The sequence below is a fragment of the Perissodus microlepis genome, chromosome 23, assembly GCF_051167445.1.
Source record: "Perissodus microlepis isolate ML-2025 ecotype Zambia chromosome 23, ASM5116744v1, whole genome shotgun sequence".
Lineage (NCBI taxonomy): Eukaryota > Metazoa > Chordata > Actinopteri > Cichliformes > Cichlidae > Perissodus > Perissodus microlepis.
Window position 1 is genome coordinate 1278927 of NC_140482.1, and position 144179 is coordinate 1423105.

The window sequence follows — 144179 nt, forward strand, 5'->3', positions numbered from 1 at the left end:
TCGCTTCAGCACCAATTGCAGTCTAGGAACTTTTGCAAACATTTGAATGTAAATGGAAAAATACACAACTTTATTCTGTACCCAGCTTGCTTTGTGAGTCAACATTGGTGATAACTGTGAGTTTAACCCTAGGCAATCAGATTTATTTTTCTTTACATTGTTCTCTCAGGTTACTACATTACAACAAAGTCCACTGTGTGTACTTGAAAAAATCGGCAGAAATAAACCTGTGTTGAATTGTAATTTGTTGTAGTTTTTCATACAACCGGTGCAATTAACACTGAATTTGCTGCTCATATAAATGATGTTAGAGTAATCTGAAAAAAGTGGCTACAAATTCACATGAACCCTAACCCCTACCGCTCTTTTGGCTGTATGGTAGTAAAAACACTGGAGGAAAGTCAATGGTGTATACAAAGAAGCTTTTGACTAATTCTCCATATTTACACCTGTCATATAAATTTTTTCTAAAACTTTAAATTGTTATGAGGTTGTAACCGTTTATTGCTGGTCAAAAGTGCTACCTAGCTAGAAACTAGCTAGAAATAGCATGAAAATATGAGAGCTAAAGCGATATTTGAATACTATATTAAATAACTACCAGTGTCCTATTTTGGCTTAAAACAGATGAATTTACTGAAGTCAAAATGAGGTAAAACAAAAGAAAATGAATGATCAGCATTGTGGTCACAGTTAAGCTAATTAGCTAGCACACTAACTAGCTTTTGTTTCCTCTTCAGTGAAACAATATTGAGTAAGAACAAAACATTTCTACAGACAAAATACAAAAAGACCCGGAGAGCTGTTGTGACTAGCAAAATGGTGTTACTCCAGTCTGCTCAGTTAGCAGTTAGTTTACCAGCTGCAGTAATCCTGTAAGCTATCACAAAGCTTTCAGCACCACAACAAGCATTGTCTGCTTGTTTGTAACAGCTTACAAGAGCACCAACTCTGACAATGAAAACAATTCAGAAATGCGGTTGTTTGAGTCACACCAACAACCGACTTCCTAACACAGGTAAGCAATCTGACAGTGAGCTTTGTGTACCGTAACAAAAAGGATGACAGGACCTCACACAAATTCGCACAGGACCTCAACCATACACACTGCAGATGACACGTATCACTCCTCACACACAGTTGAAACATTCCTTAGCTGTGTGTAAACCATCCAGCTACATCAGGCGCACAGTTTTTGTTGCCCTCAGGGCTACGAGCGCTCTTGTGTTTGGGTGGATTTGTAAGGGAAAGACAGAGATTGAGGGTGGGCTTGTTTCTGGGAAGCAACCCCGTGCTGACCTCTGAGGAGGAGAAGCTGGGGGAGGGTGGATGTACAAGGAGAAGAGGATTCTTTGGGGACTGTGGCAGACCTCTTTCAACACGCCCCCACCCCACCCAGCTTTCTCTCCATCTCTCACGTTGATCCACTTGTGCTTTGTCTCAAATTTCTCATTGGAGCCGAGGGCCAAGCAATGTTCATAACAATGCCACGGGGTGGAGAAATGCTCCGTCTTAATCAAATAAAAACAAAGTTTGGATTGAGTGGGGATTCACTGCACTGGCTCCCACTAGTGATTGTTTTGGCTGCAATGGTGGAGTCCGTTCGATTTTACATATACATCCCTGAGTTAGGGATATACTCAAGTTTCAATCGGCTGCTTTGGTTAAATTAAATACCCAAGAAAAGCAAGCCTCTGGGGTAAATGTTATCAGACCACCATTTGTCTTGCTCATGAATTCATTTGCCTGGCATGGCGGGGGCGCTCGAGCTCACAGCTGACATTCCCTCCCAGCCCACATCAGTTTTCTCCCCGCCTTCATCCAGCGAGGTCCGAACTCCATCGGAATGCTAATCTGCTGTGTAACAGATGGGGGGGGGGTGAAACCTCAGCTTTCTCCTGCCAATCTAAACATTTACATTCTGATGAGAGCAATTGCCGAAGACGAGGCGATATCGGTGTTTTCTCACCTCTTCGCACAAGTGGTGTACCACTTTTTATTGCCTGTATTCATCCATGCTACAGTTAAAAGGGGAAAAAAGAACAAATTTCAGCTCTTATCATAATGTTTCTGGAGAGGAATGTTGTTATGAGGTTGCACAATTGCAGACATTTGGTTGACATTTGAGGCCTCATTAGATCTTGTTGTTTGTGGTGAAATATGGCTTTCCCCAGGGATTTTTTGATGCTTTTTTTGCATCATGTGGTTTTGGTTTTGGTTATATGTGTGCACTATTTTGTGTCATATAGTGAGTTTAAACATAGTGTAAACAGGCTTTTAGCCTTTGAACACTTTAAAAAAAATAGATCAACATGTATGTCATGTTTCATTACATTCAATAATGTTGCAAACGGGGATCTCATTGGTTTCAAGATGTTCGAATAATTTGTTGTAACAACAATGCTGCTGTGCCAAATGAGGCAGTCGCAGCGCACGCATTACACATGAGCACTGACACCATGATTGTTGTTGTACCCGTCTTGGCCGCATGCCTACGCTTGAGAGCAGGGAGTTTTTTAGGGGGTAAAAAAAAGGGCACGGGGAACAATAGGGGCGTGGGTGGCGTTTGGAACTCGGCCCACCGTGCCAGTTGCCAGAGCCGCTCATGCGCCAGATCTGCAGACAAAGAGGGTGAGTCGGTGCTCGTCTGGGCAGGGGTCCAGTCGAACTTACGACGTTGGAGGTGGAGTGGACGGAGGGGGGTGCAGGCACACGTCTGAATGCAAGCAGGGGGCTTGAACAGACAACAAAGACACAGGGGCCAGCTGTTTATCCCTGCTAAAACCAAGGGGCACTCAAGCATCTGGGATTCTATTCACCCAACAACGGCTAAAATCTTTAAAGCAAGCATTTTGGACGATTTAGATTTCGAAGCAGTACCCCAAAATTCAGAGATCCTTACGAGTCCCTTCATGGCTCATTGTTTGTTTTCAAGTTGTGCCTAATGACTTGTTTTCATTGGAAATATCTGCTACTATAAACAAGTGTTCTGGCCATAAACCTTCATAATTCACTAATTCAGACCTCAGAACAACGTGGCCTCACCTTTGATACACAGATGGTGGAAACTTGGCAGAAAAGAGTGCTGCTTGGCCCAAGCCTTGAACCCAAAAACAGGAAGAGCAATCAGCTCCTTGACTTCCTTGTGCAGAAGCACCAGCACAGATACTCCAGTGGGTCAAGAGGGAACCTTCAAAACTCAACATAACAGAGCACTTCACCGCCCCACACGAACAGCTCACATACTTTGAACTTTTGTTGTAAACATGAGGACAACACTGACGTGTTGGTTTGTGCGCACACAAACAGAGATATAATCTCCCAGGCCTCAACAACAGTAACTGGCTGTATTTTTATGATTGAGAATATAACGTACACACTGTAAGTAAATCTGGTGTCATTATCTTTATTGACTGGATGTTGACCTACATTGCTTGCACGATATCAGTGACTCAGTCTGCTAAGTCTGTGACTGGAGCTACTTTATCTGACAATAAAAGAGGTTTGACTGTAGTCTGCAGTTTTTATTGTGATAAAACAGCAAAAAATAGATGAAAATGTCCACTGTTTCCTCCCTGGTTCCTAGAGTTTACAAGCAGCATTGTGTATCAGAAGTGAAAGAGAGAATACAGTCATTTCCCCAACCATCAGTTTCCATATTAGTTACCCCTTTGTTTAGATTGATTTCATTTTCACAACAGGCTCTAATGAGAGGAGCACTAAAGCTCTCTAGTTAAACACATTAGGTAAGATATATTTAATAGTTTGCAGTGAAGATTAAACAGACAGGCTGCAAGATTTTGACAGTGTGACTCAAACCACATGGGATTGGGACACAATGGTAGACTGGCATATCCACTGATATAAAATGTTTTGAAAATCTATTAGTGTGTCAATAATTCTTCATAACTAAGTCGTCCCATTATTCTGTAGCTTCTAGATCAGTGGTGTATAAACTCAGGCCTCGAGGGCCGGTGTCCTGCAGGTTTTAGATGTGTCCTTGATCCATCACAGCTGATTTAAATGGCTAAATTAGCTCCTCAACATGTCTTGAAGTTCTTCAGAAGCCTGGTAATGAACTAGTCATTTGATTCAGGTGTGTAGATCCAGGGTGAGATCTAAAACCTGAAGGACACCGGCCCTCGAGGCCTGGAATTGGCCAAGTCTGTTCTAGATGCACCTTTAGCAGCAAAAACTTGAAGTCTCTCACATCATTGTGGACCTTTGGCCCATCTTTCTTTGGTCCTACCACAATATTTTAACTGGATTGAGGTCTGGACTTTGACTAGCCCATTGCAGCACGTTGATTTTTTATTTTTTTTTCTGCCATTTTTTTGCAGGTTTGCTGCTGTGCTTAGGTGTAAATGTGGTGCTATGTTTTACAGCCAAACATCTCCACTTTGGTCTCATCTGTCCAAAGGACGTCGTTCCAGAGGTTTTGGTTTTGTTCAGATGGAGCTTTGCAGACATATGCCATGCTGCCATGTTCTTTTTAGTCAGAAGAGGCTTTCTCCTGGAAACTCTGCCAAACAGTCCATATTTGCTCAGTCTTTTCTTTTTCCAACTTTACTGTCATGAAATTTGACATATAACATGCTAAATGAGTCCTGTAGAGTCAGAGATGTTCTTTGGGGTTTTGCAGTTTCTCTGAGCACTGCATGGTCTGACCTTGGGGTCCACTCAAGGAAACAATGGTAACTGTCTTGAATCCTTTCTACTTGTGAATAATCTTGCTGACTGTAGAATGGTTTACTTCAAATTATTTGAAAATGCCCTTATAACCCTTCAAACAGATGCTTCCATAACGCTGATCCTCAAGTCTTGCCTCTTTGGCATTGTGTTACCATGAACGATCCAGACAGGCAAACTACCAAAACTGTAAAGGTCTTCACACTTGCTGAGTTGATCAATTTCATTTCATTAGCAATATCTGGTTGCAACTTCCCATCTTAACTCTTATGGTAGCATTAAGGGTGCACTTAGCTTTTCATATGACTGCATTTGCATTTTGGTTTAATTTTTGTTAATGAAATGAAACAGTGCCATGTGTCATCTTCTGTTGTTAACCTGACCATAACTTGCTAATTTATGGCTAATACTTGAAGTTATTACTAACAGTATGAACAGAATTATTAGCTAAACATAACAGACAAAGAACTACAATGGATAGTGAAAATGATTAATGAAAAGTGATAAACTGTCAGGTAATAGTTTGTGTTAACATCTTAAAATATGATTTAACAGCTGACATTGTTAGCAAACAGTAAAAATAAAACTGTTAGCTCAACATAAGTCAGTGGAATTGGCTGCTAAATTGCTGTTAGCAGCTAAACATTGGATAAATAGCTGAAATAGCACAATAGTTTAAACATGGATGCCTGAAAGAGTTAATAGAAATGTAGAAATGATAAGCTGTCTGTCTGCTGAACGTATTTAAACATGACATGAGTAGGGAAGGGTTGTTTTTTTTAGTTCATATGGCATGACTACAACATATGAAAATGGTATAAACTTCTGCTTTAAATAACTCTTGACATTTTAAATTGGTGAAACTTTTTTTTTGTACAGTTTCATATATCACATTAACTTACTCTGAAACTTTCCAACTAAAAAGCAGTGAGCACAAGTCATTACTGAAAGGAAGTAAAGTGTAGCCAAACTCAGACACACAAAAGACCTTATTCAACCACACGCTGAAAGGCATGCTGGGACATTCAGGAGGCCAAGGAAGTTGTGCACATCTTGGCTGCAAGCAGGCCTGCGGGTTTGGTTGCTGAGACGTACAAAATCCAGTTTTGTAAACTGTTGAAATGATAATGAATCTCATACTCAGTTGATCCCTGTTGGGAACCAAAGCAGGGGTCAAAGGTCAGGCACCAATCCTGGAGATTTGTTTCTAATGCCTTAGGAAATCGCACTGTTTTCTCCCTCAAGGCACGAAAACTATTTATTACATGTTCTTGAGGTTTCAGATGTTAATATTATCCTCATGGGGGAGGCGACAATGGGCTATGTTCACTAACCTATTTGTTAGCAATAACAATTGTGTTTTGCCAGCATGAGCGTTGACCTCGTTTAGACAAAACAACATGTGGTGTGCTGCGGCATCAAAATTCCTCAGATGCCGCAGAAGCTGGTAGGTTTTATGTAGCCTGCGTCTGTGTCGGCGTCCTTGACAGTGCCGGGTGGTTGACGGGAAAGAAGCTGACAAAACATGGAACAAGTTTTACTCTCTGCGGTTATTTTTTCAAAAAATAATCGTTTTCTTTTCTCATCTCACTCTTTTAATATGTCATATGTCATATTTACGTTCCTATGTTAGCTGGTGGCTGTTTATGAATACAGATATATCGTTTGGCATTGACAAAACAAAAAAAGCTGACCATTATTCTAAAACAGGGCTATTTTCAGTGGAGATTGATACACAGCCAGGGTTTTAGTTAGTATGTTCATCAGCAGGATGTGGAGATATTTCAAAACAAAATAAATGGCAATTTAAATCATAATGTAATCTGACACTTGCATTAAAAGATTATGAACGCCACGAGAACATATCTTTCAAACATCGAGCCATAAATATTAGTTTTTACACCTGGGCTAATCTTTGGATTTGCACTCTCTTGGATGATGGCAGGGCTCCAGCTTCCTTGTTGTCTTACCTTGTACGTCAAATATGCTGGGCCTTGCTGTTGTTGACACGGCTTAATGGCGACCTTGGCCCAGAGTGACTCACTGCAAAGCAGCTGTTATCACCACTTAAATGACCTCAGAAAGGGAAATAAAAACGAAACACTGTGACAAGCAACTGCAAGATACGTTAAGTGGATTACAGGTGTGGAGCTGGTGCTATCACCCTGAGATTCAATCAGAGTCTGCGTGAGAGAGCCCTCGATTAAAACATATTGAGATCGATCGTTTGTGTGAATTTCAGACCCTGGCTTTGTGTTGCACAATACAGCCTTTGAGCAACATTGTTTGAGCAACTCTGCAAGTCTCATGTCACACACTCCATATGATGTAACACCCGGAGGAGGCCTGAGACGCCTTGAAGTGGGTTAGGCAGTCTTGAATGCTATGTCAAGGAGAGCAATATGTGCATGCCATAAACCTTGGAGCGTCAAAACAAAGTTAATGAACAGCACATTATTCATCCCTCTCCTGTACTCATGTGCACAATAATAAACGTTCCTTCAGGCAAGAACAACTGAGATGTACTGTTGCAAGATTGAACGAGACACACACACACAGGCCCAGACAGATTAAATTATCAGTGCAGCCCCACCCTGATAACACGGGCACAAATTGACCAACACTGGCACCTCTACTGAGAGATACCATTCATGCCAGGTTTAATGTGTAAGTGGCAGCATGAGGCAAAAGGCCAGGAACTTCTCTTAATTACAGCAGGAGAAGAGTAGCTTTATTCAGTCGCACAGTTTGAATCAGGACAGTGTGAAAAGCTGCAGCATGCCTTTCTAAAACTGAATCATCAATCAGCATTTGTGCCACACATACACTGTGGGCTGAAAACGGAGTCCTCGGGCATTTCAGCATCATGTTCAGCTGGAGCGAGAGAAGAATTTAACAATAAATAGGTTTGATCTCCAGATGTTTTAGGTGGAGGCGTACACAGGTGGCAGTGCTTGAGGAAACTTATCTAATCGCTCTCTTTTTTTTTTTTTCCAAGGCTTATCTGGGTCTTAAGATAATAGCTCAAGGCAACAAAAGACTTCCAAGTCAAACATCTACAAATAAAAATCAAAAGCCCTAACTAGTTTCAGGTGCGCTGGCACATGGGTTTGTTGGCTACACCAACACTTTACTTGGCGTTAGTCGCACTTGCTAGATTTTAGTCCTTGTAACACTCGCAGAAGAGATCGAACCAGAGACCACATAAAAGATGGACAAAGTGCACACTTGTCTTAAAAATGGACCCAATGCGTTAGTGCCTTAAGGCTGCATTCTTCTTAGTTGCCAGCAGGGGGCAATTCTTTGGTTGCAAAAGGCGTCTAGGTGTATTTAGGTTTTGGAATCACACACCGTTAATCACATGACATTAACTTGGCCATTATTGTGGACGTGTGGTGTTGTAGAGTAACGTGAACAAGGGCCCAGTTACACTGGGCAACTACTGGTCACAAGAGACAAATGTGCATTCTCCAGCTAGTTGGTGTGGTTCCTGGAGGTTCACAGTGGTGGCAAGGTGAAATTAGTACTGAAAACCTACTTGTTTTGGTTGCTAACAGGTTGCCACAGTCACCTGTAGTTTGCATGGAAGATGGCAACTTGTCTGCAAACACTTGCCAACTACTCTCCAAGTTGTAGTGAAACCTGCACTTTTTTTAACATGTCAGCTGGAGTGCAAAGGCACAACATTTACATTTACTTCTCTTTTTCTGGTTTGCTTTGCACTTTTTCCAGTTTCACTACCACTCAGAGAGTAAATGTTGAATGTTTGCAGACAAGTCGCCATCATTTTATGCAAATTATGGGTGACCAAGTAATTAAAAGGTGGTTTCTGGTGCAAACCCCTGAGACTGAGGCTGACTAAAGGTGGAGGGTTGCTAATTTCACAGAGGAGGAGATCCAACCGTAGGAAGTATGAAAGATGGTTTCCAGATCCAAAATGATTTAGTGATCTTATCTTAAGCTGAAGACTAACCTTTTTTGCCAAGCTTTTGAAAACTTCTGATTTCTACAAATATGATTTAAAGTCTGGTTACTGTTGGGTTATTTTGTGTAAACTTTGTGAATGTGTGTACTGTCAATCTTTTAGGAACCTTATCCGCCTCTCCTGCAACACATCTGATTTCAAAACACCAGCTGGCAAAGTATAAAATGCTCACCTTGAGGCTTGACTAAGCACTGAGTCATATTACACTGGTTTATACATCCTATGCATCCAACAAGTATCGTAGAGGACACAAGTGGTCAGGATAGTACTTCTAGAAAAGCTCTAAAAATAGTTGCACTAAAAGTGACACAATTTTGCAATCAACCCTTGTACACAGATGGATCACATATGTGGTGGTCAGCAGGGAGTCCTGCACAAATACCAGTAATAATGTTGGGTAAAAATGATTGCTGTCATTCCCATCATTTCGCCTTTTTTCTGTGACTCATCATACTGGCAGGAATAGCTGTTCACTCATGCATAAAACATTTTTTGTCTTCAAACATGGTTGCACAAACTTGTTCTTTTTCACCCTTAAGGAATATTTGATTTCAGCAACAGCCATCAAGCTCCAAAGCTTGTGTACAGTCTGCATGTGGTTCAACTGGTAAAACCTTGATTCTATTATAAAAAGCACAACAAGAACTGGTAGTGAGCATGTGAAGCCAGGCAGATGCTTTCTTTCTTCGAAAGGTGGTTTCCTGAGCCTCCTGTGCTGTGCTGCTTCATTTTGGTCTCTTGCTGATTAATAAAACCCAAATAAGGGCATGACATGTAAAGCTTGTTAGTTGCAAAGGGCCAGTAATTAAGCAGATCTCTTCTGGGATTAAGAGGGTAATTAACGCTGATGATCAACATTCTCCTAGCGATGAGCTTGGCCTCGGAGAGTCTCAGGGTGCCACGGTCTGTGTCGTTTCAAATTTCATCAGGGATTATTTCAGATGTGCCCTTTTGCTGCAAATGCATTCCTTGGGTTTAAAAAGTTAGAGACAGTAAAAATTGCAACATTTTATGTAAATTGAAAATTTTTCAGATAAGTGAAAAAACAGAACAGCACCGTAGACCGAGTCACAGTTATCAAATGCAGAACATTTCTCTGTGCTCTTTTGCAAAAGAGAAACCAAAAGTGTCAGGTGTCTGCTTCGGGGAGGAGGAAGAGGAGATGCAGAGAGTGCCCCAGATCTGTGCCCGTGGCGAGGGAGGAAGTGTTGCGTCTGCAGCGTGGCAGCCACAGCCTCTGCGCTCTGAGGAAATGTCACGGCTGTCGCACTGTGTAAGCCCTCAGGAGAGCAGTCGCTGAGAGCTTCTCCCTGTTTACACTTCACAAGTGCACCAAGGTGACTCACCAACACATCTCTTCGTGCGATCATGTGTTCGTCGCATGCATGCACTCACACATGCATGCATGGCTATATGTAACCTGCAGGACCAGCTTTTATTCGCACTCACTTGTGGTTGTCACATGAGAAATTATATTTACAGGAGGGCCTCATAAAGTCACAGTGAGTCAGTTTGACACTCTGTGATGTGCTGCACTGAGCTCTACATAGATTCTCCACAATGCTAGGGCTAATGCATTCACAAGCAATGGAGAGCGTCAACATCATTTAGACACCATTGATCGAGGCCCCACCTGGGGCCAGGCTAATAGAGCATGTCTGGAATAATCAACCCAAGCTATAGACAGGCAGAGCTGCCTGATGCACTCTGTGATATGGGCCCACGCCCGCTCAGTGTGGCTGTGCTTTTATGCATCAGTGTGATGGTGTAATTAGGGTCCCGTACAACTGTTTAACGGTCTGTTGCCAATCCATGGGCTCTGATGTAATTATGATTTTGTGCAACAAGAGCGCTAACTCTGGCTTTATGGGGAAGAGAACATGTGTGCTCTTTTTTACAGTGTCATGTGTGTTTTACTAGACTTTTTTTTACAACACTCTGTGTCTTTGTTCAGAAAAATGCTATAAAACAGTTAGTTCCTGCTTTCCTATAAACCCCGGATGCAGAACATCACTTATCTGTAAACACATTGCACAAAGAGGACATGACTGGTAAAAAAAAACAAAAAAAAAAGGTTTTGACGCCTGCTTGAAATATTTCAAAAGAATATTTTATGTAGGCCTCCTTGTATAAGAGTAACTTTCGGGAGTAGCACAGACAGAACAGACCATCTGAACACTCTGTTCCTTAAAAATGTCTGTAAACTGATTTCTAGTCACAGACTCGGGGTTAATTTTCCAGGAAAATCTGAAGGGTGTGCCCTGCCTTAGTTTCTCTCTTCCGCTGAGCTGCACAGTTTACTGAAACAGTAAACTGTGCCAACTATCACTACCTTAAAAATGGAGTCCACTAATCACTGCAGTGTCGACGAAAAAGCACCTTCCAGCACGATACCCCAACACAGCCTCCTTATACGGACAAAAACAAAACCTGATTACATTTCCAGTAGCAAGGTTTTGCTAGTGAGGAGCTACGTATGTTGTTATGTTCTAAGCTGATATCTTGGACAGCTAAGGGCTAGAGGAAAAATGTGCATTCAGTGACCATTTTGACAGTTGTGCCTGGCTGTCACTAGGTGCAATCAGTCACAAAGATACCAAAAACCTCCTTGTGATTCCTTTGTTCTGCAAATCACTCGCCACTTCTTGCCAAGCCATAGTGAAACCAGAAACACGGGGCATTTACCATCAAAGTAAACATGCATTATCATTGCAACTGACGCATTTTAAATGGTGCCAGGCTGAAGGCAAATGCTCCCCGTCTTCCAGTTTGCGTGGCACTTTTCACAGTTTTGCTTCTGCTTGGCTAGTTTGCGAGTGTTTGCAGAATGCATGCAAACTACTGGCATCCAATCTGCAAGCATCAAAAGAAATCACAAGGAGGTGCAGCACTATACACCTCTTTATGACTAATATAACAACCTCCAGCAAACACTTGCCAACTGGTCATGGAATACATACTTTTCTCTAACAACTGGTGGTTACTGGGGGAGTCACTGACCAGTCCCTAGCAATGCTTTCACAACCACTGCTAGTGACCACTCACCAACCAGTCAGAGAATAAACAACCACCGGTTGCCAAATGGTTGCCAAGCCGGTTTCTAGGCCTGTGTCACTGGGGCCTAACATTAGGACTAGAGAAAAGCCTGTTTTATCTACCAAGGCCCAAACAGAAATATTACCATTGCATAGAGAGAGCTTAAAGACTGACGAAGCAACCACAGACGTACCTTACACCTGCATTCTTTTTATTGGCCAACAGAGGGCGACTCCTCTGGTTACTTCTGGTTGTAAAGAAAGCCTATGAGGAAAAGGTCCTTGGCTCTCTTACTCTGTGTGCTCAGTAAAAAGCTTCCTGATGATATTATGGGCCTCATCTCTAGTTTCAGGATTATCATCGGGAGTCCTCACTGGCTAACAACTTTTCATTCATAAATTGTTAGCCAATGAGCATGCAGTGTTTTTGATTTTACATCGATTGTTACAGTGCATTCAAAATTGCAGCACAGCAGTGCAGGACGGTGTCATGTGCATCTCTTTGTTCCTATCAATAACACTTCTTTTTTCTTTGATTTCTTCTTAATTTCTGTGGTTGAGCCATGTCGGGTTGTAAATGTGCAGCCCTTGATGACAAAACATCCCACAGTAGACCACGCCCACCCCGCTATGAAAAATGCAAGAAGCCCTTTTAAAAAAGGAAACCATTTTCCTAGTCTAATCTTTATTAATAAAATATTAAGTTGACCATTAGTGCATCGGCGCTGTCCAGACAAAGCCATGTATCATCATCCCATTTGGTGATTTGTTTTACTGGGTAACAAAATCCAGCATTCATTGTCTCATAAAAACATCATCACAAGAGTAATTCTGTCGCCTCCCTGCAGATCGCTAATTTAAGGATATTTTCTCCACATTATAACCAGCTAAGAAAATAAAGTCTTGTTTGATTTCATGTGTGAATGCTGTGTCGTTTGGTTTACTGTTACGAGCATGGCCAGAAAATCAAATAAACCAATAAAGTTTTCATATTACTTCTCATTTGTTTTCAGGATTCCATCGGCTTTAGTTTCATCCATATGACCATGTGGGAGTCCCCGGGCACTTTGCTAGCTGTATTAAATTACACTCTGGAGTCACATACTATGAGCTAGCCTGGTAGCCTCAACACTACCACATGCTGGACTTTAAAAAAAAAAAACCCTGTGGGGAGTGATTGCATTCAGTGACCTTTAAGTCGCAGAAGCAGAGAAGGGACACATGCTATATATTAGCCATTGTCTTCATGTATGTGTTTTTACTTCTGGAGGTAAAGCCAGCACACAACAATGACACCACAGATAGTACAGAGAGATACGCTTTGGACAGGAAACCATGATCATGACGCTCACAGAATGTGTTTTTCCTGTTTAGCCCCCTCCGCAGCAGTAACAGCTGAAGACACAGCAGATATTATTAATGATAACAATCAGGTGTTAACGTGAGAGCCACTGCAGGCACACCTCGCCCCACTATAGAATATATAGCTCCTGGGTGGGTAGTTGCCATGGAAATCCACAGCAGACCCCGTGTTTGACTCAGTCGGCTCAGTGGAAAACCTAGCTGTACCTGCAGATCTCGGTGAAGGTGCTGCAGTAATACGTGGCTCTTCGTTTCTTTGTTACCTGCTATGGGGGACATTGGATCTGGATTTTTGGGGGAATAAGAGCTAATCCATTGTGCTGTGCAGCAGATGCCGGTGTCATAACAGGGAAAGTAAACTCATTTCCAGGATGCCAAATATCGATGTTTTGTCAAAGCTGTCGGTGTCTCGCTGATGTGCAAAATGTGTCTTTTAGAGTTGGTGCCACTGCACAGCGTGTTGAGACAGCTTTTACTCAATTTGCCGCATGCAGATGCTTGTAAATGACCTCGTGCCATCTCGCTTAGAACGGCATCAGTTTTCAACGTGCAATGTTGTGAAGGGAAAATCTTTTAAACCACACGATGCACAATTTTTATGTTTGGGGGGGGAATCTGTGCCAATATTATATTAAAATTTGTTTTCTGACTCAACTACTCTTAATGCAGCCACTCATACTGACCGCGTGATTTCACTGGACGAATTTGAGTATTTGTGGGTTTTTTTTGGATCAAGCTGTATTTTTACCTGCAAATAAATAGACCAGACCAATCAGACCACTGCATCAGGCAACAGGTACGCTGTAGCGTAAAATGTGTACCAGTACTGAGTGTATACCAAAATAATCCTATTTTACTCCAGACACACAACTAAATGCTGCTCTGGGTCAATCAGCTCTCTGAAATTATTTCTCTGCCTCCTCCGATGTGGTTCAAACTGCCCCACTGACGTCCTGAAATATGTACGAAAGCCAGCTCCTGGATCATGTATGAAATTCTCCCTGTGTGCTGTCTGCTGGTGAGAATTGGATGAATCCAGAACATCTCTTGGACCAGCTCATCACTGCTTGATGTCAACTGTATAATTTTTCAGTGTGTTTTTTAAGAATGAATTTTCCATAAAGCACAACACGTTTGGTGTACGTACATGTCACACAACAAGTTCAGATCGGAAAAATTGTGAATCTTGCATTGCTCTTTGGCAGCACGCTGTGTATAATGACCTTTAGTGTAACCAAGAAATTTCTGGGGCCTTCATTTAACCAGCAAGTTAAAGTGAAAGTAAAAACAAAGTGCAAAACAAAATGCTCTAAACAGGATACGAAGCACAGATTTCTGGCCGACAGACCTGTGACTTATAGACCGTTATCTCTTCCTGCATGCTATTGCAATGGTTGGTCCATTAAGGCACTCCCGCCTTAACTGAGGACTGTTAACGTCTTGTGCAAATTTACATGCAATCCATCCAGCCGTTTAAAAACTGCCGCCCTATTTGTGGCCACAAACAAGTCACATCCAGTAACCGTGTGTCCATTAGTTACTGCTAAGTGTAGGGGGACGAACAGCCTGCTAACAGAGTTGCAACTATGGAGCACGTCCACTGAGCAGCCGTTAATCAATCACTTCCCTCTGTTAATTAGGCCAGTTTCAAAGACATGTCTTTAGTTTGAGTCACCGTGCTGCAAGGCCAGATGGTTGAAAACGTCTGAACAGAAACAGCACAGCAGAACCCGACGCGTTCATAATCTCCCAAGTGTTGAAAACACGCCAGGAGGACAGGTTTGATGTCGAGTGCGTGCCAGGGAGAAAAGCTCTCCGCGAGGACAACAAGCATCCAACCGCCCAACCCCCAGGACGTGACTCAGCAGCAGCTGTTGCCATGGGTTACCAGGCAGGACACCCATAGGTTCCCAACGAGCTCACAGTGCTGACACATCTGACGCACCCCTCCCCTCAAATCTCCCCTTTCCCCTTCTTCCCTAGACAGCAGCGACTCCACCCCGATTCTCCGTCACTTTCTCCGGGGGTCCTGATGCAGGCCCGAGTGGAGGCGCACAGCATGCTGTTGAACCGCAGGCGGCTGTAATCCCATCCGAGTGAAGACCGGGCCCGCTCTCCCTGCCATAGCCACTAACCCTCGCGCCCTACCCCTCCTCCTCAATGCAGATTAATACCTTATTAATAGCCTCTGACTTAACACTAATCCACTTACACTAGCACGTAAGATCTTCGGACTGTTATATGGCCCGAGATCAAGCCCGTCTTCGGCCTGAGAAGAGGCAAACTCTGACGATGATGATGATGATGTCTCCTCTTTGCATTTGTCTTTAGTGATTGCGAGCCCCCACCCCGGGGAAATACACAGAGTCAGTCCTGCAGCAAAGACTCATCTGACTTACTTGCAGAATTCATTAGCTGATAGTTCAGGCATTCATCGCTACGCCCGTGCTAAGCAAGCCAATGAGGGCTCTGCTCCTCCAGAGCCTGAATAAAAGGTCTCTCGTGAATTATGTCCACCTTTACAAATGCAGCAGGTTCTCTGCACGCATGCTGCTGACGGGAAGTCTTACAGATGTCATGGTAATAACAGTAAGGCTGTGTAGGCGGTGGCTAAATTAGGATTAATGCAGTTTAGGGTGAAGGGCTGAGCAAATCTCCTGCTGGGTCACGGCCATCCTGTCCCAATAAGCCACCGCTCACCAGTGCACCAACCCAGCTAATAGCTAACCTGTTATAGGTACACCCTTATTCTCCCCTTTCATTCAGTATAGCATGTTCATGCTGCATCAAATCAGACCTGTAGCTTTTAGAGGGCCCTACACAATCAGTTCCTCAGCTGGTCTACTCTACTTCCTGAACTTGAGATTATTTGCTCCACAGCTCAGGCTTTTAAAGTGTAATTCGAGCTGACAGTGGTGTTCACAGCTTCCTCTAGAGGAAAGACTCATGACAGGTGGTTTAACAACTTTCATTTCCCTTCTGCCACCTCGACACATACACAACATTTAAAAACAAAAAAACCCTCATCTCCTGTGCTGGTAAATCCCTGCCGTGGAAGACATTTAAGCCTTTCAATGGTGCCTCATCCGTTAAGTAAGCCTATAGGATGGTAAGAGTGAGGTAGTGTGGAAAGTAGGTTAGACTAAGACTTGAACTGTAAGCTGGAGCCAATTTAAATTCCTGCTAATTGTACCTTCAAGTGTGAGGATTGTGATAGAGCATGCAGCAGAGGGGGTGGGGGACTGGGACATTTAAATGTGCAGATAAACACTCTCGCAGGACACCTCTTTAGTAACAAATTTTTTTATTACAACATTTCACTGCTTTTTTTTCTTTCCATTTCTGGTAATGGTTTGTGGCAGAGTAACATGACTGCTGGGAATATACAAAACTCCAAAAGAATTTCGCTCTACGGTTCAAAGCAAACACATGGAATCGATTGGCAGAATCATTTTTTTTCCTTTTCTCTCATTTGAAACAATTCAGAGACAACACAAAAGCCATCCTGAATCACTCCACAAAACAAACAAAAAAGGGCCAAAGCACGTTACATTTTCACCGCATCTCCCAGAATCTAGATGGCATCCGTTACACTTTCTTAAATCCTTGTGTACATACAAAAGAAAAAAAAGAAAACACTGAAACAACAGTATCAGTTTCTTTTTCCAGGTTGTGGGGAGGGGGGGGTACATTTTGGCCAGCGTACAGACGAAGTTGTGCATTTCCGAAAATTAGAAAAACAACAAAAACAAAACCAAAAAAAGCTTGACGCCTCAGCTTTGGCGCAAAAGCAGCCACACAGAAAGTTGGGTGGTGGTTGGTGGGTCGCAGGCCACGCCCCATCCCTCAGGCCTCTCACTCTCGCCCTCTTGACACTGCACGTCGATCTTGGTGGTCAAGGCGGTGTTAAAAAGAGAGACGTGCACATTCACGGACCATCTTCTGCAGTCCCCTCCCTTCCCTCTCTGCCTCAGAGAAATCTTCCTCATCTCTTCCCTGACGGAAGGACGAGCATGACGGTGGTTAAAGGTGACAGTAGTAAAGGGGTGGGGGTCGGGGTGGGCGCTCTGGCGAAGGCATCATCCATCCACAGGCTGTGCAGCTTGGTTATCGTTTCATAATTTCGGTTACAGAGTTATACAGCTAAAAAGAAGTGACTGAAAACAAGGCAATGCAGGAGGAGGGGTGAGGGGTGTACAGTGCATGACGGGAGGTGGGGGCTTCACGACGTCGCTTGCTTCTCCTGTTCGATGGCTGTGAAGGAGAGGAGAGAGGAAAGAAGGAGGGGTAAGGAATGATACGAAAAGAATCGTGCAAAAAAGAGGAATCCAGAAGAAACGAGGACACCAACTTTCTTTTGTAGGCAGGGGATTCTTCTCCTGCGTCTCTGTCTTCTTCAGCTTGGACTTGTCGAACTTCTCCACCTCTGCAAGGTCGGGCTTGTCGCTCATTGTTGCAGTTAGTCTGAGAAAAGATGGAAGGAACAACCAGGGAGATGATTAATATTATTCCTCCCGCCTCACCACGCAAAGTTGTGCAACAAAAAACAAAACACTAAATATACACGGCACATCAAATCTGACATGTCAATGACTTTTATTTTATTTCTGGAAAGGGCAGAAAGCACCGAGCATGTGGACCGAGCTGACATTTTTAATCAGTCGAAGGGCGTTGCCTAAAAATCTCAGCCACCAGAAATCGACGGCTCGAGATGAAGTTGACTGCGCAACCGCAGACTACTTTTTCCCTCGAATGTGCCGCCGATGAGTCCGCCTTCTTTTGTTCGCCTGCGGCTCAGCCCTGCCTGATTTGACTGCCTGCCATCCATCCCGTTACCCAACACGCGCACACAAAAAGTGCACACACACAACCCCGGGATGTTGCACACAGGGAGGGGGGAAGACAATGAAGCCCGTCCAAGGCGTTCAGCGCGCATTTACATAACAATAGGAGTTCCCATGCTGGGCACAGCGAGGAGAAATATGAGGGAGAGAAGAAAAAAGGGGGGGGGAGCCAACTTGTGCGCATTATTTAAAATATGACGCTGAGTGAATAAAAACTGTAAAATGTTGGAAAATATGGATTTATGAGCGTCCACTAGCATGGAAACTGCGCACAACATCCGCAAAATTCACTTGTTACGTACTTCTCCCTTTGGTGCGCAATCTTCAAGGAACCACCGCCCTGATTGGCGTTCAGCTGCTTCACCCAGCTCGTTAAAAAAAATTTTTTTTTTTTAAACCTCCACCCTAAACATTTGCTCGAACAAACCCACGAGGGAAAATATCTAAATGCGTGGTTTTATGAAGGGAACCAGGTGGGTGCAGGGCTCCCTCTCTGACTCTCTCTCTCCCTCACACACACACACAGACAGACACACACACACACACACAGAGCAACAAAGGAAAAGGGCTGATATGCTTGAGACAAAGACGCTGCACACACGCCCACCCTGCTGTCACATTTACACTCTGATGGGAGCTTAGAAAAACCTGCAACCCTCTTAACTCAAGGACAGAAAGAAAAGAGGGAAAAATCTAATCATCTTCTGTCTCCTTTTTCTTTCTTTTTTTGCTGTGGCATCACTTTTGGCACAACATCCACTCCACTGCGCATTTACCCGCATCGACTCCGACAGTCTCAGCTCTCCCAGCTGCACACGGTGAAGCACAAAGAGGCTGATCACAAAAAAGAAAAGCAGCATGAGATGCCGAGCAGCTGTTTACTCACCGATGTGTCGGCTGATGTCTGGAAAGGTTGTGCTCGGCGCGCTGTTGCAGCAGTAGTGGCGCGTCTTTGCGCAAGCGTTAGATATACTCAGAAATATGCTAATGACATCTGACATCACCGCTCCCCCAGACCGTCCTCCGTTGCCCCCTGCTGGAGGAAAGCTCTGAATGCTCCATCCCCACACACACACACACACACACACACACACACACACACCACCACCACCTCTTGAAGTAAGCTCTTAGTATTATTATTATTACGTGACAGATGAAAGGAATGGAAAGATGTGGATTTCTGCTTTTTGTGTCTGTGTTTTTACTGTGAAATCCCCACTGAGCTGAATGGTACACTCCACTCCTCTAGTTTCATAACATGATGCCACTGCACTGAGTGCAACATCAGCACGCTCTGACTGAGTCGCTCTTTTGCGTTCGCTCAGTGTGATCTGGAAATCGCTCTCTGAAGGCCTGACCTGTGGAAAATTGTTAAAAAACTGCGTCCTTCCTGATATGACTTCCACGTGCCACTGACTGCACTTTCATGCGTGCTGGGCTCCACCTGGTGGCAGCTTCATTTGAGCTGTGCGTCTCCCTCTTTTTGCATTTCCATTGTGATTAATTTGTAGATTAAATTGGATTCAAGAGGAGTTTCTCCAAAGGATCTGCCTTTAAGTGGGAAATCCAACCATACGCTAGGGAGTTCTATACTAAATTGTGACCTTTGACCTCCCCAGAGACTCCCTGGACGTCTTTATCAAGACTCTGATTAAACTGCAGAAATACATTTCCTCCACAGAGGGCATATTCAGAGGCTTTGATTAGGAAGTCAGGCCTCTCTGAAGGGTCATCAGACATGCCTCCTCCCTATCCTGTCACCCCACCTCTCATTACGACCTCCTTCAATACATCCATGGATCTTCTCTGTGGTCTTCTTCTTTTCCTCCCACCTCACAAGCAAGAGCTTTGATACTGAAAGCTCTCTGTTTAGGCAGACTGCAGTAAAAACTCTGTGTTAAGAACAATGTATGTAAGTGCATTTGCCAAAAATGCAGCCTTTAAACTTTCTTCAATCACCTAGCAACAATTCAGCTTTTCTGCGTGCATTCACATAGTCGGGCTGTAAACGGGGTCTCGCACAGGACTCTGCGAGTACTGACTGCAGCCCGCAGAGGTTAAGTCCAGATATGATAGGATCCTAATTCGGGAACAGTTAAAGGTGTGACCTCCTTTTAGACAGAAACAAGTCAAAGGGCCTCTGAGATAAAGATAAGACAGAGATTATTTATTTTTTTATCTTTCTAAGTAAGAGGTTCCGTGCTTTAACATGAACTGTGTATTTGTGCAGGTTTACAAGTACTGTTCAATTGTTCTTTAACTCAAATATGTAATCAGCCAATCACATGGCAGCAACTCACCTCATTTATTTATGTAGACACATCAAGACCTGCTGAAGGTCAAACTGAGAATCAGAATGGGGAAGGAAGGTGATTTAAGTGTTTCACAAACTGCTGATCTACTGAGATTTTCCCACACAGCCACCAGAATGGTGTGAAAGAGAGAATCTCCAGTGAGCGGCAGTTCTCTGGGAGAAAACGTCTTGTTGACGCCAGAGGTGAGAGGAGAAAGGCCAGACTGCTTTGAGATGACAGGAAGGCAACAATAACTCAAATAATTTCACAGCTGAGGTATGCAGAAGAGCGTCTGAGTGTAAAATGCATTGAACCTTGATACAGATGTGCTACAGCAGCAGAAGACCACACTGCGAGTCACTCCTGTCTAACAACAGCAACCTAAAGCTACAGTTCATACAGGTCCACCAAAGTTGGATATTAGAAGACTAGAAAACGTTGCCTGGTCTGATGAGTCTTGATTTCTGCTGTAATATTCAGAAGGTAGAATCAGAACAGCTCCCTCTCCTGGTGGTGTAACGGTGTGGGGGATATTTCCTTGGCACACTTTGAGCCCCTCGAGCATCGTTTAAACCGAACAACCTGCCTGAGTGTGTTTGCTGACCACGTCCATTCATCTTCTCACGGTTTCTTCCAGCAGGATTATGCACAATAACCCTCAAACTGGAGTTCACTGGACTCAAACGGCCTCCACAGTCACCACCAGTCTCAGTTCGGTAAACTGGAACAGGAGGGTGTGCAGCCAACAAATCTACAGCAACTGTGTGATGCTGTCATGTGAATATGAATCAAAATCTTTGAGTGTTTCCAGCACCTTACAAGACAGTTAAAGCAGCTCTGGAAGCAAAAAAGGGGGTCCAACCAACTACTAAGGTGTACCTAACAAAGTGTCAGATGAGTGTATATTCCACCCAAAACTTGTCAGTTGAGAACATTTTAACCCCCATCTTACCACTTTTACAATGTTGCTGCTCATGTTTTTCTTTAGTGCCACTAAACAGGAGCGCAGAGATGATGAGAGCGTCGGTAAGCCAATGTCAAAAGCTTTATTGTCAAAGTGTTACACAGAGATATATATATGTATATATAAAAAGAGAAGAAATCACATTTTTAATGCCAACTTTTCAATCCACCTGCAGGCAAATGTGACCCATTACAGCTGATTCACCTTTAAAAAAAAAAAACAAAAACAAATTACGGCTGAAATCTACACTAGAACAAAGCTTTATGCTCCATTTCTCATCGTGACCTCTTGTATTCTCATATTCGTAGTTAAATCTCCTTTTAGTGCGATTCTCAGGAAGGAAGGCTGCCCTAACATCGTGCAGCTGAACCAGGCAAAGAAACGAGGAACTAAAACAAAGTGTTCGAGCTCTCTGACTCGACTGTGTGCCCGTGGTCACGTCGGTACAGTTACGCTCGCCATGCAGCTTTTAAACTACGCTCAGGAATACGGCGCTAAGCTTAAACTACCAGAATCAAAGTGTTAAAGAGTTTGGCTACAACTAGAAAACTTTCAGCAGCTCTGAAAAAGCAAACACTTCAGTGACAGCAGGGGACGGGGATACATTTTCATGTTTTATTACTTTGTGAAGCATAATGGGCCATAAATATCGCTGACCCATGACACAGTGGAATGCTTAATTTAAAGTGAGGTACAAATAATACACGGTGTTACATAATGGACCCTTTGGTTAAAGTGGAGGCCAATGAGTGTTGGGCTCAAGGTTAGCAATACTGAAACTGAGAGGGGGGGGGGAGGCACAAAAAACTAAAAAAGCTCATAAATACAAAGTTGGTCTTCGGAGGAGGAAGTGATATTTCACTCTGTCTGCTGGGTGAGATGTAAAGGGCAATGTGTGGGCGTGACCTTTAAACAGTCACATGGGCTTTTGGCTGAAACCCATCAGGCCTCTTTTGTTTTCAGCCTTAACTGGAGGAGGTGTGCCCGAAAGCGTTGGCCCCGTGGCCTGACGAGCTCCTGTTCTCTACAAGGGTACGTGGCTGAAGAGGTAGGACACTGACTCGCCGTTGTGGGTTCTCCTGATGGCCTCCGCCAGGATCATGGAGATGTCGATGACCTGCAGGAAATAACGAGTTTGTAACATGAGATAGAAAGTAGCACAAATCACATCTGCTGCATACCTCCTCCAGCCTTGCTCTTCTTCTTCTTTTTTTTGTTGCACAGCTGCACGACAGCCGTGGCTGGCCACCCTGTTTCTACAACTGTTTGTGTATAAAACCCTTTTGTTTAACACATTTTAACAATGCTCTGGCCAGTGTTCGTCTAGTGAGCACAGGCTGACAGATCACCGTTTACCCCAACATGCTGGGTGTGAAGCACTCACAACAATTTACTCTGGAGGAGGCTGTAAAGTTTCCTGAAAGGAGCCTGATACGAGTCGATGACTCACTGATGACAGCGATGCTGAGGGGAGTTGTTGAGCATTTCCAGACCTTTGCAGTCGGTAAGCGTTGCTGTTTTTGCCGCTGTTAGGGAAACTTTCTTTGAAGTGGCTCTAACGTCGTCAGACTCGGACACTTGGTGAACGATCTCTCACACGTGAGAGTAGTTAAACTGTTTCAGAGGGAAAGTGTGACGTTCAGGAAATTCGAGCCTAATGTTAGCCAACATTATGCTAGCTTATAACCAGCTGTTTGTTGTTGTTGGTTAGCCAGCTCTTGTCAGCCATCTAGAGACAGAAGAGTCGCATGTCTGATATGCAGACAACAAGTAATTTTCAACAACACTGGTAATAAACAAGCACGTTTCCATGTGTCAGAGCCCTGAGTTCAGCTCAGAGAGGAGGCTTGGAGAGAGCAGTGGAGGAGGAGAAAGACATAGTAAGAAAGAGATGATGAAAATATGTAGAATAGTCATAAGTAAGAAAGAAAGAAAAATTAAAACTAACTTAACATCCATTTTTGTAAAGCTACACTTTGGTGTTTGAATTCTCAGGAATCTGGAAGTTTCTAACAGAATTAAAGAAAACTGACTTACAACAGCAACATTTCCCTGAAGGACAGAAACTGCAGACAAACAAAAGCTCAACCTGATGCCAAGTGTTTGCCTCAGCAGCTTTATCACATCAAACTGTCAGCTAAGAACCAGGCCTGTAAAGCTGAACAGGTCATACCACTGGATGTCACTGTTGTATCCATTATGATCTTACAGTGTGGTTCTACTCAAAAGCTGAGCATTTGTAACCACAGCAGAACTACATGAGGGAGTTTGAGGGAGTTTTACACCTAATTAGCCAAATGTAGTTCCTGGAAATCCAAACAGGATCCACACTATCCACCGCTGAAGGTCTGGACACCTTTAGCACTGCCAAAGTGGTAAACTGGTAGAATAAGCTGCTGCACTGCTGTAGCCAGTGGCGATCCCAACCAACCGAACATCAGTCGGTTGAGTTCTGTGCACCATCTCAATCTAAAGACAGCAGGTGTTGTGTATACCTGTATTTTCGGGCAGGCCTTCATCTTCTCCTCCTGCGGGATGGTGTTGGTCACCACCACAGCCTCGAACGGGGCGCTGTTGATGCGAGATATGGCCGGACCTGAGAATATGCCGTGCGTGAGGATGGCGTAGACCTTCACAGCTCCAGCATCGATTAGCCTAAAAGTGGAACAATTACCAAAAAAAGTCACATTTTTACACATAAAACGAGCCAAAGACAAAACCATCTAAGTGACACTGACTTGTCGGCAGCGTGGCAGATGGTGCCGCAGGTGTCGGCCATGTCGTCCACCAGGATGGCCACGCGGTCCTTGACGTCACCGACCAGCACCATGCGGTCCACCTCGTTGGCCTTCTTCCTCTCTTTGTGGATGAGAGCGAAGTCCACATTCAGACGGTCCGCGATGGACGTCACGCTGAGCGGAGGACAGGAAAGAGGAGGGATATGCACAGACTCAACCCTTAATTGCTTCTCAAACAAGTCGACTACAAAGCTGTGACTGAAATCCCCGCAGTGCGCCCTTGTTTCTCTAGAGGATGACATCAAATAACTTCCAAAATGGCAAGCAGTTGGCAAACTAAGCAGATGATAATCACCGAGGTTCTGCTGATCTCTCCTAATGTCACTGTGAAAAGACTCAGAGTTAAAGCTTTAATCAGCACTCGATATGCACATCAGCCATCTGCAGCACCAGCAGACCCTGAAGTACGTTCACTTTCCCCTACATTAAACATTGAAATATATTTTCCCACATCATAGATCTACACTCAATACAAACGAATGGCCAAACAGATGGGGGGTGGGGGTGGGGGTCAGTGCATCTTTGGCAGTCTGTGTGTTCCTGATATGACCAGGTGCACGGCCACTTTCAGGACCTTTGATGCGGTCGGAGTCACATCCCTCAGAGTTTTGTCTTAACCACCACAGCACCATGCTACCTCCATCATGCTTTACCAGTCATGCACCAATCAGATGATACTGGGCAGCAGAGATGGGCAGTAACGCGTTACTGTAATCCGATTACTTTTTTCAAGTAACGAGTAACGTAAGGGATTACTATTGCAAAAACGGTAATTAGATTACCGTTACTTTCCCGTAGGAACGCTGCGTTACTGCGTTACTAAAACCGTGATTTTTTTGCGAGAATGTCTCATGACAGTGACGTAAGCGAGTGCGACGTTCGTGACAACAGCTGTGTGCAGATCCACAATGGATCATATATCGAGTGCGGGAGAGAGTATGAGCTGCAGCGTTTAAAGCGTGGAAGTACTGACCTTACTTTGAGTTTGATTCCATAAAAAGTGACAAAAACATTAGTGTCCGTTGTGCTTGGGAAGAAAACTTCTTTTCACAGCGAAAAAAACCCTAAACAAGCACCGAGTAGCTACGACGTAATGGGAAACTCACAGAGAAACTCGCGGATTCTTCCACTGACCGCCGCGGCTCACCTGCACCAGGGTAAACCTCCGCCTACCCTGCTCCTGCTATACAGGTGAAAATAGAGCAACAGGACCGCTGAGTCTTTGACTTTATTTATTTTCTGCTGTGTTTTACTTGCATCTATTTGAAAGACTGAGTGTAAACACAAAAAAAATAAATAAAAATTATGTGCTGGAATGTGCAGAAAATAGGTTTAAATATTAAACTAATTTCTTCCAGTCAGTGAATGTTGCATATAATTACATTTTTGCTTGATGCATAAAGTTAAAAGATTAAAACGAATAAAACAAGTTTTAAAAAGAGACTTTTCCATTTGATTACATTTTGTATGATGGATTATGCAGAAAAAGTAGAATTGGGCTGACAGATCTATCGCTTTATCACCTATTCAGGTTGTACATCGTGTTTTAAAAAGTAACTGAGTAATTAATTACTTTTGAAAATAAGTAATCAGTAAAGTAACGGGATTACTTTTTGGGGGAAGTAATCAGTAATTAGTTACTGATTACTTTTTTCAAAAGTAACTTGACCAACACTGCTGGGCAGGTGATAAAAATATAATGTGACACATAAGAGCCTTTTGTCTGTTTTTTATTGCCTCTGTTCCACCAGCATAGACCCAACCGACTCCATTTCAGTTGTTTTCCATTAGTACCACTTCAATGTGGGTGGAGTTGTTATAGCAACGTGGCCCGGATGTCCTGTGATGTCATTTTATGTGACACAAACACAACAATGGGGCACATCGAGGTGGTGGTACACCTGCTGCTAAACAGATGGTAAACATCTGCACCTTGTCATTGGACCGTGGCGTTGGTTAGTGTGGAATAATTTTCCTCGTCCAATCGGTGGCCTGCAGTCTGCTGACGTCACATTTTAAATGCTACCACCTAATGGGAAACCCTAAAAACAGAGATGAGCCAAGTCAAGCAGCTGCTGGTGGAAAAGAAGCTTTTTTACGAAGGAGAAGCTCCTGTCCAGGTTTTATGGCCTTTGCTGTTTGGCCAGCTGCCCATACTCCCCTTCAGGAACCTTCCATGAGGCATCATTTTTTTGTACTGATCCCATAACGTGTGCTCAACACACTCCTGCCTGAGCTCTGTGGGTCATTCCTTCAAGCTCATGATGTGGTTTTTGCTCACAGTCACTATCAGCACTGAGGATTTACAGACACGTCGTTGCTAAGGGTGAGCAACACAGCCCCAAAATGACATCACAACACTCATACAGAAAAAAGAAATACTGAACTGTGTTTTATCTGCACAGTAACACAACTGCAGTGACATAGCATAAAATGAGCCTGCACAAGACAGTCTCACACTAGAATTGAAACTGAAAACATTTTTCTACCTGGGATCTTCGTGTTGGGTCGAGCGCTTTAAGGAGTTGCTTAAAGCCCTCCTTTACCATCACATCAGTAATTTTCATCCACAGAACGAGGGAAAGGACATGCAACGCATTGCTATATCGCTGATAACGCAATATAATAATACAATTGCGTACAGTCAGATATGGCACAGCCTTGCACGTCACGCTCTTGCGCACCCAAAGCTGGACTCCAGTCATGATCCAGAAACCTCTCAAAGACGCTTAGGAGACACAGGCATGATGGGACATGAAGTTTGAATTTGAAGACGGCACAAATAAATAAAAACAGTGGTCATAGTTCACTGCATACAGTCCGTCTGCAGCTTATTAGCATTTCACATCATGCAGAGATACGCGGTGCTCCTTATCCCCGCTATCTCGTATCGCTGCGGCTTACCGTTTGGCTCCTCCTGCATCTGGAGACACGATGATACAGTTCTTCCACTCAGGAATGTGTTCTTTGATCCACTGCAGGACGGCGGGCTCAGCGTACAGGTTGTCCACAGCAATGTCGAAGAAGCCCTTAAAAACAAAACCGGACCAGAGTAAAACGACAATTAGCTCTTTATGTATGCAAACAGAACACGTGTAGCACAAATAGAACCGGATCAAAACATACATTCACCTTCAAATCACTCTGTTAAGAAACTGTTGCTGTGAAACTGGCAGCTTCATATGAAGCTACCAGCAGTATTAGGTCCATCTACAAGCACCTGTGCAGCCGTGTGTGAGACTTAGAGGTGCTAACAGGCAGATTTGATGGTCTTTATGTGGCGATTTCTCAGTCTTTACGTCAAGTTTGGCAGTAAGAGGTGGAAACACTGGTGCACCAACCTGGATCTGTGACGCGTGGAGGTCCATGGTGATGATGTGGTCCGCACCAGCCACCGACAACATGTTAGCCACCAGTTTGGCTGATATGGGTGCTCGGCTCTGAGAAAGCATTGAGACACAGTCGTTCGAGGTAAGTATAAACGGGTAAATACGCCGAAAGGACTTTTTTCCCTCCTTTATGGTGACCATACTGTTTGTATAATCATTTTATGTTGACTCGCAGCACCTTTGAACATTTGTGCGGATGTTAAGCAGCCTTTCAGCCAGCCGGCTTTCCTTTTCACACATTTTATTTACAAAAATGAAACTAAAGCTATAAAAGCTCCAGCAACCTAAATAAAACCCCTCCCTTGTTTTGCTACAAAGTTCAAAGTTTGTGTGTTGTAATTGTCAGCTGCTGAAGCAGAGGCACATGTAGACGGCTCTGTCTTTGTCAGAGTCCTTGCTTTGGGGGTCACTCCAGCAATGTAGGTCTGGCTGCCGCTCGGGGCCTGTGCCGTTTAGCTGGTGCGTCTACTCGAGAGACGCCAGGAGACGTGCGCGTCAGGGCTTGTTGACAGAACACTCGAATACGTGTTCATGACGGTGGAGCGGCGCTTATGCCGGGGATTAGACTAAATGGGGAGCTTGGATATTCATGATGGCTAGATGCTCACTGCATCAGGATAAAGTGAGCAGCTGTGAGTGGAGTCTGAAGTATGTGAGATAAAAAGATTTTAGCTGTCAGGAGGACGTTCATTATTCACCTGAAACACATTACAGCTCTGTAGAAAGTTAGAGTTGTTTTCTCCATCCATCTATTTTCTTCCACTTATTTATTGTGGAGGTGGGCGGCCTCAGAGATCCAGCTTTTTCAGCCTTGATCAAATTTAATTTAAAAAAAAAATCTAGCACAAAATGAGCTTGTTGTTCAGAATGAATATGGTAAATATGGTTATTATATCCTGTAGTGCAAAAGTCTAGAGCCACACCTCATGTCTTTATAGTTTGCTGGGGAAATGGTGCAGATTTGTTGACGCTTGTGCAAACAGAACAGAAATACAACATATAGGACAAAAACAGAGTTTGCACAATTCTAATGAGCTTGAAAGTCAATATTTACCTTTGTATTTCAACACAGCCTGAACTCAAGGCCGGCTGTTTTGTCATATCTTTGAGTAGTATGTGGACTGATGCCCCCCATCACTGCTGCCACTGATTTTCAGTCCAGTTCTTGTGTAATCTGACACACATCAGCCTTTTCTCCTGTTTCCCTTCTTTAAGAAGGGTAACCTGACAGCCACCAACAGATGCACTATGTTGGACAATATATGTACTATAAATCCCAGCGACAGCTTGGCTGTTTGTGTTGTGAAATATGAACCGGGTTAAGTTTGTATTGCATTTCCAAACGAACAGAATCTGGCAGGAAGCCTGAAATCGGCACGTTTTTAAAGTAGAATCTTTATCTGGTGTAAACAAGGATGAGGTAAGACAAAGTGTTCACAGAGCTTTGACCCTCACATGCTACGATGAGACTTTATTAAATAAGTGGAGCTCGGCGCACACGCAGGCAGAGTGAAGGTGGAAAACAAGAAGGAGTCAGAGGACAGGACACTAATTCGCTGGATCAGAACCTCTGCAGGTGCTAATTAGTTGAAAACCGCGTCCATCTCGCTGCTTCGTACAGACGTGATTTTCCACACTGATCACACTAACAACCGTGGCAACACAAGATAATGATTTACAAGATCAGCAGCTTGAGCCGGTTTCTGACACGTCAGTCTGACTGCAAACCAACGCCGCTGCTGACCTTGAGGGATTTCTTATTAAAACGTCACTGCGATTAAGTTAATGCGTCAACCTGCCAGAGGGGAAACAGAAACGTTCTCCGAGGACCTGTTTGGTCTCGTTCTTGAGATTTTGAAATCTGCATTTTAACGTCTCCTACAAAGACAGATTTTCACTCATTGTGTGTTTACTCCACTCGAGCCGGCGCCCACAGGACCATTTATATTTGTATAAGCTCACAGCTGCACTGCAGCCTGTGAATAAATGCCAATTTACAGGATTAAAGTCATATAAATATATATGTAGCTCGCAGGAACAACCAGAGATGACGTTTGTACTTTTTGGTTCTGAGCACTTTCTGGTGTTAGGGTTTAAGAGTGGTGAGGCGTTTACCTTGTCCTTCTTGTCCTGTCGGGCGTAAGGGAAGCAGGGGATGACGGCAGTGACACGGGATGACGAGGCGATCTTGCAGGCGTTTATCATGATTAGCAGTTCCATTAGGTTGTCGTTAATTTCCCCACAGCCGCTCTGAATGATGTACACATCTTCACCACGCACACTTTCCCCAATTTCCACACTGTATAACAAAAATGTAGGCAAAAGAATATATTTTACACCCCAGACTAGAGCTAGGACTGAAACCAAGCAGCCACACAGACACGTGACCCTGTGATCTTTGAGTAAAACGACCAAAGAAACCCACAAGACTGAAGAGACAGCGCAGCCAATGAGACATTTGACAGAACGACCAAAACCACTTGTAAACAGACAATTCAACCAATGTGGTACAAGACCACAGAGACACAACAAAAGCCACAAAGACTTTAAATGACCACAAAAGAGAGAGAGATGACAAACAATCTTTAGAGTTTCTAAAGATGCAGAATGTATCCTCAAAATTACCAAAGAGACTCAAAGCAACCAAAAAAGTCAAATACAGTCAAAAAGATTCAAAGTCACCAAAAACAGACTCAAAATGACACAAAAAGGAAAAAAAACGCATAAAGAAAACCCACAGGGTAAAAACACTTCCAAAGAGATACAAGTCAGAGGCACAAGACCACAAAGAGAAACTAAACAACTCTAAAAAGCCACAAAGAGACTTTAAAAGACTCTAGAGACAGAATATAGCTTCAAAACAACCCCCAAAAATCCCCAAAAGGCCAAAGAAGATGCAAAATTACCAGAGACATAAACTGAGCACAAAGACAGAAAAATAACTTTGGTGTCTTGTTGCTTAAATCCAGGTAAAAGAAAACCTCAAGGATGGATCAGCCAAAACAACAACAACAAAAAAAGCACTCGACCACTTTATATTATAAATCTATTTGATATTAAAACTACAGTGTTCTGTGATGCTCATAAAATCCCCAACAATACATTTATATTGAGTGTTTGCCCACTCAGCTGACACTCACACAAACTGCACTATGGGACACTGCAGGTTTTAGTGTTAAAGGCCAAGTTTGGGCTGAGTCTCTCTGCTCAGGTCGAACATGTGAAGCTGACACTGTGTGTGTGTGTGAGACATTCCTCTGTGGGAGATGAAGTCCCGTCAACCTCAGTCATGTGATCACTGCACGCACAGCTATGCAGAGGGAGAATCACACTGCCACAAAAGCTGCAGTTTTTTTAAATGGTGGCATGTTTACACGTCCTTTTGTGCAGCCAGCTGTCCAAAACTCAAACATATTAAGTGTGATGAAGTGACGGCAGCCACTACTCTGTTTATATAAAAAGCTAATGTAATCCAATTACTGATCTACTGTATTGTTCAGGTGTCACCATCTGCAGCTTCATCTGTAACCGCACCAACAGGTCAGCGTATTGAAATCATTTCATTAAACCTGATCTGACCTGGATTCAATGCCAGATTTCTTTTAAGGGACGGGTGATGTTAAGAGGTAATCTCATACTTACCCAAATATTGATTAGACAAACAGTTAATAGAACTTAATTACATCAGCAGAGGCTGTGCAAACACTGATACTGTATATCGCTCCTATGTCTGCAAAGTTAGTCCACTAATAGCCTCAAATTCTCCCTTTATTCTCCATGTCTGGGTCTTTCAACTCCATCAGCTTGAGCTGAGTAACAGTAGAGTATTTTCCCCAGCCTGATCATCAAGGAAAAAAGAGCACAAATAAAAAGTCTCCATGCCGTTTTATTCCCAGGGATTTACACTCTTGTTTTTGTCACAAAGTGAAGTCTTAGTCGGAAGATTTGAGAAGAGCTGCCATCGCCTCCCTTTATTGTGAGAGGATGAGAAAATAATCTTTGTTTTGTGTCGCACAAACAGCTGCGTTCCCAGGAGAGCAAACACGCCGCAGATAATCGAGAGTTTTCCCTGGATTTTTTTGTTTTTTAAAAGCTGTGAATGGAAAAAGGATCCAGACACCTTTAAGAGAGACTGCAGATGACCAAACAACAGATGCAGTCGAGTGCACGGGTTCATCACACAAGGAAATCATCTCTGAGTAACCCCCTCAGCAATGAAATGGTCACTGCAGCCCCCCCCCCCCCCAAAAAAAAATCAAGACACTACATTTGTCGTGTTACTCCATCCAAAAGAAGCCCATGCAACTCCATATGTGCTGAATTTGAAGCTGCTGGGGACTGAGAGCTCGGGGTCAGCACAAGCATGCAAACAGGCACACATGAAACCAAAAGGTCATCATCCCGCAGAAGAGTTCAGACAGGCTGCACACATTCAAGTCCACAAGCAGTAAAAGTAATAAAAGCCCTGTGGAAAGTTGAAAGTTATTAAACAAGGGTAGACGCATGCGTGTGGGCACTGGATAAACTAATGGTGAGCTCGGTATTGTGGATATAAACTCTAATTAAGCACATGTGACACAACCAGTGGACAGTTAACTAACTTCCCTCATACACAGAGGCACTGCTGACACAGAAACACAATCTGTGCTCTTATTTAACATGTAATGTATCTCTGTGGCTGCTGTGGACTTTTTAAATGTATGCTAATGCCTTCAGATGCCTTTACAAGCGTTTAGCCATATTTCGGTCTATGAAGTTAGCAAGCTAACTCAAGAGTGTGTTAAAATGACAGCAGGGTAAACCAGCATCCATTATCGGACGTAGTTGACCCCCGCACACCAGCGCACTTTAACCAAGACAACGACGAGCGAGGCTTGAATCAGTTATACCGTAATAACCATAATTTAACTTAAATTATTTAACAGCAGTAACAGCCTATTCCCTTCTCAAAAGTAGCGTCTTCCTAGCTAACAGAAAATCCCTTTAAATGTCTACAAAGTCGAGTTTTATAAGACACGAGCTCGTTGTGGAGTTTGCGACGCAGATACAAAATACGGCATTAAGAAAGTGTTACGTGACGCTGGTTTACACCTGTTGTTTTGAACGCACGCAAGACAGGCGAACAAAGCATTTTAAGTAATTAAACAAGTCCTCAATGATAAGGATAGCGCAGGTGTCCGATAAAGGACGCCCCAACTTTAGCAAGCTAACCTGCTATGTTTACATGTGGTTAGCTAGTCACGTGTAGACGTGAATAGTAAACTATTGTTAGCCAGAAGCTAACCCTCCCACATGGGGGACACCGAGCCAAAGCACTGAGGGCAAAAAGAGAAGACAAACCCGTTACGTGTTAATGTCAAGATAACTAGCATAGTCTTCAAATCCCAAATATACTCACCATGTCTCCTGGTTGCTGAATTTCTTCGTTATCACTTTCCCCAGCTCCAGTCCCAGCCGATCCGCCACTTTCTGGGACAGGTCGTGGTGGGAGCTCCCGCTAAAAAGCACGATGTTAGGCATGTCCAAAAACCTGCAGCTGCTTGTTCGAGAAAAAGAAAAATGAAGAAAGGTATAAAAGACACGAGGTGTCCCCGCTTTAAGGGTGCTTGGGGGGGAAGAAATGAAGCTTAAGGTTGGAGAGTGAGCATCGCACCGCTGCTGCACTGCTGGGACCGTCGGCGGAGAGGAAATACGAGCTCAGCGTTTGCACGGTGAGGGGAAGTGCCTGCCCCTCATTGGACGGCAGAGCTGTCCACTTATAAATGAAGAGCGTTATCTCAAGACTGTTTGACATCATCTTTCAAATCGATCTTTTTATTGACTTACACCGTTCCAGGTTACCCCATATCTTCTCAGATTTCACCGTGTAGCATGTGACTTTGTTACCTTATAGACTAACTTTTTAATATATTGATACTATAATCAGAATCAACATTTTATTGCACAACAAATATATATGCTTTCCCATTTAGTGCATATTAAGCAATCTTAAACTTTTATTCTATTTAAAAAAAAAAAAAAAAAAAATATATATATATATATATATATATATATATATATATATATATAATATATATACCCTCATTTCCATTTGTTTGTCGAGAGCATCGTAGTGTAAAATGCCCCAGCTTTTATGCTGTTATAATGTGCCAAACTAATTGTTAAATATTCTTATGAATTAATAACTACACAGCTATTATTCATTCCAAGAGAAACAAGCTTTCCTTTTTAAATTCGCTGTTAATTATTAATACACGAAAGCCTTTCCTCATACTATTCTCATTAAGGCTCAATCCATCTAAAATCCTCACATTTTTCCCAACATTTTCCACTCGATGAGCCCAGATTTACCCAAATATAGTGTGGTTCAACGTTTGAACAAACATAATAATTGCTGTGAAATTGTAGTTTTATATATGAAATACTTTTCTAGATTATTTATTTTGAAAAAATGTCCATCCAACTACTTTAGCTTTCTTTTTTCTTTTTTTTTGACTTTAAAATCTGAGCCAATGTTTGAAAACGACACTGACGTCAGAAACTATTAAAGATAAAAGCCTGAAATTCTCACTGGTGCTTGTGGGATCTGTAACGTGGGACAGATACGTTGAAAAATAGCTGAGTATGAAATATTTTTAAACATTCAAGCTGTCCTGTAAAGTCACACCTATTAACACATACCAATAAAAATTAAAATAAAAAACTTAGCATTGCAAAAAAAAAAAAAAAGACTAGTGATAATTTTGAATGGTATATTGTTGCAATTCACAAGTATGCAAAATGAAGCATATAGAATATTTTTAAGAAAATATTTTATCTCAAAAATTTTTATCACAAAAGTGAATAAAGTTATATTTTCACTCAACTTTAATGCTGGATTGAGCAAATATGACAACCCTTACCAGAAACACAAAAATATCAGTATATAGTTTAATCCAAATAGAACAGAAGTCAGGAAATGGTAACTATTTTAATAAATAATATTGTTAAATGTTTGCATATTCATATTCAGTTTTGAGAGCTACTCTACCTACTATTGTTAGACTTACACTGCCCTGGAGGAATCCAATATTTAATGTAAAGTTTTTAAACAATAGTAAAAGCTATTAAAAGTCAACAAGTGCAAATAAAAAAAATATTGTACATAAAAGTAAATATGTCAAAATCGATCTATCAGCAGTGATTAGATCGATCTGAACTTTGCAGTATTAAAGTTTTAGGCAAACCAGAGATGGTGGAGCAGAAACCGCATGATGATTTGAGACAACGGATTAGCTTTTATTCCTGTGACCCCGTACGTCATTTTGCTTCTAAGCTGTATACAGAAATGCAATCAGATGAATGCCAGATTTCTTATTTATCAGCGTTTTTGATTTTTCAAACTTTGACGTTTAAATCATGTTCTAGACTAAATGTTTAAATGTTTGACCACAGCTGATAGTGACTGCTTGGCCTTTGCCCAAATGCAGCCTGCACACTTGTGACACTGGGTTTTGTAATTCGATTTACTACTCAGAGAGAAGTCATCTGAGACTTTATGCCTCTCGTGGTGCTCTTTCTTGCCGTCACGTGGTGGCCAGCTAATTTTTCAGCTCAAGAAAAAGCATGACTCCACTGTCTGCTCTGCAGATACCCTGAAACCAATACTACCGATTATTTTGGATTGATTTGCACTATCACAGACTCTGAGTAATCATTTCAGTTATGTGATCAAAGAACATCATCAGCTAGAACGTGACCAGACACCAATGATTGTATTGATTAGGTCCAGAATCCTGGTCACTGATGTCAAAACCTCACGAGGTAGCAACAAGTTACCCCAATGCTGTCAATGATGACAAACCAATAACACGACTGGAGCCGCTCGTATTTTTCAGAAATATATTTTATAGATGATGTCAGAGATGAAATGTCCAAAGCGTAGGTCCCAAAGAAAGATAACATTTTTCATCAATAGAGACAAACAACAAACAAAAAATAACTTTTTAAATCCATTTACATGTAAACCAAGAATTGCTCTTGAGCCACAGTGGTTATATATGTATAGAACTGGCCGAGGTGGGTGTGACAATCAAACGACGATGCCCTTTTTTCCCCCCAAACCTTTTTCTCAACTGATTTCTCCAGTGCCCGTTTAGAAATCTTTGAAAGAGGAACATTCTTTGGGAGCGTCTTTTTAAGGTCTGAATGTAGCAGAGGTTTGGCAGAGCACGTTTCTCTTAAACACAGTTCATACAAGTCGTAAGTGCTTGAAATCACTTATCCAATAAGAATGATATTAAATGTTTCTCAGTGGAGTCATTTGGACAAAGTCTTTTGAATTGTTTGCCCACCAGAGAGGAAGAAAAAAACATCCCCCCTGGTGCTCTTGGGAGTTGCCAAGGGAGGTTTTTTTTGTTTGTTTGTTTTTTTAAATATATAAGTCCTCCAGTGTTCTTCTTCTATTGTGCAAATACACTTTTTGTTACACAGACAGGCAGGCATGCTGACTCACAAACCATGCAAAGAGTTAAAGTTTGGCGCGAGCAGACAGCAAAAAAAAGAAATAGTAGTAGTAAAAAATCTACAACTTAAGCAAGTAACAAGTGGAATGTTTGGTTAGACATGAAAAATATCAACTTAATCGCAAATCTTACAAGTTTAGAAAATTATATCAACTCAAATTTAGACATTTCTTTCCTCTGGCCTGTACTACTGCTCATCCACGGCTATTATTCTGCTGTAAGTGGACCAGTTTTGGTTATAGACAGCTGGGCCTTCTCTGGCTAGAGTTGGCCTGATATGGGATTTTTAAGACAGATACCAATATTTGTCTTTTTTTTTTTAAAAAAAAAAAGTATATATTTTGAGATATCGGCTGATATTTTTTTCCTGTCAAAAAACCAAAAGAAATTTCCCTAAAATTTGTTAAGTGTACTTATTTACTTGTTTAAGCTCTGCCCGACTGTGCTGGGATTAGAAAACTCAGCCTTTTCTGGCCATATCCTGACTTATAAAGGATTTTTAAGACTGATACCAACATTTGGTGATCTGAAAATCCGATATTGTGATATACTGGCCAATATACGTTTTTCTTTTGGACAAACAAAAAGATTTACCCTAATTTTTATTTTTTTTTATTTTTTCAATTGGGCTTAAAAAAAAAAAAATGGGACTCACCTCGTGATGCTCAAAGACATAAAAGATATTTTAAAAACTCAGCAACAACGTGTCCTCCAAAAATCAAACATCTTCATGTATAATTTATGTATAATTTATTTATTTCTACTGACTAGATCCGCTAGCCAAAAGAAGTATGCAGATAGTATTAAAGCTCATATTAGGTTCATTCAGTGTCAGGACAGCCACTGAACATGAAATCAGCTAAAAAGAAGTTGTTGTTGTCGACTTTTGATTGTGAAATCCTGTCAATCCTGTCATATTTGCAACAGTAAAGTGTTAACACCCGTGGAACGTAAGCCCCTGTTTATTAGTTTTAACCATTTCCTAAACTGTAACATCAAAAACCTCAAAAAGTTGCCATTTTATATAGAAATGGGTCAGAACAGAAACTCAGATCTCCCGAGTCTCCACTGACAAAAATAGCGAGGGCAAAAATACATCCGCATTACCCTCCGCAATATGGCATCTAAGTCTAATCACAGTTAGATGGTGGATATATTTTGGTGGAAAGAAAATAGCTTCTACATGTAGCTCCTCACAGCAAGATTTGTGGATATTTTTGTATAAGTGGGTCATCTTTTTTCCTCTTTTTGAGCACCACAAGGAAACTTCTTTTTAGTCCCATTATATTCAAAAGCCACAGGAATGTCTACAGCTGATATCATCAACAATGGGCAACTCGCACCAGAGCAATCCGACTGGATAAATCACTACAGGCCAGAGGAAAAACACGCTCATTTGATTTGGGGGATGAAAAGTCCCTTTAAAAATAAACATGACAGTCGTCTTTAATCAGGTGTTTAACAAAGCAGTTGACAGATGGGGGCTCATTCAAATGTATTCGATCTACTCTTCGTGTCAGGTCAGTTCAAAGCAGGAAAAAGGAAGAAGGAAACACCGACGTCACGGACATGATAGTGCCACACATGCTTAGAGAAGGACTTTAAAATGATTGGCTGATGTTTTCCATCCCGAGCTGCTTTAAAAACAAAAAGAAAGAAATCCTTTCGTTGACATAGGTGTCCCCTTCTTTTCTTTTCCCACCACAGAAAACTCAGCTAGCTACATAAGGTGGCCTCTAAACGTTGTTTTGTTTGTTTTTTGGGTGTTATCACAGTTGAAAGGTAAGCGCATGTCGCACATGCACCAGAGGAAATGTTAGGCAACAAAGTGATCAAATGTCTGGACTCTGTAGGTGTTTAAAAAGTCAACCGCGGTGCCGCGTAGTGACCACTGGAAAACAGTGCAGTCGATGACGAGTTAAATATGCTGCTTTTTCAAAGTTCATGGAGTAACATCTTACACCATACTGCTTTTCTTTTTTTTTTGCTCACAATATCATAGCTGTCATTAGTTTAGAGTACATTTATAAATTTTTCCATATACAAATCTCCTATAAACAGTACATGTTATAAATACATCATTGATGAAAATGCAGAAAGGCTTCAGGGAGCCGTAGAAAGAAAGAAAGAAAGTTTCTCCTTAGTTTTGATAAATACAAGAAAGAAAGAACAATAGTACTAAAGACGTGAATGGCAGCCCTATAACTATTCAGAAAACGGATAAAAACACAGAACAAAATCTATGGATGAAAAAGTTAGAAAAATAATTTTATACAGTAAAAAGTAAAAAAAAAAAAAAAAAAAAAAAAAAAAAAAAAAAGGAGTGGACACGCTTACCAAACACACTTCTGACGTTGCAGAATTGACAAGTTGATGTGAAAATCATACATGTAAAATACAAACAAAGACAATACTCGATTACTGCCTCTCAAAATATATTCAATTCAATATACATGGCTGATGTTTAGCTCACAATAGTAACCAAGGTAGTTGCCAACCGGCAAAGCATGGGATCGGCACACACACCTGATCTGTGAAGGAGTAAATCAGTAAACATTGAACTGGGTATTGGGCGCCTTGTCTTAAAGGGCCAATACGTGAAATGTTTGTCGGCTTGCCATCTAAGTGGAGTTAAGTGCTGCTGTAAATCCAAACTCATGCTTTGGCTTTCTCTTGCTTGGCTTTCTCTTTTGGATAACATTCAAAATATCTTGCAGGTAAAAAGAAACAAACAAAAAAAACATGTCTGGCCTCTCTGCTCAAATGCATGCGTTTTACAAAGCGACGACTTCGATTAAAGGGAAGCTACATTAAAGGCTAAACCTTTTCGCAAGTTTTTCTAATTCCTTCTTTGAAGGTCTCCGTGTTTGCACCTTTAATTTTTTTTCTCTACTGAAGCTGGCAACTACCTTTACAAAGCGCTTTCCTTTCTTTCTTTTTTACAGAAAAATAGATCCATCCAAAAAAAAACAAAAAAAGTAAAGTAACTCTTCAAGAGAGGCCGTGAGAGACATAAATGCTGTCTTCGTCACGTTCCAAGTAAACATGCTGAAAGATTGTTTGCTATATTTTTCATCATTCTCCCCCCCCCCACAAGAAAGGACTTGAAACTCTCCTCCGTGTCCCGCACCCTTGGGCCGATTCCTCGGCGAGAAAAATCTTAAGGCAATCTTTTCCTGAACAATCGTGAAATCCAGCGGACCCTCACCAAGGCACTCCTCTAACTCGTCAACCTTCGACAACAGGCTGGTCTGGCGAGGCGACGGAGTCTCACCGTTAAAATCTTTGTAAAAGCCTACTCAAACTTCGGCCCAACCAAAGTCCACAGTGAACACATTTAGTAAAATTATCTTCTCGGTTGCCATGATGCCCCCCACCCCATTTCTTTAGGGAGGGAAAATAGTCAAGAAAAAAAGAAAACAAATCCCCGAGCTTGCCTCTTGACAGCTGGGGACGTCTGCTGTCCCCGGTGTCCGTACTGGATGTGGTCAGAGGGCAGCCGCGTAAAGCACCGTATTTTTCTGCACAGAAGTGTCATCGCACCTTTCGGTGACGAGATCTGATCTCGCTCTGCCTTCTCCACCCTCCCGATCGCTCCGCTCCAAATACGCTCGCCCGCTGCCGTGATCACTTGATCAGCCGCCGAGGGCTAACATGGGGGTGCGAAGACTGACAGATAAAACGTCTCTGAGCGAGCGCTTGCCGGTATGTTTAAATAAGTTTTTTCCAGTTCAGTCCTCCTCTGTCTTCTGATTGGCTCCCTACTCTTGAGGCTGAGCCCACCCCCTCTCCCTCGTTTTTTTGGCCGAGGGGCCGCCAATCAAGGTGACTGACGTGGTGAGTGGGGTTATTGGGGACTAAATGAAGGGATCAGTCGAGACTCTTTGCTGCTCAAAGAGGCGTTCTCCGGAGAGGTCAATGGTAACGCGGTGACACCCTGACGTTTTCGTCCACTACAGCGGCTCCTCCTCTTCCATGGGCTCCTCCTCAGACCTGCTGAGGAGATATAACACAGAAATATTAATACTAGACCTCAAGCTGTCATTAACAAAATGCATCCTCAACTTTACCAGCACCATCGAGGACTGAAAGAATGGGAATCCAGTGTGGAAAGATAAAACTGCAATTCTTCTAGCGGCCACTTGGGGCTTGCTCCAAAAGTGAGTCAATCCCCATTGACTCTCATGTTAAAATGCCTCTACAACTCTCTAAAGCAGAAAAAAACATGTTGGCAGCTGATAACAAAAACAGTTTTGGTCTCGATAGCTTATTTGCTATTTCATGACACCTACACAGAGGGTCTTTTTTTTATTGATATAGAGGCATTTAAAGGTTTTTAAGACTAAAGGCCATGACACACCAAGCACATTGCAAACTGTCCCCCCAACTCCCTCAAAAAAACCCACGAAATTCCAAATGTTTGGATGCAAATTTGTTGTGTAACGTATGTACACACACTGACATTCGTCCTCATAGATTGCACTGTGAAAAAGAACTGACTCAACATCAAGCAACGATGAGCTGGTCCTGATGTTTTACAGTTAAAGTTGTATCACGATCGCTTTCACGTGTATTTCATGATGTCAGTGAAGCAGTTTGAACTCAGAGAGCCAGTTGACCCAAAACAATGTCCAACTGTGCGTCTGATAGTTAATATTGATTGATATTAAATAGTATTAGTATTCCTACTACTATTATTAAAATAGTATTATTTTACTATTTCCATATGATTGTATATTCAGTACGAGTGCGTTTTGAGCTGATTATGTGTTTGGTGTGTACGGCTACATTAAAAATAGGCCATAAACTTTACACATCTGGTGTGTAAAGGCCTTTAAAGTTTGCATGATTGCTCGCGTCTCTGACTGACCTGAAGTGGTCGATGTGGCGGCTGTTTGCTGCTTGGTATGTCAGCTAATTTAACTTTGTAAACTGGACCTCTGGACTGTGTTTGTGCCTTTTGGATCACATTTAATGCTATTTTCTGACAAATAACACACATTGCTTCTTGTAATTGCACTAATAGGCTGCACATGAAGTCTGTGCTTTATCATTCAGGACGTTACTCAGCACTTGTTAGCAGGTAGATCTACACCCATGCATCTAAATCTCTCCTTCAAGCCATTCAAACAAAGGGTAGCATCAGAAAAAAGTTCCTTTCTTCTTTCACCTTGTATACTTTTCTTCTTCTTTTATGCAGATGATTTTAGCCATTTTAGCATCCTGAAGTCAGTTATTTAAATATTAAATGACATTAATTTAAGACCTTAGCAAGAGTGAAAGGGAAGATTTACAAGATGCTAGTGAGGGCTGCTGTGGTTTGGAGATGATGCCCCTGACAAAAACACAGGAAGCTGAGTTGATGCTTAGATTTTCAGAACAGAGAAGATTCATGGATGTAGTAAAGGAGCACATGCAGAGGGTCGGTGTGACGGAGGAGGATGTGGGGGACAGGGTGAGATGGATCCACTACGGTACAAGAAGTAGAAAATGTTCTTGTTGGCTCTTTGTTTAGGTTGCTTTATAAATGACCTTTGACCCTATCTAAAGACAAACAAAGTCACTATTATTTCATCTATGTTATCTCTTTAAAGGCTTTAAAGTTGTAAATATAGTCCAGGGACTATATTTACAAAAACATGTGCAGTTGATCAGTATATGCAGAAGTTGTTCAGTAAACGAATGAATCTTTGAGTTATTTGGAGGTTTTATTGGAGGTTTCCATCAGGATTAAATATATTTAATAACACGTTACTCCAACTGCACAGACTTGCTGTTAACGACAGAAATTAGTGACTTTACTGTTGCCAGGTTTAAAGGTTATATAAAGTGTATAACTACTCTTAAGTCAAGACTATTGCTCTTAACACTGTGTTTACTTGTGATTTTGGATTCCTTACCTTTGCTCCATGGCATTAGAGTTGGCCACAGAGAGAGAGGCCATGGCGCTGACGGCCTCAGCCTCCTCCGAGTCTCCTCGTTTGGCTTCCAGCAAAGAAAGCCCCAGCCGCGGCGAGTAGCGCTGCACCGAGCGCCAGTACTTACCTGAGAAGACGGAGCAGATAAAAGACAGGAGGGAGAAAAACACAAGAAACACAGAGGAAGTGAATAAAAGTAAAGCATTAAGAGGGCTGACCTTAAATATATGAAGCTCATACACAAAAAATGAACCAGAGAGAATCTTAAAAAGTAAAAATAGATATTTTCTAATAAAAATGTTGCAGATTTTTTATTTTGTCACAGAGAAATGACATGTTGAGTATTACTCAGCTTGCCTTTCAAGTACTACTTCCATGAAGGCTAAACCCTTTACTGGTCTGGATTGTTTATGAACCTACAGATACAGATTAGGTTTCTAATAAAATCTCTGTCCCTGTGGGTATCGGTGTTATGAGTCTGTGCTCCTGCAACGGTGAACTCACTGTGAGTCTCCAAAACTTTCTCCAGAGAGCGAACAGCGTTGGGGTTTGGCCTCTGCTCGAGGACAGCCTTGGGCAGTGGGTCCAGCTGCATGGGACAAAAACACAGAGAGAAAACAAACATGAGCGTGCAACAGCTTCAACAGGATGATCTGCAAGCCTTTTTTAATGAATCTCAGCCGCTCCAGGACAGCGACGTCTATCGACTGCCCCGGAGTTTAAGTGTGGATCAACAAATAAATACAATAATAATATAAATACTATTTTATAAATAAACAATATAAATACAACAAATATAAATATAAAAAAAAATATCAAATGAATAACAATAATTATTTAAGAAAACAACCAGAAAGAAATGAACCAGTAAAATATTGCTGCCCGGCCTCAGAATCCTTGATGGCCCTGTGGTGACATTTGAAAGTTCTGTCAGTGTTTCCCAACCTTTCGGAGCCATTCCACATATTTCCCATTAGAAAAATCCCACGGCACACCACCAAACAACAATTTCACAAAAAGCATATTGGTCATTTTTCTCTGGGCACCAGGCTCGGTTAGCCCCCAGTATAGCTTTTTTGCTTTCACTACTCTACGACTCCCCCCTCGGGGCACTACGACTACTTTTTCTTTTCAAATATTTATCGATTGCTATTACGTACTGCGCTGTCTCACTCACAGCATGACTAATGTGTCATTTCTTCTTCGTCTTCTGTTTTACTGGCACTTGACAACCTATTTAATTAGAGCAGGTAGTTGTACTGCCCTCTAGTGGAAGAGACTGTAATTGTTCTGCCCGTTACTCATGCCGGTCATTACTAATCAGGTGGAACCAGATAATCTTCCACGGCACACCTGATCATTTCTCACAGTACAGTGGTTGGGAAACGCTGTTCCAGGTGACTTTCTTCTTGAGTCATCGCACTCATCCCTCCTTGAGCCTGGTTATTTTCGAGGTTTCTTCCTGTTAAAAGGATGTTTTTCATCCCCACTGTCACCAAAGCGCTTACTCATATATTATATTACTATAGGCTCTTTACCTTACAGCAAAACGTGCCTTGAGGCAATCTGCTGTTGGGATTTGATGCTATATAAATAAAATTAACCTGAATCGTTGTGCGTCCACGCTGCATGCCCGGTTTTGTGACGACTTTAGTCTTTACGGCTGGAGAGTAAAATGGAGTCGACTCACACTATTAAAACTGGCTATTTTAGCTCCACCCCTTTAAGCCAAACTTCTTCTTATTGGCTAAAACTTGCATACGTTTTGAGAACATACAGAGCTGAGATATATAATGTGTTTACTTAATCACTAACTTCCAGTCAGTTATCATGTGTAAGATGAGCAGGAATAAAGGAGCGTGATCCGAGTCCTGCTTCGACCGGTCTTTGTTTCTAACGTCGACCCTTTGAGACGTCCTTTTATTAGGATTCCAGCCTTGCGTGCTTTCAGAGTGACCTCCTTACCTCCTGGCCGAGCAGGGCGGCCACGCAGGCCTCGGAGGCATCACAGATGGCGGTGAGGTCATGACCTCCCTCTAGAGCCAGGACCACACGGCCTCCGGCGAGGGTCATCAGCTGCCTTGTCAGATAACCGAAACCTGAAGAGAGTTTACAGGAAGGAGGTGAATGCACTTAAATGTATCCGAATGCCTTCCACAGCTGCTGAAGTTCATTAACATTTTAGCACTCTGTTAGACTCGGCTTCAAAGCTCGGTCAGCAGCGTGCGCACGCGTGGAGCGGCTGGAGCGCGAGATAAGAAACACTACCGATAATCTCCCACTCACATTTGGATGTCAGAGTGTAGCCGCCCAGCGGGGGAGGGTGTCCCTCGACGGCGTCGAAGCCAGAAGAGACCAACACGATGTCTGGAGCAAACTCGTTGGCTATCGGCATCACCACTGACCTGCGAGTGGAAGGGCGGGGTTCAAAGATTAAACAGTGCATCAGCCAACATCTCAACATCATCTGCACAAAGGCGACACGCAAAAGAGAAGCAAGCTTCAATCATTATTGATTTCATGACAAACAGTTGCTTCATTAAAGTTTGGCAAATAATTAAAGCTGATTATTAATGAACAGTTATTAAATGAGCATCACACAGTTCCGGCTTCTCAGTTACTTTTATTTGTTTCATTTTGTAGACCACAAGTTTCATCCATTAAGAAAGTATCATGTGATTAGTTATGGCCGTTCAACCAAAAACAATCCACCTGAAGAAACATATTCATATTTGGTATCATGACAAAGGAACAGGAGCTCTCAGAGAGCTGAAAGAAAACTTTGTGATGCTTTTATTACAACATGCTGATGTTGGCTTTAATTTTTAACAACACGCTGATGTCTGACCATTTCACTTTTCATTGTGTATTTTCTTATCTTTACCCACATGCTTAGAGCAGAATGGGCAGAAATCTTTATGGCGTCATTGTGACCCTGAAACAGTAAAAAGTTTGTCACAGAGCTCTCTCCACGCTCTTTCATATGATAAATATTAATTTTGAACTTGCTAACAATGAAGATCAAAGTCAAATACTTTGCCAACCTCGTGTCCCTCAAGGCCCCGCATATTGTTGTGAAGTCTGAAGGCCAACAAACGAATGGAAGCCATTATATACGCCCTCCCTTTAAGGGAAAACTTTATTTGGGAGCAGGGCTTTAAAGGCAGGGTGCTTAACTCCGAGGTTTGTCGTCAAAAGTTAAACCGACCCCTCACATGTGCTCAAGGTTTATCTGGTACCTGAAGGCAGCCAGGTATTCTGCATCTCCCATGGGCGGGTCGAGACCTCCGGTGAAGGCAACGTTAACGTTGAACCCGACTCCAGGGCCACTGCCCACCTGTGGAGAGGAGCACAAACTTCAAGTGAGTGTACGACACAAATAAATAGGAAAAATGTCCTTTTTTAAAGCTTTTTAGCTTCTTTTGGGTAATTACAGGATGCTTTTCACATGCTTTTCCCTACTTCAGATTATTTCTTGCCTTTTGATCAAGATGTCTTTAAAAAAAAAAAAAACTACCATTAGAACATAGAGCATTAATAAAGTGATCCTTGGAGAGAGTTCAACTGGAAATGAACAAGATACACCCGGAGCCGACAGATAACATAAACTTGGAGTGCAACCAGCTTCAAGAAGTGTGGACTGAAAAAAACTGGCAACCAAACTAAAAACTGTCAAAAAGCTGAAGTGGACCAATTATTATCATCCTTTGCAGCTCCACGGTTTTTATTCTTGGACTCGAGTTCATGTTTAAAATGATCTTTATTTATTTTTTACTCTTCAGTTCAATCGCTGTGTGGAACAACTCGTTTTAGCTCATCTCCCTTTAAGGCAACTTTTCTTCATCACACTGAGCCATAAAACACAGCGTGAAGCTGACAGGGCTTAATTATACACAATTTTATCTTGTTATGTGAAGCTGGCCATATTTAATATGCGTATCCTGGCCACCAGGTCAACTGTTTATTGAGGCAACTATCTAATCAGCCAATCACGTGGCTGCAAAATCCCAGCAGATCAGGAGTCCAGCCACGTTCAAAGTCACTTAAATCACCCATTCTGATCTGACTTTGAACTTCGGCAGGTTGTTTTGACCATGTCCACATGCCTGAATGCACTGAGCTGCTGCCATGTGATTGGCTGGTTACATATTTGCATTAACAAGCAGTTGCACAGGTGTGCCTAATGAAGTGGCCAGTGAGTGCAAGTTAATAAAAATACAAATGGATTACTAAAAAGTAAAAAGTGGGAAAATTCTGTTCAGGTCACAAACACTCACCTCATCAGGTGCTCCGCTTCCAGGGAAGAAGTTGCCGTCGTCGTAGCGATGAACAGAGATGTAAAGGACGTTGGGGTCATCGTAGAAGGCTTGCTGGGTGCCGTTGCCATGATGAACATCCTGAGAGTAGAAGAAGAAAATAAATCTAAAAAAAGAAAAAATCTGCATCTTCTGATTAGCGTCACATGACAGAGGATCATGTGACTCACCCAGTCCACAATGAGGATCTTGTTGACATTCAGTCTCTGCTGCAGCAGTTTGGCTGCGATGGCCACAGAGTTGAAGTAGCAGAAACCCCTGAAACAGCAGCAGACGGAGGGCAAGAGCTCCTGTTTGTTATGAATATCTTTGCCAGAGCTCCATTTTCATTTTTTTAATGGGACAATTTAAACACTTTTTGAGGAGGATATGGAAAATAAATAAAGCAGGGCCCGAGAAAGCTGGCAGAATAAAGGCACTCAGGATTTTATGTGCAAATAAACTCAATGGTTTATGTAATTTCTATTCCAGACGAGCCCGTTCCAGCTCTGGTTTTTGTATACGTGCAGATTAAGTGTCTCCAAGTCAGTGCGGTGACGGCTTTGGCCTTACATGGGAGTGCTTTCCTCCGCATGGTGTCCAGGAGGGCGGACCACAGCGAAACCATTCTGGAAAAAGAAGAGGCAGGAGCGACAGGAGTCTGTTAGCACTGATCACTGTTTCCTCTGTGATCGTAACCACCATTAAAAAACATCATAACTTAGCCTTTAAGTGGGAAACTATTACACATGAATCAAATTAAACACTGAGAGCGTGACAAACATTAAATCACAGCAATACAAAGTGAACGGAGGGTTTAATAACTGTAATAAGGCTGCATCAAGTTTTGGGTTAAAACAAGCAATGATGACCGTTTGTGTTTGGGACTTCCCATGATGCACTGAGCGTTGTGCGTTTAATCAGGAGTTATTATTAATCCCTGGTTCTCTTCCACAGAATCTCTGCCAGAGGCTTCTTCCTTTTAAAAAGGGGAGTTTTTCCTTCCCACTGTTGCCAAGTACTTGCTCATAGGAGATTTCTGGAATTATTGTAGAGTCTTTACCTTATAATATAAAGTGCTTCAAGGTGGCAGTTGTTGTGATTTGGTGGTATATAAACAAAACTGAGCTGAGCTCAGTGAGCTGTGAAACATGGGGACTGCAGGTAAACTACTCTGGAGTTATTGATAAAGGTGAAGCAGCCAATACGAATTAAGCTGCGTGCTCTATTTTTTCTAGAAACTTCTTGCTTAAACTTTTGCCTGATCTCATTTCAGGTGAGTGATGCTCTCAGGTAGACACCGAGTTGTCTGCAACCACTGGCCAACTGTGCATGGGGAGTTGTACCTATTGAAACGTGTTGGTGGTAGCAGAGACGCGTTTACTTTGAAGGCAAATGATTTTCAGTGTGAACTCCACTGATTAAAGTTTCACTGCTGCTGACTAACCAGTTTGTGAATGATTGGAGACAAGCTGACAAACTTCAAGAGATTGTGCCAATCTTTTAGTGACCAAAGCAATCACAAAGATGTTTTGGACCTCACCTAGCGACAGCAACAGACACATGTTGCTACTTCAACCACATGTTTCAGTAGCAGCATGTGGTTGCCAAGACATCCAGAAGAAGAAGCTCTGAGTAGAGACCCTGCTCCTTCTCATCAAGAGCCCACTGAGGTGTTGCAGGTTATTAAAATGTCTCCAGGGTGCCTCCCTTTAGAAGCTTTCCGGGTACCCCCAGCTGGGAGGAGACCCCGGGGCAGATCCTGAAGTCACTGGGGGGGTTATATATATCTCATTTGGCCTTTGAGCATTGTGGTATCTCCCAAGTGGAACTGGAAAAAGCTGAAGAAAAGGACATTCGAAATACCAAGCTCAGCCTGCTCTGGCTGGGTGATGCAGAACGAATGAAAGGGGGTATCCTAAATTTTTAAGTGGCAACTTTGGGCTTCACTCTGAATTTTCAAAGACTGTGGCAGAACTGCAGCACATAAAAACACATTAACTTTGCTTCATCGCAGTGGGAAACAGAGCAAGAAGCACCAGACAGGTGTAATCAAGGTTACCTTTAGCTCTCCAGTAGCAACTTTAAAAACAAGCTCTACCACCGAGCCGACAGCGAGGCGAGCCGCGCTGGAGGAGTGGACCTCGTTCCAAATGGTGTCGCTGTCCACCTAAGACCAGAAAACCGAGTCTCATGTTGATAAACTGGCTTGGAAACCGATGTTGAATAGTGCAGAAAGCGTGAGCTGTTTTAGCCCCTTTTAAACAAAGCAAACAAGCATTACTTACCCCCACCCCTCCACACGGGAGCCGAACAAACATAGGAGTGATTGAACCTGTCGCAGGAAATAAAGATTCAATTTGACACTATCAGCAGCTGAGTGAGAGTGTGTGTGTGTGTGTGTGTGTGTGTGTGTGTGTGTGTGTGTGTGTGTGTGTGTGTGTGTGTGTATAAAGGCTTACAATCAAGTTTCTGTCGGAGTGGGTTGGTTCCATACAGCAGGACGTGGGCTTCAGAGTGAACTGTCTGCAGCTCTTCCAGAGTGGCCTTCCTCCCACGGATGCACTACACACAGACAGACACACAGATGGATTCAGCTCACATAAGCGGTTCACTACTTTGCGCGACGGCTGGTGGATGCTGGATATCTACATTTTTTGCAAGCCTACCTCACACTGAGCTCTGAGTCCAGTCTCTTGCAGTCGGGACCAGATGCTCTGAATGCGTCCCGCATGCTCCGGGTGGCTGTTGGTGTTGCCGCACATGCACTGATGCTTCTGCATCAGGGAGTCATACACGAGGCCTTGGGAAACACATAGAAACATTCACTACACTCGTTCAAATGCTCGTACACACTGATTGTGAAATACCACCTTCATTTTTGTTAATCTACACAATAGCGGTCTAAATGAACGCCTTACTCTTTTATTTTGAAAAGCTGAGGCATCAGATCCTTGTTTGATATTCGCTGTTGAGCTGTGCTTTTCCCGCACATTTTTCTGTAGCTTGGAACTGAATCGGAGCAAAGTAGGCCAAACTAAAAATATCTTCAGCTGTGGTGCTCGCATGCAAAAACTGTCACAAAAGTCCGCTTCCTAAAAGACACGCTGAAGTGGCTGGGAGGAGATTTAAAAAAAAAAAAAAAAAAAAAAAGGTTTCTCCTCAACGAGTGAAACAACAGAGTGGGAGAGACAAAGATTTTGGCAAGATTCACTGATCCAGCTCGTCTATTTCTGCTACCAGATGGAGGCTGGAACTAGCACAGTGTTTTCTGGCCAATTCACCTGATTTTTGGGTGATTTTTTTTTCTTTCCAGTCCCGAGTGCATTAAGATGGAAATTAAACTCACAGGTAGGCGGCTAAACTGGCGATGAATCCTACTGGTTGCTTTACAGTGATTATAGATTTGAGTTACAGTGTAAGCAAACGACTACAAGCACGCACACAGTACGTGATGCTTCAGTGGGAGGAGAGGAGGGCGATGCTGACCTGTGGTAAAGCGAGGCTTGACTGGAGGATCGGGCGTGGGGACGCTGATCGGGAAGGAGGAAGCGGAGGCCGGAGATGACTGGGCCCTGGACAGGGGGCGGTGTCCCGGGAAGGAGATAGAGAGGCCGGCAGCTTCCATGGAGGCCTGGTAGTTTCTCAGTTGGTGAATCCGCTGCTGCTCCAACAGCAGGGCCTGCTGCTCACACGCACAAAAATGAAAAATAAAGGATGGGAATTCTGGAAAGTGTTTAGATAATAAAACTCTTTGATGGTTTTTTTTTTTTACTGCAAGCACAACTTGTGGCCAAAAGGTGGCAGCCAAAACAAATAATCTGGCTTTGATCGTCCCTTTTGCTTCGTAATCTCATGAACGCTGTGCCATTTCTTTCAAACCACCCCCCGCCACACTCCAGGACTTCCCCAGGAACACCTACAACCTATCTAAGCCAATCAGGTGCTCTAAAAGTTCATATTGATCCTCTCGGCCTATGTCGTTTAACTCCTCATCTTTTACCTGTCTGAAGAGGAGCTCCTGCTCAGCCTGCCTCTCTCTCTCCCTCTCCCTGTGCTGCTGCAGCACCTCCTCCTGCAGCTCCTGGGGGTCGGGGGGCTCCTGCTTGATGGTGACCCCGTGCGGCAGGCCTCCTCCGTCCTGGTGCTCCCTCAGCTCCTCCTCTGTCTCCTCGGGGTGGCTCTGGTGCTGACGGCCCACGGGCGACTCGCTGGGCTTGGCCATCATCTGCGGGACACGGCGCAGGCAGAGAGAGAGAGAGGGAGAGACAGAAAGGGGAGTGAGGGCGATGATGCCGCGACGTGAAATTTATTTCACAATCGAACAGCGGGATGCGACAAATCCAACGTGTGAGGCTGCATTCAAGGCAAACGGGCACGCTCTCCTCTGAAACAAATTCCTGGCAGAGCGCTCTTTTCTCTCGAGCATTCTTCTTTTAACAAGCTTAATTTGGATTACTCAGCCAGATTGGTGTCTTGCTCATTTCAAACCTATCCTTTTTAATTGAATGTGAGTAGCCGCTCTCCCGACTGTACTCCGGGGCAAAATGTGTCTCGCAGAACAGAGACATTCCCCGCTCCCCGTCGCGTCTCTTTTCAGTCTACTCATTCTGGGCCCCCCGTTAACCGAGCGGTGACTCAGTTGTCTCTTCATTCACTTTTACTGACACGAACCGCTAAAAGGGCCCGAGAGTACTCGCCTCCACAGAGTTTACGATATGAAGGCTGAGAGAAAGAGAAGTGTTTGCTGGAAGTCTCATGAGTGAGCTACATTTACAGGTGTGTGTAGTTGTGTTTGGATGTAGGAATGGCTGTGTGTGTGTGTGTGTGTGTGTGTGTGTGTGTGTGTGTGTGTGTGTGTGTTCGTTCCCAGAGCTGCGAGCCTCTGGGTCCCCTTGGCTCAGTGCCAGGGGACAGCCTTGACGTCAGAGCATTCACCAACTCCCTTTCAACCTCCTCCTCCTCCTCCGTGTTACTGTTCTTGTCTTCTTTGCATCCGAACAGACGTTTCTTTACCCCCATTTTTCACGTCCTGCTCTGACCTATCTGACCCCGCCCCCCCCCATGCTCCACTTTCCCAGAATCCTCCTGCCTATCTGCTTCAAACTGATGCCCTTCATTTCATTAGCAGTGGATAATCAAACAGCCAAGTTAAAGCAGACATATAGATAAAAGACAGGAAAGTTTCTGTTTTTATTAAACTTGGTGCTAATCTGACACATTTACACTGGTAAACTGGCTGTTTATCTATAGCAGTAATTAACTGATTACATTTATGTGTGACTAATTATTAAATGAGCATAATGTTAGACCACAAAATCAAGCTCAGCCTACACTCAGATAATACCTGTGTTCATATACAGGGCCCAGTATTCAAGTTGCTTTAGCTTGTCTATAGTCTCTGCTGCAACTGCAAGCCACTTTGCAACCCACATCCAGCTCCAGCTGCTCCTTTGTGTTGTTTTTAACATCTCTTTTATTTTGGAGTTTGGCAATCATACTCTTGTTCTTGACTGGCCTATGTTGTTATCTGGGCTGGATTATCCAACGGGCATACTGGGCATACAGTATACTCATGTATAGCTTGGTGCCCATTCAAGAGCCAAATGACACCAGAACTGTATTATCTTAAGTGTTCGATGTTGAAACCATATATTATCGAAACAGATATATTTCTTTATCATATCAGTTACATAATTAGTAGAATACGGTAGTCCGTATTTTACCTGACACTTTCTCCCCTACATTACAGAGGCTAGTGGTCTCTCCCAGGTATAACAGGAAAACGGGGAAAAATGGCATGTGTAACTTTTATAAAATTGCCATTTTTAAATAAACAAACTTAGGATGAAAATATTTCCCTTAACTTTAAAGTTGTTGAGACGTTCAGTGCGGTGAGATGAAAGGTAATCCAGAGGTTAGCAGCTCACAATCACAATCAGTAGATTTATTAGCTAAAAGTTTGACTGGAGCCAATCAAAGAAGCAAGTATCCATGAAATATTATTATTTTACTTACTAAATTTTGACATAAACAATGTTTACTCCTCTGGGCTCTACTTCATTACTGTTTCAACACCTGTCCAGAAGCAGTACCGTGGTACTGTCAAGAGGTAGGTACGGTCTCTCTAGTTCAAACTATTCTGTGTATATGTATGCAAACACTCCTGTATGATACGTCGGATTACTGAAGAAAGAAAAGAAGGAAGACGGTGGACGACACCACAAAAGGCAATAAATACACAAGGTAATGAGGCTTCCCTTTAAGGAACACAGGGAATACAGTGAAGGAGGGCAAAACTAAAGCTGAGGAAACCCAAGAGTGCAAACACAGCAAACCCAAACAGAGAATGCCAACAAGGAGACAAACTCAAAACACTGTGAGCGATAATCCCCACAAAAAATCCCCAACTCTGTGTCAAGACCTTGGGACCATGATAGTTTTGAAGCTTTTGCTAACACAGATATTTTATCTGAAGTTCAGAAACATGACGACATCTTCTCTCACAGATACCTTCTTCCCGTCTTAGGGTTTCCACCTATGTGCACAGGAGTGTGGGGACGACCCAAGCCAAAACCGTATCGTCACTAGAAAACCTTCTTTTGACTATAGTTATCTGTTTCTTACTAAACTAATTTTGATACGTGATCCAGGCCATCTTGCTTTGTGTGTGGTTTGATCTTTAGCATTATTCTGCAATTTAGCCAAATTAAACGCTGCTTTTATTTGTTCGAGCTACACAAACTGTGCGCACGTCTGTTGTAAAATGGTATGGCTTCTCAGACAGCAACTAATAGAAGCATGTTTACATTTAGGTTCTTCCATTTCTCTGATCCAGCTGAGGTACTATATATCAGGGGAAAGTTGGACATGGATGACTTGTATAAAGAATACCATGTAACGGATCCACACTTGCAGGAAACTGTGGCTAGAAGAATCTGGGCAACCTTTCTTCAAGGCAGAAAGACACCAAGTATGGCTGCTGTTGGATGTTTTCTCTTCTGAAATTCCTGTTACAAGTGCCTTTGTAGAGAGTTTTTCCTTTTTGGGCTGACCAACAGAGCCGGTGTGCTCCTTATTAACAATGGGTTGCCACCACAACAGGTGGTGCTACATGTTTGATTTGACAGATTTTTTATTTTTTTTGTTTTCCATTGCCTTTCCTGACATAACCCCAAAGGGACTTCTGTCTCCTCCCAGGATGAACTCGGGATCTTTCGCTTGTTAAACCACCAAATATGTAAACCAGCTACACTATGGCGCTCTGCACAACTCAAAGTGTGAAATTCAAGTCGAGAGGAACTTTAGATACAGTTATAAGAAGTTGTACACCTATGCACTCCAGGGGAAGGCCTTGTTGGAATCTGCATGCTCACACAAAAAAGTACAAAGCGAAGAAGAACATCTAAGGTAAGATGAACTTTGAGGCTATAGAATTGACTGTTTGTGCTGTTTCCAGCGTGGTGCTAGATTTTAATGCTAAACCAGTGCAGTTCTTGAGTTTCAGCCAGCCTCTTTCCAGGGTGCTTAAGTGCACAGCGTGTGTGGGCATACCTGCTTTTGTTGCAGTGTTGGACAAAACTGAAAAGATCCGATTTTTGTTCCTGTTTCCTCCTGACTTGTTTCAGTTTTTTATGTATTCTCTTTACATTTTTTGTGCATTTTAAAGTGCAGTAACTGAATTGGTGTTAGCAGGATGGCTTTATGAACTTTAAGTGAATAATGACTTTTAGGTATATGGTTATACTTCAATATGTGGTGCTATAAGAGAAGTTTGAATATCTTAAATGTGGTGTTTGTTTTACAGTACTGCCACGTTCATAACGGTTGCTTGAGAAAAAATATGAAGCGTCACCTAAAGTGCAAAAGCAGGAACCACTGAGTGTAATTCTATTTAAAATAAGAATGGATTACAGTTATATGAACACTTACAATGTCTGGGAGAGTCAAACTGTATCACTCTGCCTTTTAGCTCACCCTCAGTTCATATATTTAATAATGCATCAGTAGTGTGGTTTAAGCCCTCATAAGCAACATAAGCATCTTTTTTTATTCTCTTTGTATGCTTTGAAAAAGTGTCATTTAAATAAAGTGAATGACACATGCTAAAGGCAACCTACACAAACATATTTATGGCTGAAATGCTGGCTTTAGCTAATTTGACTACATGTCATTTTCCATGTAATTGTATTACATAAGTACAATGTAAAATGCTACATTTAATGAAATTCATTCAGCATTAGCGTTAGCCAAGAAGTTAGCTAATGCTATTAAAAGTTTTCACTAGCAAACCAACAAGAGCAACCTAAATTTGGCTAACAGGAAACCTAACTTGATCATATATTCATTCTATTGTATCCATTAATAAAGAAAACACCTGAAATGATAACCATTTTAACATAATACTAGAGATACATGTTTGCCATTAGCTTGTCAAACTGTCTGCCCAAAAACACTTTTCTGTGATTTTTCTTTTTTTCTACTTCTGTTGTATTTTATTCAAAATCCACTGTGTTTAGTGTCCTTTTGCGCAATTTTTCTATTTGCTGATATTTTAAGTTATGACCTCTCAGAGCCACCGTATTACTGTGTGTTATTTTAAAAAGTAGCTATACATTAAATCAAACTTTTTGACTACCATAATACTGAAGGCTGTGCCCTACATTAATAATCTCTTTGGTTTGCTAGGATCTGGTTACCCTAATCGTAGCACTGGTCTTCAAGTGAGGATGTAATTGAGCTGAAGCTGACACTTTCGTAATGCTTAAAAAATGCACAAACCTAACAAAAATGACACATTTCATGAATGTTCATGTCAAAAAATGAGGTTGTGCCTAATGCACGCAAGTAGATGAGGACAAATTTTAGAGGAACAGTGCAAAAGACGTGGTGACAGAACTCAAGGAAGGCAAAGACTAATCTGGATCATAGCTTTTCAAAAACAAAGCTATTTGCACATATTTTAAAAATGAGGTAGCAGTGATGTTTAGAGGTGCTGGTAGGCAGGTTTTGCTATATCAGGACAGAGCTGGGCCGGCTGCAAGCTGCAGGCATAACAGTAATCAACCTTTTCATCTAACTCTGGGACACATAAAAGAAACTGTTGCTGACCTATTCCTTTACATGTGTGGCAAATCAGAGACCCCCTAGTATGAGAGTTTGAAACCAAAAGGACTCAAGTTTAGATCAACTTGTCAGATGTAAAAAAAAAAAAAAAGTAAATCTTATCTATATCTACATTCACAGTAGATATTTAAAGGAACAAAACCAGCTCTTTTATCCCCCTCTTGTATTAATTTGACAGAATAACATGCTAAAATAGAGATTTTCTTTCTTCTTTTTTTTGTCCTGGCAAAAACAAGCAGAAAGCCGTCCTTGGCGTGCCAGAGGCTGTTGAGAAAGGTGTTTGTGTAAAAATCTGCCACTTGAGATCTCTGAAACATATGAAGGGAGTGAGATGGAGCAGAGCAGTGCGGGGGAGGTGGAGGAGGAGAGGAAATCCCTTGTTTCATCCACCCACCTCTCCTCCAGCACGTACCCTGCTTGAATAGGTAAAGCGGCAGCTGCTCTCTTCCTCCCTGCCCATATAAGGCAGAGGCTTCCGGCGCGGTTGCCATGGCAGCGCATGGTTACCTCGCAGCCCGTGGCAACTGTCTCGGCCACAGTCGCAGAGACGTGGATGCAAGCATTCACACACACATAGACACACACACACACACACAGCTATACATGTTAACCCATACCTGCCTCCACCTACTCACAAACAAAAATACTACAGAGAGAGAAAGAAAGGGCAGAGGAAAGTCAACAACTTCACACACAGCCAAAGCTAACACATTATTGGCTGTGTTGCCCGGTGCTGCCTACGCAAACTACTACACTACAGCTCCAGAGCTGGCCCTCTGAGACTCATAGCCTCCATTAATTATCAGTTTATGTGAATGTGATATCAGATTTCTGGCCACTCGAACCCCCTGCCTGAGACGACATGTTATAAAGCAACATGGATGCATGATTCAACAAAACGGCACCACTTTGCATTCAAACGCGCCCGGAAACAAGTTGCCTTTAAAACAAATCACAAGTTCAATTAAAACCCAAATTGAATACCTTGTTTAGGTGGAGCTGCTGCTGCTGGAACTGCTGCTTGTGCTTCTCCAGGAACTGCTGGTGCTGCTGTTGGACCACCAGCTGCTGCAGTGCCAGGGCCTGCGCATGAGCCTGGGCCGCGGTCCCCTGGGGCAGCGGGGCCGACTGGGTCCTCCCCAGGGGCCGGTGCTGCCGCTGCAGTTTGGTCATGGACGCTGCTGACGACATAGACAGGCCGCTTACACCTAAGACACAAACAAGGCAGACTTTACTACATAAGGCAGAGCAGATACCAAAGGATTGTTTCAAAGTAGTCTTGCAAGGCGCTTGATTTCTCAGTAACAGCAACAGCATTGTTTCAGGCCAATACGGGCCCTGCGCTTGATGCATTATCTTACAACATCGCTTCAGTTTCGAGCAGCTTTTTAGGAAACTGTGCTGAAGCAGTGTTTTGTCAATGACGTGTCTTAAAGTGGCTCTGAGCACCTGAGCGACTATTTAGACTAGGTGTCATAATGATTCATGGTTATTTGAGTGTGCAGTCTATTCTGGTGGTTAGCTCAGGGGAAATATGACAGCATTTCCAGAATGGCGACCCTGTTTTTCCAAATTAAAAATCAGAAGCGAGAATCAGAACAATCGAATCGCGAACAGGTTCACGTCTAAACAGAGGAGAGGGGAAGCAGGTAAAGTCCAGCTGGCTTCGATTACAGCTCACAGGAGTCTCGGTTAAGACTTCCCAGACTGGAGCGAAAAAACCTGAGGAAAATCCCGAACTCTTAGTATAAACCGCACTGATGAGAGCGCTCATATTCAAGATAAATATATGTGTTCCTAATGTTGTCGTTGGACCTCGGATTAGTTAGCAGATGTATTTGCGAACCAAATAAAAACAACCATCTGTGCTGCAATACTGTGAATCTCCCATTGTAGTGACACGAGATAATCTCAGCAGCTCAGATCAGCTTGCGGAGTGTCGCAGCACTGAGAAAAAGTAGGAAAGCAGACCCGGAGCCTCAGAGTTACCACATCGCTGTGCTTTCAAACCGATAACTAAAAGAGAAGGAGCTGGGGAGGAGCTGATATGAAACAGAAGAGTTAGTGTTAAGTTTTCATGGTTAAAAGTGTGTCTTTCTGATAAGTAGCTTGTTGCTGCACGTAACGATTCACACTCTCCAGCTCTTGGCCTGTGCGTGGGCATTGATACGTCCTTGTCTGTACGTTTTTGGACAAGAACACACACATTCTCATACGTGCGTCTGTATCTGCGTCACTGCTCATTCACTGCTAATGCCCCACTGAAAATAGACGCAGTGTGGTAGTGAGTGAATGAGCTGATGAGAAAGGGCACACAATGGACCCATGTCATACTCAGACAGCATATGCTGACATATGAAAGGAGCTCATTAGGTCGAGCTAATGAATGGATGTCTGTCAGTGTGAGGGGGCACACAGCGATGATGGTTTTATTTTTCTGCACGTCCATGCGTGTGTGTGTGTGCTTGCGTGTGCGTGCGTGCATGCGTGCGTGTGTGCGTGCATGCGTGTGTGCGTGCATGCGTGTGTGCGTGCATGCGTGTGTGCGTGCATGCGTGCATGTGTGTGTGCGTGCATGTGTGTGCGTGCATGCGTGTGTGCGTGTGAAACCAGATGGTTTCAGGAGCAAAAATGAATATTTTTACTTTTCGTTTACGTTGCATTTGATTCTTTTGTTGCTTTTTCTCAGCTACCCCTGCTAGAGGTTGAAGTGTTATACAGCACTGTGCAAGTCTTCAGCTGTCCTTCATTTCTTTATATTTTGCTAGGAAAACGGAAAATAGCTTAAGTGGCTTATTGAAACATGCAAAAATAAATGGTCAAAAGTCAATATTTGGTATGGCCCAACTTTATTCTTCAACATAGCCTGGACTCTCTTAGGGAGCTTTCGGTAATTTCTTTAAGCAGTCTTCAGGGATAGTTCTCCAGGCTTCCTGAAGGACATTCAAAGCTCTTCTTCGGATTAGGCTGCCTTTTGTTCTCTGTCAGGATGATCCCACACTGTTTCAATAATGTCGGGGTCCGGGCTCTGAGGGATCCATCAAATTTTCCAAGATTTCCCACATCACTGGCTGAAATGCAGCTCCAAATCATGACAGAGCCTCCACCGTGTTTTACAGATGCTTGTACATTCACTGCTGTAGCGCTCTCCTTACCTCTACCATACATACTGACCAATGTTCCCTCTAATATTTCATGTGTCTGAGCGAACACACAAACTCCCTGAGCGTCCCTTGGACCACTGTGAGCGACAGCAGACGTGTGCACTGTGGTCACGCCAGCATCCAATCCATCCAGGTCACATGTTTATTAAAATAATCAAATTACAGCATTTATGTTAGACTACTTTTAATTAACTGCTTTAGCCCACTTACAATGAAAATTTAAAATATTCTTGTTCATGACCTGTAGCATGTTAACACAATTGGAAGTAAAAAAAAAAAAAAAAAAAAAAAATACATACACACACACACACACACACACACATATACACACACACACACACATATACGTATACACACACATATACGTATGTACATATACACACATATACGTATACATACGTATATACGTATGTATACGTATACACACACACACACACGTATACATACACACACACACATATACGTATACATACACACACACACATATACGTATACACACACATATACGTATGTACATATACACACATATACGTATACATACGTATATACGTATGTATACGTATACACACACACACACACGTATACATACACACACACACATATACATACACACACACACACATATACATACACACACACACATATATACATACACACACACACATATACATACACACACACACATATACATACACACACACACATATATACATACACACACACACATATATACATACACACACACACATATATACATACACACACACACATATATACATACACACACACACATATATACATACACACACACACATATATACATACACACACACACATATATACATACACACACACATATATACATACATACACACATATATACATACATACACATATATATATATATATATTTTTTTTTTTATAAAGCTCTGACTTGTATTATGAGTCTGTGGTCTGGGAGAGAGTCTGTAACTCTGTCTGCAAAATACAGTAAATAATGACCAATGTTGGGCAATTAATTATATAGTTACTTCTTCAAAAAAGTAACTGAGTTATGCAAACAACAAAGTTTTTTTGCAGCTGTTTACCTAAAAATGCAGCCAAGGCGTTTTTTAAATAAACATTTCAAACTATTTACAGAACAATCAGCTGTTCTGCATCAAATCTGATGCCACACAAATTATTTGTGCCACAACAAAAAATAATTTCTGTCCACTATGAGATAAAGGAGAACAACAGCCTGATACCTGCAGGCCTGACAGCAGCAGATGTGTCACTGCTGTAACACCTGTAACATTCAGCAGTCGCCTCATTGTTCTGACACACACAACAAAACTATTGACTACACTACACACTAACTACACAAGATTTGCGCTAAATGAATAATGAATCGCATGATTGGCTGGACTGTGGGATAAGGTGGCATCGTTCTAATCCCATACAGGAGCAGCTAGTCACTTACTGACTAACACTGCAAAACAGAATTGTTAACGTATTTATTTTCATTTCAATTCAGGTTAGATTTTTTTTTGTGCGCAGAGACGTGCCAGCAGTGCGCAACTGCTCACGTGCAGCTTAGAGGGAACATTGATACTGACAATGTTTCCCTTACTTAAGAATGGCTCTTTGACACCCATCCTAGACGACCTCTGTCCAGGGTCCTCAAATTTTTTATGACCCACTGCACAACATGCTAAGACACACCAAGTTTTCAGCTAATGTCTCTTTGGGAATTAACTTGTTGGTGCAAAAAACAAAACAAAACAATTTTATATCTTTAGCTAATCATGCTGCTACTTGCAAAGTCCTTAAAGATATAATTAAAAACTTGCTCTTTGCTAACTTGTCTGTGCAGACACATGCTTGAATGTTTCATGGTTCAGTGTTAAATAACTTAATCAAACAAAAAAACATTCCTCTGAAAACAGTAAGGCACAAGGACTCCGTCACTAATGAATCAAAAAGCAACACAAAATTACATGGCTGATTGTGCGACTGTCAAAGAAATCTTTTGCCTTTTCAGTGGCATGTTTATTTACACATTATCTATTAGTGTCTATGGATGCTCCTTGGTAGCATCAGTAAATACCAACACCCGCTTGTCTATCCCCCAAAAACCAAGATGATTGCCCCAGGGCTGAGTTTGAACCTTCAAGATATGAGCTCACAGTTGGGTGATAACTACACAAAGCATACTTAAGGTTTACAAACCCATTGCTAAGGATCTAGCCACTTTGAGTGCTCTTTTATCTTGTTCAATATTCAGTTTTATTTAAAAGACACTCCAGGGAAGCAGCTGTCTGTTTTCTCCTCCAAGTATAAGTTGTTTTAAGCCTGTTTATCTAACGGAGGCAGCTTGCTGTCCCCAGGGTTCAGGTAACACCCGAGGTCTACCTTCTCATCCAGATGCGGTCATATCGGCCTTCAAATCACTATAGTAATTGCAAAAAAATAGCTAATTTGGAAACCAGTGGCTATCGCCATCTTTCATGTATATATAGTCTATGCTTTAAGGTATTTAATAAAAGCTGAATTGTTTCCCCTACCTGTCACCAGGGGGCTCTGTGCTGGACTCTGCTCCATGAGCACCATGTGTTGGAGCAGGGGACTGTGTGCACCGTGCCCGCCTGTTCCTGCTCCAGCCTCGGCCAAGTAGGGGGTCAAGTGGCCACCGGAGAGGAATGGAGGGCTGAGGGAGAGGGCCGGCTGCAGGCCTCCATCCTGTTGGGCTGAGGTCACCTGGACAAGAGGAAGAGAAAAGAGCGTGCAAGCATATTTGAATAAATAGTTGGAGACAGTGCACTCTAAACAAAACAAATTCACAGTTAGATAGATGCACAGTCTGCAAGCTGTTCAGTCAAGTTTCCTCCTTACATTAGAAGCAGCAGTGGCCGTGGCAGTGGCTGGCAGCCCCAGGGTGATGTTGGGTAAAGATGGGGAAGTGTAGAGGGACAGCTGGCTAACGGAGCCACGATCAGCACCGCTGCACAGCCTCTGGGCCAAAGATGCCTGGAAAACACATTTAAATGATTTATCTTTGTTTGCATCATGGAAAAAAACCTCCTGCACACAGATAACAAAAAAAAAAAAAAAAACAGCACACAGAAGAAAAAGTCCACACACGGGGAAAGATCTACATTTGCACCCTCACTGCTGATGTAAAATTGTCACGGACAGAAGCCTCCTCCACACTGCCTGAGTGCCCCTAATGGCTGCCACAAATAGCATCTTGCCAGCTCCTCAGCCTGCCTCCTTGTCCACAGAACAATAATCCGAACATCCCTCAATCACAGCCTTCATACATACTCCAGGCTGCAATGTTTTAAAGCTAATAAGAGAACCTGCAGCACATCGCTGGCACAAAGGAGCCAGGCTACAATTTCAGAGATCAGGCTTAATAAGTTTTATGCTAAAATTACAAGAACAACAACAAAAAGATAAATGGCATCTATAACAGCACGAGATATAAGCAAATGTATGCGTGTGTGTTACCTCCGTGTTGTTGGAGACTGACACAGTGATGCCGTTCTCATTAGGGATGTTGTTGGAGCTGTTATTTGGAGAGCTTGGGCCCGAGCCGGGTGCGCTGCTACATGCCGAGTCTGAAACGCGCGCAGACACACAAATCAAACACACAAGAAACCAGCAGCAGTGTGGAATAAAACTCTCTGAGCGAGCCGTTTGCTTGCCTCGTACCTGCCATGTCGAGCGAGCGTTTCTTGGCGGTGGTGATGGGACTGTCTCGGCGACGCAGCAGCGGACTGCTCCTACGCTCGCTTACCTTCTGCTTCAGCCGGGAGCGCAGCTTCAGGTTGGGCTCAGATGCTGAAAGAAGATTGAAAAGAGACCAAATTCTTTTTTTGAAATCCAATTTGAACTCTGTTATAGTAAGTGCATAAATACCTTAATGAAGAAAGCTTTGATAAGCTACTGAAATGAGAAAAACTTAAAATACAGTTTCTACATGACACTAATTCATTTCGAATTAACATTTTCAAGAGGTTTTTGATTAATGCATTCGTGTTTATGACCTGTATGTACTTGTACTGAAGTGTTTAACTGCTTCTTGTTGAATTCTCAGAAAGGTCATGCAAATCCAAAGCTACTTAGCTTAAACTTTAGCATGTCAACCTACGTCTCTACCTTCTCCTATGGTGACGAGTTCTGTGGTCACCTAAATAATGGATACGAGTGGATACGAGTGACAGAAATAAGGTTTCTCTGAGAGGTGTCTGGCTACTCCCTTAGAGACAGGGTGAAGATTCAGTTATTTGACTTAAGCTGGACAAACACTGTGCGATTTTTTCAGTCTTGTTATTCAGCTCCTGCTCAAACTGTACGATTGAATTGCAGGGGTGAGAAGTTCATAGGTCACGATGCAGGTCTCACACTATACGGCCCGATGCTCTGATGCGACCTGAGTGCTCACACTGTGCGTCCATAACATGAAGGTTATAACACAAACTCTGTCTCTCGCTCTCCCTCTGTCTTTCACTCACACAGACACACACAACCATCAACTTTGCTAAATTGCTAATAAAAACATTGACCAGGCAGCTGTGATTGAGCAGCAATGTCCATCCAACTCTTGTTGATCGCTTCTCATTACCACATGTATACTACACGATGCACGACACACGATTAAGGTGAAACTCAGGCCGATCCCCAAAACGGTCGCACAACTGAAAAATCATCTCAAAATGGGCCAAAAATCGCACAGTGTATGCCCGGCTTTAGTCAGCGTGGAACCACTACTCCACATCGAAAGAAGGCAGATGAGATGAGATGTTTTTAATGACTTCTCTATACTTTATTGTCTGGAAACCAATGCATCAAATATTTAAAAAGCATCATGGCTGCTGTTTTGCACTTCCTGTCCAATACAATAAGTGTCAACTTTTCTGCTCAAACTTCTTCGGGTTCGCTCAATTCTTTAGCGAACCACGATAATTAAACTAATCTTTCCATGTTCCCCCTGTGAAGTAACCCTTGACGTTCTCACAGCCCTGGTTGGAAATCACTGCACCGCAGCACTAACCTCCACTTCTGTCACCTCTGGTAAATGGGATATTTTGGTTTCTTGCCAACACCAGCTGAGGAGCAGCACCCCTGTCAAACCTCCTTGATGTTAAACAGATAACTGGCAGCAGTGCAGCTTTGGATGAATCAATCGGCAGGAAGTGAGAGTTACCTGAGCTACAGTCACGCAGACTTTCAGCTTACCCCCCACCTACTGAGATGCTTTCGAACAAGCCAAATTCTGATTTTCCCAAAGACATTGTGGCTAAAAAGCAATTAGCTCCAATTTGGGAGCCGTGTCTGACAGGCTAAAGGTCTTTTCGTCTTTTGTGTACGCTGTCACGGACTTGTGAATGGATACTGACAGAAGGGAACGGCATGTCACCTCATTAGCCTTCATGGCTCAGACCATGAAGGCTAATGCTCGGTTTATTTTACCCTGCCAATCAGCAACCTTGGATAATTTTTCTATTTATTATCCAATTTTCAGTCATCAGAGGATAGATAAATCAAAAACAGGGCACTTCTAACCTTTATTATGACATAACCAGTTTAATCGTCTACTATATCTCTTTTAAGACTGACAGGATAGGTAAAAGCACCCAGAAGCTACCATCACCGGAGCAACTGTTCCTTTTGGGAAACGATCACAGATGAACTTGTTCCCGTTTGCAGTGTCAAGTAAAAATAAATGTGTGGAGAAGACACAAGTGTGAAATATGAGGTGTGAAGGTACAGTAACACAAAGTGGGAAGGAGAGCTCAGTCCAGATGGAGTCAAACCAATTAACGTTGAGGGGAGGTGGTTTTCAAAGCCAATTTACTACAAATCCAATAAAAACTCTGTGACTCTGCTTTAGATTTTAGATCTAAATTAAGCAACTGCAAACCAAAAACAAAAGGGTCTTTGTCATAACAAATACAATATTTGGTCAAAATGAAGGCTGTTGATTAAGGCTTTTGACTTTTTGAATGCTGTGAATGTTGCGGTGTATTTCATCACTTTTCACCAAGCACAACAAGAGATTCTGATATGTTCTGTTTTAATATTTGTTCTAGTAGTAAAACTACTTTATCTACTAGGGGTGCAACGATACACAAAATTCACGGTTCGGTTCTATACTTTGGTGTCACAGCTCGATATTTTTTCGATACAAAAAAATGTTCATGCTTTTTTAATTTGTCATTTATTAAAATTATAAATATGTATTTTAACTCAAAAGTACAGTTTTTAAATTTAATGTTGCAGAAACAAAGTAATAAAAAAATAAATCTGATGGAGAAATCACTCATCTTTGGAAAAGAGTTTATTACAGAGAAATGGCTCTTTCCAAAATAAAAGCTCTACTATACCCTTCTTCTGGGCTATATTCTCAGCAGCATATTGAACATATCAGGTCCCCATAAGGAGAATCCTGTGCTAACGGCTGTCTAAATGACTCGGGTAAAGTTTGTAGCATGCGTGCTTGTTGTTTTTGTCTGCTTCCACTTGTCTTTGCACTAGGATGATGTCGGAGTAAATGTGCAGTCATATTCGTTGTGTTCCAACTAGTGCTGTCAGCATTAATCTGAAATGACGTTAACGCCACAACACGGCAAATCTCCGTTAATGAGCTACCGCGGATCGCCCCGTGCGTGGGGCTGGACGCCGTCAACACGTTAACGAGCAAACTGCGCTAACGCACTAGTTCCCACCCATGTAATTGAGCATTGCGTGGCACATCCGACATACTGTTTTACTTTAGTCCATGACGCGCTTACCTTCAGGGTCATGCGTTACATGAAAACCAAAATAGTTCCAAACGCCAGATCTGAATGAGGGTGGGGGAGGTTCAATTTGCCATGTTGCAACGAGCTTAGCTTCTGTCTCGCTAGCTTGCGCTGCACTCAGTGGATCTGCGCTCGACAGTGCAGCCTAGGCGGAGTAGTCGAACGCAGATCCACTGAGCTCTCAACACAGACAGCATCGTCAGAAGAAAAGTTGATCAAATAAATTAAAAATTTTGTATTGTTCGATACATATGCGTACCGAACCGAAAGCACTGTATCGAACGGTTCAATATCAGTATCGTTGCACCCCTAGTATCTACAGTACTGTACAAAAGTCTTGATCTACTCCCCTTTGGTCACATGTATGGAAAAACTGTATAAGGTTAAAAACATGATTTACACAATTCTGACGAGTTTGAAAGTTAATATTTCGTATGATAAGCTTTAATGTTCAACAGCCTGAACTCTTTATGCAAGGTTGCCTTGGTTGTCCTTCTTCAAGGACATTCAAAACTTTTGTTAAGTGTCAGTAATGCTGAGGTTCTGGCTTTGAGGAGGCCAAACCGTGACTGGTCTCTGTCTAGGTATGCTTTAATCGCATTGGCAGTGTGTTTAGGAGCATGTCATGGTGAAAACTGAAGCCAGTGTCAATCGGACACGCCTGATTCTATTGCATAGTGGATGAAAATCTGATTATACTTTTCTGTATTCATAATTTCATCAATTTTGACAAGATCTCCAACACCACTGACTGAAATGCAGTCACAAACCATGACAGAGGCTCCGCCGTGTTTTTCACATGGCTGAAGACACTCAAGAAAAACTCTGAAAAACCTTTAGGCAACCGGGGAACTACTGGATATAACCATTAAAAAAAACCCTCAGACAAAGTCTATCTTCTTGAAAGCAAAGTATAAAGAAACATGTCTTCTGTCATGATCAATATTGAATGAGCACGACCTTTTGAGGAGAAAGAGATTGAATAAATGCATCCATCAAATCAGAAATAACTCCTTTCTGAGTCGTCATTTCATTTACATCTTTGAAGATTCATGACAGATCTTGTTTTTCTTAGAATTTGAAAATACAGAAAAGAAAATGCCTATTAGTACGGAAAACAAAGCAACGGCACGACAGAAGAAGGAAGGATAACAAGTGGCCCTTTGAGTAATTAGATTTCTGGTTCGTTATTAGCAGAGGAAAGACATTTTTAAAAGTCAAAGCCGAGGGGAATTGACGAAAAATGTCAATAACTGTGAAAATAGGTTTTCTCTGCTCTTTGAGAGGGCTAAAGAGAAAACAAGACCAAATGTGGTGCTCATGAAAACACACGCGGTGTTAAGGGAATCGGTTATATCTAAGGCTGCATTATCATGTTTCTTGGACCCATCTTCATTCTCTAATTTTGGCAATCATTGCACAGAACAGGCTAATTAATTTTATATTAATTTATTTTTTTAAGTTTGCTGTTCAAAATTGCAAACTCCGACTAGTGATAGTCTGAAAGTTGTATTATAAGCCTGTGAAAAGCTTGAGCACACGCAATCAGAGCGATATCGCTACATAAATGGTGTATTGTGGCCCTGTTAAACGGGGCCTTAACCAGGGCGCCCAGCTAGCATTCAGTGAGTGACGCCCCCACAGCCGCATGTTGCTTTGTGTATATACGGGAGATTTATACGGTCCAGTTATCAAGCAGCAGCATGAACTGTATGTGTTATTGTATTCCACATGGACATGCTGCCCAGTGAGGCCACAAAACAGCCTCGCTCATCAGTGAAAAGACAAGAAGGCTTCACTTTGTTTTCCCCTCTCATATCTTTATTGGTGTGTGAGGACATGTTCTAGACAGGGGCATTGTTCATGTCATGCTCTTTCACCCCTGAATGCAAACAGCAATAGTGTCAAAGACTCAAATCCCCTATTAGCTGGCTTTGCAAATGCCTCTGAAGTTTGCAACAGGAAGCAACGGTTCTCGACCACGGTTGGTTTTGCAGTGACAAAGGCGTCACCTGCCCATACCACACTGTAGTGGGATGGTCAGGCCAAGAAGCAGCGCCAGCGTGTTTCTTTGGTGTTTGACACCAGCTTTTCTTTGTAACGACAGCAGAGTGAATGTGGAAGAAAGTGCACAGCATTTCTGAAGACAGCATGAGACGCACATGTTCATCGTCTCCTCTGTAGACGGACGGTACAGTGAATGCACTTGATGTTCTGGGACAAAAGGTCCTCAGGAAACACCTTGTGTCACTTGACTCTTCTACCTTTTACACCTTTAGCTTGCTTAGAACTTAAACCATGTGTATAGTTACAATTTTGCACCTTTCCCACAGCTTGGCCTTTAATAAGTTGAAATGTCGTCTGGTGTAGACTTCCTGTTCTGTTGTTAGACAAGTATAAAAAGAAAAAATCACCTGATGACATTTGGGTGGTTTTGAGATACAATTTCCAGCAAATATGGTTCCTTTTTTTGCTCTCCACACACTGAGTGTACAATGGAACTTGGAGAACAAGTGCACCAAAAGCTAAAACATTTCTGGGACTTGTTCCATGCTGTAACATTCTGCATAGTCTTATGTGTAGATTAGAAGTAGTCAAAGTGAACTTATGGACGAAGAATTACAGGTGAAAGGCTGCTTGCTGCCATAAGGAAAGCATGAAAACAATGAGTCTGTTTTACTGCTTACAGATTTGCTTGCATTAAATCTTAAATCTCACGCTGTTCAAGAAGTAACCACAGTTGTCACCAAATCAGCCGGGACTCAAAAAGAAAGCAAACTTTTTGGCTTGTTCTGTCGTTGCACTGTAAAATGGTAAAAAGGACGACAGGGAGATGCACAAAAGAGCGTTGTTGCTTCCTTCGGCCGTTGCTGGGAGTTCTGGGTTCCAGTCCTCTATTTTATGGCCTGGCGGTGATATAAAAGAGCCTCTAAACTCTACCAAGCTGCCATTACCATAAGTAAACCCCGCAAAGCACGTCAGTGCTGTGGGCAAATATCAGGGTGGCACAGGTTCCCCTCTCTCTCGGCAGCAGAGCACAATCCTCAGCCTTATAGAAATCCAGGGACGGGCTGACACTCCAGGGACGATCTTTTCCCTCTCTGCCATCTTCCAGTTTTTTTCTTTCTTTTTTTCCATTCTGCACATAAAGCAGATTTTGCTAAGTGTGTAATCATCGTGCCACTTGCTGGATTTAGTTTAAATCCTGCATGCCAGCTCTCATTTTCTATGCTCTAATCATCTTTCTCAAGGAAATGATCAGCGAAGCTAGCAAGCACCTTCTTCATTCTCCTTTTTCTGTTTTCACTCATTTCTACTCATTATCTCCTTTTCTTTCTTCGTGTTACTCGCCTCTTTCTCCCTCACTTTCCTCTCCTTCTGCTGCTCTCCCAGGGTGGAATGCAGCTGTGTGGGCCAGTGTCAACTGTGGTCTATCTGTTGTCGTAGCCAGCAGCCTGAAGGCTCAGAGTCAACAGGGCTGGAGCGGCTGGGCTAAGTGAATAATTGCACTGTAAGACGACCGCTGCTTCACGGCTACACCACCGCACACACCACTCGCACTTCGCACACCCACACAGAGCTACACACACACACACCTGACAAAGGCACGCTGAACACAGCTGGTTTTACTCGCTAAAGCTTTAAAGACATCTGATGTTTGAGCAGCAGACCCAAAGAATGACAGATTGTACACCACAAGTAAACTTTTATCTATTTCTGTGGTGTGTTCAGCAGTTTTAACTGCTTTAATTCTTTTTGACATGATGAGTACCGAATGTGAAACAAAACTTTCAGCTCTGTGAATCTGTTTTAGTTTCTTGACAATAAGAAGTGCATGCTGTGCTTGTGTGTACATATCTTACATACACTATGTGAAAAAGGTATTCAGCCACCTACACATTAAATTTACTAAAGCTTTTATGCTATCCTATCCTACAACCCCAGGCATCAGTATGGTGTTGGTGCCCCCTTTGCAGCTACAAAAGCTTCCACCCCTCTGGGAAGGATTTCTACAAGAGTTTGGAATAAATCTGTGGAAAGCTTTACCCATTCATCCAGAAGAGCATTTGTGAGGTCAGACACTGATACTGGACTCACAACTTTTGATCTAGTTCATCCCAAAGGTGTTCAATGGGGTTAAACTCACCAAAATGCATCCAACCATGCCTTTTTTGGACTTTATGTACTGGATCACAGTCATGCGGGAACAGAATAAGGACCCTCCCCAAACTGTTCTCAAAGCTTGTACTCACCTGGTGTATTGTTTTGTATGTGTATGTGCTGTTAATTTATGCAACTTATAATAGTACTGCTGTCCTTCTTGGCCAGGATGCTCTTGTAAAAGACATTCAATCTTAAGAGTAGGGATGGGTACCGGTATCCGGTGCCATGATGGCACCGGTTCTGACATAAACGGTAGTAACCAGACCAAAAAGCAGCGCACATTTCGATGCTTTATTTCGGTGCTTTATTTTCCTGAGATGTCATACACTAGCCTATTCTAGCCAATCATTTTACGTTTCCGAGGATAGTAGGCGGGCCCAGGTACGTACGTTCTTTTAGAACTGAGCTACAGATTAAAAATGCCCAAGGCAAAGCGGTCAAAAGTCTGGCTGTACTTCACAGCAAAATATGCAAACTCAGCAGCCTGCAACAAGTGCTTTAAGGTGATACTGTGCAAAGGAGGTAACACCTCGGATCTGATGAAACACCTGGCAACGCAAGGCGTTTTTTTAAAAGCCGAGAAACGCACCGTATTTGCTAGATTGCTGCGAGACCTCACATCGAGCACATCTACTGCGGGTGTGATGCCTGTTATCAGACCCGGAGTTAGCAACATCCCCCAAAACCCGAAGAGGAGAGTCCTGGCCCCTAGCCCTGCCAGTGTAGCAGGAATGATGAGGATGATGACGGCAGCAGCAGCCGTTCTTCTCTGCGTGAGTAGCTTAATGTTGTTCGTGTGTAATTTACGTTGAGTAGGCTAACCACGTTATTAAATTAATGCAGGTAAGGTGAACTAGCAAACATCATCATAGCTACATGCGGCTGTCTTCTTTTTGATGGCAGATGCTCCCTTCACCCTGGCCAAAAAGGCTAAAATGACCAAAGAAAAAGTGGAAAACAGCTAAACATGAGAGGTTTTTGGACAAAGTTTGTGTTTTTTTCCATTGTTTAAGCTGCTTCCAGCCAAGAGTGATGCCATAAATCCCCTATAGCTGCAGAAAAGGTTAACATTGTTATCTTTTTACAAAAAAACAGCTGAACATGAGAGGTTTTTGGACAAATTGTGTGTTCTCCATTCTTTAAGCACCGGTTTGAGTACCATTTAAGCACCGGCACCGTTTCAAAAGTACCGGTTTGGTACTGGTATCGGATAAAACCTAAACGATACCCATCCCTACTTAAGAGTTTATTTTCTCCTGGTTAAATAGAGGTTTATTTTTTTTAAAACTGCTCCAGAGTTTACTGGTAGTGTGCTTTATGCTTGGCATTGTACTTGATGTAAGGCAGTTGAAATTTCACCAACTGACTTGCTGCTTTGGTGGCATATTATAGTAGTACCACACCCAAATTCACTGAGCTATGTTGTTATGTAAAGGGAGAGTGGCTTTATAAACATTCAAGAAAAGACACCTGCAAAAGCACCTGTGGAAATGGGACTGAAAGAAACAATTCAAAGTTTAAGAGGACCAAGAACAGAGCCCTGGGGAACTCCAAAGGTAATTGGAGTTCTTCACTACTAACATAGCCCTCAAGCCAGTTAGTCTTAATATTCAAATATCCAATACATTAAAGGAAATAAAAGTAAATATAGCTGTCATATTTTGGTAAAAAACAGTAACTTTTTACTATTCAAACTATCAGTGTCAAGCTGATGTTTCTTAGCGCTCACTGTACTGAACTACACTTACCTACACTTGCACTCTGTCTACTGCTCTCATGTAGGGAATGCTGGGAGACCCTGACAGCCTAATCTGGATGTGATTAATGGAGCAGTGCTCAGTGCCATCTAAATAATGCTAGATGTGAGTCTACATGGCAGCTACTGGACATTAAACTTTTAATGTGTGTGTGTGTTTGTGTAATTCTCATGTGTGCATGCAGCAAATAGATGAGTCTGCACTGCCAAAACAAAGTGTATGCACATGCGTATGTGTGTGTGGGGACCGTACCAGTTTTTCGCAGTGGGAAGTCATCCCGGGGGTTGTAGACGCCCAGCACAGGGTGGTTGTAGGTGGACACGCCAGTCTGTGGAGGCGAGCTCTGGTCCAAAGAGCTGTGCTGGGTTTTGCTGCCACACACACACACACACACACACACACACACACACACACACACACACACACACACACACACACACACACACACACACACACACACACACACACACTATTAAAGGGGCCACCAAGATCACAAAACATGTGCAACAAGGCAAAACACTGATAACTCACTGTACACGTGACTCAATGAGTAATCCAGACAAAGTAACGAACTTCATGGCTGTCATAGATCTTTATGATTAAAGCATCATGCAAATCCCTTGGCAAGAACACAGAAATGTGCTGCCATCTGTTCACTGCCTGCAAAATAAGGTGGTGTTTGCAGGCAAAGTTAAGCCGTGTTGGCTTTGACCCAAATGCATGTTCCTGACAAGTGGATGCACACACTTGTCTCTTCCAAACTGAGTCCAATGAGTGGAGAAATTTAGATTACAGAGAGAGGCGTAGAAAAGGAGAGAAGCAGGCAGATATAGAAAGATACACTTTGTGTTACTTTGAGCTGTTGAAAGTCAACACTTGTGGGTGTTTCACTGGGTCACACATCAAGATTATGTAACGTTATTTATTTGGTTTTGCGTTTGCAATTTGTGGTTTCAGTCCTTTTTTGTTGTAGCACAAAGACACATGTAATCATAGGGAATAATATTCGGATGTACTACACCCAGGGCTGAACTTCAAAGCTAAATATACGTCAGGTCTGTGTCAGCAGTAGTGAGCGCTAATATTAATTTAAGGCTGTGCTTTTATTCTACAGTTCTGAGTTATTTACACAGAGAGAAAAAAGTCAACTACATATACATTTTCATACAAAATATACAATTAGCTGATGGCACGTTACACTGGTTGAACTAAAGTCTCTCACCTGAGTTGCAAAGTTCTAGGAGTTTTTGAGAATTAATATTACTGGAAATTCAATTCAAAACTGGAAAATATACTTTTTCCAAGTAAACTAATTAATGACAGTAAAGTATGAATGAATACATGTGAATTTTAATTGTGTTCCCAGTGTCAAAAGTCCCAGAGGACTGTCTTTACTCACCGCGAGTCCATGTCCATTTTACCATCATTCAACTATTTGTCGTTAAACTCACATCTTCATGTTTCATTCACACAGTAAAACCAGGACTGCAAACGCCTTGCGAGTAGGAAAAGTTGGCGTCCAGTGATTGGACAGAGTATATGAGTGTATATATATACAGACGTACACACACACACACACACACACACACACACACACACACATACATATATACATACATAACTGATGTGTGTTTGTATATTAAATTCTTTAGCTTGCATTGAGCACGCTGTCTACAATGTCACTGACGGGCAATAAAAAACATGTGACAGGAGACCACCAAATCTAGAAAGAGGAAACAGCAAGTGTGCACACCTGCAAAAGGCTCCCGAGATGCTACAATAACCATCCAAGGCCAGGTCTTCAATGAGCGGGTCCCTATCATCAGCTTCCAATATGCAGCTCTATCACGTGTACGTGTGTGAGCATATGTGTGTGTGCGCGCTGCCATCTTTGTTTCATAACCCTGCTAGATCCATCTTTCAGTCGGGCTCACACAGTGTGGAGGAGAGGAAGCTCGCTGACAGATTAAGATACAATCCAATACATTATTCAGCCGCTGTCAGAGACAGAATTACCATCCTACACTTAGAAAGATCTGCAGATGCGTTCAGGAGTCTTCTGCTGCTTACAGTCATTACAAAGAATCAGTGGCGGCTCGCACACTGACAGGAGGGAGAATGATTTGATGTCAAACAAGCTTTTTGGTCGAGTGTATCATGTGCATTACTAGCTGAGCTAACACCACAAAAGATGCTCCTCACCGGTACCAGTAGGGAGCGTCGTTGGGGAGGCCTCCTTGGTTGATGCTACGCTGGGCCAGTGCCTTCTTCTTATTCAGGACGAACTCCTGGAGACGCATCTTCACCTCGGTGCTGGCCACAGCGCCTGAAAGAGAAAGCCACGGATAAAGTCATTACAGCTGAATGTATGCTACATCACGAGTAATTACCATAACAAGTTAGCCACAGTGACTGAACTTGCAGGAAGACTGCGGGGAAAAGGGCCAAGTGTCCATGGGTAGTTGACGCGATAGTTGGATGTCTCATCACAATTATCATAATCAGTTTGATCTTTTTCACTTCAGGAGCCCTTAAGAGTGAAAGAAACCCTATTACACTCTTCCACTGTAACACATGTTTCAAAGCAGATACTGTCTTTGGCTGATCTGTCTTCATTAGGTTTTTAATACTGTGGGTGGTAGAGTTCTGCCTCACAGCAAGTCCTGGGTTAGAATCCAAGACTTGTGTGGATTCTCTGTGAGTACTCTGGTTTTCTCTCACAGTCCAAAGACATGCATGGGTTTAGGTTAACTGGTGATTCTACATGTGAATGCGGGCGTGAATGTTGGCCTCTTGTCCAGGGAGTAGCCTGCTTCTCGCTTTATGACAGCTAAGATAGGCTCCAGACCCCCCCTGCCACCCTAAATCGGATTAGTGGAAGGAAATAGATTGATGGACTCCAGTTTTAAATGGCTAATCTCTGTAATCACATATCTATTAGGAGTTGGTGGGCATGTGTGTTGTTGTTCCTGGGTTTTTGTTTCCCTTTTCGAGACACAGGTAGGCGGTGCGGTGCTTGATGGCATTCCGGCACACCTGCGGCGCATCGGACGTCATCAGTGGGAGCATTTATGGAGCTGAGTAACGGACGTCTGGTGTCGCAGTATTGTCGCTTCCACAAGTGGTAACGTGCTTTTGCAAGATTAATCTGTTGCTTCCGCGCTACTGAGCTGCATGTTTAAAGATTCGTCTCCTGCCTGCTTTCCCTCTGCACCAGCCTGTCTCGCCGCCTGCCTGTTTCTTTGTGTGCTGGCCCTCTTTGGATCTGTGACAGAGACTTACCTCGCGCCGGCCTGTGACCACTGCCATACCTGTATTTCAGTGTTTCAAGTAAGCTCTCCAACTCTCCCCGTCCGCCTAAGTTTAACTCTCGACTCTCGACGTTATCCCCTAACTCCGTTTTGTCCCTCGTCCTCACCCGTTTAAATTCCCCTAACAATATCTGCATGTTCATATGTAACATCTATAGGCATAAGATGAGACTTCTGGTATTCCAGTGTAACTAGACTATCCCAGCTAAGACCTCCAACAGGAGAGATCTTATTCCTAATCCTCAGATCAGGTAATTTTGGATAACCGATTACTACATGCAGGTTAAAAGTTTAGAGTTCGTTTGGCGGTGATTTAGCTTTTATCTTAAACCAAAACTTGCACACATATATCAACTGACTACGGATTCCTGAGTCCGGACTCCTGAGATATAGGACACTGCCCCCAGAAGCTAAGGGGGAATCAAACATTGCCACAGCTTTGTACCATTTAACACCAGTTATTGCATGAATACCTGCTCCAGTATTCTCCTGAAAGCTGTTGCCACTCAGACAAAACATCCACATCACTGCCAGCATATAAAGAAAAGAAGTCAAAATCAGGACCAAAGATTTATTAATTTTTTCTTTGCAGAAAGTCTCATCTTTATCTTCTACACGACTTCACCACTGAGCCAAAGTTCTCAAAAGTCGACAAAAAACTGCTTGAAAATGAGAGATACTGAGCGTTTCAATTTCAATGTATTTATATAGCACCAAATCACAACCACAGTTTCCTGCCTTATTTTGTAAGGTAAAGACCCAAAACAATGGAGAAGAAACTCGACAATCACATGACTCCCTATTAGCAAGGACTTGGCAACAGTGGGAAGTAAAACCTCCCTTTTAACAGGAAGAGGGCTAATTTGTTCAGTTGTCTTGTATTTTCTAAACTTATTATGCATAAATCCCATCTGGAAGCTAAAATCAACTCGTCAACTGGAAGTCATTGAACAGTAAAACTTAAATGTCTGACCTTCCTCAGACGTTTGGGTAGAAATTAGTGTTTGTCTCAGTTTTCTGTGTAATCTGGGGTGCTGAATAGAAAGACACAAAAGTGGGCTTTAAGTAACTGCGACTATCTCCCGATTTTTAAAATGAATTACTAAAATAACCAATCAATCAAAAAACCATGCTCTCATCTTACAGTGAATCAGCAAAAAACACATTTCTTGGATAAAGAACTGTGGTGTGCGAAAGAAAGAAAAACGCTACAAACTAAGAAATTTACAGACCACAAACTGCACCCTTGCAGATACACGTGAGAGCAAACACTGCAGTCCTCTCTCTTGCTCTTTTGGACACACACACACACACACACACACACACACGCAGCCTCGATCTGTAACCATTTTCCATATAGTGTGTAAACGGCTCTCAAGGACTCCTGTCCACTTGCTTTCAATGAACTGTTGAGAGACATCCAGCAGGCAGCGGTAACAACTCGGCCAAGCTCCAGCCAAGGCCACCGGGCTAATACAGCTCGTTTACCACAGTAAATACACAGGTTCTCCAAGTAAAATGGAAATACACAGACATGCAAACACACACGCACAGAAGCGCACAAACACAACGGTCCTTTTGAACAGAGAGTTCTCGATAACTCTGGCAGATGCTACCAAGCTTCCTGACTGTATAGACAGGAAACAATAGTTCACAGTGGTGGTGGTGGTGGTGGGTACCCTACACACGACATCATATGCTGTAACTGTAACACTGAACTGAGTGTGAAATCAAATGCTGTTCATAACGTAAGCTACTAATATGGGGACGACAACCTCTAATTATTGTTTTCAGTGTTATCCTGTTGATGTATCCCAGTAGGTTAAGTTCTATATGTATTTATGGAAAACATAAATGCACGCAAGTCTCTTGCTTTGGGGACACTCATATGGATCCTATAAACCTGAAGGTATTTATTAAACTCAGAGGAAAGACTCCCACAAACAGTGGTTAGCAACAAGCACAACTTGGCTCCTGTTATGTTTTAGTTAAACCCAGATTAAATTCATTACTGGGTACGACCCACAGAGATTCACAGCAGATTTTGTTGTGAGTATAGATGTGGTAGAGAATTCTGTATGACAACTGCAGGTTTGTAGGAGCTTTGATCAGCTTAGATAGTGACATACTGAGGCACCAGTGGCGACAAAGTGTGAACTGAAGATGAGAGAAAATAAATAAGTTACATTTGCTGTTATACTGGTTCAATATATGATTTCATATGATTTTGCTGTTCAAACTGGGAAAGTTGGCTTCAGGGCGCAGGCTTGGCTTCAGATTCAGTTTGACTGCTAGCGCTCTCAGTATCACTTATCTTGCTTCAACTTACTTTCTTGGCCCCTCTCCTTGTTCTTCAGCAGCAGCAGCTTCTGTTCTCTCTGCTGCTTCTCCAGCTCCTGCTCCCGACGGTGGTTCTCCATCTTCCTCTGATGTTCCAGCAGCTCCTGCTGGTGCTTCAAAGCCAGGAGCTCCTGTTGCTGCTGCACGAAGAAAGACCACAATCACATTAGCAAATATTCACCAAACAGGCGACTGATTGCAGATAATTCCAAGTATCCTGCATGGAAGTTTGGAACTGTTCCTTATTGGCCCTCACATCTATCTATCTACATATCATAAGATGAGATAAGATAGCCTTTATTAGTCACAGAGTTGGGAAATTCACATTGTTAGAGCAGCAGAGTGAACACAGCAGGAATTAATAGGTTAACAACAATAAGAGCATGCAAAAACACAGAAAAATACAAGGTTATATACAATATTTACCATATTCACAAGTGCTTTATGTTTCCTTCTCCGTAATCACGACACATGTCCAAACAACAAACTCATCCCATACTTTTGTGAGCATGTCTCAAGTCACTACAGTCACTGCTGTTGCTATGCTACCTACCAGTGACCACGTGAAACTCACAAATACGCTTTTTCTAATAGTTCAATTCAGTTTTATTTATACAGCAACAAATCACAATGACAGTTACCTCAAGGTGCTTAATATTGTAAGATAAAGACCACAATAATGCAGAGGAAATTCCAACAATCAGATGACCGCCTGTAAACAAGCATTTTGGTGACAGTAGGAAGGAAAAACTCCCTTTTAACAGGGAGAAACTCCCAGCAGATCCAGCTGCTGCGACTGGCTGGGGTCGGTAGTATACAGTAGGCTACTGTATATGAAGAACTATTACCACTTGGGTCATTCCACATAAATCAACCGTTTTTTAAAAAGTTCCCACGTGACCCCCTCAGAATCACATCATTGATTTTTTTATGTATGATACAATTAGTGCATTTAATGAAGAAATGCAAAGGTTTTACACTATGAGGTGGGTGAAAACGTTTTCTTTTTCAGCATTTTTGAGCCCTCACGTCTGTAAGAACAAGACACAGACATGAAATTTTCAGGCCTAAAACTCAGCTCCAGATGTCACAAAATCAAATTTTTGTTGCATCAACTTGACAGGATATATCACATTTTCAGTAGCAAAGCTGCACCAATTTAATGTCTATGATGCAGAGTAGCAGAAACAAGCATTAGTGCCTTAGAAGTTTCATTTGTGGCTTTAACCTCAAGAAGGGAATTTTGGGGGTTCATTTTTAAAGGTCATGTCAACATGAAGGATTGGTTGGCTGATCAAAACAGGTCACGGCATATGAAAGGTCTCATTGTTTACCTACATTTTGATCCTAGGCTCACCTTCAATCCATGATTACTTTCTCATATAGTCATATTTTCACCTTGTGGCTGTGAAATGGTGACAATATTGGTGTTAACTTGCTCTTTGGACACACTTTTTGCACCGATCGAACAACTTTAAGTCCCGAAGACGTTTTATTTCCCCACAATCTGAGTGCACATAAGGGCCTGAATCACAGTGGCTCTTCCAGATCAGTGGATCTGAGTATTAAACACAAGTGTCACAGCAAATGGATGGTCCATATGACATGTGACATCATCATCATATGGCAAAAGAATCTGAACAGGAAACAAAACAATCACCGTCTGTGATCCCGGACATTCCGGATGCTCAAATTCAAACGACTTTTAAGAACGTCAGGAGCTTAAAGGAAAGAAAATCATAGCATGATGGTAAAGTTTTATATGCCTAAATTAAATATACTAAATCTATTGTACCAAAGAAATCCGCTGCTGCAGGTGGGTCACTTGCGAAGCCTTTTGCACGGACTAAACCCACTCGCCTTATCAGATACCATCACTTTGCAAAGATCTTTAAAATGCAATCATTTCATTACTTGGTCGTCTTTAAAAGTCGAGTAGTCCTATTTCTGCTTTGCTTCAGTTGCCATCTGAAGTAAATACATCTGACAGCTGTTTAAAGAAAAAAAAAAAAAAAAAAAAAAGAGGGGGAAAGAAATAAAACCTTTGCAGTTCTATAAAAAAAAAATCCCCAAAAACCTCAGGCCAGAAGCTTAAGCCTTTAAATAAATATAAACAATTTAACAGGGGGATGAGGCTTTAGTAAAAAAAAAAAAAAACAACACATAATCCAATCTGCTTACTTCCTCAGAAAAAAGACAGAAGAGCATCTGTTAAATGCTCTGAAATCTGCCTTCCTTGTGCTTTTATACCGCAGAAACAAACTCACCTGTGCCCCGACGGCTTGTCCTGAAACCAAAAAGGTCAAAAATAAAATCACAGTAAAAGCCAAACTGTGCTTGGAGACACCTCTTCATCCCACTTGAGTGTCCTTTAATAAGACCCAGAGCCTGACTGTGGATAAAAGCATCAATTAAATTGGCTGAAGCTCACTTTCACCCTTTTCGCAGCCCTAATTTCAACAAAATAAAGTACAGAGTCAAGCCTCCAAATCACTTTGTAATATGGAATAAATAGGCAAGCTGCCTGCACTCCGCCAGCAACATAATGACCTCTCGCTGATGTGCCAAGGAATCAACACCCTGGGCTCGTTTCTCCCTTATCATTGCGAAACCAGTGGCAATATTTGATTAGTTTACTGTAACGGCATGTAATCAAGTCATGATGGCGTCTTTTTATTTTTTTAAGAAGTGTAAATAAACGCTCAGTAGCTGGGACATGCGCTCGTGTTTACCGCCAGGGTAAATCAAATGCTCGAGACCGGTCTGTGAATAAATTAGCAGCTGGAGGTGAGAGGAAGGTGAGGTGGGGCCCGTGAGAAAAGCTCATCGGCTGTCTGGCTGGCTTCCAGCCCGACGCCTGAATCCTTTTTCTTTTTTTTGGTCTTTCAATCGAGGTTGGGGGATAAGGGATTGAGTGGGTGGCAAGGCTCAAAGTAACCTCGCCACCCACATTCACACAGCCCAAACCCCTGTGGCTCACTAGGCCAGAGATGTACACAGCGCTTTGAGGGCCCCGAAAAGCGCTATATAAATGCAATCCATTATTATTATTATTATTATTATTATTATTATTATAGAAAATGTTGCTACTTTTTGACTAAATACTCTGAAGAGTTTCCGACTGTCTCAATTTCTGAGAGTTCCCTGTTGTTAGCATGTGAATCAGCGTATGTACGCCTGCTGCTATGGGTACTCGAGTATGTGCTACTGTGGGCATGTGTTTGAGTGTTTGCTGACATTTAAGAGGATGTTTAGGTTTTAATGGCTGTAGATTTCTGTGTGTGTGTGTGTGTGTGTGTGTGTGTGTGTGTGTGTATACAGGAGCTGTGAATGAGGCTGATTGAGGACAGGCCTCACTGCTCAGTCTGTGCGTCACTCTCCTCCATCTGCGCGCCGCCACAACTCAAACGCACCTTCAGATATCCTCGCTCATCCCACGGCATCACAAAAATGACAAAACAGGACGGAAAACTTTGGTGTTCCTCCACCGCAAAAGAAGGGCGTATTCCCGCTCCTCCAGAACATCTTATGTATGCAAACGCGCGTTCCAACTTCTTATCTGATGCGCGTCTTTTATTTTGACAGCGAACGCGCACCTGCGGACCACTTATGTGCAGCCCTGTGTATGGAATTTACAATAAATGCATCATAATTCCCTATAGTCTGAAGGTTTTACATATCAGAACATAGTAAAAATGTAATCTGGTCCTTAGCAGCTCTTAACATGAGGTAAAAACAACCTACGACAGATTATTTAACAAAATGCAGAGGTACACCCTTCCAGCTTTCTAAGTCCTGCTAATCATATGCACTTGATTAGCTGATCACCAGTAATTCTGAGCACCTCTGTAAAAGCAGAAGTTTTGTAAGGTTGCTGGTCTGGAGCATTCAGTTGTGTGTTAACACGATGCCAAGGAGGAAAAAACAAAGGCAACTCGTGCTGCCCATCAGTCTGGGAAGCATTGTAAGGTTATTTCCAAACAATCTGAAGTCCATTATTCTGCACTGGGAAAGATTATTCACAAGTACAAAACATTCAAGACAGTTGCCAGTCTTCCCAGGAGTGGACAATTCACCCCAAATTCACCTCAAGGTCAGTGCGTGCAATGCTCTGAGACGCTGCAAAAAACCCAAGAGCTACATCTCAGACTCTGCAGGCTGCAGTTAAAATGGTAAATGTTAAAGTTCATGACAGTGCAGCTGGAAAAAGACTGAACAGGTTGGAGGGTAACAAGGGCAAATCTCTTTTCTTTAAAATAACAGGACAACACAATTTCTGTTTGCAAAGCTGCATCTGAACAAAACAAAAGACTTCTGAAACAATGTCCTTTGGATGAGACCAAAGTTTGACCATGACGCACAACAACCAAATACATCACACCAGCTGTCAAGCATGGTGGTGAAGGGCCACGATTTGGCCTCGGCACCTTGTAGTCATTGATACAATGATGAAATCCACTCTATACCACAGTACACTAGAGCAGCGGTCCCAACCCCCGGGCCTCGGACCGGTACCGGTCTGTGAGTCGTTTGGTACCGGGCCGCGAGAGTTGAGGCTCAGGTGTGAAATGTGTAGTTTTCAGGGTTTTTATCGGTTTTCAGCGTTATTTTGTTATCGTTTTGATCGTTAACTCCGTTTTCCTGGGTCTTTTCACGTGTGTTATGAATAAATGTTCTTTTTTTTTTTGGTACCGGTACTCGTTTTATTTTGTTGTATTTATCCGCGACACCTTAAAGGCCGGTTCGTGAAAATATTGTCGGGCATAAACCGGTCCGTGGCGCAAAAAAGGTTGGAGACCGCTGCACTAGAGTCAAAGTGAGGTCATCTGTCCAACAGATAAAGTTGGACCCAAATGGGGTCGTGCAACAGGACCATGATTACACTTTCTCACAAGACTGAATGGATCATTTTAAACATCTAGAAAGGAAAAAGATACAGTAGATGAGAGTGAAATTAGAGGAAGAGAAAAAAAACAGTGAAATACAAAAACAAAACAAAAACAATTAAATGAAGAAAAATGTACACCAAAAGTAAGAGACAGAAGAAAGTAGGAGGAGCAGATGACACAAATGAGGGAAAAGGTTAAAATGTGAAGACAGAAGGAAGAAGTGAGAGAAGGAACAAGAAAAGAGAAAATTAGAGACGGGAAGAACAAGGGGAAAAAAGCAGAACCAGTAAGGAAGAAGGAAGCACAAAAAGACAAAGGCAAGACAAGCTAGAAAGAAACAAGAGAAAAGAAAATTAATAAAAGGTTTGGAAAGAGGGAAGATGAGAACCAAGTAAGAGATCAAGAGAGCAAAAAAGTGAGTGAGGAGATGCAGTTTGAATCGACTTGCACATGACATTCAAACTAATGTAATCCTGCACGTCGCCATCTAATCTTCTGCCCCCACAATCCATTTTTAGACAATTTATTCTAAGTCCTGAAATAATAAGTAGTTCAGCTGTATCTGCGTGTATTACAATTCATATTACAGCAGTATTCTTCTAAAAAAGAGCAAATACTGGAATATCTTTATGTGACATTTCTGCCTCTCGGGAGCGCTCCGGCGCTCTCGGGGGTGGGGGTGGGGGGGCTGATATATTAAAGCTTCGGAGTGTGGGCGTGATGATCTAGATTCACTTTGTATTTCCAGGTCACTGTGACATGTGATCCAAGCTCCAGCGCACACTCCTGTGCAGCTCTGTTTATGTTCCCCAAGCATCCAGCCCAGGCCGTTCACACGAAACCGTACTTTTCACTTTTTCACTTCGCCCCTGAGCACACAGTATATTTCTGGAGTATAGTAAGGCTACAACAGGGCTTGTGCATAACTTATGTAACACCAGGGAAAAAAAAAAAGTCTTTCGCACATTTTCCGACTTCAACCACATGCTCATATTGCTCTTCTCCATCTCTGGAGTTAAAATAAATGAAGGCAGAGTGCCTCCTTGTTCTCTGCTCCCTCTTCACTCGCAGCATTTAAAGCTCTCACAGGCTGACTTTAGTCTGCTAATGAAGAATCCCGCGGCAGACTACATCAAAGTCTGTCTTTGCTTTGTTTAGGAAAGTTTTCAATAGGTTTGAGTAACAGGCCCGCTGCTTTGCTTTTACACTGATGGAAGAATTAAAGTGAAATCAGTGTCCAACTCAGCGTTTCTTCCTCGCTGACAATACCAACAATATTACAACCTGTGTATTTAAAAAAACAAAAAAATATTAACAGTTTTAATTACGTCACTCTTCAGTGCTTATTAGCTGCACTTACAATGATCGTGGAGAGAGAGCAGATGCTCAATTTCAACAGGTCAGTAAAGCTCCTGTTTCAACCACGCTGACGTATTTAAAAGTTATAATAAACGTCAACACATTAATGTTAGCCGTTTAGCTATTAGCAGATACCCAATAGCCATGTTACGGTGAATTTACGGTAAAGTGGGTAGGTATTAATCTAAACTGAGCCTTCACAGAGTCTGCAACCTACGTAAATGTGCTTGTGTGCAGTCCTCCGAAAAGACCGCGACCAGGTCTAATGCTGATCTGTTGAGATGTGGACCAGAAGAGGCTGTTGTCTGTTTTCAATACTCTGCTGCTTTTAAAGCCAAGTGTTGAATATTTAAAAGTAGAATGGGAGGCAGAGCCTTCAGCTTTCAGGTCCATCTGTGGAACCAGCTCCCAGTTTGGATTCAGGAGGCAGATATGATAAATCATATAGTTAGGGCTGGATCAGGTGACCCTGAATCCTCCCTTAGTTATCCTACAATTGATCTAAGCTGCTGGACGCTTCCCATGATGCACTGAGTGTTTCTGTGCTTATACTCCTCTCTGTATTTGGTCATTAGTTATGATTAATCTCTGGCTCTTTTCCACAGCATGTCTGTTATCCTGTCTTCCTCCTCTCAACCACAACTAGTCGCAGTCGGTGGCCTACCTCCCTGAGCCTGATTCTGCCTGAGGTTTCTTCCTGTTAAAAGGGAGCTTTTCCTCCCCACTGTCTCCAAGTGGTTGCTCATAGGGGAGCGTCTGATTGTTGGGGTTTTTCCTCTGTCTTTACTTTACATTATAAAGTGCCTCGAGGCGACTCATGTGATTTGGTGCTATATAAATAAAACTGAAGTGAACTAGTTCGAGTGGGAGTACTTGATAAAGGTGATGCAACACAAATAAGGCTGTGTGTATTATTTGCTTCTAGAAAGTTGTGCCTATCTAAAGCGCTTTTGCGACTCTTGTTGTGATTCGGCCCTGTATAAATAAAGTTGAATTGAACTGAATTTTCAACTCTTTTTTTCAACAACAAATCTGCAAAATAAAGAATGAAAAAGTCAAAGTCCAGACCTCAAACCAACTGAAATACTGCGGTCAGACATTAAGAGCTGTGCATAAACGAGTGGCTGCAACCCACAGTAAATGGAAGCAGACTAAAACAGACTAAAGAAGACTGTGAAAAAATTCCCCCAGACTGATAAAGTCATACAGAAAAAAAAGGTTTGTCTACAAGCTCCTGAATCATGGAGCGTGCCTACTACTGAGGGTGGATTTAAATCATTTCCGAACCGGATCAGAACAGGGTTGGAAGGGGTGAAAGCGCTGCTTTTAAGTTGAAATGTTCTGAACAGGCGGGCACAGAAAGCCTCCTACTGGATTTTAGCGTGTTTCTTGTCAAGTCTAGAAAAACATTTTCTTCCAGCATTGTTAGCAGCCCTTCCTTTGTTCACAGATGGACTCACAGGTGAACTAACTGTGATTGGTGGAAACACTGTGCAATCACGTCCAAATAATCCTGCCGGGCCGTCACAGCTTTAACTGCTTTAACTGCTTTTCTTTTGGCTGCTGTGAAACTGCAGCTTTAAGGACTGTTAGTGCTATTTCTGGAAAACGTGGGCCAAATTTTTCAGATTTGTTTTGAATGCCTGCTTTTTTTTTTCCAGCACTTGAACTTCATTCATTGACAAACACAATCGCGGCCGTACCTGAATGTGCTCCTGCAGCTGGGCCTCATGCTGGCGGGACAGCTGCTCGTGCTGCCTCTGGAACTCTGCGATGAGGATCTGCCGCTGGATCTGCTGCTTCTGTTTCAGGGCCAGCAGCTCAGCCTGCAGCTGCTGCTCGTGCACCGATGCCGCCACCACGCTGCCACCGCCGGGCTGGCCGGGCGACTGCTGGGCGGGCGGGGAGAGCGAGGACACCTGCTGCTGCTGCTGGTGATGGTCCACGCGCAGATCCATGGGGATGGCGGCCGGAGGGAGACGAAGGGGCAGCGCAGAGTTGATGTCGACTGCAAGGGAAGATGACGGGAGAGAAGAAGAAAGGCATCTGCTTTTTTAGTTTGCTCCTGACAGGTGGTGACACCTCACAGCAAAGCAAGCTGCGAACATTATCATCACCATCATCTCACCACAGATTATTAAAACATTCAAGGACGCATTTTCTAACTGAAAGCCTCTCCAGACACTCAGCGAGCATCAGCTCCTCGTGTATTTTTAGCAGCATCAAAAGTAGCAAAATAAAGCTTAGAAACGTACAGATTGGGCCCACTATCAAGTGAAAGCAATTAATAAAAGTCTATTGACGCGCAGGCAGCAGAAAATAGGAAAAAGGAGAGTGGATCCCAACGGCTCTCTGTAACATGTTCACATGCGTCACATCGATCCTGTTCTCGAGCACTTACTAAAGCTGCAAGGTTGCGTGGATGAATGGGATTAAATCAAAGCTCTACTAACTGTTGTTCTGTGTTTCTACCTGCCTGAAAAGCACCTGAAAAGTGACTCGAAGCTCTGCGGTTTTAATTAACAAGGCCGCTCATGCTCCCCAGCAGCTGTGCAGTTTTAGGACGGAAGCATACCTGCGTATCTGCTCGCCTTTATTTCAAAATCCGGCCTCAAGTGAACATGCAATGTAAGGTCGAAGGATTTCCCCTGATAATAAATCACCTTAATAGCCACATATATGTTGCTTTTTCCTGCTTATACCACTTCCAGGAATGTTTTCCAACAGTCATCCCTGACCTCTGATCCCTGAGAGAAAGTGTTAAATAAAGCTTTCATAAAAATAGCGCCCTTTTGTCCCCTCGTCTCTTTTGTATATACAAAAAAAGCCAAACAATCCGGTTTCGTGTGTAATTGCAGAAGCCCGGCGTCCTCCCACAAAGATCGCATTGACCTGGAGCTCGGCTGCGCACAAATCACTGCCCAGGAAGCCCTCCAATCAGGCAGCTTCCTCCCTATTTAATCTGAATAAATAGGAGTCGATTGGCTGATTATTTACCTACATGTTTGCAGAGAGCGCAGCGAGAGCCAGAGATACTTGAAGGGAACTTTGTGTTAATAAAGAGGCAAACACGCCATCAGCAGCACACTTAATAGGAGGGTTCAGAGCCAGGTCTGCTTGTATAAAACACACAGAGCGGCACATTTACACTCTTTTTTTTTTTGAGGATTTCAAATAGCCACAAACTGATCACATCTTTTTTGTTTTCCTCAGACAAATCTCTGATACATTTCCAGTTTGTTCCAGGCTCCAGCACAGACGCACTCTCGCTGCATCATCACAGAGACGTGTAAAAAGCCTCTTATGGAAGATCCTTGCGATGGATTGCAGACAGACCAGAGAAAAAACTTCTGAACGTCCTCCAGTGTAACTGCACATCTCAAACGACTCGGCTTGCCGCCTTCTTGCCGGCGTTTTCCGTGTGCCGGGGTGAAACACATCCACATGGTTGCTGCCATCCATGCCATAGGAGAACAGGGCAGCAACACCCAGCGGCTCCTTAAGGACTTGTCGTCATGTGGGGGATTTTAAAAAAACAACAACACAACGTATAAGTCAGTAGTCCGCGCTGGTTGATTTGTCTCACCCCTGCAGGACATGAGGTTTGACATTTCCCAGTCATGAGATCCCTTCTTTTAGCCGGCTATTGCTTTCCTTCCAAGAAAAGAACCTACATGGTTGGATTTTTTTTTGTTCTTTCATTTCCTTTTCCATTTGTGAATCTGCTTAACAAGGTACCCAATATTTAATTAAAAATGGAGCAACGCCCTGAGTTTTGGCTCCTCTCTGGCCCTTTGCTCATTTTAGAAGCGACGATGGTTACAATCTGGAAACCGACCAGCAGGCGAGGAGGGAAGGAGCGAGGTGAGCTCGTTTAAGACAGACAAACTCCCACAGCCGTGAATCACTGTGCAGAGGAAAGACGGAGAAGGAGTCCGATCTAAAGATAAATGAAACGCATGGAAAACTTTGGGTTTTGCTTTTTAAAGAAGGAACCGGCTCCTGAGGTTATAGTGAAACTCACATACCGCTGTCAGCCGTAATTGTGAAGGCTTGATGGAAGATTTCATGAGATTTACAAACTACACGAAATACAGACGTTTTCAGATGCAAACCTGTTGTGTTTATATGCTGAAAAAGTTGCGTTTTTACGAATAATTCAGCCTGAAAAGCGACGCCGAGCTGCTCCTGATGTTTCTTAACATAAAAACGAAGAACCAGCGATTCTGCGTTCATCCAAAAGCAGAAGCAGAGAGAACTTGACCCAGGGGTTGAAGCTGTATCATAAAGGGCGTCAGGTAGGGCACAGTGAGCACATCTGACGAGTGTCTAGCTGTGTGCCTGAGGTAAAATAGTATTATTTTACTTTTTCCATATGATTTTATTTTCAGTACCGGAGCACTTATGAGCTACAAACACGCTTGTTGCCAAATGCAGTGGTCTTATTGGTCGAATCTGTTCATTTGGATCAGAAAATCTGAAAAAAATCAAGCTTGATCCGAAAAACTAAACGTATCAAATTCGTGGTTGTGAACCTCTGCATTAGTGAGTCCAAAAAAACTTTTTTACACGCAAAATAATCAAATGTTACGTGTCTAAAGGCCTTAAAGCAGCTGATGGATAGATGAACGTCTCTACCTGTTCATGTAATGAATAACATCAAACTTCTATGTGACACATTGCAGGAGCTGTAAAAATCACTCACAACTATTTAAAAGAGACAAACTGCTCCACAGAACAGTCCAACAGTATAGGACCAAGCAGTTAAATGCACATGCTGTATTTAAACTCTGGATCTCCAAAGGTCCTGAAAAGATTCACGATCTTATCACACCCTTCGAAGAACTGAGGCGTGAGTTCAACCTGTACAGAACTAAAGTTTTATCAAAAGCTTATCGGCATAATTCTTTCAGCAGGCTGCCACAGACTGTTTGAGAGCATTGGCCTCTTCTCCTTTGAAAAGTTGCTTTTCTTGCTCTTCAGTCATCATTTTTCCCGCGTCTGAACGAGCTACTTCACAGTCCTCTGCTAGCTGAAGGTTAAAAAGGACTCCATGCTGCGCTTTCAGGCCTGCAATCTGACATCCTGGTTGGAATAAGGCCTATTTCTTCGTTTTTCATTCATTTTTTTTCTCATCTAATATTAGCTAAAGCAAGTGCTAAGAGAGAGGAGTGGAGAAAGCACACCGGAGATGTGTTTACGGCTGAAAACGACACTTATCAAAGTGCCGCGGCTCCAATCGTGCCTAATGCAAATCCATAACTCATAAACACACTCTCTCCCCGAACATTGTGTTCTTCTGCCACAAGAAAACACACACAAGCCTCACACACACTCTCTCTCGCTGATGGTCACGCACAAACACACCTCACATCTCAGGCACCGGCGCTAATTGCGAGCCGCACAAAAGGAGAAGATGATGCAGAAAAGACGAGAGAAAGGCGTGAATCAGAGCGGCCGTTAAACGCACCCATCAGTGCTCTCCTCCTCTTCTCCTCCTCTTCGTCCTCTCCTCCTTGTTTTTCCTCCTCCCCTCTTCCTCCTTCTTCCTTTAGGGCCGTTACAAGGAAGGACGGTACGTCCTGCACATCTGACTTGTCTTTTCCAGCTCAGCCTCTGTCACTTTTGGCTCAGCATTCGCCCCCCACCTCCTGTTTTAACCTGATGGGCGTCTCTCTCTCTCTCTCTCTGCTCCTTTCTCTCTCCTCCCCTCGTCCCTCGTTTGCCCAGTGGTGACATCACAGGGCAGTCTCAGGCATGCAGCCTGTTTATTCTGCAGCCCTCCGCTTTTCCAGGAACCAGCGTTACACACACACACACACACACACTCTCTCTCACACACTCACAGCTCGCTCTCTCTCTCTCCTCCCATACCCTCTCTGCTCTCTTTACTTCTAAGGCCAAGGAAAACCCTCCATGCTAGTTTGTAGACACTGATGTCTCTTCCCCCTCTCGCGCTCACTCGGCGGGCCGTCCCATCTGAACCGGCTCGCATGCCTTTTTTTCCTCATCCGCCCCCTCCCTCCCCCTTTTACTTGTAATAACTATACCCCCCCCCCCCCTTGCGGTTTTAATGCTGTGAGCTCGTATTCCCAGCCTGGAATTTGCCTACATTTCCCAAACAAATAAAACCGCAAAATGGTTTCAGGTGAACAGAGTGAGGATCCCAGATGTATTAATGCTGCAGGATCGTAGTTAAATTTGGGATTAATGTTAAACACTTCAATCAATTATATCTCGACCAACTCAGATGAATCTAAAGTGGCTTTTTTTTTTTTTTTTTTTTTAAATCCCAGCATCTTCATTTTATTTTGAAATTCTGTTCAGAAGAACAGCTGGAGGTGCACGTGAGCTCTCTACTGCAACATCGCTCTGATGACTACCTGGCTCTCAGCGAGCACAGTGTTTGTCCTTCATGCAAACTGTTCTACTAAACTAAAAATAACTGTCAATAGAAGATATGTGAATTTGGTATTTACAGCTTCCTGTACTACAGGCGAGTTTTACATTTACAGCCTGAACGTTTAGCTGAACTCTGAGCTCTGAACAGTAACAACAGCTACTTTTTATTAGGCAAACGGGTTGACAAAGTCAACAAGAAAAAGTCCATCTTATGACATTTAATGACCGTAAACTATAAAATATATGCTTGTAAAAAGTATTTAAAGTATTTTTAGAGGTAGGTTAAACGTTTAAATGATACAATAATATTTTCACACATGTCATCCTGCTGCTCTGGCTGCAGAGGTTTCATTGCGTTATAACAAAAACGTCTTCGGGACGCACAAACTTGGTAAAAGTTAAGTGCAGCAGCTCAGTGCGTAAATGTAAACAGGCTAACTGGGAGGGAAACTACTGACATGTTAGGCCCCAATCACACAGGCCCAGAGACCGGTTGCTGGAGATTTCTGGAAGTTGCTGTGAAATCAAATGCTGACACCAGCCGGGGACCTCATGAGGGAAAACTGAGTAATCTATGACAGGTTGCTACAGTGAAACTGTTCTTTTTTGTTTTAGGTGCTAACAGATTACCCTCGTCACCGGTAGTTTCCAGACAAGTGTGTGCCTTGCATGCAAAGCACAGTGACTGACCTCACTCTAGTGACTGCAACCTCCAGCAACCAGTTGCCAACCAGTCACTGAATATACAGTTTTCCATAGAAATCGGTGGTTACTGGGTGGTAAACTACTAGTTTCTAAGCCTGCGGCACTGGGGCTCTAGTAGTCATTTTACAGCATTAATCAGCAACTTTTTGTAACTGATCAGGAAATACAAATTTTCCCAGCAACTTGCCAGATGATCCGTACTACAGGTCTCACACAGGCCAAGTGAGCAACCGACCACTTTTTGGAGGTAAAAATGACAAATGCTTATGTTTGTGTGAATATATGTGTTTGTGCTTATTGTGATTATCCAAATCAATTCAATAAATCAATACAGCTCTCAAGGTTACTGTTTAAAGCTTTTTCAGGTAAAGTGTGAAGTGGAAACATTAAAAAAATGAGTTCTTTTTTTTAAGCTCCTTTTCATGGAAAAACATGAATGTATGACACAAACTGTGCATTTGGAGAATCTTCACACCACCACTGGGCATAAATAAAGATTTCTCTTCAGGCTGAGTCTGCTCGCTCACGCTGTCTTTACTGTGGATGCTTTATTATGTGAATGATAATAAAGCAAGGTCAATAAACTGCATACAGTAGATGTTTATTCACAATCTTATTTCGCTTGAATGAACATCAAGGCAGCCTCGCCTTTACATGTCAAACACACGTGACGTGAGCTTAACTAAGCGCGAGCACAGGAGGGGCATACTTCAAAAAAACAAAAACAAAGCAAAAACATTCACAGTCAGTGAAAATCCTTGGAGACCGACCTGCTTCTTAAAAAAAGAAAAAGATAAACTCTCGTATCGGCACGTCTCCGTGTACAAGCACTGACGTCAAACACGTACCTCAGTTTACTGATGTTGGCCAGATAGATAATATGACGGCACTTCCACCAAAACACTAACAACGCGACCGCAGGGACTTCCAGGCTTCTTGCGCAGCTGTACCTGAATCAGACTTGACAGGAGCGAGGACTCCAGCTCAGTTCCAGTTTGTTTCCTCTTGGATCAGCTCAGGCTTCAGAGAGGAAAGACAAAGACGGCTGAAGCCTCAAATCTGTTCTCTTTTTCTTCCTTGAAGTTTACCACAGAAGATCTCTGAGCATCAACGACAACCTCTCTGACAGCACATAGCCTAAACATTTTTCCCTCTTTCATCTAACAACTTGTCCCCCTTTGCCACCTTCCCCGTCAGCTGTTCCTCTACCCTCCATCCCTATGTCCCCTATCCTGCAGCCCTATTTTATGTCCTTACCCGCTCGGCGGCTCCCTCCCTCCCTCCTCTCCACCTTTCTTCCCTCCATCTCTCCGCAACAAATCACAATCTGTTTACAACCCCTCGGGCGCACTCCACAACTCTTCTGGCTCCAATTGCGGATCTATTTATACCAGACAATGCAGAGGGCTGGCGTCTCTGATTTGAGACTCGGATAGCACAGCGTATATCCCACGGTCTGACTCGCTGAGCTCCACACTCATTAGGCTTAATAGATGTCATACTGAGAGCCGAGCGGAGCTGTTTAGAGAAGCAAAATGTGACTGAGGTCTCTCTCTTTTTTATTTTCTGGCGCTGTGCAAAGAGACAAAGAACAGGTTTCACAGTGAGTTTAGCAGCAGGGTGCGACGAGAGGCAACAAGTAGCACATCTGTTGATGATGGAAAATAGCTGCGGTCGCTTTATCGGCCTCTGAGAGCGGGCTGCGTGAACATCTCTTTTAGTTTTTCTCTCACTGAGAGCTATCAGGGCAAGACTGGCTCTGAAACGGCCCGGCGACCTCCAAAAAAAGAAAAAAGTGAAAAAACAAACAGACCTCGGGCAAAGTAGGGAAAGGGAACAGGTAAGGCGTGGCGTTGGGGAACGTGTCGAGGTGCAGCAAGTCCTGTTCTTCTGAATGCAAGCCCCGACTTGACGCCGTCTCAATGACATCACAGAGCGGTCTGCGGCACCGCGGGCTAACAGGAAGGAGACGGCAGAGACACAACATGTGAGATCTAGAGCGGGGCGACGTGTGAAGCCGAGGTGCGGTACGTGCAGAAGTCCTTTGCGACCAGGCTTTAAATTAAGCGTGTCAGACCTCGCTATCTGGGATGACGCACAAATAGAGGATGGTGAGGGCTTTAACGCAAAGATGCGTTCAGTAGAGTAGGTGTGCACTATCAGTGAGAGGTGAGCGCTCTTTGAACTACATCTACTTCCGCAGGGGGAGGAGGGGGAGGGGTTGTCAAATTTGTCAGTTTTCCTTGTTTAGGGCATCAGCTGATGATTCTTTATATCATCAGCTGATTTGTTCATATTTCAGATCAAGAAAACATTTGTTCTCTCATACTTCTAATGCTACATTCAATTTAAAGTGACAGCAAAGCAGCAAAACAGGAAGTCGGCCATTTGCATTACTTTATTTCTTTATTTATTTATAAAAAAAAAATTGAATATTATTTTTAGCAACTCCTCCTCAATCTGCAGACATGGAAACCCAGAGGTTGAGAGCAGCAGAACCATTAAACACAAATCAGTAGCAAAAAAAAAAAAAAAAAAAAAAAAAAAAAAAAAGGTCGTGAAAGGAGGAGGTGGGGTCCAACACAAGGGGCGAGGTGGGTTGCAAAGCAGCTTGTAGATCCCAGCAGCTAAGGGCAGCGTAAAGATACTGAAAAAGTCAACCTCACATGAAATTGACCAAACAGAGCACAGCACACCACCAGCTGGTCTGACGTGACTCTGGATGAGCTCGACTTTGAGGCCTGCCCAAGCTAACGCCGTGCAACGATGTCATTTTTTGATTGAATGATCTGCCGACTATTTTTTTCTTCTTTTCAATTTATTCCTTGGACTAGAGAATGTCTGAAAGCAGTGCCACTTTTTTTTTTCAATTCCACTTTTCAAACGTGCCTGATATGTCTAACTAGCACTTGAAAACCTCCAAGCAGTCGGTTTAGCATTACATAAGATATGTCAGCATCCTAACAAACAAGAAGCTGGCACCAGAGTCTGCGGCTAAATTACGACATCTCTACTTTGAGCTTCTGCAGATTTGCAGGAAACACAATTTATTCGGTTAAAAAAAAAAAAAACAAACGCAACGCTGGTGAAAAAATGGACCTGCGTAGCTGCGTGCAGGTGCACCGACCAGAGCTTTGCACTGTGTGCTAAGATGCAACCACCAGCATCTGCTTACATTAGGATCACATGACAAAAGCCGCCAGGGCTTTAATGATGCAGCGATGTAGATGTTAAGATTTCCCGCAGCTCTCGCTTCTCAGGAGAAAGAACCAAACGGTCCGGGGTCACACCAAAGCGGAGGGCCCCGAGCCGCTCTGTATCCAAGACAACAGATTTGGAGAATATCTGATGAAGTCACTCCGGCAGATTTCAATATTTTATCAGCGCAGCCGGAAGGCGCACAGAAAACAACCCCAACAGAGAGAGCGCGTGAAGCCCGTGAAAGACCAAGACGCTTAGGGTCGAACCAAAGATGAAACTTTGCTGTTTGTTCCCCTGAAGCAACAGGCTGTTCGAGCTTACAGCACTTCTTCATCGCTGCTCTGGGAGAGCCGTGGAAAGAGCCGCACGGGGAGGAAATTTATGAATCAGCCTTTTGCCATTTTTGTTTTCTTTTGTAACTATTTTTCAACCACGACAATCCAAATTGTTCTCTGTGTTAGAAGCATTAGAAGCGCCCTCATTACTGAATTAGATAATGCATTATGCATATATTACCTCAGACTCATTTCTCCTTCAGATTACCTCATCTCTCCATCTGTGCCCCTTTCACTTCTGTACTCTGGCCTCCCTCTGCGCTGCTCCATCTCTCCTCTGTCCTCTCACTGCTATGAACTCTCCACGCTTGTATGCTGCTAATAAACACTTGGCGATTGGAGCATACTCGGGGGTGGGGGGGTTCACAGGAAGTGGTGTGATTTGTTTGGGGGAGATGAAACTGTGGAATAGTTTGTTTTGGTGTAGTTTCACGTGAGCTCGCAAACAGACTGCTGGATTGTCATTCAGCAAAAAAAACCAAGAAAAAGGAAAAACAAACGGCACGCTGAGACACCAGCGTAAATAAAACACAGAAGTACGGCGTCGTCCCCCCGTCAAACGCCATCAACCTTCAGTCGGACAAAGTGCAGAGACATCTGACGTGATGACACTTCACAAACGGCACAACAATTTATGACATCCCAGGAGAAACAAATACGCATGCAAAGTCACACAGGACACACACACACACAGGCTCTGGTTTATAGAAGCTCACACACACATACACGTGCACCCAAACAAACATCCAGAGTGTCCAACCTGTTGGGATGTGGTTGAGCGCCGATGTCTTCAGGACCTCGAGCGGCTGCTCCTTTCCCAGGATTCCCTCTGTGGGAGAGAGAGAACACTCCGCTTCAAATATGGTCCGCAACATTGAGACAAGCTTCCAGCGACAAACCTAATCGGGCAGTTTTTTAAAAGAAAAAAAAAAAAAGAGCCACAGTGCAAACAAGCGGGCTTCAGGTCATCTGCGCTGCGGCCGGCGCGTGCAGCGGCAACGGTACCGACACCTGAGCGCGTTCCATTGGCCGGAGAGAGAAAGCGAGTGGTGAATGCGCGGAGGGTCTTCGCGACCGCGGGGGTGCTCGGAAAAGCTCTGAGGGGACGCCGAGGGGCGCGCGAGTTCGGCGTGCGAGAGGAGAGGAGTTGGGGCTCGACTGATGCTGCCTGTGCTCAGCATAGCAAATGTGGCTGGCAGCAAGCAGCGGCGGCAGAGAGGGATGAGGGGGATGGTGGTGGCGGTGGTGGGGAGGTGGGGGGAGCGATGGAGAGGAGGAGAGGGAGGGAGAGAGGTAAAAATAGCTCACCCTTTTGTGTGTAACGGCACATGCAGGAGCACACACAGGCACACACACACAACGCACATGCATACAGACACAAAGACACTCCTCTAATGTGCATGTGTGCGCATGTCTGTGTGTGTGTGTGTGTAGGCTGTAATTATAGTGGCAACATGAAAAGGCTTTTGTAGCTGCCGAGCCCTGGGAAGACATGGCTATAAAAAGCAAAGCCACGGAGAAGGGTAGTGGTGGAGGAGGAGGATGCATCAGGGGATGGAGGGGGTAAGAGGGGAGAGAGGTAGAGGGAAGCAGGGATGATGAGGCGATGGAAAGATGGAGGAAAAAGCAACGAAACGGCGAAACGAGAAAAAAAACACTGACATTGAAATAGTGCATGCATTGCAACCGCACACAAACCTGCGACTACTGCTGCTGCATCCATCCTCTATATGTGTGTGTATTCATAGTAAACACGAGCACCTGAGCCATCTGCATATAATTACATTTACATCTAAAAATCCTGAGCACAAGGCTCAAAAACATCTGAGGGGCACAAATATGCAATTATTCCTTTTGGACACGAGATGAAAATCCATGTAAAATCCCTCCGGAGGCATCAAAAAGAGAAAAAAAGGAGAGGGAAACGGGCGAGCGCCTCGCTGTGCGTGATCTATTTCTGGAATTCTCTCTGGACCAGACGGGCACATACACACAGACGCACGCTCTTAATTAGCCTTGAAGCTGCAGGGATGCGTTTTGCGCTGATTATGTACATGCATTCGTCTCGCGCCACCTTGCGCGAATTGATGCACCAGTACCCCCGAACCCTCCACCTTCAACCACCCTGTCCCCCCAACAAGTGAGGGCTTGGGCGTGGGCTTGAGTGTCACATTTGGCCCTGTTGAAACAGATCTACACACACACAGGTTTGAAAACGGGTGACATTCAAATTCAAACTCCTGCAGACTTTATGTAAAGAGCGAGGAAATATTACAAGGTGGTCAAAGCCTCCTCTCCAAAAACAAACCCGTCCGCATCGGTGAGAGCCGATATCCCCTGACGTTCCTATTCAAATGAAACACGCTGCTGCATTTTGCAATGGAAATGAGGTGCATCTGCCTGTGCATGACACCTGTGGCTTGGAGTAATTCTACGCCCTGCTTTTGCACAAATTGCTGGTGGGAGCTTTACATCTCCGACTTTTAAGTGTGGGGAATTGGTGGAGGGGTGCGCGTGTCGTTGTCTGTGGTTAGTTAGACAAAGCGTATAAGCTTTCAGCCCCAAACCGCAGGGTTGATACCCGACACTCACGTGGGGAGGAGGGAGCATAGGTGTGTGCTGGAGCACTGAAGAGGGAGAGTGGGACACACAGCAGTCGGAGAGCAACGTAATGAAGCGATAACCCGCCAAAGTAGTGCCCTATACCTTGGCGACAGGATCCATCAATCTTAAATGTAGCCTAGTTACACAGCAGAGCCCCCCCAACACCTCAATGTAGCTCCTTCATATCTTCCTTTCTCCATTCCTCTCCATCCTTCCATCTTTTCAGTTCCACTGGGTAAGAATCGGGAGACAGGGAGCCATAAATAGCTTCTTCTACCCTCAGGCAGAGAGTTAGTCGACTCAAGTTAGCGTAGCTACATCAAAAATATGTTGTGATAGGGAATATAAACGGGTGGGGGGGGGTGCAGGACTAACGAGCTTAGCAAAATGGTGAAGGGGCTCCGTCCGCCGCATCTCCCAGGAGAGACAAGAGGCAAACTTGACCCGGTCCTGGCAACGAGAGCATACTGTATGTTGACAGAGGCCTTTGTTATGCGGGAGAAAAGAGAATGAGACGTTTGTCTGTGCCGCTGTGGCATTTACAAAGCGAGACAGTGACTGAGAAAGAGAGGAAGGATGCTCTGGCCCTCATTACATTCAGCGCACTTCCGTTCTGGCTGCTCTGTCCAGGGTGACTGCAGCGAGCAAGGTGAACCCGACAGGAACAATACGATTAATCAAACACGCCTCTCCTTGAAGAGGCTTTTTCCTCTGGGTCGCAGATTCGCTTCCCAAGGGCACCGGCTGACGTCAGGGACCCCGATAAAAAGAGAATGAGTGACCCCTGCGTGAGCCTCGGCCAAGTTTGCGTCCTGCGGACGGTCAGAAAACAACCATCTGACCTTTCGTTTCAAGCTGGAAGACTCGGAAAAACAAGGCGGTCACACATCTTACATTTAACAGAAAAATCTGAAATTGGTCATTACGCTGCAGACGCGTGTCCAAAACGCTGTTTTGCTGTGTAACTGCCAGAGACCATAAGGGTTTACGTGTGACTTACTTACGTGTGAGATAATATGCAACTCCTGTTCAAAAAAGCCGCACATTTAAGAGAACGCGCCTGATTTAGAGAAAACCACCAAAGCCACACGGTGAAGACCAACTGGTTTGCTTGCATCATAGCAAATAGCCTAGGCCAATTTGACTTCCACAGTAGTCAAAATCTTGAATACTTGAAGAAGTCAAGTTCAGTTTGTGCAGGCCTGAATTCACTGTGCACCAAAAGCAAACAATGCCACAACATTCAATAGAGGGTTGTGGCAACGGGCCTCTTGCCACTGCACACAACTGTACAAGAACGGTCCCATAAATTGGCCCTTTCACACTCCGTTCCGACTGTGGCGCATAATAATGATATTTGCCACTTCCTTCGACTATGATCTCAAATACGAGAGTGCCAAATGTACATTCATAACACAACCTGGTTGGAACCAAGACAGCTGCCGGATTGCTGCTTGCTGTACTTACTGAATTTTACGATGTTTGAATCTGCAGCCTTTTCAGCATTCAGGGGTTCAGTAATGCACGTGCAACTTTCACATCTGTGAAGGCACCATTAATGCTGAATGATATAAATACAAGTTTTGGGGTATTTTAAAACAGAAAGGCCTCATCACTTCAGCAACATGTTTTACAACAGCATGGCTCAATTCACCCCAACATACATACTAAATCTACTGTGCAGTGAGGCAAAGCGACACAAACAGAGCTGCAATCGACTTAAAAATCAACTTCAGCGAAAAATCCAGTCAACGCTGCTTTATGAAAATATGGAAGACAATTAGAGCATCTTAAAAAATGGGGTGTACATTCCCCCAAAATAAAAAGAAAGACATTTTAAATAGAAGTAAAACTTCGTATTTTTCTGTTTTTGAATTCTTAGGTTTTTCTCAGAAATTCAGAATTCTGACATTTTCAGAAAAAAGTCATAAGTCAGACTTTTTTTTCTGAATTCTGACTTTTTCTGAGAATAACCTTTTCTCCGACATTATTCTCAGAATTCTGACTTTCTGGGGAAAAAAAACCCCAAAGAATTCTGAGGTAAGAATTTTGACTTTACTCTCAGAATTGTGAGAAACAAAACACACAAAAAAAATCTCAAGCACAGGCTTTTGTTCAGTGGCCCTAATCCTCTTTGGTACAAATCCCTATCAACTGGGATTCTCCTGATGCCAGTGATAAGCTTTTTTGATATCATTTGAGAGCAGCTGTATGGTTGTATGGAGCTGTATGGTTCAACTTTACATTTATGGAGACAAAAAAACCCCAAAACAAAACAAAACGAGAAAGCTTGCAGAAAAGTGAGAGCTTCCCAATAAGTTATGAACATATGTTAAAACTCTGTAACTTGATTCCAGCGTTTGTCGAGCACGTCATCGTCCTGCTGGCTGTTGAAGGCAAAAAGAGTTTCCAAAGCGTGCGCTGTTATTCGTTTATTTGGTGACAACAAAAGCAGACATTAGCCCGAATTAACCCACAAAACCTGAAAAGTGCAAATTATTTCAACTGACAGCGATCTTGCATCCATCTTTAATATTCTCTACTTAATGGGCAGCCATGATGGTTGCTAGGAGATTTGTGATGCAACTGTAAAGCTTTGCTCGCTGGGCCTTACAACAGCAAACACCCACAGCATCAGAGCTCGCAGTTGCTCCGCACCTACTATGCACGCACATCTCGACTCTTTAAGCGCTCGTGTGCTTCGAGGTCCGACAAAGATGATGCGTTGATCCTCTTGCGTAACCGTAGTATTTCCTTGATGCCCTGGCCAGACATTTGTGCTTTGTGTCAAGCACTGTGGAGCACCATGTCAAAAGGCACAAGGATTGGGCTCCCAGGCAGCAGTGTAAACCGTAATTGCCGCTGACAGCATGTTGGCAGAACACAGTGTATCCCGTTTCTCGGCTGGGACTAGACAAAAGACGCGGGGACAAAAGATGCGTCCCCTCATTAGCTCATGTTCGCTCTGCGCTGTCTTTGTCCTGCCACCAATTAAAACCGCAGCTTTTCTCATGTACTGAGACATCATCCTGCATAAATAGCGTGTTTTAGGTGTTATTATTATTTTTTTGGAGGGAGGACAAGCATGGCTGCAGCAGCAGGATGCTGGTGAGGACACAGTGAACCTTTTGCATCCAGGCGAGTCAGACGCTGCACAAGAAACCCCCTGGGTTTGTCCTGGGATGGGACCCTCATGTTCAGCCAAGTTGGTGGCGCATGGGAGGACAGCGCTGACAAACTGTCTGGCTGGCAGCAGCCTCATCCGTGTTCACCGGGTTCAGCGAGGGAGAGAGAGAGAGGGTGCGGCATTTGTGGGAACACGCTGCTGAAGTGCATTTTGCAATCTGCCACAATTTTGTAATTGGGTTTCGGAGGGGCAGAAAACAACATGTCAGCACAAGTGGACGGCCAGGCAAACGTGACAATAAGGCTCGAAATTACCCTCGATGAGGCTCATGCACCTAGCACAATGACCACCCGCACAAAAGAGCCAGCGGTCGTGTCACGCATGCACTCGCCCCGTGCTCCATTTTTAGCCACACGGCAACAAAGCGCTCAATCACGGCGAGGAGAATCTACACGGGAGACCAAAAATAATGATCGTTTGTTCGCCGTGCTTGCACGTGCACATCTCTTCTGTGTGTGTGTGTGTGTTTCTAAAAATAGACTCAGGGATAAGCCGGGCCCTCTTCATTGCAGTGAAAGCTTTTAACCCTTTCACCTCTGGATTTGAGCAGAGACTGCATGCATTTGGAGAAAGAGGCTGGACAGAGGTCAGTGAAAGCAGAAGGGTGAAATAGAGTTAGAAGAAAAAAATGCATTTAATGCATGAAACACCTTTAAACTTTGGTCAGCTGCTGCAAGTGGCTTTCACTTTACTTGAAACTCCTGATATGAGCTTCCTCTATTTCAGTGCATCTCAGCAGCCAACTACAGGGAAACTACAGCGTTACTGTAGCAGCTCTGATGGACCAGTGAGGAAACACACTGTCATACTTATGTGTGCTTCACTTTCCTCAGTTTCTCTTGCAATAGGATGAAGGAAAAAAGGTTTCTCATTCACTTTTTCCATTTACTAGTTGGGACAAGCCACCGATCTTCCAGTCCCAACCCCATTCCTTAAATCTCTATGCTGCCACTTCCCCAATAATAGTATCTGGTAGGTGTAATAAAAAGCAAATCTATAATATAGACGTATAGCCATCCAGAGATCTGTGTGCATGCCTGTACTGTGGTGGTTGTCAAGGCAAGGGTAAAGACTCCAAAAAATGGTTCTCAGAGCAGCAACCTGTCAAAATAAAGGGGGGGGGGGGGGGGGCTTTAATTTTTAAGTAAAAACGAAAGGTAATAAATCACCTTTCTGGCCCTGCCATGTGCGATAAGGCAAACTACAAGACTGTCAGCAGTCAGAGTTTTTTATTAAAGCCTGCCTTAATAAACTTGCAAAATTAGTTTTTGGTCACGACAACAATTACCTAGAAAGTATGAGGCTACGTGTCTGGGGATGTATTTTTTTCAGCACTTTAGATAGGACCGAGAGGAGAAGCAGTGACAACACAAGTCGCAATGCTGAGGATGCAAGTGTGTGATGGACCCCTGGGAAGGTGATGTCAGTGAAAACTGCATGGATACACACTTGTACTGTACAGCAAGTTACAGTGGTTTGGGTCTCTTGAGTCAGATTTACCACAACCAGCATGAGGGGGGAACCCTGCACCATGGGTAAATGCATGTGCGTGTCTGTCTATGCTTGACGTCAGCAGAGGTCCCACGGCATACCTGCGAAAATTCCCCACAGACCTGATAGTAAAGGTGATAGTAAACACACGACGAGGGTCTGGAGCAGAACTCTTAAACTAAGACAATCAAAGAGGTGCAATGTAAACCTTGTGAAGATCGTGTTTAGGTGGAAACTAGCGAGCTAACTTCTAACTCTGTTTAATTTAATAAATTCTGTTTTCATGGATGTTAAACTTAATTGTTACACCTGGTAAAGCAGCAACGCTGATCATTTTGTTGCAGATGAAAGAATTTAGACAGTTTTTAACTCTCGGTGATGCCGCAGTGTTCGTTTGACTTTGGGACCGGAAGCAGACGGAGTTTAGGACAGTGTTGCCAACTCCTCAGTAAGGAAAATCGCTATTGGCTGTCCTGCAAGTCGCTAAAAGTCGCTAAATGACGTCATCGCCTAATTTGCATAATTGGTCATGCTAATGTAATTGTAACCTACGCTGTCGGAGAGAGAAATAACATCGTGGAAGAGACATAAAGTGAGTAAAAAACTTCCTAAATGCAGTTAGAACTACAAATTAAATTTCTTTTAGTGATTATTGTTTTTGGCTTTTTTGGTTTATTTTGTTTTTATTTTGTTTTGTTTTTTTGTTCCAACCCTGCTCCTTTACCCGGGCTTGGTGTGATGGCATCAGCCACACAGGGGTAAATTAGTCCATTTTTTACTTTATTAGTTTGCGTTGCAGTTTTCTTCATTAATCATTTGGTTAAACCTAACACTGGTATTATGAGGCGCGCACATAGTAACATTGTGTGGTTTTTCTAAAATGTTTTGTTATATTAATTATGTTTCTCTTTCTTTGAGTTACCTGGGTTTGGGCGGTGGCTGTTTCCTGTCTGGGCAAAAGGCGTGGCTGAGGACTCTGGGAACAAAATGCCTGCTCAGCAGGACTAACCATGGGCTTACCAGGAGCAGGGGTGTTTTAGGTTTAGTTAGGTTATTCTGTGCTTAGTTAATATTAGTGTGTTTTTGTTTTCCCCCCTATTGTGTGTAAATGGTTTGGCCAAATCATTATAAAAGCTACTCTCATGTGTCTTTGTAATTAGGTCAGTTTGTGAGTTACGTTGTGTCTCACTTTGTTTTGTTTAAGTTTCTGGAAATTACTTTTCGTAGAGTTATATTTAGTTGACCTCTTTTATGGGCCTGCTAAGTATGGTTTTGAATTTTGTTAATTTTGGACTTTTTGAGGGTTAAAATAAAGAAAACCCTTTTTTGCCTGTGTCCTCTTTGCTTTGGCTGCTTGGTCCCTCACACTTGGACCGGCAAAAGTGACCCAAAATAGGCACTCTGGTGGAGTTACTTTGTGTGTGTTTATAAGTAGTTTTAAACCTTGTGATCCACAAAACAGCATACGAGTAAAAGAAGAACTGACTGCGTTACAGTCAGTGCGGGAGCAGCGGCTTCGCTCATGCGCAATTCATTTGCAGTTTGGACGCACAGGTGTGAACGTCTCCTGCCCTGATAGCAGCGGGGGGAGGACTATCCTCCGCCCGTGAGCGCTTTGGCACGGGTGAGGTGCCCACGGCAGCACCACTGCTTGTTGAGAGTAAGAGCGATACGCGCGTTCATGTCAAAAAGTCGTCATAAATAAGTCTCCAATAACACCAGAAAAAGTCGCCAGATTTGTCGCTAGTCGCTTTTCAGAAAAAAAAAAGTCGCTAAGGGGGTCTGAAAACTCGCTAAATATAGCGACAAAGTCGCTAAGTTGGCAACACTGGTTTAGGATCCAGATTACTCCGCGAGGCTCCTGACTACGGTAGCCGTAATGCTCCGACAATGCATCTAGCAGTGCGCATTCATAGCTTACCAAAGTCGTACTAAAACATTTTTTGACATATTTCTGCACGCCGTGTGCTACGTAAAATCGGTTCGAGGTCAGTAAGCACAACCATAATTCATAGATAAGGCACACTGTCAATTTTTCAGAAACTTAAAGGATTTTAGGTGTGCCCTACAGTGTGTAAAAAATGTTATACAGAAGAAAAGAATATATTGCGAATTATATTGTTACCGCTCATGCTTCAAATTATACCGTGATATGGATTTTAGGCCATATCGCACAGCCCTAGTTTCTAGCCACACAAGGCAATTTTATTTGAAGTCCCTGTGTTTGAATAACCATGTTTATCCATTATATTTGCCTTCATTAACCTGCTGCCTTTCACTTATTACAGCACAACAAGGATGACTCACTTCTATATGGATTCGATACCCACTGCACTGCACAGCAAACATCTTCAGCCACCCCACATAACCCCCCCCCCAAAAAAAAACAAAAAAAAAAAAAACCACCCAAAGATAAGAGAGTGTGGCTCCTGGGAAGCAAAATGCAAAGCGCTCTTGAGCAATAGTTCTCAGCCACTTAACACTGGCCTATGAATCATTCAAGCATAGCCACCTAACCCACGGGATGAACCAGTTTGGCATCCACAAGTCTGCTTGTGTCCCTGTGACATAACTTTCGGCATTGGACAGTGAGCGCAAGGGTCCGCACAGACCTGCCTAATTTTTTGTGATCTCGCAGACTCATTGCAGAGAATTCACATTACAGCAACTACAGTGTCTTGCAAAAGTATTCGGCCCCCTTGAACTTCTCCACATTTTGTCACATTACAGCCACAAACATGGATCACTTTTATTGGAATTCCACGTGAAAGACCAACACAAAGTGGTGCACTGGAGAACTATTCTTGAATAATTATTCAGCCCCCTGACTCAGGGGGCTGAATAATTACGCACACCCCACTTTGCAGTTATTTATTTGTAAGAAATGTTTGGAATCATGTATGATTTTCGTTCCACTTCTCACGTGTGCACCACTTTGTGTTGGTCTTTCACGTGGAATTCCAATAACATTGATTCATGTTTGTGGCTGTAATGTGACAAAATGTGGGAAAGTTCAAGGGGGCCGAATACTTTTGCAAGTCACTGTATGCATATACCCAGGCAGTGGACTTCAATTCAACTTCAAAGAAGTATAACGGGGACAACTATTTGACTGCCGGTTCTCCAGTTGTCCTCGTCTGAGTACAATCCAGACTTAACACAGTTTGACAGGCATAAAATAGTATTTTGCAAACACAAGGTGATTTCCAAAGAGTTAGCACCCAAAGAGTTGCCATATCTCAGCACAGTTTGCAGAGTGTCCTCAAACAATCTGAGGAAATTGGACAAATGGAAGACATACAACTACCTAGAGAAGTCATGTCGTTAAGAAATAGGAAAAAAATCTAGCAAACACCTGGCGCAGGACCTAAGAGATATATCTGAACCTTCAGCTGATCCATCTACTGTTCACTGAAGCTTCATCAGAAATGGCCTCAGTGGAAGGGTGGCTGTCAACAAGCCATTCTTTAGAGAGGAAAACACAGAAAAGAATGAAGTGTGTCAAATTACAGAAGAACTGGACTGACAACAAGTGGCAACAGGTCTGATGGCGTGATGAACCCAAATTTGAAGTCTCTGGTTCATGTCAATGTAAATATGTATCTCAAGTCATCACAATGGATGCTCTGGCAGGGTTTGGCGCCACATTTCAGTCAGTGGTGTTGGGGATCCTGTCGAAATTGATTTAATTATGAACACAGAAAAGTACCATCAATGATTCCACTGCCAAATCAGTCAAAGTAAACCTGGATAGAAATAGACACGGTGCAACACTATCAGCCATGGACTGGCCTCCCCAGAGCCTGGACATCAACATTATTGAAGTAGTGTGGGATCATCTTGGCAGAGAACAGGTCAAAAGGCAAAAACATCCAAAGAAGGAGAAAATTATTGTAGAAAAGATGTCCTGGAGAACTATTCTTGAAGACGACCTAAAGAAATTACAAGAAAGCTAGCTTTGGGTTCAGGCAGTGCAGAAGAATAAAGGTGGCTAAAACGAATATTGACTTTCAAGCTGATTAGAACTGTGCAAACTCTGTTGCCTTATACACTGTATTTTCATCTATGTTAGGAAATGTTTCAATAAATCATTGTACCTAAAGAAATTAGGAGTTTTTTTGAGACTTTTGTCAAGAAAAAAAACTAACATTTTAGCTAACGTCCTTAAGCTTTGCTACAATACAAACTCAACACTGTAACCATGTTAAAAAGTCCCAGTATTTCACTTGTCAGAGACCCTTCATTTTTTAACAGGGCTTTTATTATGAAATGTTTTCATGCATCTAAAATAGCTGTCTTTTACCTGTTTGTGCTGACCACCTCCTCGGCCACATTCACAGGACTTCTGTTAAACTTTGGCTCTGTGTTTATACTTGTAGAGTTTGAAAAACATTTAATGGAAACCAAACTAACCACCTATTTAACTCAACCTCGGCAATGCTCCACAAAACCTAATACATCAGCCACGGAACAATATTTTATCAGAATTGGTCAAAATTTTAAACTGTCACTATCTGAAATTCTGAAATCAAAGAAATCTTTAATTCGTAATTTTTAAACATGAGAGCAAGTAGTATGCTGATGAGCTGTCCACAGATAGAAAATATCACAACATCCTGTTTCCTGTGATTACTAATAATATAAATTTCTTGTCATCCAAAATCTTAGTAATTCAGTAAACACGGAAGCTCAGCAGAAACATGGCTGATATATAGAGAGCTGGGCCTGAGCACTTACTTCCATCTCAGCTCTTGGCTTCAGTAGAATTCACATGATTTCATGTGGTTATGCTACTCAGATATTAAAATGTTTTAAATTATACATGTATTAATCTTCTAAGTTCAAAAGTTCAAATGAACAAGAGGGATGAAAGAAAATTAGATTATGAAGTTGTTTCTTCTTCCTAACCCTTGTTCCTTGTCTGGAAGGCAGAAGTCAGTACTGCATGTAAAAATGGCTTTATAAATCTAATATGAAGTCTGTAAGCTAAAACTAATGCAATGTAATACAGCCTAGCAATAAATCCTACTTTTGTGGAGGTTATAGTGTTCCCCTTTTCTCAAAAATGTTTTAGAGATGCTGAATCAACTTTATGATCATGACAAATGATGTCGTTTGTGGTGGTATGGAAATAAACTTTATTATGTAGAGAAACTATTGCATCTCTGTTGCCCAGTTGGCAAAACCTTACATCTTTCTCCATTTCTGACATAGTACTCCACCACTAAAAACAGTCTCTTGAAAACATGTGGCCATACAAGTCACCATATACTGTAGATCTTGATTTAAGATACTGGTTCATGGTTCCATATGTTGAAAATGTGTTTTCATTGGAGTCTGGTGCTTTTTATCCATCCATCCATCCATCCATCTTCTACCGCTTAGCTGTGCCTGGAAAGCCATCTCAGAAGAGAAGCTCAGACCTTCCTCTCCACAGGCAGCTGAGAGCTATAATCTCTCCAGAGTGTCCTGGATCTGCCTTAGGGCGTCTTCCTGGGTGGACATGTTTAAAATACCTCTCCTAGGATGCCTCCAGAAGGCATTCGACTCAAATACCTCAACCACCTCGACTGACTCTTTTCGATGTGAGTCAGGCAGCCATAAATTCTCAGCTATTAAAATTAGATCTTGGGACATGATGCATTTTATATGGTGTGAAATGTTGTGAGAATAGGACATTCTTAGTATTTTAATTTCTCTAGCACCCCTGAAACTAGAGAGCCACCCAGCTTTACAACCCATTAAGAATATTTTTCCACAGTATTAACACTGGATAACTTATCATTACTGAGATAAAAGAAACCTTCGCCCAACTACAGCCAATATGCATTGGGTGGGTCCTGAGTTAAACTTTTCTCAACCTTAAGGTGAGGATAATGCTGATTAGCATATGAGCGGAAAGTAAACAAATTAGAGGGTTACCTAGGCAACCAGATCCTGGAAAATCCGCAAAGGTCCAACCATCAGCAACAAAGCCTCACCATCAATATCTTGGTCTTTTGAAACTGCCTGTGACGAGGAAGGAGTGTATCTGACTTCACTGGCTAATGCTCATTAGTAAAAGATAAAACCCAACCATCGCTACCCGTTATGATGGGCTGCTATTAGCTATTTATAAATATTTCGGTATCAAATAATTTTCATTTACTGGCCGATGTATGACAATTAAAAAACAAAGGGGAGACAGCACAAACATGCTTCTTTCACTTTAGGAGTGTTGATGTCGCATAGTTTGTCCACCAGGGGGCACACTGCAACCTCTGTTGGTAACAAATACGTTTGGAAAAAAAAAAAAAAAAAAAACAATCAGCAGCCGATATATCTGATAGTTAAAATCACCAAGTATCAGTGTCAAAATTCCTGCACCCATCATGAGTTACAATTAACAAACCTCCTTTCTGACGCTGCAAATGACCAAAATTTACTAAATGAACGTCGTCTTTATTTCAATATAACTTCAAGCTAGCGGCTAAAGTCATAGAGTCATCAGGAAAGTGTTTGTGGGGATTACAGAAGCAAGAGAGCCGAGGGCTGTTTTCCCATAGAGCTCTACACCAGCGGTCCCCAACCCCCGGGCCTCGGACCGGTACCGGTCCGTGAGTCGTTTGGTACCGGGCCGCGAGAGTTGAGGCTCAGGTGTGAAATGTGTGGTTTTTTCAGGGTTTTTAATCGGTTTTCAGCGTTATTTTGTTATCGTTTTTATCGTTAACTCGGTTTTCCTGGGTCTTTTCACGTGTGTTATGAATAAATCTTCTTTTTTTCAGTACCGGTACCAGTTTTATTTTGTTGTATTTATCCGCGACACCTTAAAGGCCGGTCCGTGAAAATAATGTCGGGCATAAACCGGTCCGTGGCGCAAAAAAGGTTGGGGACCGCTGCTCTACACAACCAGATGTCTTTCTGCAACCAGAGAAATCACCCCCTGCTGTCTATTAAAGAGAATGCAGGTGGAAAGCACTTTTCTAAAACGATTGAGCGATTAGCAAACTAAACTAAATATTCTGAAGTTGGGTTCAAAACCTTTTTTTTTCTCTTTCATAATATCACGATTTTCTTTTTAATAAGAAAGCTTCACTGTTAAGTTAGCTCACATATCTTACAAGCTTAGAACCAGGCAAATGTTAAGAGTTAATACTGTTTTACCTGTTCAGCTGATAATCCATCCACTAAATCAAAATAAAGGCATTTTTCTGTTTATGAGTGACACAAATCATATTTTATTACTGGCAAAAGCTGTAAAGTAGCAAAAAAAACTCCATCGTATCTCTCTTAACACTACTGTGCGCTCAGAGATGCAGCACAGAGGCCAGCGCAGGTCTGGTGCTTTAGCGGATTAACTGGGTGCAACTACTGCTCTCTTCATGCCTGGATGCCATAAACCGTCTCGTGTTGCTGTGTAGGGCAGCCACAAACAATTTTGATAGTCCACTAGTCACTGATTATTTTTGCGATTAGTCGACTAATCAGATCATCATCCATTGGACGTAAAAGTACAGCTTACTGCACCAGCAGCATCTGCTCTTATATAACTATCATTAGCTTACAGCTTTAAGTTGTTAAGATATGTGCTAACTAAAAATAAAGACAAGATGATAGTTTATAAATTTTTTATGATATTTGCAGATTGTTTCTGTGAAGTTTAATAAACTCAGCCGTCTGCTCCTTGCTATCTAAACTATAACAGGACACCGGAGTATATTCTCCAGCATCTCACACTTCTGATAATCAGCTGTCTGCTTGACGTTTGTTCAGCTGTGTAAAAACTAGAACTTTCATCTCAGCCAAACCGATTTACTCAGGAACAAATAAAATACTGAAAAAAGCCAAACAATAACATTTTTAAGTTATCTAAGTGACTTATATATCATGTTTAACCTGAGTAGCGAAAGACGGCGGTGGGTTTGAAAACGATTTGCCGGGAGTCCGGTGTTCTCACGGGCTCTAGTGAGCCTTGCCCCCGGCTAGCTATCGTGCTAGTGGGTAACAGACGTCTCCGAAAACCTCGGGGCGCTTTTGAAAATATGTGGTGTCTTGATAAACTGAGCAGATATTTGAGGTTTACACAGCTACATTCTTGCCTGAAAATATGTTAAACGTTTATTTTGTGACCCAGAAAGAATAATAAGAGTAATATTAAAACTAACTAGCTGCCGCCATTGTTGGAAACTGAGCTGGGCTGCGCTATGAATCCTGGGATAGGTTGGGCCACGAAGTATACACCCGACCCATCCTTCAAATCTGGGGAAATGAAGGGCGCATTTGTCGGAGTCTTTGAATTTGGACAGTCTTCGTCGTGTCGCTGTAACATAATTGGCCTACAAATGTGGGCACAGGAGGATGCGGTCCCTGAATTTGGACACAGCTACGATACCGGACACAGCTTCCTCTTCTGGGTTTAACGGCAGCTGACATCCTTGTACATGCAGTGCAGCTACCTTCTGTTTTTAGTCCGTTATTACACTCTTAAATCCTACTACTTATTCCTGCGTCTTTTGGGATCTTACAAAGCTTCAAACGACGCGTCGACTATTAAATCAGTCGTCGACGATTTTGATAGTCGACGTAATCGTGACTAGACGACTAATCGTGCCAGCGCTATTGCTGTGACATCCTTGACGCTTACAGAAAGATGCTTTACTACAATCAAAATCTGCAAAAAGATCCAATGATGGAACCACATCTATTGACTTGAAGCCTTTCTATCAAAAACATGATGATGTGATAACGATGTCAGAAGGAGGAACAGGTTTACCCCAAGATGATGAAGATCTGGTGCACAGTTGCATTAATTCTAAAGTTTATCACAAGTGGAATCAGAAATCCAGAGAGTCTGTGTTCTAGCATTATCTACAGTAACTTGCAGACCACTTCCTGGAAGGTTCATAATTAACAGCAGTAGCTCCATTAAAGCTACAGACACTGTTACAGAGTGGAGCAGAGCTCAAACCAGGAGTCCATCTAACCACCCATCCATTTTCTTAAGTGCTCATCCAATTCAGGGAGCCTATCCCAGTTGTTATAGGGCCAAAGGTCAGGTACACTCTGGACAAGTCGCTGGTCTATTGCACAGCCAAACCTGATGTTTATAAGCATCGTATAAACAGTGATCGGTGAAAACATGAAAAAAAAAATATTCTGGGGGAACACAAGAGAGCATTTAACTTAGAAACTGTTTTAAAAGTGTACTTTTAACCTAGTAAGCAATATTTGTATATACCAAAAAGCAAAGGACAGGAATGACTGTACCAAATTACTGCTATTCCCTGACCATAAATCCTTTTTTAATGCAACCGCAGCACGACTAGCTTGTCTAAGACATAAATCAGCGGATGTGTGAGACCTCGAGAGAATTATCTAATCTTGGGTACCAGCCCATGCAATGCAATGTCCTGACCCTCCTCATTAGTGTTTATTTTAAAATTATGTTATTTTCCTCGCCGATTTGTGGCGTTTCCAAGCTGCGTAAACCTAATGGGCGCTTGTAACCTAGATACCGCTGAGCCTTCGAGGAAAAGAGCACTGTGTCAAGTTCACCGGTTCAGAGCCATAAAAGGCGCTCACGCCCACACAGACCCTGCAAAATAAAGCAGTAAAAAATCTAATCTGAACACACTTTATGTCCCACTGTCAACGTGCTTTTGATAGCGTTCGCAGAACGTGTTAATTATTAATTTTTCCCCCCATGCAACAATGTAAAGTTCAAACCTCTCATTCACAAAATAACACCTGCCACTTACTAAGTAACCATTTAGTGGCCTGAGTGCATGCTTGTGTGAGAGTGTGTGTGACTGTGTGTGTGTGTGATTCATTTGCAGGCCAAGTGGTAAACAATACAGGCTTTCCTGGAAAGCCGGCGCGATTCTGACTAAGATGAAAACAAATCATTGCCAACGAGCGGCATCACCTTCCCTCTTCAGCGCGGCACTGCAACACCTGAGGAGGCCAGCTGCTCTTTTTTTAACATCCTCCTTTTCCACTCACAGCTCATCCAGCCCGCATCAGTTCCACAATAAAGCGTCTCTCTTGCTCTCTGCACGCTCCCAACCAACCGGCTTCAACCTCTAAAAGCAGAAATCAAAGGTAACATCAAGCGGATTTAAAGTCTGGTTTGGCTCAGCTGGTTTTAATATTTCAAATACTTTTAATAAAGGATGGATTTTTCCACTCCGAGGTAGTCATTCTATGTTTATATGCAAATGGTTTATGGATCGCAGGAAAACGCATGTGTCTTCTTCTTTGTTTGTTTTTCACCTTTATTGGACAGTAACAGTGGAGAGAGACACAGGAATCACCCAAACCTTTTCATCCATTTCTGTGTTACTTAATAATTAATAAGTTTTGGTTTTGTCCTTTCTTTTTCGGACTTGTGTAGTTTATTGGGCCCTGCTTCCTTTTATTTTTATAGGCGGAAGCCCAGAAACTGATAAGGGTGCTCGCCGAGCGACCACAACCATGAAGGATCCCTCAGTCATCACGGAGAAGAGCTCAGCACCTGCCGAGGACCTGAGCTGATGTTTCTGAATCTGCGTGTGCGCTGCAGGACTCTATACTCTGAGCTCTTATCAATCCCGTGCGTGACATTTAGAGGGACAACTGCCCTGTTTAACACCACACACCGAGCACGTTAGCTCACCGCTAAGCACGAGTGTAAAACAAATGTCGCAGGCTAATGTGTTAAAGCTCCTGGCACACACAGCAATCACTCCTGTGCAAACACTCCAGCCTGTTTGCTGATATTCATACAAAAAAAATCAGGGCTGACCCCCCTTTTTTTGTTGTTGTTGTTGTTCTTGGAAATCAAACCTGAGAATCCGTTTTATATTTCATTTTTCTGGGAAGAGATTTGTGATAAATGATATTTATAACCTATCCAGCCAATCTAGCTGCTTTAATAAAGAAAATGAGTAAGTCCTGGAAGGGGAAAAAATAAATAAATAATAGTGCTTGCTAGTAAGCTCATTTACAGATTAGAAAAAATGGCATACAAGCAGGCTCACGCACACACACACACACACACACACACACACACTCAGAGCTTGATTGGAAGTAAGTGCAGAGCAGAAGAAAGTTGGCAGCTTTGGATCACACTGCACAACAAAGCCGTGGATCTGAAAGTCTCATTGTTCACCTCGAGAACACAGGCGCTGTTGTTTTAATTGTGACTCTAAATGAAAGTAATTCGCCTTAACGGTGATAGCGGCAGACAGTCTTAAAGGCGCCTCTCCTGCATCTGCTTCTCAAAAAAAGAGCAGTTATTAGCAGAGAGATCTCCGGAGAAATTCCTCGCTCTGTAAATACTGCTGTCACACACATTTTCATGAGGGAAAAAAAAAGAAACAGAAGGCTGACAAGTGCCGCAAGGTCAGCGTTGCATTCCTTTAAAATGTCTCCTGGCTTGCCTCTCTCCATCTCTCTCTCTGTCTCCCTCTTTGCGCCGGCATCCAACAAGTGCGTCTCGAAGCTGTCATTCAAACGAGACAAGCAACACCTCAAATTTGACGCCCACACTTGGCAGCACTCTCGAGGGCCGGGATCGCCTCCTCTTGAAGGCTTTCCCGCCAGCAAACAAGACAGCGGGAAACAGCCGCTCAACAGGTATGAGTTGTAATCTCCGGGCCTCACACAAAGAACCGCAGCTATTTCTGTGTCGGCGAGAGGTGAGCTAACAGGGGGCATCCCTGTGCACGCTTCCAGCGGAGGGGGGGGTGAAGCACGCTGAGGATGCGAGAGGGAGCGGAGGGAAATTAAAAAGGGTTCATTTCATATTGTGACAGGAGCTGGTTAGTTTATCTTCTTCTATCAGCCCAGAACAGAGTGAAGCTTCCTGCCCTGGCTCCAGCTCACAGCTGGGCATTGATTCAATATCATTGTTTGCTTCGTTCTAACAGTCGCACTGCCATCAAATAATGAGTGGTGTGTTATTTCAGAGATTTTTGGAGGAAAAACAATAAATAAATAAATAAAGAGCAGCTATTGATCGTAAAAACCCTGTGAGCCTGCGTTACTTTTTCAGTTCCTTTACCGAAGCTGATTTTTCTCATGGAGTTCAGCTACTCTCTGCTAAGCAGACGGGGTCTAATGAAAGATATTTTGGGAAGTGAATCTACACTCAAGAGCAAAAGGTGAGGATCGGTGTCTTGCAAGTCTCCAAAGTGCAATGTTAAATCAGCCCTTTAAGGCATCTGTAAACGTAACGATATGAACCGCTGCATTTAACTTTATTAACGTCCATTCACAGCCTTAACTTAAAGCTACCATAACTCGATTTGAAATGCTTACTTACCACTTTTAAAGCGTTGAAAGACCTTTCCCCGAATTATATCAACCACTTATTAACCCCTCAGGCGCCTGCGCGCTCACTTATGTTGTGCAAAAGCCTTGAGCCACCTCTGGTTTCTTTGTGTTTCGCTAGCAAAATGAGAAATAGGTGCAGTGATTTGTTGAAACACGCAAATATGCATGAAAATACAGTTTCTAAGAGAAAAAGAGAGTTGGCTCTACTCTAAGGAGGAGTAAGGAGCGCTCAGCTTTCTTGCCTATATTTTGTCTATACTTGTGTTTTTCATGGATTCAACCAACGGAGCCAAATGGTGTGTTTTTGTTACAGGCTGCTAGTAACTCTGAACATGTTCAGGTGTGAGTCACTCTCACTGCTCAGTCATCCTCAAACAAAATACAGAAACTGAAACTTATTTAAAAAACAAATAAAAACATACTTCTTTAAAGGCTCACAGGCCTACGTGCAATTAATGTAGTTACTGAATATTATTTGACACTTGTTATCTTCCGTTTGACACTTCCACTCTCATCATTTAACGTGTCACCTTGCATAAATTAGCAGTTATTAATGTCAAAATCGTTGCTCGGGATTAGCAGTTTATTAGCTTTGTCAGCTCGGCGGATGACAATGAGTTAATGTGTGCCTGTGTGCGTGTGTGTCATGCTTACATATCTTTGTGGGGACCAAAGAAATTGGGACGTTACTATACTGATGGGGACCAAATGCTCATCCTGAGTTTGAAGGCATTTTTGAGACTCATGTGGGCTACAATTAGGTTCTGGTCAGGTTTAGGGCCAGGTATTCATTTTTGATTGTTAGGGTCGGGGTAAGCGGCTCTAGGGAAAGCATTATGTCAATTAGATGTCCCCACTAAGATAGTAAAATACGACTGTGTGTGTGTGTGTGTGTGTGCGCGCGCAAATATTGCTCAGCTCTAATCCAAGTTTATAAAGGAAACGCTTAGGGAAAAGGAAAGTGTGACCTCTCTGGCTGATCTATAGTCATCTTAAACAACGTGCACATGTAAGGCCAAATATCCACTCTACCCTCTGTGATGTGCATCACATGTGGCGATGCTGCAGGACTGAGGACGCCGGCTGCGACTACGGCTCGCTCCGATCCCTCGGGGCCCAGCGGTTGCCTCAGCTGTGGTATTTATACTGCACACACTCCCAGGTGTATAAAGTAAACACAGCCGACGCTGTCAGGTACCGCGTCGGCCAGTGGCAGGAAGCTAACCTTTTTCATCCACCAGCTGGTCGCTAAATAATGTATCAGCTCGCGGAAGTGCAAGTGAAGGCTTCCAAACGGAGCAGCGATCAGTCATCAACAAGGAAAAAGGGAGACTCTTTTTACTAAGCCGATGCCGTGGACGTTTTTCTCTCGCCCCTCCGGAGCTCATTCATATTGAATCGAGCCCATTAACAGTTATAAGACCAGATTAAAATGCTTTATTGCATTTGAAGCGAGCCACGATCCGCCTCTGTTCACAATCAAAGCGTTCGCATACGCCAATACGGCAGATGTAGCAGCAGACAGATTTCCCTTAATGTGACGGCGCCGAAGGGGATACATTTTCATTAATCTGCACATGACAGGTAGTTTTTTAGGTCTCTAAAAATGGTTTTAAACAGCATCCTAGACACACCTACAATTCAGCCAGGCCCACTATAATCAAAAAGGATCGCTGTTTCCACCTGCAGAGGGTTTCTATTTGGTGGTGTGGAGGCGAGGCAGGCATCAGTCACATCAGATATGACAATAAGTGGAAGGTACAAGAGGAGCTGGGTTGGGGGTGGGTTGCAAAGCGGCTTACAGGTGCAGTCTCTGTACTTCTGTATTTCTGAAACAACATTCACAGACTCTCTTTTTTTTCTTCATGTATTAAAAGTATTTAAAGCTTTACTCTGATTTAATTCCTGTTCTGCTGCAAATACGTCTTGACTACAAGGCAGACTGATACATTAAACTCCTGGATAGTGAAGCAGCATCTGCATGAAGCTGTAGACTGTGGTATTTGTTTAACACAAGGGCAATATCAGCCGGACGCATGTGCCTGGCCTTTTACTCCTGTGAGAGTTAGAAGAAGACTGAGCAGGCCCTTTCCACCTGGTGCATAACAGGTAAAAAGTGGTAGACAAACATCTTACCTTGGTGGCTGTGTGAAGTCATTGCTGCCAGGTCGGTCAGGTAGACGTCCACGCAGTACGGCGAGTGTGCACCCAGCTCGTCGCGTGTGCGTGTGTGTGGACTGAAGGACAGATGTATGTCTGTGTGTGTTTGAGTTGAAGTAGGGATGTGGTTTACAGGATGGTGATCAGGAGCCTGTTAGCCTGCCAGAGCCAGAGCTGGGAGGAGGAGGACAGTGTGGGCTTGAATGCGTGTTCAGGCTGATCCAACACTCGGGACGGTCAAACGGGAAACAGGAAGCAGACGTCCGGCAGCAGCCAATCTCCATTAGCTTATTGATCCGGCAACTCCAATCAGAGTGGCAACTCGCTGTTTAGCACCAACCTGTGGGAGAGGATGAAAAGGACAATGTTTTATTTAAACGCTTCACATAAGAGAGAGCAAAGGAGAGACACCAGCTGGCCTGTCACAGATCGGTGCTGTGTGTATGCTGCTCAATAAGAATAAATAGGAAACCTTTTTTGCAGGAGACACTACAGCAGAAAGATGCTCTTCACATGGTTTGCACTCCCAGGACCGTGCAGCACACGCAGCATAACAGCTGAGCACACGGAACTGCATTAGTAGAAAGTTAAGAAGCAATTTCCCCATGACATCGTCTCCAAACAGCTCTGATGTACTGTAGCTACATGTACACGGTATATTTATACAGCATATGAACAGAGGATGTCAAAGTGGGCGGGACCAGTGAAGCTCTCCTTTCTGTCACTTTAAAGTTTAACTAAACATTTAACCCCTGAGACATTTCATTCAAAGAAAACGAGCTGATTTCAACGGCACGTTTCTTTTTTTTTTTTTAAAAACACATCATAAAGTAATTCTGCTTTAAAAAATGAAAGAAATCTGCCAGCACTACTCTTCACAGCCAAATTGTAAGAAATTAATGTGTAAAATGACAGAAAAAGTTCTGTTAGCTCAACGCCAAGACTTTCAAGAAATTATAAGACAAAAGGTTTTTGCTAATACACAGAAAATCTCCTGGGTTTTCTTTTTCATTAGTGTTTTTTTACTGTGAATCTTTTTAAAAAAATCATAAATTTCTAAATTAGCAAAAAAACCAAAAACATTTCTGTCATTTCACTGTTTATCTATTACTTCTTTACTTTAGCGGAGTATGAATGTGTCATGAAACGCTGTGTGGCAGGCAGGAGATGAGGACTCAAAGTGCAGGACTCACAGACTCAAGGGATGAACTCAAAATCACAGCTTTATTTGCTGGTCACAGAAAAACAAGCAAATAAAGTAAACTAAGCTAAACTGGGAAACAATGAACTAAAACTCACAGGGCGATCCACACAGCAAGAGGGACGACGCAACACTGACTCAGAGAAACACAGGGTTTAAATACACTGGGAAGTAACGAGGGGAATGAGACACAGAAGGAGAGCACAGCTGGGAGAAATCTGAACTGACGAGACAAGGGAGCAAAGTAGGATACACTCACATGAGACACAGACCTTCAAAGTAAAACAGGAATTAGCACAGATGCAAACTAGACTAGGGGAGACAGAGCAACTAAGAAACACAGACAACACCAACAACAAAGAGACACAGAGGGCAGCTACTAAATACTCAGAGAACTAAACAGAATACAAGAAAACCAAACTAAGACACTACACTAAAGAATAAGCTGGGACAACAAAGAGAACTAAGAACAGAATACAAAAAACTCAGAGGCACAAGAAACTCAAAACACTGGGTCACTGACCCAGGACCGTGACAGAATGATTGCAGGGGAAGGTCTTTATAAGCTGTAAAACTTATTAAAGTCTTTGGCGGGTCTATTGTGGGCCCCGGGCCTTACGTTTGACACCCCTGATATGAACAAAGCAGGAGCGGTCCCTAAAAATCCAGTATCGGCCAAGCTCTAGTACTCTATTCGATCCAGATATTAAAGACAGTTATATATATTTACTGTATTGTTATCAGGTCTGTACACAAGATGACTGCAATGACTGCTGCTAGTATCAAAAACAACACATGCATCCTTTAAATGCCTCTCACTCGCAGTTATTTACAGCGCTGATCTTATAGTGACTTCCATACGGATGTGCCAGCTGCTGACTGAGGACATATCACTTACATTACAGACAGATTTAGCTTGGTCATCTATAATTGTTGCTATAACTCTAGCAACATGCGTTTGTAAGTAGAAGTCATGAGTTAACTACAGCTAATAAAGCATCTTTTAGGTCTTTTATGGCATAACAACAGATTGAGGCCCAAAAATAGCCAAAGCAGGTTTGCACAATTAATCCTTTCTCATACTTGCAAATAAATCAGCTGGTTAATGAACTAATGGTTTCACTTTGTAAACAGTCTTAATAAGAATAAACAACTTTCACAATACTGGAAAGTCTTCTGGCTGCAGGGATACCAAACCCTGGACAAAATCCATCTTAACGCGAATTTGCAAACATTTCCAACCTTAGCAAATCATCAAATCCTGCTCCTAGAAATGCACCGGTGAGTTTTCAGAGTAAAATACAGAGTTCCAAGAAGTCAACGCAACCCTGGGTTCAATGATACACTGCGAGGAGCTGTAAACCAATCAGGCAATAAATAGCTTTTCCTTGAGATAGCGTCTTTTTGACTGAGGCGCACTGGGGATTTCACAAAATTCCCCAGTAGGATGCACTGCGTTCACGGCAGAAATTGGTGGAAAGATCCCATTAAAAAGCAAAAGAGAAAATGATTCTGTTATTTGCCTGGTAGGGGGCTCTTCTTTGTTTTTTTGGAGGTAACTGATTTGTCTTCTTGTTGCTTCTGGAAATATACGATTGTGCTTTTCTTTGTTTACGGAGAGTGGCCTGGATTCCTTGGGCCCGGAGCACCGGTGTCAGATGTAATAACAGCTCAGCCCTAAAGTATCAAGTCGACTTTACTACTAGTACAAAATTCAAGGGGCCAGACTGCCCGGGGGTGAGGTTGAAAGATTTGGCCGCGGAGACACGAGGGGGTATGGGGGCAGCGCCCTTGTGTGTGTGTGTGTGTTTGCAGAGGTCTCAACCGTCCTCTGAAGCAGGATGGGATGTGCATGCGAGTGTGCGTGTATGCATTAAAAGGAAAGGAGTGGGGGTAAGGGGGGACAGACACTGCAGCCGCAGGACAAATTGGCCCCCCCAAACCAAAAAAAAGTCGGTCACTGCACAGCTCACGCACACTTGCGCTTTGTGATGGAAAAGCAAAGCAAGGATTGGTGGAGGGAGGGCACAGGCAGGCAGGGTAGGGTGGGGGGGGGGGACTGTGTGTGTCATGCTGACACTCCAGGGGGGCTTCATGCAACACCAATCCCCCCGGGGCATCTCATCTGTCTCGGGAGGGGTACTCATATGTGTGTGTGTGTGCGTATATCCCATAGGCCATTGTCCCTAAAAATGAGCTTGCTTGATGCAGGGTGACAGATCTGGGGAGACAAGCCCTGAAGCCCAAAGTGAGCAAAGAGTGAAAAAAAACAGAGTGATGCTTCAAAATTACACCAGTATTAGCAAAAGAGAACGCATGTAAGATAAGAATAACCCTCAAAAGAAATTTAATATGCACATCACAGCTACAGATGACAGCCACAAGCGCACAAAAAGGTGGGTACACACAGTTCCTCCCCCTTTCAGCCCAAACCCAAACTCTCAAACATGACAAACGGCTTCATTCACCTTCCCAAACTAACGTTTCCCTATAAGAACTATTTCGTGCGGAAGGCGACACTTTGAATCGGCCCCTAACGCGTTGCTTTGATGTCGCTTTAACGGCTCCGTACGCCCCCATTCACAAAAAAACAGAAAGATTGACGCATGCAGAGAATTACCACCGCCCATCCCGAACCATTCACACACACTCACACACAAACACACACTCACGCGGGCCCCTACCTTCATTTCAAGCAATTTTTCCCTTCCTCGCCATTAGCACGGGGGAAAAGCGACAAAATGCGCACGAGCTCAGTGTTTTATCGCGTTAGAGCCTTTGGCTCTATAAATAGCTCAGCAACAATCGGCATAATAAACACCGCCTGCCCCCCCACACACACACACACACTCCTCCTGCCTCTCCCCCCTTCTCTCCTTGTTGCCAACACACTTCCCGCCCGCAAATAGTGCAATAAAACCGTGAAGGATATTTTGTAGCTAAATCGTTACAAGTCGCAAAAAGAAAAGGAAAAGAAAAAAAAAATCTACCAGGATTCAGATGTGACTCAGACTCCGAGGGGAGTCGTTTAAAACGTTCAATCGCAAGCGAGAGGGCGAAAGCGAGGATGAGCGGAGTGAAAACTTCAGCCGGACATGATTTTTCATGGAGCCTGCCCGTGCATCGCATCCCTGCCTTGGATATCAACATCAAAGCGAGGCTACACATTCAGCCACAGCGGCCACAGGCACACCAAAACAGCTCACCTATACACGGGCCGGGAGGAGGCCAGTCGTGTGTCCCAAAGCGGCTGCCCTTTTTTAAAAAAAAAAAGAAAAAAAAATTCTCTCCCATGTTAGCACTCCGAGGCTTTTTTCTCCTCTTTTCCTCAACGCAGGAGGAGGGGAAGAAAAAAAATCATCTCCTGACAGATTCCGCCATACTGGATTTTTGTTACAGCCCCAGCGTCACATGGAGCGCCCCTGCATTCACCAGAGGCGGGGTCAGGCTGATGAAAATGTGATCATCTACGAGCAGACAGCGTGGTATGTGTGTGTGTGTCTGTGTGTGTCTCTGTATGTGTGTGTGGCAGGTTGGATAAATGCTTGTGATTATGGCCGAGGAAAAGAACTTTTTCTGGGGCGTGTCCTGTATTGTAATATCCGTGCATGCGGTTCCTCGAGCGTCTTATACACGCATTACCTTGTTTTTATAACTTTGTGCAGCTTTATGAGCCAGCTATAGATGTGCATGCACACACTTTCCACTTTTACTGCGTGTTTATGGAATCACGGGATCATTATCCCCTTCCTGTATTGCACTATAATTAGACACTATTGCAGTTTGTTGCATCCCCCCCCCCCCCCCCCCCCTAAAAAATATTGCCTCTAAATGTTGGGATTTATTATCCTTTATTTTATTATTACTATCCTGAGGCACCTATGCTACCTTATGGCATTTATCATGATGGTCTGCTCCACGTGATCACAGCTATATATAGCCTGTACATCTTCAGGCCAAACGTTTATGTGTTTATGTGGATGACGACATGTGTATAGACATATGTGCGTACGTATCTATGTTTAGTTATATATGGGCATGTGTGTGTGTGTGTTTAATTTTATGCACGGTGAGGAAGCATTGCCATCATTTTGTGATGCTTGCATAATGGCAATAAAGAGTCTTGGATCTTTCATTTTTCTGAGTTGTGATCATTATGTCTCTAATCTGCTCTTTCGTGTTCTGCTGATTGACTTCTATAAATGACTTTTTCTAATAACCTTATCTTAGTTGCAGTAGGCCAATAGAGTTTTAAACTGGTATCTGAGCACTTATGTAAAAGCAATACTTGTTGCTGCAACGAACAAGAAAGAGCTTGAAGAACACTGATGTCAATCTGTAGACTGAGTTCCAGTCAGTGTTAACTGAAATCAAAAGCAGAAAGAGACCAAATCCTCAACAGTAACCGAACATTTCATAATGCGTTATTAATCTGTTTATGTTGTAATTACTATGTGACAGCAGTTTTCTGCCTGTAATGCAATATTTCTAGCCTTACTTCAGTTGCTCAACGGCAGCAAAATGGAACAAACGTTTTTATCCAATTCCTGTGCATTGCAACATGAAACGCCCTCCATGCTGCCTGCTCTAATCCAATATGCTTTTATTTCCATTACTCTGTATTTGATTGTGCATCTCAGCAGCCACCCACAGGCAAACCTGCAACACTACTGCCCGCCTCAGCTGACTCAATTACTGTAATATGCTAACCAGTCTCTATATAGGCTACATCTGACGGCGGAGACAGCGTTATTATTCACCCAGTGTGAGTAGACTACAGAGCTCTGCTATGATTTCAGTCTGCTCTAATAACCCTGAGGCTGCTTCGGTGGCTCGCTGAAGTCTACGGAGACGTTTTGGAAAGATTTGATTCTGAAGTTGTTATTCAGGAAGAAGAAGCTCATTTTTTATTTTCATGAACATTGCTCCAACACAAATATTTTCAATATATTTGAAGGAGAAATGTTGATTCTAAATTTTCTAAACTTGTCTCCCAGGCTGTCATGTGACATGCAATAATTTTAGCCGTCACATCAAGCAAATAAGCCATTATTTATCTAGTATGTAGATGTTTTAGCATCTTTGATTAGAATTTTCCCAACATGACTGAACTGTCAATATTTGGGTCAAGTTAAAATCTAACCCTAACCCTACCTCCAGGTTTTATATAGCTCCAGGCTTCATCAGTAAAGCACCTGTTCTAAACTTTTTTACCCATTACCTTGAAGAACTACACTCATCGGCCACTTATTGCCATGTACACCTGTTCAACTGCTTGTCAGCACAAATGTTTTATCAGCCAATCACATGGCAGCAACTCAGTGCATTTAGGCACTGCTGAACTTCACAGAAGATAATGCACAGCGGCTGGAACCTTAAAGCACACGGGCTACTGCAGCAGAAGACCACACAGGCTGCCACTACTGTCAGCTAAGAACTGGAAACTGAGGCTACACTTCACACAGGCTCACCAAAAGTGCACAAATTAAAGACTGAAAAAAGTTCTTTATTTCTGCTGTGACAGGTGGTAGGGTCACAATTTGGCATAGACTAACATGAAAGCATCTATGCTGCATCAACAGTTCAGGCTGATGCTGCAGTAATGGTGTGGGGGATATTTTCTTGGCACACTTTGGGTCTCTTACTATCAACTGAGGATAATTTAAACGTCACAGCCTACCTGAGTATTGTTTCTACCGTGTCATACCTTTATAACCACAGTGTTGTGATTGTTACACAATATATGTTAAATGTGTTAAATTACTCTACCTTTTATTACTTTTACCTAAAATCAATTATAGTTTCGTTCCAACTAACAGGCTTTTCAGATAAGGCTACTTTTATTTAACACATTCCTTCTTCCTCTTTCAGTTTATTTGCACCATTTATAAATTTAAAGTACTTTTAATATTGGCTATTTGGCTAGCATTAACAGTTAGCCTACTTTTACATTAGCCAGCTATTTAATGCGTTTGTTTGTTTTTTGTTGAATTATTCACCTATTACATTTTCAAACACAATTAATCAACAGTTGCAAATTTCAATCTTTCACTCCTTTTAGGTAATTCAGTTGATTATGTGTATAATTTACACATAATCAACTACTTTAGATATGTTCTTCTAGCTGGCCTGCTATTTAGCATGCAATATTTTTTATCTAATATTAGCGTAACTATTTTAGCAAACATACACAAAATTTGTCACAAGCTTTAAATTATTATGTATTTTTCAATTTTATCTCCAAGTAATTTATAATAATTTAGAATTACATAGCATCATACTGGTAGTTTCTTTTATCATTAATGTTGGATGGAGTTGGTTCATTATCATTTTTCATTTACTCTCCTCCTCTACAGGGAGATCAGAGGTCAGGGTCCACCAGCAAGTCCTCGCTTTGCTCAAGGGCACCTCAGCTGGGGCAGATGCTTAATTGCCCCAGCTGACCTTCTCTTTCTCACTGTCAAGGTTTTCACTGCTGTCAGAAGACCTTCTTTATTAGTTTTAACTCGGGCCCAGCTTTGTGCTGCTCCACTACGACTTGCATTTATTAATCAAGGTCGCTCCTCCTTTGCAGCAGGCCCCTGAGGGACAGCTGTATCCATAGCAACAAAAGATGATAATTTAGGGATGAGCTAGGGAGTTTCAGTTACGTAAGGCAGTCGGACTTGGAGGCATCTCTGATATGCTCGTGTAAGGTCTTTGGAGCTGTTGACCTTCATTCTCTTTATGTATGCAGACATAAGATACATTTACCATCTAATTACAGAACTTAGACATGACTTTCCAGTTTAATTAATATCTTTCAGGGCCAACTGCAAAACCATACCTTTCTCTACGATATAAAAAATAAATAGAAAATAGAAAGGCAACTACCAAAAGGTTTTTTTTTTTTAAAAAAAGTCAAGTTAAGAGTGAAAAATAATGCTAATGGCTGGTCTGACTAAACGTTTGTGCCACATGACAGTCTATCCAGTAGTTAGAATTACTTTTGTCTTGAGCAAAATGACACGTTTTGTTGGTAGCTGAGCAAATGTAACGAATAAACAGCTATAAAAGCTGTGTTAATAAGAAGAATCATGGCTCTCGGTATATTTGGAAGGTAATATGCCCTCATTGTCTCATACTCTGCACAGAAGCACAGAGTTTATACTTGTGTTGTCAGGGAGCACAAATTGCTCTTGGACATCTGCATCTGTATTGTTTGTGTACAAGCTTTTGCTGACGCAGACATGCATAAAACAGTCAAAAGTGCGTGTACGAGCAAGTGTGTGAGTGCGTCCAGGGCAATGATGTCAAAGCAGGGATTAGATTGGCTTATATTGCCCAGAGCAGCACATTTGCAATTCAGCGAACACACTCGAGTTGCCAAATCACTGATTGTGTTAACTGTTTTGCATCCAGGGGAGTAGCCATCACCTCCTTCCACTTTAGAGTTTAGGTCATGAGTGCTTCTTTGGAGCATGATGTGTTTAAAAGCATTGGTCCAAAGAACCTTACATGGTTCTGGCTAAAAACACAGATCCTAAGTAATGTTGTTCCAAAAATACACCATGTTTTTTGGCCAGAGGCTGGGAAGAGGAGTAGTAATCAGGCTAGAAAGTCAACAGGCTGGTGAGCGTGCAGGGCCTGCGCAAACCTCGGCTGTGCTACCACAGCAGACACATCACACACGGGCTGTAGACCAGACCACTTGCAGTGCACACACAACTGGCTGTTAGTGGTTTGTGAAGGGAAGCCGTCGTCTCACCCAGCACGGTCCCACATGAGTCAGTCGCAGCGTGCAGACAAAGCTCGCAGACCTCAGTGTCATAAAGAACCTCGCCAGCCATGGAGAAAGCACTTCTGAACATCTTCACACCGCATTTGGCAGCGTGTGATCGGACTGCGCAGCCACAACTTCTAACGTATCGGTGGAATTACGGCGTTTGCAACTTTTTCTCTGTGTGTTAGGTTGCGTGCGTGTAGAAAAAAAAGACATCAGGCCCTTCCAGGTTTCCTTGAAACAGGAGCGTTTAAGAGAGAAAAGAGAGCAAATGAAGCCATAAAGAGTTCTTGTTAAAAAGAAGCAGAGCCGAGGCTTCTTACAGTCGAGCCAGTTAGTCTAAAAGTTTCCATCAAAGCCCCGCTGAGCTGCATGGAGTAATTACTTCTCACACAGCAACAGCTCCCAGGCCTTATTACTGATACTGTTTTTATGTGCGTGTGCATGTGTGTGTGTGTAAAAGGTGCATGTACTGCACACGCTCACTCGTGGCAGACGAATATGCCTCCATGTCCCATTCAAGCAGAGTGTGCGTTTCCATGTGTGTGTGTGCCTATAAAGTAATAGCACCCAAGATTGTCCTGCTTTTTACCCATAAACCAGCTTGCTTGACGGGTCGCTCTCGGTCTTAGCTGTTCTGATGACGGCAGAGGGGAGCCCACCCAACATGATGTTCCAGAGCATCTGGGTTCTAAAAAACAAAAAGCAGACTTAAAAGCCTTTCTGAAGAGCGCTCCTAGCAAGAAAAAAAATTCACAAGATAAATCTGAGATATTGTGAGAATCAATAAAGTAACTGGTCTGATCATTTTTGGCTTTTTGGTGGTTTCAAATTGGAGCCTTTGACTAATTCTTCTGACATGAGGTCAAATTGACTTATTTTCCTACTGAGCAGCAGTGCTCATTAGCGATCCACATCATTTTCATAAACAGTCCATGACATATGAGCTGTAGAAATGCCTGCCTTCTCTTGAACATGATAGGACCACTGGCCTTCCATATTGCCATAAGTGCACACACACACACACGCGCGCGCGCAAACATAGCAAAACCTTCTTTTTAAAATAAACTGCAGCTTTAAATGTGTCCAGATCTGTTTAACTGAATACCTGCAGAAATCCCCACTGGTATCGTTTTGTTTCATGCTGGCATGTTTAACAGGCAAACTCATCATGGTGAGCATGTTAGGATGGAGTGGAAATGGGCTGCTATATACGCTCACTGACCACTTATTTAGCTACACTTGCTCCACTGTTTATTAGCAGCGGTGTCGAATCAGCCAATCGCATGCCAGCAACTCCATGCATGTGGGCATATAGACATGATCAAAACAATCTGCTGAAGTTCAAAGTGAGAGTCAGAGTGGGGAACAAAAGTGATTTTTACATTACTTTTAATGCGATATGCTTGATATTTTATACATGGCTTTGTTTTTATGAACCTACATCCATTCCCAGTGTACAGTCACAATTATCTCAATGTGCAGGTTTTTGGACAGGAGGAGGAAACCAAAGAGCCCAAAGGAAACTGACTTGGGCATAGCAAGAACATGCAAACTCCACGGCAAAAGGTCCCAGCCCACGAAGAGAGAGATTAAAACCCACAACCTTCCTGCCGCGGCGCCTCCGTAGGCTCTTACGTTTGCTTTTTTGAAAAGCAAATGATGTCTAAACACTACATTTCCATCTGAACTGTAGTGAAGTGGGAGCATGAAGCAAACTGTGTGTCCAGCAATTCACGTAGCCGGTTGCTTTCCACCGCTGGTGACGTTTCACCTTGAAGCCACAACCAAATATCCTGCCCCCCGGCGAACAGGAGCTTGTGGAAAATCTGTCTGTAACCTCGAAACATGTCCTAGTAGCGGCGAGAACACAGGCAAGGCTGCAGAAAGTTTCTTTGCAGCTTATGATTGATGTTTCAGTGAACATCCTGAGACTGCATTGCATGTTTTTTTGAGGTCATGTGCTATTTCCTGTTGCTCCTGACCAAAGACTGTATAAACAGTCTAGCAGTAAGCCTGTATATCCACCATCCCAGACTTTATTCAGTTGTATTGTCAGTATTTTCATTTAAGGACCACATGGGATTGAGAAACTGCTAAGCCTCAAAGAATTTCTACCTGCTCTTTTAAAAGGGGAAAAAATCAGTAGTTGCCATATTTTGGTATGAGAATGCGTTAATTTGATTACACTGGAAAATATCACCTCTTGGAAGAGCATTTGCATCATCCTTCCAAAAACAGATGTCAAGCAGCTGCACTAAAAACGTCCAAAACTGGGATTCATATTGCCAATTTAATCTGACAGCGTTAGAAGAAGCACATAACCAAAGATTATGCACGTAGGAGTCGAATGAAGTTCTTTTTATTGGCCTGACAGACCGAAAAAAGAAAAGAGAAAACAGCAAAAATGGATTTGAGAAATAAAGCGGCTGCGACCGGCGTTGTAACTAATGTCATCGAACTTTCCAGGGAGAGAAAGCCTCTTCCAGCGTTAGTCATAACCCAACAGAGCGTTTATAAATCTCTTGCCTGCTGCAGATTTAAAACGTCTAAATAACGTACACCCTGATATTTCCACATCTCGCCACCACATCATGAGATGGCTGTATTTTTCCAGGAGAAAGCTTGAACACGGAGGGCCCGGGCAGCCAGTAAAACTTATTTGGGCATGCAGTCGGCGAGTCCTGCCAGCAGCATATAGCAAAAGACATAAAACTCCAACCGAAAGCCTGATGTAGACAAACTGTGCTAAGTGTTCATAAAATATCTCCAGCCAGGGAATGTTTGATGGAGGGATTAAGGACGGGAGAGTGGAGCTCCTTTTAAAATGAGCAGACCTGCTTCGAATGCTTTTCCTGTGGTGTTATTGCATTCTGACATATGCCTTCTGTTTTAATCACAGATAGAAAAGTGAGCTTCCGATCATTCCCAAAGCGCACGGAGGTCAGAGGTCAGGCTCAGTGTACGTGAAGCTGATGGGAATTGGGCCTTGTACTTCTTCTCTATGGCACCTCTTTTAGGTTTGAAGGCTCAAAAGCAGGGAAGCCAATCGCATTTTACATAGTAGGCCACATATAACCCACCTTGATCTCAAGTGGGCTGAAGTGGTGAAACTGCCCTTTCAGTCAGTGTAAAGAGATTTAACTACACATTAAATGCCAGAGATATCTTAATATAGGAAAAGGAAGTGTAATTTCAACAGCATGTCCCAGTTTTTCCACACGATAAAGAAATTTTGCTTCAGGTAATGAAATAAATCTGTCAGCATGACTCTTATACACTGTAAGAAATAAATGTGTAAAATCACAGAAAAAGTTCTAGTATCTCACTGCCCAGACTGTCCTGTAATTATAAAATAGAAAGTTTTAGTAATTTATAGTCCTAATATGTCCCTTTCTCCTTCTTCTTCTTCTTCTCCTTCTTCTTATTGTTATTATTATTGTTACTTTACTGTTGAAACATTGTAAAAAAAACAAACAAACAAAAACAGAAATTTTAACTGTAATTAAATGATGAATCTATTACTTAATTACTTTGGTACGGCATGAATGATCAGGGGTGGGGGGTCTTTATTACCTGTAAAATGTCTTAAAATGCATTTAAAAGTCCAAAATTTACACCCTCCTTCATTTTTTCTAGAGCTATCCAGTGGGCCGGCCTGGAGTCTTTGCCAGACTGATTCTGGCCCCAGTCACATTGTGCGTCATAAAACATAAACCTAATTATGATTAGGTCTACATTATTTTATGGAAACTGTCAGAATTTTATAGAAACACATGAAGGCTAAAACTCACAGTCGGCATCAGTTTCACTGAACAACACCACAGTAAACTGTGCTACCACGACAATAACAATAACATCACAAATTAATTTTCCGGCAAATCAAAATCTTGCTTCACCTCCTGAACCTGTAATAACAGGTGCATGAATTACAGTTTTGTGACCCTGCATTAAGCGTTTCACTAGAAGGCAAACTGAGGTCTAATCATGCAGGGAAATAAGTGAAAGGACAATCGGTCAGGGCTGATTATACAGCTACAATGAGGAATACGCCACTGCGATGTTTTATGACACCAAAGATTGTCCTCACAAGGATGTTTGACTTTGATGTTTCTTACAGAAAAATTCTAAAATGTGTAAAATATGAAAAGTGCTGCTGATGAAAATTAAGAATGGGAATTAGTTGTGCTACAACAGGATCACTATATTTAGTGGCTATCATGATAAAGTTATTTTGTGATACTCTATACATTATAAGACAGCAGCATCATCTGTGTGACAGAGAAAATTACACTTGTAAAATAGCAAAAAAGAGAAAAAATGTATTAAGTTGCTGCATTGTGATATTAAAGTGTGCTTATTTTATCATCATAACAGTTTTAATATTGGATTTTACTTAATATGGTGTCAGTGCAATTAATCAATCCTCTGAATCACTTTTCATTTCATTTTATTTTTTTCTACTATAAGTCAGTTCACTTTACTTTCTTTCCCCAAAAGGAGTCATGAAGTTCTAATTCTATTTAGGCAAACTGGTAATATTTGGCATATCAGTAATAAGGACACAACTGAGCAGCTAATAAAATAAATGAATAAACAGATTCACAGACAAGCGTAATCTAGAAAACAGTAAATAGTTATTTCTGAGGATTTAGGCTGATTAATTTGTTTTACGTACGCAAATATCTTTTTTTTGTCTGTTTGTATAGAGACTTTAAATTTGGGATTATCTAGTTTTAACATAAACCACGTAATACTCTGAATGCAGTGTATGTTAGTTAGTTAAACATATAACAGGTAACTACTGTGTTTCATTAGCACATTTTAACTGTTTGTTTATACACTTTAGCTTGTGCTTGTTACCCATCTATTTGTATGTATTTTTAAATAGAGATTTGATTTTAATATGACTAGAATATACTTGGATAGTAAAACAACATTTCTCACATAGTTAGTATTATTGTCAAATATTGGTCATATTTTTTTCTTTGAAACTGACGAAGTAGTCCTTTGAATGTGGTTCAAATTATTATAAGGCCTACGAATGATTGCGTTTTATTACAGCTACTACTTACACTGATGCGACTACCACTAGAGATATTTTAAATAAAATCCTTCTGAGAATTTTAAAACAGTAAACTAGGTAGAGATACAAAATTAACTGACCTAATTTTGGGTCTACAGACGTTTTAATCATTTATTTTCAAAAAAAACTTCTATTAATACAGTGTGTTGTGTCCCCATGACCATTAAAATGATTTTATTTTATCATTTTATCCATAGAAAATTAAGTAAAAACTAAACTTAACTTAATATAACTGTACAAATAAGTGTTCTCAGACAAGATGCCCACGGGGACTTTACTATATAATTGTATTAAATTATTAATTTTAATTTTGCTAATCCTGCCGGTCAGCCAATATTTTCCCGCCACGTTGTGTAACTTTGCCAATGGCGCCATCTTGCGGATTACATAGCGAATGACGCTTTATGCGAGCGACTCCCCTACGTCACAAGTATGCGCCAGTCTCTCTAATCTCGACAACGTGAAGAAAACATGGGAGTCAGTTTTCCTTCTGACAGGTAGTTTCTTCTTTCTGAGGTCCTCGCGTCACTTAAACCGACGTTTGAGAGTCAGAGTATCATTTTCAAGCTTACTGGGAGCTGCAGAGCGCGAGGCCGTTCAAAAGTCACGTGAACCGAGCTTTTTTTGCGGGTGTTTTGCTAGCAGCATGGACAACTCCGAGGAAAGTGCCATTGAGCTCCACGGAGATGAGGAAATTATTGAAGTCATCGACCTGAACGACACGGAGCCTGGCCCAGGTGGGTCTCGGCAGCACCTGTCTCGTCTCCTCTCCCGTGACAGGCGGGGCAAGAGCAGAGATAGATCAGGTGACCGTCGTGCGCTGTGCTTTTTCTCTCGTAGATGATTTGGCTGATGACTTGGAGGACGTCGACTTCGATGACGCTGGAAACGCAGGTGATGACAATGACGGCTGGGAGACTGAGGACGAGATGGAGGCTGAGGCAGAGCAGGACGACAGCGATCTCACCTTCTCCAAACACACCGGTGAAAACCTCCCTCGTGTCTCTGCTGCTGCTCTCTGATTGCTCCTGGCTGCTTAAGGTTTAAAAAGGTCTGACCCTTTTTTTTTTTCTGCCCAGGCTCGGTGTTCTGTGTGAGTTTGGACCCAGCGACCAACAACTTGGCTGTGAGCGGAGGGGAGGATGATAAGGCCTATGTTTGGAGGGTGAGCGATGGGGAAGTTCTGCTGGAGTGCACAGGTGAGTGTAGAGCTCAGAGGGTTGGATGATTTAGGGAAATCACTGTAGTGAGCTGGCACTAAAGACAAAGGTGGTTGTTTAGGCAGGGGGTAGATTGGGGGTGATCACATAAAGCTTTCTACCATGGCAATTAAAACATAAGCACCAGCACAGTATGGTTAAAATCACAAAATGTGCGAGTTTAGTTACAGTGTGATTTGGCTTCATTTGTGGACGCAGGTGAGGAGCAAACATGGGTGTCTTTACAAAAACTCTTCCTGCTTTTCCAGACTTAAACACAATCCTGGTATTCTCAGATAAAGCAAAAACAAAAGAAAATGACAAAAAACGGGGTAATTAGCATTTCCAATTACTCTGGGAAATAGATGCCTATTTCCCAGAGTTGGGGCTGGCTGTGGCTCAGAAGGGTGAACAGGTTCTGGTCCAAGCTTCCTTGGTCAAGATACTGAACCCAAAGCTGCTGCTGGTGCATCCATCAGAGTGTGAGTGAAAGAAAATCCTCAAAGGCACAGACTGAAGCTCTGTATGAATGTGTGTGAATGGCTCAATGTGGCTTTGTGTGCTCTTCTAAAGTAGAAACGCACTAGTGCATTTATTTGCATAGCGTGAGCACTGTGTTGACATCAACCATGTGTGAAATGTGTCCACGCAAGCATTTTCAGATTGTTTACATAAAGATGTGGACACACTGTGATGCCAAGTATCTTTTCTGTCGACCTCAAGCAAAACAGGAAAAAAAAAATCATCATGCTCTTTGCCCTCTGTGCCTACACAGGTCACAAGGACTCAGTGACGTGTGCCATGTTCAGCCATGACTCCTCCCTGGTGGCATCCGGAGACATGAGCGGCTTGATTAAAGTCTGGAAAGTAGAAACTAAAGAGGAGATCTGGTCCTTTGAAGTGGGAGATCTGGAGGTAAGAGTGTGTGCGTGTGTGCGTGTGTGTGTGTGTGTGTGTGTGTATAATAGCTGTTGCTTTCTATCTCAGTGGCTGGAGTGGCATCCCTGTGCTCCAGTGCTGCTAGCAGGAACGAATGATGGCAACGTGTGGATGTGGAAGATCCCCGCAGGAGACTGTAAAACCTTCCAGAGTTCGGCCTGTCAGGCCACCAGCGGCAAAGTCCTCCCCGATGGTGAGAGATGGGATACAAAAAGTCACCCCACACAGTACCCCCAAAAACCTGCCCACTTTTAACCACAGTTAGAAAATTCTGTGTGAAAGCAGCTCATGCCGTTATTTTGTATGCTATAATTTTATGGATGTGGTTTTACATGGATGAAACTGTCATTTTGTGCACTGTTTTACCTTTAATGCCCCTCAGTCCTCAAAAGTCTTGTAATATATATATTTTCTCCTCCAGGTAAACGGGCTGTGGTGGGTTATGAGGATGGAACAGTACGCGTGTGGGACTTGAAGCAGGGAAATGCTATCCACGTCATTAAAGGTGGGTCTCACACATGGTTTCTTTTTATTATTAAGGTGATTTGTGAGTTTAATAAATAAGAAAACATATTAAGTTATATCTTGATTATAGGAAATTGATGGCCAGATGACGGAGGTGTGTTTATGAAAGAAGGTGTGTTATTGTTAGGGATGGGTATCGTTTAGGTTTTATCGATACCAGTACCAAACCGGTACTTTTGAAACGGTGCCGGTGCTTAAACGGTGCTCGAACCGGTGCTTAAAGAATGGAGAACACCAGCTTTGTCCAAAAACCTCTCATGTTCAGCTGTTTTTTTGTAAAAAGATAACAATGTTAGCTTTTTCTGCAGCTATAGGGCATATATGGTATCACTCTTGGCTGGAAGCAGCTTAAACAATGGAAAAAACACAAACTTTGTCCAAAAACCTCTCATGTTTAGCTGTTTCCCACTTTTTCTTTGGTCATTTTAGCCTTTTAGTCCAGGGTGAAGGGAGCATCTGCCATCAAACAAGAAGACAGCTGCATGTAACTACGACGGTGTTTGCTAGTTCACCTTACATGCATTAATGTAATAACGTGGTTAGCCTACTCAACGTAAATTACACACGAACAACATTAAGCTACTCACGCAGAGAAGAACAGCTGCTGCTGCCATCATCATCCGTCATCATTCCTGCTACACTGGCAGGGCTAGGGGCCAGGACTCTCCTCTTCGGGTTTTTGGGGGCTGTTGCTAACTCCGGGTCCGATAACAGGCACCACACCCGCAGTAGATGTGCTCGGTGTGAGGTCTCGCAGCAAGCTATCAAATACGGTGCATTTCTCAGCTTTTAAAAAAACGCTATGCGTCACCAGGTGTTTCATCAGATTCGAGGTGTTACCTCCTTTGCACAGTATCACCTTAAAGCACTTGTTGCAGGCTGCTGAGTTTGCATCTTTTGCTGTGAAGTACAGCCAGACTTTGACCGCTTCGCTTTGGGCGTTTTTAATCTGTAGCTCTGCTCTAAAAGAACGTACGTACCTGGACCCGCCTACTACGCTCGCAAAGGTAAAATGATTGGCTAGAATCTGAAGTGTATGACATCTCAGGAAAATAAAGCACCAAAATGTGCGCTGCTTTTCGGTCTGGTTACTACCGTTTATGTCAGAACCGGTACCCATCCCTAGTTATTGTGCATGTCATGGTGCTGTTATGACTCCAGGGGGAGATGCAGCTGCCTTTAGTTTAATAGTGTAGATTCTGCATGAAAGGAGTCTCGGTGCTCTTTCCCACATTAAAGTTATATATAAACAGATGAAAAGCAATAAAAGTAGCAGAGCATAATACAGATTTGTTGAGTTATGGCTCAATAAAAAGAAACAGCAAAACTAAGGTCTTCTGTAAATAAATTTGTAGCTCGTATTTGGAGAAAGTTGTTTAACATGTGTAAACAGTTGTAAACGACTAGGATGAGCAGCAGCAGTAAATGTTGATCATAATTCTTGGTTTAAAACAACAGTACTGTGTGAAAGTCTTGAGCCATCCCGCACTTCTTTATCTTCTTTCAAGCAGCCAGACTTTCTTGTCATTTGTCTTGAGCAATAGTTTTCCTCTTTCAAAGTTTTTCTTTGGACATTGCCTTTTTTTCCTCACTCATTTTCAGTCCAGTCTTTGTCCCTGTCAAGAAGAATTTTTCCAAGCCCCTCATCACTGAATGATTCAAACATTAAAAAAAACACAGCTCACGCAAGGGATGAACCAGCAATGTGTCGACCAGTTCTACACGTCCTTTATCTTTAGTCACTTTGTTACTAGCAGTGTCTCACAGAAAGGCATCGGTTGTTTTATATCTGTGCCAAAGATGATAAAGCTGGAGACAAACATAAAATAGCAGTTTTTGCGCCAACAAGGCGATTCCCAAAGAGCTATTAGGCGACTGTTTGGTACATCTCAGCATGGTGTGCAGTGTGTCCTATAAATTTAAGAAGACTTGCCAAGTGGAGGATAGAAAGAAAAATCATCTACAGCAGATAAGCAGCATGTGGAAGTCAAGAAAGTGAACGTGAGAGAAGTGGCAGGTCTTATAGAGTGAGGCATCCAAAAGGACATCAGGCCAAAGATACAGCAGTGAGTGTCTGCAGCCGTCTGTGAAACACGGTAGAGGCCGTCTCATGGTTTGGGCTGCATTTGCATTTCTATCTTGAAAGCCTCTTTTTGCCAAGAACTTCATTTTCCAGCATGGCAGTGATCCCAAACATGGCAGTGCAGTAAAACCATACCTGTGTAGAAAAACGCATAGTGGAATACTATCAGTCATGGATTGGCCTCCCCAGAGCCTGGACATCAACATTATTGAAGCAGTGTGGGATCATGTTGACACAGAACAGATTGTTTTTACCGGTTTCGTTTTTCTTTTTCTTCTAGCAGAATATACAGAAGTGAGCGGTGCTTCAAGACTTTTACTGAGATGCATGTAGTTTATGCTGTTTGTCTCCTAACAGGGCAGGATGGACACCAGGGGGCGCTAACCTGCCTGGCTTGCAATAAGGACGGCTCTCTGATGCTGACAGGTTCAGTGGACGGCTGTGCAAAGCTCATCAACATCACCACGGGAAAGGTGGGTGCCACAGCCAACCAATACCAAGCAGGCAGGAAGTGTAGTGAAGCAGATGCTTCCTGTGTCTGACCTACGTGTCTGTGTGAAGGTGGTCGGCGCGTTCTCTGTGGAGGGAGGCAAAGGAAAAGGCTCAAAAGATGAAGAGGAATCGAACTCCGTGGAATCTGTGGGATTCTGCAACATGTGAGTGGGCTGCACACTCACAGTAATACAGAAACATATCAGAGCCTCAGCTCCTCCTCAACCGTTTCACTGTTGTCGCCCTTTCCAGCCTGCCGCTCATCGCTGTCGCGTACTTGGACGGGACTCTGGCCATATATGATCTCTCCACGCAAGCCCTGAGGCACAGATGCCGCCATGAGGTGAGAAGCGGCAGACAGCGGGACAGTTTGTGCACGTTTAGTCTGGTCCCGCCTGTGTTCACACTGGTTTATGCTCTGTGTATTGTGGGGAGGCTTTGCAGTCATATCAGAAATCCTCCCAGGGTTAGGGAGGTTTGTTTGAAGGGATGTTGCTTGTGTGCAGATAATGTGACAGAGAACATTCAGTCAGGAAGTCATTCTTTGACAGTTTACCGAAAAAGGAGCTAAAAACATCAACTCTCTTTCCTCCAGCCTGTAATAAGCATTTACTCATTATGTTACTTTAAAACTGATGTTGGTGTCGCCTTTGCCTGTTTTTCATCGCTCTTTGTGTTCCTCCAGGCTGGCATCGTTCACCTGCAGTGGGAACAGTCTTCTTCTGTGGTGTCCACCTGCAGTTTAGACGGCGCGCTGCGCTTATGGGACGCTCGTTCAGGCAACATGGTGGCTGAGTACAAGGGCCACACCGCAGAGATCCTGGACTTCACCATGAACAGGTATGATTCCACAGCACACCGCCAGGACTGTGTGCCCTGCTCAAGGGCACTTAAGTGCATTAGAAATTAGGGATGTGCAGAAGTAGTCTTTCACTGGGAGGCACCAGAAAAGCTAGTTATTCTTATTTTGTGAATGCAGAACACAATTTCTGGCTGTGAGAAAGTATTTCCCCTTCCTGATTTAGTTTTATTCTTTTCTCTTTTTTGCATATTTGTCACACTTACATGTTTCAGATCATTAAAAAAATTGTTTATGAGTCAAAAATAACTCTGACAAAGTGCAGTAGGCTAAAATATCTCAAAGAACAACACATCAAGCTACAATCCAGAGAAACAGCTGAGAAACAAAGTAATTTACCTCTCAGTCTGGAAAGGGTCATACATTTCTAAGGCTTTGAGGCTCCACTGAAACACAGAGAGAACCATTATCCACAAATGGAGAAAGCCTGGAACAGCAGTGAACCTTCCCAGGAAAGGCCGACCTACCAAAGCTACTCCAAGAGCACATCAACGACTCATCCACGAGGTCACAGAAGAGCCCAGAACAACATCTAAAGAACTGCAGGCCTCACTTGTCACGATTGAGGTCAGTTCATGATTAAACAATAAGAAGAAGACTGGATAAAAATGGCTGCTTCACTGGTTCAGGACGACTTGCCGTAATTGATGCAACCATGAATTCTGCTCTCTACCAGAAAATCCTGAAGGATGAACTGGGCCATTGGGTCATGCTCTGAAGCTCAAGTTTACTGAAGGGTCGTTGTTGCACTCATGTTACGCAGCAGAACAATGATGTGAAGCACAGCAGCTCGTCTGCATCTGAATGGCTCAACGAAAAAGCCAGAATGAAGGTTTTGGAGTGGAATCGAAGTCTGGACTTAAATCACACTGAGATGCTTTGGCATGACCTTAACCGTTCGTGCTCGTAAACCCTGCAGTCTGGCTGAATTTAAACAAGTTCACAGATGAGTGGGCCAAAATTCTTCCACAGTGATCTGAAAGACTTGCCAGTTATTGCAAATGCTTGCTGCCGGGCACGTACTTATTCACACAGGACCAGGTAGGTATGGGTATTTTTTCCCCTTTAATAAATGATATAATTTCAAAACTGCATTTTGTATTTACTCATGCTGTCTTTGTGTAATATTAAATTGACACGTGTAGACTTTCAGCTTTCATTTAAGGGTATACACATTCAAATTAGATGAAAAGTTTCAGCTCCTTAACGTGTGCCACCCTCTTTTTAAAGGGACCAAAGTAACTGGAAAATTGACTTGAATGCTATTTCATGGGCAGTGGTGCTTGCATTTGAAAGATTTTGCTGCAAACAGACAACATGAGATCAAATGAGCTCTGCATGCAGGTAAAACAAGCCATCCTGCAAAAACAAAACAAAAAACATCTGAGAAATTGCTGCAATATTAGCAGTGCCGAAATCAGTTTGTTACATCCTGAGATAGCAAGAAAGCACTGGTGAACTCAGCAAAGACCTGGATGTCCAACAGTAATGGGTGATCACAGAATCATTTCCATGGTGGAAAGAAACCTCTTCACAACAGCCCACCAAGTGAACAACACTCTCCAGGAGGCAGGCGTATCCAAGTCTACTGTAAAGAGAGAAGACTGCATGAAAGTAAATACAGAGGATTCACTGCAAGGTGCAAGAAGCTCATGATGCAAGAATAGAAGGCCTAGATTTGACTCCCCTAAAAAACCATCTAAGGCCAGCACAGTTTGGGAAAACCAAGAAAAGCTCTACCAGAATGATGGCAGAAAAAAGTATGGAGAGGGTGTGGAACAGCTCATGATCCAAAGCACACCACATCATCTGTAAAACTCTGTTCTGGGAATTTCCCACCCTCCCACTGCATGCTGATGTTTTTGATGCTGCTCTTCTCCACTCTGGTTCTCCCTGTGGAAATCCAGAGGTGAAAAGAGCAGCAGCAGCAGAAAGACCCCACAGCACACAGCTGACGTCATTGATGACAGATTGTACACAGCAGGAGGAGCAGATGAGGTGGTTTGTAAAGCTACTTGAAGATGCATATCAAATTACATCACGAGTCCCCCATATGAGGTTTTCCAGTTAAAAGCACTGAGATGAGCTTCAGCTCCAGGATTACACATGAGTGTGAGTTTGAGCTGCTTGAACGACTGCTGTCCCTGGCATTAAAACAACAACAACAAAACAAACCAGTCTCCTGCATACAGCCTGGTTATGAGGATAATCGGCCCGAGTCTGCCTCCGCATGCTTTTTTCTTTTTTTCTCGTTGCAACACAAAACTTTGTTAAATCACTGAACTATTTATAATAAAAATCCATGTGAACTCAGCCTACTGTGAGCAGGGTTCAAGTAAATATTTACTCTTTGTTTCCACTGTCTCTTAATCACATCCTGGCTGTCCTCGTGTCTCCGCAGGGAAGCCACTCTTGCTGTAACCGCTTCAGGAGACAACCAGGTGAAAGTCTTCTGCCTCCAAAGACCCGATCGGTAAAAGTCGAGACAAAAGACAAATCAAAGAGAAGAGAGAATATTTTAGGAGATGAGACTTTGTCCCCGTTCACTTTTCTCCTCAGGATGTTAAAATGCTCTCTTGTGTGCTCCTGAATGATTCTAATCTGGTTTTTGTTGTAGGACTGTAGCAACCAAAAGATTGTTACTTCTTTTGTATTTTGTTCTTTTGTCCTCATAGCACTTGATGTTTGCTTCATGGGCAGATATTTAAGCCTCTTCAAGTAACTCTGAGATTCTTTAAAACAAAATGTTTCTCACTATTTTTGTCCCAGAACACTTGTCAGTGATAAGAAAGTCAAAGCGTTGATGCATCATAGTATCCTGCCTCTGACATCCGCTGTTATGTTCTGTCCTCCAAATGAATTTAGAGATCAAACGACACAAAAAAGAGGATGATGTGTGTGTGTCGTCTCAGCTCTCAAACACAGATTTTTTTTTTTTAATGTAAACTGAACTGTAAATACAAAAAATAAATAATATACTTTCTTCTTGGTAGCACTTAGAACTTGTTTCTTGTGTTTGCTCCAAACTTAGTTCAAGTTTCTTACATTTATCAGTGATGACGAGCTGCATGATGAAGCATGAGGTCATTTTGATGGGAAAGCCTGCGACTTACTGTAACTTCTTTTAGTTCAAGTGGTCTCTTTGGTCTCTAGTTGGTTCAGTTTCATCTTACATCTGTTTTATCTCGAAATCAGATTTAAAAAAGAGGAGGATGTGAGTCAGTCTGAACGAGTCACAGCGCCCAGTGAAAGCAGATTTCCCCCAAACTGCAGCTTAGATACTCCGATTTAAAATAAAAGCAGAAAACTTGACTTTGAAAAGCCAAAATAATTTAGTTGTTTGAAGTTTAAAAACAGATTGGATAAAAGTTTAATATCACCTAGGAGCCTTAAATCCTTCTGTCTGCAATTCATTTTGTAAATAAACTTAACTTTAACATTAATCATGTCTATTGAACACTAATCTACTACTGTGCAAAAGTCTCACGCCGCCCCTTGTATTTAAAATATTTTGCCACCAATCAGCTAGACTGACTTATTAGTTTTCACCTTCCAGCCAAAGAAGGCTGACAGGGTGTTACTGTCACTCCACCAGACAGGCAGGTGGGTGACGTGGACGCTCAAGTTTATGAATGCAAACTCAAACAGGGAGTGGTTTGTTTTTTTTGTTTTTTTTCGTCCAAGCTTTTTATGGCTGATCTATGAATCCTTAATAAAAAAGGTGCATAACTCAAAGGATGACCTTTGAGTTATGCACTTGCGCAAGAATTTTAAAGATCCATTATCTCTGAGTACTTTGTTACCAGCAGGCTGTTCCAAAAACACACCATTTTTCCCCAGTTTCTTCAGTTGAGTCTGAAAATCCCGTAGATAATACAGTTTGACAGGTAAAGTACTTTTTCACACCAACAATGTAAATCCCAAACAGCTATTAGCTGAAAACTTGGTGTATCTCAGCATGGTGTGCAACGTCTCCTTAATTTTTTAAGGAGACATTAGAGGACAAAAGCAGGCAGAAAAATCTACAGCAGATGAACAGCGCTGGATCTGAACGTCATGACCTCAAGAAATGGGAAAAGAATCCAGCAAAGACCTGAAAGATGCATGTGGACCTTCAGCTCATGCATCTGCTGTTCACCGAAGCCTCATCAGAAATGGTCTCAGTGGAAGGGTGGCTGTCAAGAAGCCATCCTTAATGAAGGGAAACAGGAAGAAAAGACTGAGGTGTCCGTGGTGGAGTCATGAATCCAAAATTTACAGTTTTGGTTCAAATGGTGAACAAAGGTCAGGAGAGCAGGACAACAGTGAGTGTCTATAGCCATGTGTAGGACACGGTGGAGGCTCTGTCATGGCTTGGGGCTGCACTTCAGCCAATGGTGTTGAAGATCTTGTGAAAACTGATGAAATTATGAAGAAAAGTAATGTCAGATATTGATCAATCATACGATACCATCTGGAAGGTATCTTTTTTTTTTTTTTTGGTACTGCAACGATCCCAAACACACTGCCAATACATTAAAAGCATATCTGAATAGATAAAAACACAGTAAGTCAAGGATGGTCCTCCCCAGAGCTTGGACTTCAGTATTATTGAGACAGTATGGGATCATCTTGGCAGCTATTTCCAGTGGAAGACACAGCTGGATGACAACAACAGGGCTAAGGTCCAGTGGGACTTTAAGGTGCAGTCAAGACAGATAAGCAGCTGCTGGCCACCATAAAGACATAATGGTGGTTGACAAAGAGCAGAAGAAGAATGAGGTCAAGAAAACGACTACACCAGGGACTGAAGGAAAAACTTGAACAGGTAAAGGTAAAGTCCAAAGTGGTTGCAGTGGTAAGAGAAGTGTCAGCAGTGTTGCATGAAAAAAACAAAAAAGAAAAGCTCAGTTTAGTTTATGTGAAAGTTCTTGTAATAATTAAATTTCAGTGAAACAAGTGGCTGGTTTTCAGGCACTTTAGTAGCCTGAACCATATTTTTCACAATCAGGAAACACATTATTAGCTGACCAGTCTCTCTGTTGCTTATTAAAATAGAAAGCCAGTTTGACCTTATGTGTTTACATTAGTGTGAGACAGAGGTCTATTACACACAAAGGTCGTGAGGTTGTACTGCATTGTTGCATCTGCTAGAAAGTAGGGTTAAAGGACTCAGTGTGCAATCACGTATTCATGAGAAAAAGATTCAGGAGTGAGCACTGAGAAGACCGACTGGTTACCCAGACGTTAATAAAGTATCTTACTGAATCACACTGGTTTTCTTCAGTTCTTCAAATTCAGTTGTTCTGTTGTTTCTGCACTCTGCTCCTCCTCTCCTCTCTCGGCCTGTCTTTAGGATGACGAAAACAAGCGTCAGCCAGTATCCTGCGCACAAGTGGTTCTTCCTTGTACCACAGTCCTGCAGTGTTGTCTGTATCTGTGGTTATACATGAATAACTCAACCTGACAGGCAGTCAAACAGTTGCACGCATGAACGTTTGTGCATTGTGGTACATTGTTTTGGTAGATATGATATTGGGATTTAAACCAATGGAAAAGTGCTTTCATTCTCTTTTATATTCAGGTTATAAAGTATGCAGTACAAACTGACCAGCAGATCATTTGTCACAACAGTGTATTTGGCCTTACAGGTGCAGGAGGCCAAATACAAAGGCTAGATGGATTTCCACCTTTAGACCTTGATGGGGCCACAGTTTGATATATTAAATTGCAGCTGGTATTCTATGAGAAGTGCTGTGCTGACAACAGATGCTGAACAAATCGGCCGAGCAGAGAAAGGCAGGTGCTAATGCCAAGGTAAACATAAGTGGAGGAACAGGAGGCAAGTGACAAATCCATTAACAATACCACCTCACAAAGGCAGAGAGCAGTAACCACAGAAACAATCAGGGCAAGAAGAAGCTTCAGGAATCAGTATATATATGAGCTACATAACCTCAATGATTGTTTCTTCTTTTTACTAAGAAAGGTTAAAAGTTGGCATATAAAACTTTGTAGTACTCAATTATGAGGGTAAGGGATGTGAAAGAAATCTACAAGCTACATCTTTTTTTTTAGATCTACATGTAGCATTCAAAAAACAGTTATTACAGCTCCACCCAATGTTTTTGTTACAGCTCCCCTAAATTAACAATATTGGTAATGAACAAAATCATTTTATCTTTTTGTAATTCACCACTATGCGCAAGCATTTTAATTTAAATGTTACAAGATATAATTCTTGTTGCTATCCATGAATTTTCAAATTTACCGTTTCATAAAAAAGAAGAAAAAATTATAAAGAAAATTATTATCTTTGATTAAGATGCCAAATTACAGTTATTTATTAGATTGGTGAACAGGAAGAATAATTTTAGTTGTGAACGTTATGCATGATTAAACCTGCTCAAATTTGGGTATTAAAATAAATATTCACGTTGTTATTTGACTTATAAGTAACGATGCATGTTTTAGTTTTAAGTTTTTAACAGATTTCTAAAGTATTTATGTAAATTATATATGAATAGTTCATTGATAAATTATGCATATTAAAATATGCAAATTCTTGGTATTCTATGACAGTTCACATACTTACCAAGCAAGGCTAGCTTTTAGCTAAGGTAGAGTCGTTAGCTTTGTTACTTTTATTTTAACAGTATCATTAATATGTAGGTGTTTCATGTGGTATAACAAAGTGAGTTTCTATAGTGAAGATTTAAAATTGAGTTAAAAGTATTTTAAACATGAAAGTATTGAATGGGTTTAGCCTGACCATCACTCAGCTAGCTAAAGTGTCGCTGCACATTGTTATTATATCACGATTTACAATTTTGTTTGTTTGTTTGTGTGGTTCAGAGAATTAGACATATTTATGTAATATAATTTATGGTAATCCAAAAATGTATAGTAATTGCATTTTGGGTTAGTAATAGAACTCTTTTACAAAAAACTGACTTCATAAGAAACAGAGCTTTTAAAATGATGTCAATAACAGGCCTTTTTTGTATGTTGTTAAAATAATTCTAAATAAATGTTAAGTGAAAAAAATGATAGAAAGTGGAAGATGTGAAAAAAAAAGTGACAAAACAAACAGAAAAGTTCCACAGAAGCCAGCTGGGCACTATTATCCCGACCACATTACATTCTTCCATTGTATATAATAATAAACCAGTAGATCACTGATTTAATGTTGAGTAGGATCTGGTTTTCCGAGAAATCCAGGATGCACCATCTTCTCATTTGTTATGTGAAGATGTTGTGCTTTCTTGTCCTCTCTGTGTAGTGTCTCTCCAGATGTCCCGGCCTCAGGAACATTTGTGTTTAAAACCCATTATCTGATTGGAGCTCGTCCATCAATACAACCGTAGGTCTGCACAAAAGTAGAAGGGAAGGAGGACTCTGTGTTTGGCTAATAAAGCAGGTCACTTCTGGCCTTCCATCCACCACTGTGTTTGAATATTGTACATGTGTGACAGCTGTTATGAATTCTGCTGTATACACTATTGTACATATAGGTCACATCATCTTATTTTACCTTTTGTTTTGACCTACTTACAAGGACTGATGGCACTGCTAGGTACCATGACAGAAACGTGACAAAATGATCTGTTTGTGTCGCTTTACAAAAGAAAGGAAACAGAAATGTAAACACTTGTCTCTTGTTTTTGAGCAGCAATAAAAAAAAACTTATATCAAATAAAAATAAGTTCAACGTATGGTTCGTTATACTGAAAACAATAGGAATATAGCTATTTCATACCATTAAAGTTAACACAATTCTCCTGTTGGTCAGTGCATCTGGCTGTTAGGACTGGCTGAAACTATATCTTCTTGTTGGAAACTTTTTATTTACAAGGTGAATATGATTTTCACCACTGGCCACTTTGTTAGGTACATTAGTTCTGCTGCTCCTTAATGCACATCCTTAATTAGCCAATCACATGGCAGCAAATCGATACACTTAAACATGTAGACATAATCAAGACCACCTGCAAAAGTTTAAACTTAGTGTCAGGAAGAAAGGTGATTTAGATGACTTAAATGTGACATGGGTTGTTGGTGCCACATGGGCTGTTCTGAATATTTTACAAACTGCTGATATACTGGGATTTCAACACACAATCATCTCTAGCAACAAAATGGCCTGAAAAGAGAAACTATAGAATGAGCAACAGTTCTCATGGGGAAATGTGTTGCTGACGTCAGAAGTCAAAGGATAATGGTGTGACTGCTTTGAACCGAAAAGAAGGTAAATCTAACCACTTGCTACAAGCAACATTTGTAGAAGAGCATCTTTGAATGGACGACATTTCAAATCTTGAAACAGATGGGCTACAACAGCAAACAGTGGACCATACTACTTACCACTCCTGTCAGGTAAATGCAAGAATCTGATGATACAATTATACGCAGGCTCATCAAAATTGGTCGATAGAGGACCAAAAAAACGATCCATGGCCTGATGAGGTTTTGCTGTGACGTTCAGATTTGGTAAAAACATCTTCTAAGTATGACTCCATCCAGATAACTGGAGATGTAATGGTGCAGTGATATATTCCCTGCATGCTTTAGACCCATTAGTATCAACTGTGCCACAGCCTACCTGAGTAATACTGGTGACCACGTCCATCCCTTTACGACCACAATCTTAATGACTTCCGCGGGATAACGTGCCATGTCTCAAAGCTCAGATGATCCCAA

General features: G+C 42.6%; 4 protein-coding genes across 9 annotated transcripts; 1 reads left to right on the forward strand and 3 right to left on the reverse strand.

Moving 5' to 3' along the window:
• Positions 1–16358: 16358 nt before the first annotated feature.
• LOC146360639 (thymosin beta-12) lies at positions 16359–18921 on the reverse strand. The gene is made up of 3 exons (XM_084921246.1): positions 18802–18921; positions 17423–17535; positions 16359–17325 (listed from the first exon to the last, which is right to left on the reverse strand). The coding sequence occupies exons 2-3, from the start codon at positions 17520–17522 to the stop codon at positions 17294–17296; spliced, it is 132 nt and encodes a 43-aa protein (XP_084777372.1). The 5' UTR covers positions 17523–17535; positions 18802–18921; the 3' UTR covers positions 16359–17293.
• Positions 18922–21241: 2320 nt separating this feature from the next.
• Positions 21242–33068, reverse strand: LOC146360640 (ribose-phosphate pyrophosphokinase 2-like). Its single transcript, XM_084921236.1, has 7 exons — positions 32759–33068; positions 29476–29659; positions 27313–27411; positions 26876–27000; positions 23912–24085; positions 23669–23828; positions 21242–22290 (listed from the first exon to the last, which is right to left on the reverse strand). Exons 1-7 carry the CDS (start codon positions 32878–32880, stop codon positions 22198–22200), a joined length of 957 nt encoding a protein of 318 aa, XP_084777362.1. The 5' UTR covers positions 32881–33068; the 3' UTR covers positions 21242–22197.
• A 6170-nt stretch (positions 33069–39238) lies between these two features.
• LOC146360641 (histone deacetylase 4-like) lies at positions 39239–120075 on the reverse strand. 6 transcript variants are annotated; one of them, XM_084921228.1, is made up of 27 exons: positions 119762–120075; positions 115331–115694; positions 94379–94447; positions 84679–84983; positions 76717–76867; positions 73279–73402; positions 71329–71447; positions 62064–62192; positions 61860–61969; positions 61242–61376; positions 60914–61106; positions 56188–56411; positions 50081–50305; positions 49567–49762; positions 48747–48880; positions 48540–48642; positions 48366–48412; positions 48140–48247; positions 46651–46706; positions 46269–46356; positions 46060–46179; positions 45022–45119; positions 44069–44187; positions 43748–43881; positions 42287–42371; positions 41765–41909; positions 39239–39860 (listed from the first exon to the last, which is right to left on the reverse strand). In XM_084921228.1, the coding sequence occupies exons 2-27, from the start codon at positions 115350–115352 to the stop codon at positions 39818–39820; spliced, it is 3282 nt and encodes a 1093-aa protein (XP_084777354.1). In that variant the 5' UTR covers positions 115353–115694; positions 119762–120075; the 3' UTR covers positions 39239–39817. The 6 variants fall into 6 exon arrangements, with proteins under 6 accessions (XP_084777354.1, XP_084777356.1, XP_084777353.1 ...); XM_084921230.1 differs by lacking the exon at positions 119762–120075 and adding an exon at positions 119240–119415; XM_084921227.1 differs by lacking the exons at positions 115331–115694; positions 119762–120075 and adding an exon at positions 95317–95599.
• Positions 120076–129823: 9748 nt separating this feature from the next.
• On the forward strand, positions 129824–138492 carry aamp (angio-associated, migratory cell protein). The gene is made up of 11 exons (XM_084922155.1): positions 129824–130140; positions 130244–130387; positions 130483–130602; positions 131378–131517; positions 131590–131734; positions 131963–132046; positions 134507–134622; positions 134711–134805; positions 134894–134984; positions 135327–135481; positions 137902–138492. Exons 1-11 carry the CDS (start codon positions 130050–130052, stop codon positions 137975–137977), a joined length of 1257 nt encoding a protein of 418 aa, XP_084778281.1. The 5' UTR covers positions 129824–130049; the 3' UTR covers positions 137978–138492.
• Positions 138493–144179: the final 5687 nt, after the last annotated feature.

Coding starts and splice junctions, on each gene's coding strand:
- aamp (XM_084922155.1), top strand. CDS start 130,050: ATGGACAACTCCGAGGAAAGTGCCATTGAGCTCCACGGAGATGAGGAA. Junction 131,518..131,589: donor TTGAAGTGGGAGATCTGGAG/GTAAGAGTGTGT, acceptor TTTCTATCTCAG/TGGCTGGAGTGGCATCCCTG. Junction 134,985..135,326: donor GGCACAGATGCCGCCATGAG/GTGAGAAGCGGC, acceptor GTGTTCCTCCAG/GCTGGCATCGTTCACCTGCA.
- LOC146360641 (XM_084921226.1), bottom strand. CDS start 94,493: ATGTTGCGGACCATATTTGAAGCGGAGTGTTCTCTCTCTCCCACAGAG. Junction 61,107..61,241: donor CGGCCACTGCTGCTTCTAAT/GTAAGGAGGAAA, acceptor CCTCTTGTCCAG/GTGACCTCAGCCCAACAGGA. Junction 48,881..49,566: donor CAAGCCTCGCTTTACCACAG/GTCAGCATCGCC, acceptor GTGTTTCCCAAG/GCCTCGTGTATGACTCCCTG.
- LOC146360639 (XM_084921246.1), bottom strand. CDS start 17,522: ATGAGCGACAAGCCCGACCTTGCAGAGGTGGAGAAGTTCGACAAGTCC. Junction 17,326..17,422: donor TCCCCTGCCTACAAAAGAAA/GTTGGTGTCCTC, acceptor TCTCCTTCACAG/CCATCGAACAGGAGAAGCAA.
- LOC146360640 (XM_084921236.1), bottom strand. CDS start 32,880: ATGCCTAACATCGTGCTTTTTAGCGGGAGCTCCCACCACGACCTGTCC. Junction 27,001..27,312: donor TCCACGCGTCACAGATCCAG/GTTGGTGCACCA, acceptor TTTGTTTTTAAG/GGCTTCTTCGACATTGCTGT. Junction 22,291..23,668: donor AGGCCTGCCCGAAAATACAG/GTATACACAACA, acceptor TATTTCCTGCAG/GTCATCGACATCTCCATGAT.